The 121,896-nt window shown below is 46.1% G+C and overlaps 2 protein-coding genes across 6 annotated transcripts; one reads left to right on the top strand and one right to left on the bottom strand.

Annotated features, from left to right (window-relative positions):
* The first annotated feature begins 13,275 nt into the window (after positions 1-13,275).
* LOC147612516 (UV-B-induced protein At3g17800, chloroplastic-like) lies at positions 13,276-33,492 on the top strand. Of its 2 annotated transcripts, none has more exons than XM_086783146.1 (4): positions 13,276-13,383; positions 13,515-13,674; positions 32,003-32,298; positions 32,386-33,492. In XM_086783146.1, the coding sequence occupies exons 2-4, from the start codon at positions 13,558-13,560 to the stop codon at positions 33,224-33,226; spliced, it is 1,254 nt and encodes a 417-aa protein (XP_086639272.1). In that variant the 5' UTR covers positions 13,276-13,383; positions 13,515-13,557; the 3' UTR covers positions 33,227-33,492. The 2 variants fall into 2 exon arrangements, with proteins under 2 accessions (XP_086639272.1, XP_086639271.1); XM_086783145.1 differs by having other exon boundaries at positions 13,284-13,397.
* Positions 33,493-38,676: 5,184 nt separating this feature from the next.
* Positions 38,677-118,711, bottom strand: LOC147612517 (uncharacterized). Of its 4 annotated transcripts, none has more exons than XM_086783149.1 (12): positions 118,156-118,711; positions 108,033-108,144; positions 107,336-107,424; positions 107,178-107,246; positions 103,567-103,696; positions 70,200-70,358; positions 68,676-69,027; positions 68,427-68,539; positions 43,585-43,735; positions 41,364-41,851; positions 40,946-41,138; positions 38,677-40,786 (listed from the first exon to the last, which is right to left on the bottom strand). In XM_086783149.1, exons 1-12 carry the CDS (start codon positions 118,340-118,342, stop codon positions 38,777-38,779), a joined length of 4,053 nt encoding a protein of 1,350 aa, XP_086639275.1. In that variant the 5' UTR covers positions 118,343-118,711; the 3' UTR covers positions 38,677-38,776. The 4 variants fall into 4 exon arrangements, with proteins under 4 accessions (XP_086639275.1, XP_086639274.1, XP_086639277.1 ...); XM_086783148.1 differs by having other exon boundaries at positions 40,946-41,165; positions 118,156-118,710; XM_086783151.1 differs by having other exon boundaries at positions 103,562-103,696; positions 118,156-118,673.
* Between the last annotated feature and the right edge of the window lie 3,185 nt (positions 118,712-121,896).

Below are 121,896 nucleotides of genomic sequence, written 5' to 3' on the forward strand. Positions count from 1 at the left end.
AGTCGTTATTGTTGGAATTAGGGTTGCAGGAATGCACACACAACTTCAAGAAGATGAGGAAGCTTGAGCACAACACAGTAGTGTATTATGAGTGCCTAAAATGAAAGATAACAAGCCCTAGAAGATAATGGGCGTATATACAATGCACGGGGGCATATAAAGCCTTTTTTAACCTGCACACTTTGTTTTCCTGCCCTCTTTGAACAAAACCACGAGGCTGCGATACATACACCTCCTCATGCAAATCTCCATTTAAGAACGCAGTCTTTATGTCCAGCTGATGTACATTCCAACCATTATGAGCTGCTAATGCACAGATGCTACGAACAGTGGTCATACGACATGTGGGAGCAAAAGTCTCATCAAAATCAATGCCCTTCTCTTGAGCATAACCTTTTGCAACAAGCCTAGCCTTATGGCGATCCACTGTGCCATCAGGCTTACGCTTCAATTTGTATACCCACTTAGTGCCAATGGCCTTCTTGCCAGGGGGCAAGTCACATAAAGACCATGTACTATTCTTCATAATAGCATCGTATTCTGCTTGCATAGCAGCCATCCAATTTTCTGAACTTTGTGCCTCATCAAATGAAACAGGCTCACTTTCATCGCACATACTAGAAACAGCCAATGCATAACAATCTGACGCATAAGAGGCACCATGAGAGCCAGAACGAGTGCGACTAGACAAAGGGGCATCCAACTTGCTGTCACGCAAAGTCTGCACCAGCCATCTAGGCATGTTCCTAGAGCCCTCAATTTCTTGTCTCTCATCCTCAAGTGCATCATGCACATCTGCATCAGATATAGGCTGATCTGTGTCATCATTTAAAACCTGCATAGGCTGAAAAACTGCCTCATGAGGTATTGCACTTGACTGTGCACCACTGAAAAGAGGCAACAATGTATCATAGACATCACGTGAGCTGATATCTGTCTCCTTAGTACATGAAACCAAGGGCTGAACTGCATCTTCCACAAATACAACATCACGGCTAACCAAAATGCGCTTTGTCTGTGGATGATACAAACGATAGCCTTTGCTCTCAGCACTATATCCAACAAAAATACATTTGACAGCTTTGTCATCCAATTTTCTGCGATGTTGCACAGGCACTAATGCATATGCCAGGCAACCAAAAACACGTAAATGGCCAACAGATGGCTTGCGGCTATGCCAAGCCTCATATGGAGTGACAACCTGTAATGCTTTGGTGGGACACCTGTTTAGTACATAAGTGGCACACATGACAGCCTCAAGCCAAAAACCATGTGGTAGACTTTGACTCTTAACCATACATCTTGCCATTTCCATGAGAGACCTGTTTTTTCTCTCAGCCACACCATTTTGCTGTGGTGTATACGGCACTGTACATTGGTGTTTTATCCCACGCTCAGCCAGAAATGCATTAAATTCTGAAGACATATACTCCCCACCTCGATCTGAACGGAGGGTGCCCATCTTACTTTCTGACACATTTTCAGCCATAACCAAAAACTGTTTGAAGCACAAAAACACTTCGGACTTTGCCTTCAAAGGATATACCCATGCATGCCTGGTAAAATCATCAATGAAAGTCACGAAGTAAAGGTAGTTTCCAAATGATGGAGTTTGCATGGGACCACAAACATCACTGTGAACAAGCTGCAATCTGCGTTCAGCTCTCACTGATCCATCTTTGGGAAAGGAAGCACGCTGCATTTTACCCAATATGCAGCCCTCACAAACATGCTTGACAGGTGCCTCAAGCTTAGGCAAAGAAGACACCATTTCAGATTTCTGCAGGCGCAGCAAACTTGCAAAATTCAGATGACCAAAACGTGCATGCCACAGTTTTGCATTTGAAATAGCCTGCGTATCCATAATAGCACATGCTGAATCCTCTACACATTTGCCATCCATATTGAGCTTATACAGCCCTCGACATAGTGAACCAGATGCTACAATGATGTCACCACAAGAGAGATCATGAACAGTACATCTGTCATCCACAAATTTTACAACCAAACCTGTTTTGGCAAATGCGGAGACTGACAGCAGATTCTTTTTGATCCCTGGCACATACAATGCATCAAAAAGTGTAAAGGTGTTGCAATTTGCAACATTCAGCACAATCTGTCCAACTCCTTTAACGGGATAAGAGGAGTTATTGGCACAAGTGACAGTATTCCCTGTGGGAGCAGACTCAAGGAAAGTGAATAAACTGCGCTGCGAGGTGATATGCTTAGTGGCACCACTGTCAAAGTACCATACATCTGAATCTACTGCAGACATACATGTGTCATGCAAAGATGGGTCATAACTGCACTGCGCATTGAATGCCCATTCTGTATCTTGAACAACATTAGCAGATTCATTGTTAGAAGGAGAGGCATCTGCAACAGCCATACCAGCCTCTTTCTTCTTAGCCTCTTTCGCAGCCAGCTTAGGACACGCTTTGATGACATGATCATTTCCCTTACAGTACTTGCAAAATGTCTTCTGTTTGTCACCCTTCTTCTCATCTTTGTCTTCCTTCTTTGGTTGCGCAGTATTTGCAGATTTCTGCTTACTAGAAGAAAAGCCAGCTTTACCTTTCCCGCTTCTCTGACTAGCAACGAAAGCTTGATCTGCGACACGCATAATATTCCTGTTTTGCCTTGACTGGTCTTCTTGCAGCAAAACAGAAACTAACTCCTCAAATGATAAGGCATTGGGATTGCCTTTCATCATCAAGCGAAGAGTGGAAGCAAAACCCTGATAAGAATCTGGTAGACCATTCAAAACAGTCTGCACAAGTGAACTGTCTGACAGGATTTCATCTGCAGAAATGAGCTGCTCTTTGAAATCCTTGATCTTTGTCAAAAAGCTATCCATAGAATCACCTTCGTTCATATGCTCACTCTCCAACTGTTTTCGGAGGTAAGCAACACGAGCCTCATTTCTTGCCTGATACAATGTGGCAAGTACATCCCAAGCATCCTTAGAAGTCCTGCAGGAGCGAATATGTGGGATAATGGTACGTTTGACAGACAGCGCAATCAAGGCATGAGCCTGCGCATCTCTACCATCCCAACGAATCTGCTCTGCTGAAAGTGGTGGTTCTCGAACAGCTGCTACAGCACTTGTGCCTGCACCATCATCAACAGTACCTGTTTCTGATGTGTTTGCAGCATTCCCAGCCACAATAGGACGTGCATCAATACCCTGCACAATGTTCCATAACCCCTTTGCTACCAATACATGTCGCATCATATATGCCCACAATGGATAGTTGGTGCCATCCAACTTATCCTCAGCAGCCAACATGCGGAATACATCATTGTTGTCAGCCATGGCCAATGACTGTACTACTAGATGTAAATGCTGTCTGTAAGAGGTAAACCTGTATAAAATCGACCTGTGCTATGTAGCACAGCCCAAAACAGACGAATGGGCACCTGTCCTGCAGATTTTAATCTTGACAGAAAATCTGCACAGTAGGACGATTTTGCCTGCGCAGTACTTGGAATGCAAAAACGGAGGGCGAAATGACTTCAGATCAAAATTCTGAAACGAACAAGGCCTACGGGCTTTCCCACGGCATATACTAACCTGCAGACGCTCGTGAAACCTCGTCGCAATTGGAGGAGATGAAGCGGCAGGTGCCGGTGATGCTGCCCGGGAGGAGGAAGCCTGCTCTGATACCAATTGTTGGAATTAGGGTTGCAGGAATGCACACACAACTTCAAGAAGATGAGGAAGCTTGAGCACAACACAGTAGTGTATTATGAGTGCCTAAAATGAAAGATAACAAGCCCTAGAAGATAATGGGCGTATATACAATGCACGGGGGAAAAAACCTCCTAGTGAGGGAAAAAGTGCCCCGGCGGTCCTAAGTGTGTTCACACACATCACTACTATAATATGGTAACAGTTATTGTTATTTTATTGGTTTCTTAGAGAATTAGATGATGGAGAAGTAGTGTGTGTGATCGAGTATATATTCCCGAGCACCCTTCACATGCATGGGTGCAGTCCAAGACAGAGGAGACGGTATCATACCCTTAGGAGTGGATCAATGAGCTACAGGGCAAGGACACTTGGATACTATGCCCATGGTGGATAGACTACCCAGAGGGGGAGTTTCCTCCAAAGGAGGCTGAGCACTTTTAGAGTACGTTTCATTGTGTAGGGTAGAACATTTGTATGAACTATGAAGCTTGTTTTTTGGGAGTTTAAAGTTACTATGTTGGTTAAATGCAAGAGCGAAGAAGGGTAGAAGCTTGGCACCGAGAAATAATTGGCCCCCCCCCCCGAGAGGAAAAGGGGCAAGAAATCAACAAACGAGGAGCCTCCATCATCCACAACCGTGCCAGCACAGCAACGCCTAAAAAGAGGTCACAACTAGAGTGGGAAGGGAATGACATTAATGAGGATGCTGAGGATAGCCACTCTAAGGATGATGAGCATGAGTCCCACGCGCATAGGGAGATGAGCAGGTGACCCCGCATGGTAAGAGCAAAGAGCAGGGGTTAGAGAGTTCAAAAGAAAATGACGTAGCCCTCTAGGGATCTAGTAAGTGAACTTAACATGTTTGAATGTTCATTAGTTCATTTATTGAACATCAATAATAACACGTATTTGGTCTTGTCTAAATAAAGAATATCGTCCACATGTGGTGGACCCTCTGCACTTAGTTCTTAGCTCCAGCATTGATCACCTCCATCTCACACTTTTGGGAAAGCAAAAACACAGGGATGATCTCTAACTCGTGATAGTGACTCTCTCCATTCGTCGTCATTATATAGTTTGCAGTCCCTTTTATATGCTTTGTTGGTCCAAGTCTCTTGCAGCATTGCAATGATTCATAGGGATGATCTCTAACTCGTGATAGTGACTCTCTCCATTCGTCATCATTATATAGTTTGCAGTCCCTTTTATATGCTTTGTTGCTCCAAGAATCTTGCAGCATTGCAATGATTCATGGGACCTCTTATACGAGGTGGGGAAGTATGAACGCCGTCAATAGCCTTGGAGGCCTGCGCTTGGTGTGGGCCGATTTTCCAACAAATCTCTCTCTCTACAAGGACGAGGTTGTGGTTCCTCGATGGAATGTTTTTAGGGAGGTACTTGTGGAGTCAGCTTTTGCGCTTCCTGTGCAGAGTTCCTATAGGTCGACTGGTGTGCGAGAGGCAGGGACTTAGAGCTTCACATTGCAAAGGACTTTGTTCTTATGCTTCCCTGCGATACTTGTATGTCATATTAGAAGATGGTCAAGAAGAGGTGAGTGAAGGAGTGAGTGGTTTTTATTAAAGTGAAGCTCAATGATCTCCCTAGCGTTCTTACTAGTGTGTGCACATAGGTCACTGTTTTGGTCATCACCATCTTCATGCACCCCAATGAGAGTACGTCTAGTCGTCTCCAAAGTATGACAGGCAATGGGGAGGTGAGGTAGCTGCAGATTGTTCAGGTTTCGAGGTGGATGATGATATCTTCCTGGAGACAAAACCACAAGAGGGAACCTTGCCATACCAGTTGGATACGAACGGGGATCCCATCTAAGATGTTGTTGAGTATAGCGAGCCTTTCGCAAGGTACGTATAGCACTCACTTCATTACAATTCGATTCGAGTAGTGTAATCGTTATATAGTCATTGTCTTTTATATTGTTATCCATTTATATATATGCCAATTGTGAGCGTAGCATGCCTTCGCAAGGTAATCACAACACTCACTTCATTACAATTCGATTCGAGTAGTGTAATTGTTAAATAGTCATTGTCTTTTATATTGTCCTCCATTTATATATGCCAATTGTGAGCTTGTACTATGGCACGTGGTTACTCGAGACGTTCACTAATCGTCACACGGGGATGTTGTCTTGGATTGCTTTGCCAATACTAGGACCTTGCCTAGAGCATGCAAGATACTGCAAACAACATTGCGTCAACATGGAGAGCGACAAGTTGTGCCTTAGTTCATGTCTACGACCACTTATATACGTTCACGATGATTTGGGTCAACAATTTTTCAAGGGTGAGGTCAGTGAGCATGCTCGATTTAAAAGAGAGAGTGTGAGTGAAAGAGAGAAAGAGAGTTTGACTGAGACCTTAAAATAATTGTTTTGTGTTTAAAATAGTTGTTTTTATGATTTTAAAATTAGTTATTTCTATTTCTGAGAAGTTAAAAATACAGTAAAGATTGCCATGTTCTAGTACTCTTCTTCTAGGCACACATCCAACCCCACCCTCCTCTTATATCTTCATATTGCAATAGGCTGCGCATAAACTCTTTTATCATGGCTTCATCTAGCAATACCTCTAATACTACTATGTTTGGAAGCATTAAGTAAAGCTCATTAATCTTTCATGCACCTCAAAGAGAAAAGGAACCTATATCAAATGCCCTTATGGAAGCATGTACAATAACATTTGAATTACAGGAGCTCTACAAGAAGCTCACAACAAAGAAAGTAGTAGACCTTTTAGACAAGAATAAGCTAAAGGTGAAAGCAACAGCAACCATTGGGATATGGAGAGCTTTTGGCATCATTGAAGAGGCAAAGGAGGCTCCTCTTTGAGTAGAATTTGCCACCTTCATTGCAAATTTAGGATAGACGGAGAAGGCCAAGATGATAGTCAAGGCCCAAAAAGCTTTCATATATTGTTGCATGTGTTCAATATATTCATAGGTGTTTGTCATAATATGCTACATTATTGTAATTTTTCTTTGAAATATAATGAAAGTTGTATCTCTCTATGGTGTCTTTGTGAAGAAGTAGGAATGATAGTGTCCCATGGAAGTAAAGAACATTGTGTACACCCTTGCTTTCATGTATTATTGCGTGTGTTCAACATCTCAACCAGAGTTTGTCATGTAATGCTGTGGTCTTGTAAATTTGCTTTGGAATAAAATGCAAGTTTTAGATCATAATATGGTGTCTTTGTAAATGAGCTGCAATGATAATGGTTGCAATGATAATGGCCCATGGAAGTAAAGAACATTGTGCACACACATGCTTTCATGTATTGTTGTGTGTGCTCAACATCTCGTAGGTGTTTGTCATGTAATGCTGTGGTCTTGCAAATTTGCTTTAGAATATAATGGAAGTTTTAGATCATAATACTCCATAATATGGTGTCTTTGTAAATGAGTTGCAATGATGGTGGCCCATGGTGTCTAGTGATCAACATCTCGTAAGTGTGACAGTAGAGAGAGAGGAGTAGATGTATACAAGAAGGGTAGAGAGAGGAGTAGATGTATACAAGAAGGGTAGAGAGAGAAATCGCTCACCTCAACACCAAAAAAGCACTCGCTCAAAAATGTTCACCAAAAAAACACACCCTAGTACGAAGTGAATTTATAAGCTTAAGTGTAAAGCTGATGGTAGCAGCACAAGGCAAGGCTTATTGCAATGGGTTATGCTCAAGAGAAGAGCATAGATTACAATGAGACCTTTGCACCCACATCTCATATGACTACGATTAGGTGTATTATTGCATTGGCAGTGCATCATGGTTGGAATGTACATCACTTGGATATTAAGATTACCTTTTTAAATGGTGAGAAGGCGTGGAAATCTAAAGTATGTAAGTTAAGAAAAGCTGTATATGGCCTTAAGAAAGCTCTTAAAGCATGGCATGAGAAGATAAAAGCATACTTGGTTGCAAATGGTCTTTACAACCAAGCTTTATATGGCCTTAAGCAGGCTCCTAGAGCATGGTATGAGAAGATAAACGCATACTTAGTTGCAACAATCCAACTAAAAGTACCCTGCAATAAATACTATTTTTTTCTCATCGTTTTATACGCGTTGATGGCATCCTACTCTTACAGACCCTAATGAGGAGAACATTTTAACCCTCAAGGCTGAATTACACGTGTCATTTGAGATGATAGATTTGGGCTCATTGCATTATTATTTGGGCATATAATTTATGCAATGTGATGATTATATTATGATGTTGCACTCAAAATACACATAGAGGCTACTTAAACCAATAGAGATAGGTGCTAGGCTTAGTCTCTAGAATGCACATGAATCATTTGATGTATCACTTTATCATCAGTAGGTTGTTGGGTGCCTCATCTATCTATGTAATACAAGACCAGACATTCAGTTTGGGGTTTCCCAATTGAGTAGGTTTATGCGATCCCAAGAAATAAGCATTGGCATGCTACCAAGTGAGTATTCAGATACTTGTAGGGCACCACTTAGTCCCTTAACATATTCTATGCTAAGGGGGGTGATGTTCAGCTACATGCTTTTAGTGATTTCGATTGGGTTGGATGTTATGACACACATCCACTAGTGGCTTTTGCTTTCACCTCGGTGATTTATGTATATCATGGCTCAACAAGATAGTGGCCACTTCGAGCTGGTAAGCTGAGTACACAGCAACTTTTACTATAGAGTGCATGGCTCATATGTCTTTTTATCAACAGACCCTGGTATTGGACAACAATCCCCCCATCCATCTTCACTGATAGTAGCCATAGTGCATTAGACGTTGGTGAGGAACCCAATGTATGCTCGCAAAAAGCACATTGAGGTGGATTATCATTATGTTAGGAAGAGGCTCATTGTTGGGAGAGATTATCGTGATGTATGTCTCTACACACGATGACAATGTGGCAAATATGTTTGCGAAGGTTCTCTCATGAGAGAAGTTGAAGCTTTTCACAAATCTTTAGGTTTATTACCATTAAGGATTGATTAGCCACATGATCCCTATACATGTTCAAATTATCATGGTGACAGGGGGATTTATAGCCATTTATATAGTAGTGATGTGTGGACATAGGCTAGTAATGGACCGGGCCACTTTTTCCCTCTTTAGGAGGTTTTTTCTCCCGACTGTATGTATGCACTCTTATGAGTGCATGTAAGTGACCTTATCATGTCAATCTGCTTGAATTTCACTCATTCTCATCAATCTACTTTGAGTGTTGTGCTTCCATCTTTCTTTTCTTGCTTGCTGCATCTATGTGTGGGGTGGTTACTTTGATCTCCACTCCAATGTAGATCTACCCCATTCCTCCCTCTTCCAGATGCATCTGCTAAGGTGGGCTAGATAATACTTAAGGTAAACCCATTAGATCCACCCCATTCCTCCCTCTTCTAGCTATCCATCTGCTATGTGGGATAGATAATACTTAAGGTAAACCCATTAGATCCACGCCATTCCTCCCTCTTCTAGTTGTCCATCTTCTAAGGTGGACTAGACAAGACTTAAGGTAACCCATTAGATGTACGCCATTCCTCCCTCTTCTAGATGTCATCGGTACCTTCATGTTCCTAAGTTCTCCTCTTCCTACCTATTTTAACTAACATAGAAAATATATCCCTATACAAATGCTCATGGTCTTAAAGGAATCCAAGTGTTGAGTTTCATTGGCTTGCTTAATTTTTGCTTGCAAAATTGGGTGATTGTGTGCAAAGTGAAGCCTATGTAAGAGGTGTGTGAATGTGAAAGGCATTCAAGTGATGTGTGATGATGTGGGATACACTTTTGTGGAGTATATGATGATGTGGCATACACTTTATATGGAGTGTGATGATGCAACATACACTTTTATGGAGTGTGTGATGATGTGCACACAATTTTATGTGGTGATGTGGTGCACAATTTTGTGGTGGTGGGTGTGTGATGATGTGTCAATAATTTTTGGTTATGATGTGTCATGTAATTTTGTGTGATGACATGGCACACAATTTTGTGTCGTGATGTGTGACACAATTTTGGATGATGTGGCACACACTTTTGTGGAAAATGTGTGTGTGTGTGTGATGATGTGGTACACACTTTTGTGGAGTATGTGTGAATGATTTAAGTTTGTGTGGAGAATAAACCAAGCCTTCCACTCTCCTCTCTCCTTCACCCTTAGGACTATGAGTCTTCTAGTGCTTTCTCTACTCCAAGCTACGTAAGGAAAGATACATTCTCATATAACCCTTTCCACAAACCCACTCTTCAACCCCACACTTCCTCTTGCTATCCCTCTTCCTCTCACAAGCCCATTTCTCTCTTCTCTTCCTAGCTCCACATACTTGAGCTTCACTCCACACTAGTATGATATTTTAACCCCAAGCTTGCACTCAAGAGAAACTTGTGCTTGCACTCAATAGAACCCCATGCAAACTTTGTAGGCTCACATAGATCACAAATCTTAAGCAAATTCACAAACTTTTATAACTCCTTATTGTCCTAGCTTCTAAATCAATAAATAAGATGTAGGCACATCTTTGGGCATACATTATTGTCTTGGCTTCTAAATCGATAATTAAGGCCTAAGCACATCTTCAAACATACCTTAGTGCCATCTTAGCTATCTAATAATACAATTACCCATTTACATGAAGATCCATGTTTAGCCTTAGAAATGACACTTTTCACCATGTGGACTTTGTCTTTGGCACCACACATCCATGAGTTAGAGGCTATCCATAAGCTTAATCTCTTTTGCTGAAGCTTGGACTTTTACACATATTGACATTGTAGTTGATCCTTGCATCCTTGACGTGTTCAGCATCTTCTTCCTTATTGACCTTGTATAGCTGATTCTTGCATCCTTGACATGTTCGACATCTTCTTCCTTATATTGACATTTGACTTTCATTGAATCTTGATTCGTCAAAGCATTGATCAAGTTAATAGCCTCCAAGGGGAAGATGACCAAGGCATTAAAAGGCACTCAAGTTAGCCTTAAATTATGGTTTCTAAGAAAGTCACAAGCCATCTCCAGAAGGGGAGATTAATTTGAGCATAGGAAGATAACAAATCATGCCATGGAAGATTGGTCTAGCAAAATAGAAGCAATCAATTTACATGGTGGAAGAAGATCCTAAAAAATAGCATGAAAAATTGGCAGCATGGAAAAGGCCTTAAGAAGAATTAATGGAGTTGTAGATCATAGCTCTAGGAAGTGCAAAGGTAGTTGAATAAGACCCTAAAAGGTATGGCTTAAGCCTTAATGAGGTTAGAATAGCATCAATTGAATCATGATGCTAAGCACCACTATTTATAGAGGTTGACCCCAAAGGAAGCTGATTGAGGGGGAGCATGGTCATTTGTTTAATTGTGTGTTTGTTGGATGGTCCTTTGTTTAGTTTTGTGTTTGTTGGATGGTTCACTGGCAAAGTTTTTCAGTGTCAAATGTAAAAGGGAAGAGGTGTTGTGTAGTTGCGTTTATGCATCACCTCAACTAGACACATGTTTGATGCTAGTCACATGTATTGTATGGGATCACATTATTTGCACTAGAGGGTAGATCTATGCCTCCTACTCAAGTTGTACATAACTATGGTAGTTCTTCACACAGTAGTAGCATAGCTTCTTCACTACACAAACATCAATGGAAAGCTGTTTTAGCTCTCGAGATTCAGCCCAGATCCATTCCTATTAACCTAAAGTAGCTTAGCATAAGCAACCTTACATCATGAGACCTACAACATGTGCTCACAAGTCCATTCATTTGGTAGTTTCCCCATGACCTAAAGTAACTTGGCATAAGTGACCTTACATCATGAGATTTGTAGAAACATCTAAGCACTCTGGTTAACATGGTTTCACTTGCCCATCCTACCGTAAGGCACTTTTCCATCTTACCTTACATCATGAGACCTGCGGCGGGCGGCAACATCTACCCACTCTAGTTAACATGGTTTCGCTTGCCTATCCTACCGTAAGGCACTTTTCCATCTTACCTTGCATCATGAGACCTATAGCAACATCTACACACTCTAGTTAACATGGTTTCGCTTGCCTATCCTACCGTAAGGCACTTTTCATGTAACAGAAATTATCTTTTGTAAGATGGCGTTAGAATATATGAAGTGGCCTTGCTTTGTGCTTTTAACTTGCCAAATGGGGAAGTCTATGACTTCATGTATATACTTGCTTAGGCTAGACATAACGGCCTTACTTTGTGCTTAATGCCAAACGGGGAAGTCTATAACCATGTATTTAGTTGCATAGGCTAGACATAGTGGCCATGGATTATTTTTAAGTTATGGTCGACCAAGTGTAAAAACTAACTATTTGTATATAAGTTAATTTGTAATAGAAGAGCTCTCTATCATTTTCTGCCTACTCTCTTTGTTGAATCCTTGCTAGATAGATACATGTTTGGGTAGGAACGTTTATAGCATCTCTCATGAGCTTCCCCCCTCTTCCTCCACACCCATGCCTTTGGAGCTCTCCAATCTGGAGGATGTAGACGACGCGTTAGCACACCCATAACTGGTATGTTAACCACTCTGATTAACAACATGCTCGAGTAGTAGTTTGTTCAAAGGATTCCTAGTTATCTCATTTAGAGTATTAGGATCGAATCCTAAGGGTAACCTTAGAGGCATGTGTAAACAACCGTTAAAATAAACACCTTGTTCGTTGAAAGTGGTTTGAGAAGGCTCACCATAACCCATGTTTCCCAAAAGGTAGTTTCATCTGTGTAAAGGGTACATTTCTTGCGCACACTTAAGGGGTTGGTCACATGCATAAATCCTTACATCCTTTGTATGCCAAGGCACAAATCCTTTATGAAAAGACACATCAACAAGCATTAGCCAACAATAAAAGCAAAAAAGGTGAGAAGTCCCACACTTCTCTCCATTGATTTCTTGTACTATAGATTATAGATTATAGATTATAGATATGGAAGCACCACGTACTTTTTTAAACCAAAACTTCAAACATCTTGGCACAACCACCTAAATGAGAGGTCTACATATGTGTGTGTGTGCATTGATTTTTTGTACTATAAATTATTGATGATTAGATACGGAAGCACCATGTACTTTTTTAAACCAAAACTTCAAACAGCCTAGTAACCACCTAATGAGAGGCCTACATGTGTGTGTATATGCATGTATATGTATGTATGTATGCGTGCATACATACATATAAGTATAGACATTGTTGTGTGTATCCATATAGATATGAACGCACTGCACTACGTACTTTTTAAACCAAAACTTCAAAGGCCAACATATGTGTGTATGCATTGATTTTTTGTACTATAAATTATTCATTATAGATATGGATGCACCATGTACTTTTTTAAACCAAAACTTCTAACATCCTAGCAACCACCTACATGTGTGTGTGTATGCATGTATATGTATGTATGCATGTGTGCATACATACATATAAGTATAGACATTGTTGTGTATATGCATGGAGATATGGAAGCACCAGGTACTTTGTAAACCAAAACTTCAAACATCCTAGCAACCACCTAATGAGAGGCCTAAGTGTGTGTGTGTATGCATGTATATGTATGTATGTATGTGGATACATACATGTGTGTGTAATGTATACATGTATTTGACGTGGCAACAAAATTGGTGGATGGGAATGACTCGAGGATCGGATAGAGAGAGAGTGTAGACTTCTCAACTTTCTGTGGGCAGTTTCCAGGTGATTTTCAGACAGTAAGTTACACAAAGCTCTGCAGATTTATCGATTTGTGGTGTTGAGAGGGTTTTTGGTTAGACCCATCGCACTGTGAAAGCACTCGGTTTCCGAATTTTCCATTTTTCTGCTCGCAGGTTTCTGTCAAGAACGTAGCTTCAAACGCTCTTCTCTAATATAATGCACGGGGTTTTAACTCAGAGAAGTTCATCAGGCCTGAGTAATGCTACCTCGATTTCTCGCTTTTCTGAGGGAGTCATACACACTCCCTTCTGGGCGCGCAAAAGCCATGGCAAGGTACCCTCTTTGGCACACAGATTTTTTTTCAGTTGTAGCTAAATCAAAAGAAAATGTTTTTAGCAGACTTCATGCATTTTTAACAGTCACCCGCTTTTTGTAAAACATCACTTAGTTCTCAAGTCAAAAGAGTGCCTCTTTTTGGGTTGTTAAAAACCATGGGAAAATCTTGGGTCCTTAAGAACTCTGGAAAATGTGGTGCTTGCCTGCCATCAGAGACCACAGGAAAGGCAGAATGGTTCCTCCACCATTCAAGGTCCTGAGTAGCTGCTTGTTGTCAGAAAACCCCTTCTGACATGTCTCGACAGATTGTCCTGTCTCTTTCAAACGTGGATTTGCAGATGCTGCACAGATTTAATCATCTTCATAGTGCAGAATGTGACAGCAGCTTCTGGGGACCTTTATGAAGGTGAAAGGATGTGAGCCGTCTTTTTTCCTCCAGAAAAGGGCTTTCGGCTCTGCCAGGCACGTGTAGGTCCTTTCCCCCATTCATCCATACTCTTCAGTTTGTGATTTTGTGGGACAAGAAGAGTAAGAAGAAGATACATAATATGGTTTGTTTAGAAGCCATGGGAAGGCCCTTTGTGTTTATCTTTGTCAAGTGGTTGCAGGGAAAAGTTAAGTTCATAAAGTGTAGATTTTGGGACAGGTACGGCAAGGTATCTACTCCAAATATGGCCATGTGTAGGAGTAACTGGCCAAGCCGCCAATGTGTTTCAGGCAGACACAGAAGAGTATTTGCACAGTAAAGAACTTTCTTTAATTGACTATAGAAGTGGTTCAATTGACGTATAGCGACTAGTTTTAGTATTGTGGGAAGCCTAAAATTATGCATTATATGTAGAAGTTAGGCTCTTTCTCTGCCAAGCTTTAATGATGAAGTGTGACCAGTGATTTTGGGCTGCCTATTGGGGTGAATGGGTCTTGCATTCAAAACGTTAACTGTCTGCCTGCCTTGGGAGATGTTGTTTTGGGGCATCAACTGTCGGAATACGCAGCGGATATGAGTCAAACAACTGAGAGCACACGCAGCAAGACTCCACGATAAAGATGAGCAAACGCAAGAGAGAACGACCAGCCTGAAAACGCAGAACTGAGTGTGGAAGAGCAAACGCAAAAGAGAGAGAGAGAAGCTGTATAAACTCTGCTATATACAATAGATCCGGTACAACTACATGAAGTGGGGGTAGGAGTGGTATTTATAGCACCCCCCCATGCTGGTCGGCCAGCAAAAAGGCAGCCGACTGGCTGCTGGACAAGCTCGCGACTGCATACAAGCAGTCGGCCAGCAGGGGACAGTCGGCCAGGTACAAGGCTCAAGTCGGCCAGTACAGCTCCAGGCGGCCAGCAAATAACAGACCCACGACCATGAAAAAACAGGGAAAAAATACAGAAAGTGCGGAAAAATGGAGGAACACCTAAATGGGCGGGCACACCCACAACAGAGGCCCTTATGTGTAGTGTACAGATGAGAGATGACTGCGAACACCCCCTCTCAGCTCCTGGATGTGGAACCAACCCTAGTGAGCTGGAGTGCTACCGGAGCATCGCCTGAGGTAGAGCCTTCGTGAAGAGGTCTGCCGCATTGTCCTCCGTCGAACAAAACTCTAGCAAGATGTCATCAACAAAAAAACTTCTCACGAACAAAGTGACTATGGATGATCGTGGGTTCCTGCTATGGAAACCCAATCTCACCAAGCGACCTCTGCAACCTCACCACCTCGCAAGTAGCACCACACGCAGTCTGTAGAGGACAAGGCAATAGTTGGCTGCCTCTTGGTGCTCCATGAAACAGCTCCTAAGCCAAGGGTAAAACCATAGCGTGATGTAGATCTCCTCGTGTCGGAATCTCGTCCCCAATCTGTCACTCCAATCGTGGAGTCTGACTCCATCCGTCGTTCCCCCTCTAGTATCATAGAAGAGTCCAAGATCCTTCGTACCCTGCAAAAACCGCAAGATCCGCAATCTTGCATTCCAATGAGTCTTCAAAGGCGTCTGCATGAATGAGCTCAACAGCCCCACTGGGAAGCTCAAGTCCAATCTGGTGTTCAACAACCAAATAAATGAACCAAATCGCTTCCGAAACAAAGAGACATCAACCTGTGCACAAGGATCATCAACTGTAACTTTGGTATGCCAAGTCTTGGGAACTTGTGAAGACCATACAAGGCCTTCTAGAACCTGTAAACCACCCCCTTTGAACCCGGAACCTCAAAGCCTGGAGGTTGCTCAACATCCTCCTCCACTTGCAAGTCACCATTTGCCACTTGCTTGGCTTTCCTACAAGTCCCTTGGGAAAGAGCTTCCTCAATTGTAGGAGGCTCTTTGTCCCGAATGATACGAGACATCAAAGCATAGTTCACCTGTAAGGGCTCCTCTGACTGACGAATGAAAGAACTGGAATGTCCTTGCCTACTGCTGCCAACATCGGGCAAGCCATCCACCATTTGGTCCCAGAAAGCCTGCTGCAGCGTATCCACATTCAAGTGGTCATGACGAAACTGCCACACATCACCTAACTGAGAACCTGGAAGAGAGAGTGCCGAGAGTTTGTAGATTCCATTCTCCACTCCGCCTTCCCATACAACCGGGCTTGTCACTTTGCTCCATAGAGCAACAAAATGCTCCTCAAACTCCACCCGTACACAAGTCTTGCAAACCTCATGCACTAACAACAAATGAAAACCAAGAGATGGGACAAAAAGAACCTGGGAGAAATGCTTCCCCCCTCTGCCATCGGAACGATCTCTAACCTGCCCTCACTGTGAATAGGTATAGTAGACTCGTCACCAATCAGGATGTGACCTGTGTGCCTTCGAAGATCCCATAATGACTTCTATGAAGGAGTCATGTGCCTGGAAGCACCATCGTCTAGAATCCAGTCCTGAGTGTCCCTAGTAGTGAGTCCAACCACCTCCCTGCTCGAAGAAGATGAAACGCCAGTGTCCATAATCTCCAAGTGCACAAAAGCTGGAGTCTTCACGGTTATTGTTGAGGAATCTGTACCCTATTCGGGACTCCGCTTAGGACATGCTGAATGCTGAACTGCTGCATTTTACTGATGCAAGATGGCTGAAAGCTCATGTGTTGAGGCGTCTACTATTGTAGGAGGAAAACGCTGAGATGAGGAGGCTGAAAACTGCAATCGCTTGGCTCCTTGTGCTGAAGATGCTAAGCTCCTTGGCTGAATATGAATGAATGAATAGATGATTATGCAAAGCCTCTATTTATACTAGTGATGTTGCTAGTCTGTTGGCACTAGATGCTGGCCGATTGCTATATAAACATTAAATGCTTAATGATGATGCATAAATGCTGAAAATGATGGGAAAAATACCAAAAAATCCCTAGATAAATCCTGGATAATTCCTAGATGCTATAAGAGGTTCCTGAGGTTCATGCAATGGTCTAGATGCTATGCAATATGCAGGATGCTTTCTGATCTGATTGTATATCCATGAATGTGTCTCTTTAAGTGGGTTAAGGGACTTAGACTGACTGACTATGGCTGAGAATGACCTACGTAGCTCGTGCCTAACTTATCCTGGACTGAGGATATACAATGGGGTAACGGCGTACGACAAATATCATCCTGAATGGAACTAATACTGTACAAATGTTGCACTGCTGATGATGAGCCAGCTTGTCACCATGCACTACAGTGTAGAGTGCATGTGACAATCCATCCCTGCCAGCAATGCCTCAAAACTTTTGGGTACTCTCAAATACACAAGCATTCGATGAGATGGATGAAGACTGTGTCAGGTGAACCGTGAAACAAAACCAGAAGACCCTTTTTTTTTGGTTTTTTTGTTCGTCTATTTGTTTTTTTATTAAGAGGAACAAGCCCTTTTTATACAACTTTAAGGCAACTTCACACCTATATGTATATGGGATAACTCACACATGCACATCTTCTCTCTCCTTTCTCATTACAACCATGATTGCAATTCATATATCCAGGCAAACCACCCTACTACATATGGTACATATGTGACGCCAATGATGATTTCGATGACGAGGAACACATTCATGGACGAGGAGCATCCATGTAGCAAGAGGTTATTTTTATGCCATAAAATTTGTAGGCTCACTTATGAGGCAGAGGATAGAAGATAAACCATAATGCCAAATCAGACAGAGATAAAGAAAAGAATATCCACCACAAGATATAAAGAGAGGGAAAACTCCTGCGCTGAACACTTCTACCAGCATAAAACTGTTAGAAGTCATCTCCTGTCTAGATTTATACACCAGGGCCTTTGTTGTGGGTGTGCCCGCCCTTATGAGGTGTTTTCCCATTTTTCCCCCCACTCTCTGTATTTTTCCCCTATTTTTTCCCATTTTTCTGAGGCTTGGGAGGGCTGCCAGAGGGTGCCAGGAGCAGTACAGTGCTGGCCGACTGGATGTTTATCAGTCGTGGGCACTCTTACTGCTGGCCGACTGGTTTTGATCAGGTTTTGGCACCAGATAGCTGGCCGACTGCATTTATGCAGTCGTGGACTTCTTTTATCAGTCGTGGGCTTCTCTTATGCTGGCCGACTGCCCTCTAGGGGAGTATATATAGGTCCTCAGCCCCCATACCTCATTTGTATCATATTCGGGATCTTCTTGTGTATATCAGAGCAGAGTTACACGCCTACATCTCTCTCTTTTTGTGCTGTTTTTTCTGCCTGCGTTTTTGCTCGTGTTCCCAGATTTGGTCATCATCTCCGCTGCATATTCTGACATGGTATCAGAGCCTAGGCTCTAGATAGGTCTTGGGATTTGTGTGAGCAAGAGGGGGGCTGTTTTGTGGCTGATTGGTGGACTGTTCTGGACTGTTCGGGAAGAGGAGAAGCAAGAGGAAGGCGGGCTGATTTGCTGGACAGCCACTTGCAGGTATCAGTTCTTCTTTGTTCCCACCCACCCACCCTTTTCAGAGTACATCCCCGCTATGGCAGATCTGTTTGAGATGGCCGAGAGACATGTGAAGATCCCGACACTCCCCACGTTTCCGGTGGACCGTCAGTTGGACGGGAGCACCTACGGCATATGGAAGGTGATGATGGAATCCGTTCTGGAGTCCTACGATCTCGCCGATTTCGTCGTTGTTGGTGTTCCACGGCCGGAAGTAGAGGAAGGGGAGTTACCGTCAACCCGAAAGGACCGGGAGGCCCAGACGCAGATGTGGGATCGCGTCAACGCCAGGGTCCGTTCGTTTATTTTCCTCAACTGCACACCGCAGGTAATCAATCATGTCAAGCACATGACGCTGGCCAGAGGTATATGGCAGCATTTGGCCTCACTTTATAACAGGGTATCGCCCATGAAGAGGATTTCCTTGGAAGTACAGATGCGGGTTATGAGCCCTGCAAAGTCGTCGACGATGCGGGAGCATATTAACAAGCTGCAGGCTCTTCAGCAGGAAGTTCTTCAGGCTGGGAAGGAGATATCGTCAGAGGACATGGCCATCACGTTGCTGTCACATTTGCCCTCTTCGTACTCAGCATTTTACTCCTCTTTGATTACCAGTGGCAGGCTCAGCACCATCACGTGGGAGGAGCTTGTGCCCATGGTCCTGGACCAGGAGGAACGATTCACGAACCCTCCTCAGGGTGGAGGTTCGGAGGCCTTTATTGGCCAACGGTCGAAAGGCCGTAACTCGGGCAAGGGGAAGGCTTCATCGGAGAAGTCTTCTGAGAAGATGTCCGACGCTGACCGCGAGAAACTAAAGGCAGAGAGGACCTGTAATGATTGTGGCGAGAAAGGCCACTACTGGAGGCAGTGTCCCAAGCGGAAGACCGAGAAGGGTGAAGACTCCTCAGCAATCATGAAGACTCCGGCTTTTGTGCACCTGGAGGTGATGGACACCGATGCTTCATTTTCTTCAGGCAGGGAGGAGATTGGAGGATTCTCCGCAACGGATACTCGGGAGTGGATTCTCGATAGTGGTGCTTCCAGGCACATGACTCCTTCCCGTTCCGGTTTACAGGATCTCTGCAGGCTTTCTGGTCATATTCTTACTGGGGATACGTCCACTATCCCAGTTCACAGTGAGGGCAGGATGGAGATAGTTCCCGATGGCAGAGGGGGGAAGCTTTCCTCCCAGGTGTTGTATGTTCCGGCACTAGGTTTTCATCTGTTGTCAGTGCATCAGGTTTGCAAGACTGGCGTACGGGTGGAGTTTGATGAGCATTTTGTTGCTCTCCGGGACAAAGCAACAGGCCAAGTGGTTTGGGAAGGTGGAGTGGAGAATGGAGTCTACAGGCTTTCAGCACTCTCTCTCCCAGGTCCTCAAGATTGTGATGAGTGGCAGTATGGTAATAGCTACTCAGGTGTGGATACGCTGTAGGTGCGGGCTTTCTGGGACCAGATGGTGGATAGCTTGCCAGTAGATGGCAGCAGTTGGCAGGAACTTTCCAGTACTGAGGTTGGTAGTTCTTGTGTTCGTGAGTCAGAGGAAGCTGAACAGGTCACTTATGCTCTGATGTCTCGTCGTGTTCGGGACATAGAACCTCCAGTAGTTGAGGATGTTCTTTCCACGGGGACCTTTCGGAAAGCCAGGCAGGTGACAGGTGCTTACTTGCAGAAGGAGGTGGTTTCTCCAGGCTTTGTGGTTCCGGATTCAGAGGGGGTGGTTGACAGGTTTCATCAGGTTTCCAGGACTTGCTTGTGCACCGTAACAGGTGTTGATCCTTGTGAGCAGTGTGATGTCTCTGTGACTCAGAAGCTGTATGGTTCATTGATCTGGTTGATGGACACCGGATTGGACGGGAGCTTCCTGATGAGGCAGTTGAGCTCTTGGTTGCAGATGTCTCTTTGGGAGGCAGGATTGCGTTTCCTGTGGTTTCTGCGGCATGCGAAGGATCATGGACTCTTGTACACAGGAGGGGGATTGTTGGATGGAGTCCGACTCCACGGTTGGAGTGACTCAGTTTGGGGAGGAGATCCGGACACGAGGAGATCTACTTATGGCCCAGGAGCAGTTTTATGGAGCAGGAGGAGGTTACATTGCAGGTTTGGGCTTCCACTGGAGGAACCCATGGTCATCCAGAGGCACTTTGTTCGTGAACAGATCGTTGCTGATGACATCTTGCTGGAGTTCTGTTCGACGGAGGACAGTACGGTGGACCTCTTCACGAAGTCGCTCTCAGGATTTGCTCAGGCGGCACCCCAGCTCCCAGTGGTTGGTCACACAGCCAGGAGCTGAGAGGGGGTGTTAGAAGTCATCTCCTGTCTAGATTTATACACCAGGGCCTTTGTTGTGGGTGTGCCTGCCCTTATGAGGTGTTTTCCCATTTTTCCCCACTCTCCGTATTTTTCCCCTATTTTTTTCCATTTTTCTGAGGCTTGGGAGGGCTGCCAGAGGGTGCCAGGAGCAGTACAGTGCTGGCCGACTGGATGTTTATCAGTCGTGGGCACTCTTACTGCTGGCCGACTGGTTTTGATCAGGTTTTGGCACCAGATAGCTAGCCGACTGCATTTATGCAGTCGTGGACTTCTTTTATCAGTCGTGGGCTTCTCTTATGCTGGCCGACTGCCCTCTAGGGGAGTATATATAGGTCCTCAGCCCCCATACCTCATTTGTATCATATTCGGGATCTTCTTGTGTATATCAGAGCAGAGTTACACGCCTACATCTCTCTCTTTTTGTGCTGTTTTTTCTGCCTGCGTTTTTGCTCTTGTGTTCCCAGATTTGGTCATCATCTCCGTTGCATATTCTGACAAAAACTACCCTCTATCCTGAGCACTGCTAATAGAAGCGTGTGTGACCAACATCTCCTGCATATCCATGAGGAAATCACTAATTGCATAAACTTGAATACCCTGTGAAGTCTGTTAGAAGTCATCTCCTGTCTATATTCATACACCAGGGCCTCTGTTGTGGGTGTGCCCGCCCTGTATAAGGTGTTTTATCATTTTTCCACACTCCCTGTATTTTTCCCTATTTTTTCCCATTTTTCCTAGTGGTGGGGAGGGTTGCCAGAGGATGCCAGGAGCACTCCAGTGCTGGCCGACTGCATGTTTATCAGTCGTGGGCTACTGGGCTGCTGGCGGACTGGAGTTTCTCAGTCGTGGGCATTCATCTGCTGGCCGACTGCATTTATGCAGTCGTGGGACCATTTTCAGTAGTCGTGGGCACTTCATATGTTGGCCGACTGCTCTTCCAGAGATGTATATATAGGCCCCTTGCCCCCACCACTTCCTCATTCAGTTTTCTCGGGATCTTGTGTATAGAGAAGAGTTTACACACCTATCTCTCTGTGTTTCTTGTGCTGATTATTTTCTGCAGTCTGCTTGCTCGTCTACCCAAGTTTGGTTATCATTTCCGCTGCATATTCTGACAGGGCACTGATGCCCTGTCAGAATATGCAGCGGAAATGATAACCAAACTTGGGTAGACGAGCAAGCAGACTGCAGAAAATAATCAGCACAAGAAACACAGAGAGATAGGTGTGTAAACTCTTCTCTATACACAAGATCCCGAAAAACTGAATGAGAAAGTGGTGGGGGCTGAGGGGCAATATATACATCTCCATGTGAGCAGTCGGCCAGCTACAGATGGTGCCCACGACTGAAAAAATACCCACGACTGCTGAAAAAGCAGTCGGCCAGTAATCTGATGCCTACGCCTGAGCAAAGCAAGTCGGCCAGCACTCCTAAAGCCCACGACTGATGTAGATCCAGTCGGCCAGCAATAGGGTGCTCCTGGCATCACCTGGCAGCCCTCCAACCACTAGGAAAAAATGGGAAAAAAATAGGGAAAAAATACAGGGAGTGTGGAAAAATGATATACGGGCGGGCACACCCACAACAGAGGCCCTGGTGTATACAAATAGACAGGAGATGACTTCTAACACCCCCTCTCAGCTCCTGGCTGTGAAACCAACCCCAGGGAGCTGGAGTGCCGCCTGAGCGTAGCCTGAGGTAGAGACTTCGTGAAGAGGTCCGCCGCATTGTCCTCCGTCGAACAATAAAGTAGCAAGATGTCACCCGCCAAGATCTTCTCACGAACAAAGTGATACTGTATCTCTATATGCTTGGTCCGGGCATGGAAAACCGGGTTCCGAGCAATAGCTATACAACTCTGGTTATCACACTGGATGACTGTGGGCTCCCTCTGTGGAAACCCAATCTCGCCTAGTAGCCTCCGCAGCCATACAACCTCACAAGCAGCACCACAAGCAGCTCGATACTCTGCCTCTGTCGAAGAAAGGGCAATAGTTGGCTGCTTCTTGCTGCTCCAAGAAACTGCTCCTGAGCCGAGGGTAAAAGTGTATCCTGAAGTAGATCTCCTCGTGTCTGGATCTCCTCCCCAATCTGAGTCACTCCAACCTTGGAGCTTGACTCCATTCCCTCCTGTGTAAAAAGAGTCCCAGATCCTTCATACTCTGCAGATATTGCAAGATCCGCAATCCTGCGTCCCAATGAGTCTTCAATGGCGTCTGCATAAAAGAGCTCAACAGCCCCACGGAGAAGCTCAAGTCCACTGGTGTTCAGCAACCAGATCAATGAACCAACCAACGTCCGGTACTGCGAGGCATCAACTGGCTCACAAGGATCTGTAACGTTTAACTTTGTGTTCGGGTCCATCGGCGAAGTAATAGGCTTGCAGTTCTCCATCCCAGAGGCCTCAAGCAACTCATGAACATACCGCTGCTGAGAGACGAAAAACCCCCTCTGGGTCTGCCAGATCTCCAATCCCAAGAAGAAGTGGAGTAAGCCTAAGTCGGTCATCTCAAACTCCTTTGACAAGGCAGCCTTCGTCACTCCAATGTGCTCCACATGACCGCCGGTGAGAATGAGATCATCCACAGAAAGGATGATAAGGGTGACCATGCCGCGTTCCCGAAAGAGATACAGGTTCGGATCTGCAACCGATCTCTGAAATCCAGTCCGAATGAAGAAGGAATCAATCTTCTGATTCCAAGCCCTCGGAGCCTGCTTAAGACCATACAAGGCCTTACGTAACCTGTAAACCATCCCTTCCGATCCTGGAACAATAAAGCCTGGAGGCTGCTCAACGTACACCTCCTCCTGCAGGTCACCATTAAGGAATGCAGATTTTACATCCATCTGGTACACGGGCCACCTCTGAGAAGAAGCAAGGGCAAGAACGGTCCGAATCGTGGTCATCCGCGCTGTCGGTGCAAAGGTATCCTCGTAGTCGATGCCTGGCCGCTGAGCATAACCCTTAGCCACGAGCCTGGCTTTGTGTTTGTCCACCGACCCATCAGCCGCGTACTTGGTCTTAAAGACCCATTTGACACCAATGACTGACCGCTTCGACGGCCTCGGTACCAACTCCCATGTGTTGTTCTTCTCGATGGCATCAAGTTCCACCTGCATGGCTTCCCTCCAAGTATCCTGTGAAAGGGCTTCCTTTACGGAAGTGTGCTCTTTATCCCGCATGATACGAGACATCAGAGCATAGTTCACCTGAAGAAGCTCCGCCGTGTTGCTTTTATCTCGGACTCGATGTGATCTTCGAGGGCCGTCCTTTGTGGTCCACTCGGAGGGTAGCTCCGTGACACTTGACTCCCGAAGGGTGTCTAACAACCACCTAGGTACTCGAACAGATCGTGGAGCCTCCTGTGGTCGCGGGGGCTCAACTCCAGCTGCGGGCTCAACCTCCTGTGATGACTGAGGTGGATCAACTGGAGTGGTAGACTGGGAATCATCATCAGACTCCTCTGGATCTCCAAGAAGTGGCGGCTCCTCGACAGTGGATGCTGGAACATGCTCGTCAAAGACCACATCCCGGCTGACAACAATCTCGTTCCTCTCTGGATCATACAACCTGTATCCCTTGGAAAGAGAGTTATACCCCACAAATACCAGCTTGCGGGACTTGGAGTCAATCTTCCCCCTCTGCTTCTTCGGAATATGTACATACGCGTCACTCCCAAAGACACGGAAGTGCGAGACATCGGGTTTCCTGCCAAAATATGCCTCAAATGGAGTCATATGGGGTACAGAAGTCGTCGGAGAGCGGTTAATGGTATGGACAGCTGTTGCCACAGCCTCACCCCAGAGTGGACGAGGAAGATCACGATGCTCCAGCATGGTCCTCGCCATCTCTACCACAGTCCTGTTCTTACGTTCAACAACTCCATTCTCCGAAGGCGATCCAGTATTGGCCAATTCCCTCTTGATGCCATGATCTGCACAAAACCGAAAAAATACAGTCGAGGAGAATTCACCTCCTTTGTCAGCCCTGAGAGTCTTGACCTGAAATCCAGACTCTTTCTCCACCATCACGTGCCAATCCTTGAACCGAGCAAAAGCTTGGTCCTTCTGTGAAAGAAAGTAGACCCACGTGAATCTGGTACAATCATCAACAAGTAGCATGAAGTAGAGAGATCCTCCCAAGGATGGTATCTGCTGTGGTCCACACAAGTCAGTGTGAATGAACTCCAATGGTTTCGAAGCCCGCCTGGAAGCCTGCTTCGGAAAGGATTCCCTGTGCTGCTTACCACGTATGCAAGAACTGCAGCGTCCTTGCCTACTATCAACATCTGGCAAGCCAACCACCATCTGGTCCCGGAAGGCGCGCCGCAAAGCATCCACATTTAAGTGACCAAAACGAAAGTGCCACAAATCTCCGACTTGAGAGCCTGTCAAAGAGGAGTGCAGAGAGCTTGTAGATGCCATTCTCCACACCGCCTTCCCAAACAACTTTGCCTGTCTCACGGTCCCTTAGAGCAACTGAATGCTCCTCAAATTCCACCCGAAAGCCAGTCTTGCATACTTCATGCACTGACAAAAGATGAAAGCCCAGAGCAGGGACAAAGAGAACACGGGAAGCATGCTTGCCCCCCTTGCCGTCGGGAATAATCTCCATTCGGCCCTCACTATGTATCGGAATAGTGGAGTTATCGCCAATAAAAATACGACCTGACTGCCGTTTCAGATCCAGGAAGAAGTCACGGGATGGAGTCATGTGCCTGGAAGCACCACTGTCGAGAATCCATTCCCGGGTATCCTTTGCGGTGAAGCCAACTGCCTCCTCGCTCAAAGATGATGAAGCATCGGAGTCCACCATCTCCAAGTGCACAAATGCCGGAGTCTTCGCAGCTGAGGCTGAGGAACCAGCACTCTTCCCTGTCCGCTTAGGGCACTTCCTCCAGTAGTGGCCTTTCTCGCCACAATCATTACAAGATCTTTCGGCCTTCAGCTTCTCTCGTTCTGGATCAGGCTTCTTCTCGGAAGACTTATCTGGTGAAGCCTTCCCTTTGCCCTTGTTGGTATATCGGCCTTTCGACCGTTGGCCAGTTAAGGCCTCCGAACCTCCGCCGTGAGGAGGGTTCGTGAAACGTTCCTCCTGGTCCAAGACCATTGGCACAAGCTCCTCCCAAGTAATGGTGCTGAGCCTGCCACTCGTGATCAACGAGGAATAGAAAGCAGAATACTGACCAGGCAAGTGGGAAAGTAACGTGATGGCCATATCTTCGGATGATATCTCTTTCCCAGCTTGAAGGACTTCCTGCTGAAGGGCCTGCAGCTTGTTAGTGTGTTTCCGCATCGTCGAAGACTTTGCAGGGTTCATAACCCGCATCTGCACTTCCAAGGATATCCGCTTCATGGGTGACACCCTGTTGTACAAAGAAGCCAAGTGCTCCCATATGCCTCTCGCCAGCGTCATGTGCTTCACATGGTTGATCACCTGTGGTGTGCAATTGAGGAATATAAACGACCGGACCCTGGCGTTGACACGGTCCCACATGTGTGCCTGTGCCTCTCGGTCCTTCCTCGTCGATAATAACTCCCCTTCCTCAGCTTCAGGCCGTGGCACCCCTTTGATAATAAAATCAGCAAGGTCATATGACTCCAGTACTGACTCCATCATGACCTTCCAGATGCCGTAATTGGACCCGTCCAACTGACGATCCACTGGGAACGTGGGGAGAGTCGGAATCTTCACGTGCTTCTCAGCCATCTCTAGTAAATCTGCCATCTCGGAGAGTAACCTGAAAGGGTGGGTGGGTGGGAAAAATCTGAAAATCTGAAAATATGCAAGTGGCTGTCCAGCCCCTTTGCCCGCCTTCCTCTTGCACCTTCTCTTCCCGTTCAGCCCGTAACAGTCCACCGATCAGCAACCTGTTGCTCCCCCTCTTGCTCAGAAAAACGCCCAAGATCTCCTAGAGCCTAGGGCTCTGATACCATGTCAGAATATGGAGCGGAAATGATAACCAAACTTGGGTAGACAAGAGCAAGTAGACTGCAGAAAATAATCAGCACAAGAAACACAGAGAGATAGGTGTGTAAACTCTTCTCTATACACAAGATCCCGAAAAACTGAATGAGAAAGTGGTGGGGGCTGAGGGGCAATATATACATCTCCATGTGAGCAGTCGGCCAGCTACAGATGGTGCCCACGACTGAAAAAATACCCACGACTGCTGAAAAAGCAGTCGGCCAGCAATCTGATGCCTACGCCTGAGCAAAGCAAGTCGGCCAGCACTCCTAAAGCCCACGACTGATGTAGATCCAGTCGGCCAGCAATAGGGTGCTCCTGGCATCACCTGGCAGCCCTCCAACCACTAGGAAAAAATGGGAAAAAAATAGGGAAAAAATACGGGGAGTGTGGAAAAATGATATACGGGCGGGCACACCCACAACAGAGGCCCTGGTGTATACAAATAGACAGGAGATGACTTCAAACAAGCCCTAGGCTCTAGTCAGATCTTGGGCGTTTTTCTGAGCAAGAGGGGGAGCGTTAGGCTGCTGATTGGTGGACTGTTTTGGGCTGAACGGGAAGAGAAGGTGCAAGAGGAAGGTGGGCCAAGGTGCTGGACAGCCACTTGCAGGTTTGCAGATTTTTTTTCCCACCCACTCACCCACCCTTTCAGGTTACTCTCCGCGATGGCAGATTTACTAGAGATGGCTGAGAAGCACGTGAAGATTCCGACTCTCCCCACGTTCCCAGTGGATCGTCAGTTGGACGGGTCCAATTACGGCATCTGGAAGGTCATGATGGAGTTGGTTCTGGAGTCATATGACCTTGCTGATTTTATTATCATCGGGGTGCCACGGCTGGAAGCTGAGGAAGGGGAGTTATTATCGACGAGGAAGGACCGAGAGGCACAGGCACACATGTGGGATCGTGTCAACGCCAGGGTCCGGTCGTTTATTTTCCTCAATTGCACACCACAAGTGATCAATCATGTGAAGCACATGACGCTGGCGAGAGGCATATGGGAGCACTTGGCTTCTTTGTATAATAGGGTGTCACCCATGAAACGGATATCCTTGGAAGTGCAAATGCGGGTTATGAACCCTGCAAAGTCTTCGACGATGCGGGGAACACATTAACAAGCTGCAGGCCCTTCTGCAGGAAGTCCTACAAGCTGGGAAAGAGATATCATCTGAAGATATAGCCATCACTTTGCTTTCCCACTTGCCTGGTCAGTATTCTGCTTTCTATTCCTCGTTGATCACGAGTGGCAGACTCAGCACCATTATGTGGGAGGAGCTTGTGCCAATGGTCTTGGACCAGGAGGAACGTTTCACGAACCCTCCTCACGGCGGAGGTTCGGAGGCCTTAAACTGGCCAACGGTCGAAAGGCCGGAATACCAACAAGGGCAAAGGGAAGGCTTCACCAGAGAAGTCTTCTGAGAAGAATCCTGATCCAGAACAAGAGAAGCTGAAGGCCGAAAGATCTTGTAATGATTGTGGCGAGAAAGGCCACTACTGGAGAAAGTGCCCTAAGCGGACAGGGAAGAGTGCTGATTCCTCAGCCTCAGCTGCAAAGACTTCGGCATTTGTGCACTTAGAGATGGTGGACTCCGATGCTTCATCATCTCCGAGCGAGGAGGCAGTTGGCTTCACCGCGAAGGATACCCGGGAATGGATTCTCGACAGTGGTGCTTCCAGGCACATGACTCCATCCCGTGACTTCTTTCTGGATTTGAAACGGCAGTGAGGTCGTATCTTTATTGGCGATAACTCCACTATTCCGATACATAGTGAAGGCCGGATGGAGATTATTCCCGACGGAAAGGAGGGCAAGCATGCTTCCCGTGTTCTTTATGTCCCTGCTCTGGGTTTTCATCTTCTATTAGTGCATGAGGTATGCAAGACTGGCTTTCGGGTGGAATTTGAGGAGCATTCAGTTGCTCTAAGGGACCGTGAGACAGGCAAAGTTGTTTGGGAAGGCGGTGTGGAGAATGGCATCTACAAGCTCTCTGCACTCTCCTCATTGACAGGCTCTCAGGTCGGAGATTTGTGGCACTTTCGTTTTGGCCACTTAAATGTGGATGCTTTGCGGCGCGCCTTCCGGGACCAGATGGTGGTTGGCTTGCCAGATGTTGGTAGTAGGCGAGGACGCTGCAGTTCTTGCATACGTGGTAAGCAGCACAGGGAATCCTTTCCGAAGCAGGCTTCCAGGCGGGCTTCGAAACCATTGGAGTTGATTCACACTGACCCAGATTGGACTTAAGCTTCTCCGTGGGGCTGTTGAGCTCTTTTATGCAGACGCCATTGAAATCTCATTGGGACGGAGGATTGCGGATCTTGCGGTATCTGCAGAGTACGAAGGATCTGGGACTCTTTTACACAGGAGGGAATGGAGTCAAGCTCCAAGGTTGGAGTGACTCAGATTGGGGAGGAGATCCAGACACGAGGAGATCTACTTCAGGATACAGTTTTACCCTCGGCTCAGGAGCAGTTTCTTGGAGCAGCAAGAGGCAGCCAACTATTGCCCTTTCTTCAACAGAGGCAGAGTATCGGGCTGCTTGTGGTGCTGCTTGTGAGGTTGTATGGCTGCGGAGGCTGCTAGGCGAGATTGGGTTTCCACAGAGGGAGCCCATAGTCATCCAGTGCGATAACCAGAGTTGTATAGCTATTGCTCGGAACCCGGTTTTCCATGCCCGGACCAAGCATATAGAGATACAGTATCACTTTGTACGCGAGAAGATCTTGGCTGGTGACATCTTGCTACTTTATTGTTCGACGGAGGACAATGCGGCGGACCTCTTCACGAAGTCTCTACCTCAGGCTACGCTCAGGCGGCACTCCAGCTCCCTTGGGTTGGTTTCACAGCCAGGAGCTGAGAGGGGGTGTTAGAAGTCATCTCCTGTCTATATTCATACACTAGGGCCTCTGTTGTGGGTGTGCCCGCCTTGTATAAGGTGTTTTATCATTTTTCCACACTCCCCGTATTTTTCCCTATTTTGCGTATCCTTCAAAACCTGATTCACCCTCTTTGTTTGCTCATCAGACTGAGGATGATCAGCAAATTCCTCCCTCTCCGAGAATCATATAAGTATCACGTATTTTAACACTCTCATCATGAGTAACATTAGGGAATACACTCATCAAGACCATGTTCAAAACAAAACACCTTGATAAAACATATCAAGCACGTGTTCAAACCAGAACACCACTGATAAAACCCTCTAGTCTGAGCCAATATCTGTTAGTGCACATTCATGCAACGACTATGCAATAAGTCGTCGGCCCTTTACCACGGTTGATTGCTCCTAGACTCATACCTTCAAGTTCTAAAGCCTAAGAGAAATTCAGGCATCTAGAGCCTATACTAAACATGACCTAGGAGTCATATGCTCAGCATAATCATAGGTAATTTTGACCAACCAAATGGTCTCTTGGTGTCCAAATGCATATAACATTTCACCAAGATTTGATACATTCTCTTTGCTGAGTGACAGACCGAGGACAATCAACAAGAGTAGCAACTCAACCTAACCAATCAATGACTATTGAAGTGTCCAAAACTTCTAGTTTCAATTTCCTTTCAAACCCTATGTTAAGGTAATCAATTGTGCTCTTCTGGGACCGGGCAGATCTAGAATAACCCCAGCAGTCAACACATTGAAGCTTTAGGAGCAGTGTATCCAGAATCAAATCTCTAGGATGCACAAGCAGGAAAAGCAAGGAACCAAGTGGAATGACTTATTTTGGAATTTTTTGGAGAATGAGCTTGTAGAGGATTAGAAAGAGATGCAGGCACTAGATGCAACTTTGACAACCGTAGAGTTTAAAGACGGAGGCATAGAAGTGGAGACTTCACATGAGATTGAAACTCAGCAGAAGGGAGTTTCAGAGGTTGCTTCTAGGAGAGGAAGTCGCATTGAAGACTGTTTCCCATGTAAGGAGTGTAGACCGGTGGGCGAACTCAAGTAGTAATGTTGGTAGTGGTCAATTTAAAGCAAGCTCATGAATCATTCTTTGAAGACCAACAATTGCCTGAAGTGCAGATGCCAGAGGTAATGGATCTTTTTGAATCTTGTACAGAGAAGGATGAGGTCAACATGGCATCGGTTCTCGAACCAATTTGCGAGGATACTATATGGGTCTTTCCAAATCCAAAGCAAAGGAGGATGAGACTGCGAGTGATGCAGCAATTTTATTGGTGATTGAGTTAGAGCAAGAGCCTACCAATCGACAAGGCCGGTGAAGCAAAAGAGGGTGTAGCAAAAGTGCATCATGTGTCCTGGTGCTCCAAGTTTAACAAGAAGGGATTCCATGTACACACCTTAATTCGGTGTAACGTGGATATGCTTCCCACTTGAGGACCTACTATCAGATTCCTATATAAAGTCAGGTCATGGGTCATTTGAAGGCAACAACGTTAATTTCTCTTGTGCTTAGCGTTTATCACAATCAGACAAATTCGTTAGTCTGTCCAGAGGGCCCCACCAAGCCAGAGAGTCGACAAATGACTGATGATGACAAACTAGACCTCGTGATCCTTTGCTTTTATGCAAATGGGTGTTATGAGAGAGAGGGTGGTCTCCCTCCAGAGATTCAGACACCCCCCTCGTCAGAGATCCAAACCTGCCAACTCTAGATCCAGGGCATTCTTTGGCACCACAGAGAGGCACCAACACATGTATTGGGTATTGTGGCCTTGAACTATGTGCATGCAGAGGATGACAGATGATGAGCCTGGACACATGAGGGTGTTCTACTTACTTCATTGTATACACGGAGCCTGGGTAGTGCGTAGGCCCTTATTTTCTTTTGATGGCTAGGTTTTCTTTTTCATGTTGTCTTGACACCCAGTTTACTCATGGATCATTTCTAAAATCTTTTTGGTCTCATAGACCCTTGGATTTTTTGTAGATGTTAATGCAATCTCTCTCTCTCTCAGGAGTATATGTTCAACAAAGGTTTACATGCATGGAAGCGCCCTTACACATTGTAAAATTATGTTAGTTCTGACTAAAAAGGTGGTCTTTGCAAGCGGGCATGACATGTGAAAATCATACCATTTTGGGGGAAATATTGCTATGATGAGTAGTTCAGTCAATTCTAGCACTGCCCCTTCAGGCTGATATTGTTACAAGTGATTTTTGGTCTCATTTTTTATGCTGGCAGACCCTTGGTTTTCAGAGAAGGTGGTTGGAGAAACATGTGCCTAGTAGGCAGACCATAGGTAATGTGAGATCCGTCGTCGTGAAAGCAGATGCCACAACTAATGACAGTGGTAAGCGCATTGCTCCACTGAGACCGGAATCACCAACTGGACAGTTTTTGGTCGAATTACTGCACAGTCACCCCCACCTCTTTTCTGCTGCTGCTGAACAACAACTGGAGAAGCTAGCAGAAGATAGAGAGACTGCGGAAGGCAAGGAACACCCAATTACTGCAGGCAGCGAGCTGGTTTTGTACAAGTAAGGACTTGAGCCACTCTTGTTTTAATGATGCTTTTACTTGCCTTTTGTTTTTACAGACATTTTCCAACTCCTATTTTGTATCAGGAGGATAGCAGAATTGAGAGCGCAAGAAAGGCGTACAACAGTTGAGGAAATCATGTATGCACTTGTTTCCCAAAGGTTTCTGGAGGCTCAGATCTCAATGATACCTAGTATACCTTCACTTTTAGGAAACCAAAAAGTAGACAATTGGCCTGCACAGGACAAGGAGCTCGAATCTGTGCACTCAAGCGAAGCACTAGAGATGGTGTGGGAGCACTTGGCCTTTATCCTGGGAGTGAAAGGTGCATCAGAATCTCTTGATGGCAATATTATGGTACAGATTGGTAAGCTCCACATGGGCCAGGTCTATGCAACTTCAGCAGTCTATGGCTATTTCTTGAGAAGGGTGGACGAAAAGTTTCAGATGGAGAAAACGATGAAGGTTCTTTCCCCACATTTGTCTGAGTCCGAGCAGTGTGTACAGGGGTCAAGAGATGCCAAAACGAGCCAAGATGATGTCTTCACTTCGGAAGTAGTTTCTGCCATTTCAGCTATGATGGGAGTAGGTGGGTTGAATCAGGATATAAGTTTCACTGGCAATGGGCAATCCACCAACCTCTTGCGGAATTATGTGATGTCTTTTGAGGCTGATACTTTGTACCGCTGTGCTACTATTCGGTCAATGGAAAGTGCTAACGTCATTGAGAAACACACTGAAGCTCTTTTTGGTAAGCCAAATTTATCAGATGACCCCATGGCTACGGGAAAAGAAAATGCCATGATTCTAAGCCTAGCAGGGCTCAAGAGGTTAGTTTTAGAGGCAGTTGCTTTGGGAAGTTTCCTTTGGCATGCAGAAACATATGTTGACAATCATTACAACATTGTGGTACCTGAGATCCAGTAGAGTGGCCATAAACACTTTCTGTGGTCTTCAAGATCACCTCCCTTTTTTGGGGGTTCGCCTCCCACCGGTATGCTAGTCACATTCCACCTGACAAACCCATGCAATATATACCAGTTAACTCAGTGAGGGGGCGAAGCACAAGTTTGCCTCTCTTTTGTGATTTTAAGCTTGATTTCATTTGAGGGGAGAGCTTGGAACACTTGTGTAGTATCTTGACATCTTTGTGAGTAAATTTAAGAACCTGTACAGCTGTTTTTGTCGTTCTTGTAAGCTTTTCTCCCCGAGCTTCATGCTATCAAGGAGTTAAACGTTAAGAATCTTATGGAGTTAAGGAGCTGAACCATAGAGCGTTTGAGATCCCCCCCGCTGTTTATGTTCTCCAAATCAAATGTTTATGTTTACAAGCAGGCATCCAATCCATGGTAGCAGTCATGTCTTCTTGTCTATATGCTGTCACTGAATGGCAAGTGTCTTGACTGCAAGGGTGTTTGTAAACAAGCAAAAGCAATTAGGGACATTCTCTGAAAGTAGTCGGTCAGTTGTAACTACCTAATTGTTCTGGAGAATTGCAAGAGTAGGAAAGTCATTTATGACTACACTTACGAAATCAGATTGGGACGCACCCCCCGACCCCCCCCCCCCCCCCCCCCCCCCCCCCCCCCCCCGTGGGTTTATTTTCTTGAAACAACAAACAGGAAAATTCTCCACATCTCGGACGTGTGTTGCCATGAGGTGCAACTTTACTATAGAGAGCCTTGTGCTTAAATTCATGACATGTTCATATTAATCAGAAGCTGTTCCCGCATTTGTTATGTCTTCAATTAGAGCTTCCTGAGCTTAATGCTAAGAGGAAGGTTATAATCTTTTGAGGTTAACCCAACGTGATTAATAGTGCAATTAGGGACCCTTCCCTTGTTTATGCTTTGCATATAAAATGTTGTATGTTACAAGAAGGCACATCCAATCCACGGCTTTAAATGTTACTGATATTGTGTCATGGATGCTGCTTCTCCATGAGCTTTGTTAATGGATGGCAAGGGTCTCTGAGTGCATGGCTGTGTCCAAGCAAGCAAAGCAATTATGGTGGTAAATGTTAGAGCTTCCTGAGGTTCATGCCAACAAGGAGAGGAGGGGCAAGAAATAAAGGAGTGGTATGCACTAGCAATCACTTCCTCTCGTCGTAATTAATGATGAAGCACACTCTTATTTACCCCTCTTATGTGCATAGAATGGTTGCCTAGCCATGTGAAGATTAACTTGCACAATTATCAACTGTGTGATCAGTTGATCTACTTGACTTCTCTTCCACAGCACCTCTTTAGAATTAAATTAAAATTTGTTTTCTTCAATATTCAGTCAATATATACCACTCTTAGCATTTTGCCTATGTGACTATGATTGAAGTAATCCTGAAGACTTACCACATTTTTGAAGCAATTTTACAAAAGTTATCAGCATGCTTTATAATATAAACCAAGAAGGAAACAGAAATTTGGATCATTGTCTCAAACAATGCGCATAGAAAGCGATCAAACATAATTTAAATGGTGATCATTGTCTCAAATATAATTTTAGTGATCGTTGTCTCAAACATAATTTCAGTGATCATTGTCTCACGAATGACCAATATTTGCCCATCCACGCTATTTGAGGTGTTTGCATCCACGTCCAAAGACACAACTTTGGGTGTGATGGAATGGAGAAACTTTGTATACAATACTACAGAGGGAAGTTTGCACATTGCACACATAAGTCCCGAGCTTACTATTGATGAGTCCTAGAGGTGGTGGTCTTTTAGAGAGCTATGCAAGGCATCAAGTAGGCTCCATTGGGTGTATTATGGGCTATAAGACCATAGATAAAAATGGGCTTTTAGAGAGTTATGCAAGGCATCAAGTAGGCTGCATCTATCGGCTATTAGACCATAGATAGAAATGTAAAGTTAGTTTACATGCATGCTCAACATGGATCTTATGCACAAATGAGTGTTTAGAGTATGTGAAAGTTTTATCCATGGTTGTTTACACGTATATGGTGGCTCCTCCTTTCTCATAGTTGGGTGTTGTTGTGGTTGCATGCAAGCATATTATGATTCTTCACTTGCATCTTGATGTTATTAATGAACGAACATAGGGTTGTTGGTGGCAAGTGTGTGATCACGTGTGCACATGTACCCGTGTGCATGTGTGGTTCTAATTATGGATGTTACATGTATATATTTTATCATATTTTTAATGAATTAATAATCGTAGAAAAATATGTTTGAGTTAATGTGTACAAGAATCGCCTTAGTGGAATGTGCAAATGTGCACAAGGTTATTATATATGTACGAGTGTGCACAAAGTTATTTTATGTGTAAAGGTCCAATAGCATTTATATTTGGGCAAAGACTTTTATATGTACAAACCTTAGGAACTTTCATATGGTTGATAATATGTAAAGAAATACCCAAAAGTGGGAAAAGCTAGCTCAATTTGTACGCACAACTATTATTAGCTCCTCGGGCTATTTTTATAAATACAAATTCTCTAAATACTCATGTCGTGGAAGTGGACCTACATGCATGGGAGGGGAGATTGCACCCAATCTTGTCTTGATGGTGATGTTATTCTGCTTCTCTTGTCTTATGCTATACAATGCAATTTGATTCAAGTCTTTGTTTTAATTCTTGATGTATTTATGAGTTTTAAATTATTTCTTCAAGAAATACAAAAGGGTCCCGTGACAGTGGCATCAGAGCTTTGGATTAATTCAAGCTTCTTGAAATCGGACAAATAAATCAAAAAGCTTTCCGACAATAAAAAAAAACCTGAAGAATTCTTATTCGACATTGGAAGCATTTTTTAAAGCTCTACAGATCATGAGTTCAACTCGACACTTTACAAGCTAAGCATCAATACTTGCAAATTATTGTATGGATATTTTATGTCTTATCTACAACTCAAGTCAACAAGCTTTACATAAGATAAGTATTGCAAATATCTATATATATATTTTCGATTCTAATGCTTAATACATGTATTTTGTTACAAGTGTATATCTTCACAATTCAAGCTAAGTAATAACTACACTTCCTAAAATTTATAAATTGATATTATATTATGAATTCAAACTAACCTACAGATTATTATATGCAAAATCTCCAATGCTTTTACCAGTTAAGTATTTATCTTGTGTAATTTGATTACTTGCATAAAATAAAATTGTTACTCGTCAATTTGTTTTCTTCTAACTGATATTTTACAGTCCAACCTAAGTGAGTTTCTCCATTTTTTATAATTTTAATCATCACAACAAATTAAAACACCGCATATGCTTGTGATATTTATGTCCTTTTGATCACGAGTTCAACTCGACACTTTACAAGCTAAGTATCGATACTTGCAAATTATTGTATGGATATTTTATGTCTTATCTAATCATTTATTTTACAACTCAAGTCAACAAGCTTTACATAAGATAAGTATTGCAAATATCTATATATATAATTTCGATTATAATGCTTAATACATGTTGTATTTTGTTACAAGTGTATATCTTCACCTAAAATTTATAAATTGATATTATATTATGAATTCAAACTAACCTACAGATTAGTATATGCAAAATCTCCAATGATTTTACCAGTTAAGTATTTACCTTGTGTAATTTGATTACTTGCATAAAATAAAATTGTTACTTGTCAATTTGTTTTCTTCTAACTGATATTTTACAGTCCAACCTAAGTGAGTTTCTCTATTTTTTATAATTTTAATCATCACAACAAATTAAAACACCGCATATGCTTGTGATATTTATGTCCTTTTAATGATGTATTTTGTAGCAAAGCTATCCGATACTTATAAGTAGGTTACCACCCTCTATAACTTAGTAAATAATTCTTCTAATATTTTTATGTAAGTTTTATTTTTCGGATAGTGATTCGAGCACCTTCCAAGTAAGCTTCTCATTTCTATCCTTACAATAGTGATCATCCTTAAATATTTATGCGTAGAATTTCAAACTATATTACTACAAGTTTTATTTCTTATAAGATCATAATTTAATATAACCCTACTTAGGTTTGAAAGAATAATTATATTTCAATCCATTCGCATTGCTTTCTTCTTTTTTCGATGCATACTTCTCTAAATTTCTGTGGAATAATTTCTGGTGGTATGAGACACTAGAATTTATTACACATAAAAGCTCTTGACACAATGTATTTTCTTATAATTAGAAAAGATACTTGAATTTATATAGTATACGATAATTGATCTTCTTTGCTCGCAATAAGCAAACACACATCTGAGGTCAGTTGCTTACCTAAGCAAGAGGGATGTAGTGTGCTCTTGCAGCAATGGTGTGTCACTCACCGCTCAGACCGCCGTCGTCGTGAAGGATTCTCGCGCCGCGATGAAGGAGCCGCCGCCGCCGCTGTACCGCCTCGCCGTGCCGTCACGCAATGCTCGATCGCTACACTCTCTCTCTCTGTCTCTCTCACCCACACACACGCTGGAGAAGGAGATGGAGAAGGTGAAGCAAGAGCACTCCTTGTATTCAACACTCAGAGAATGAGAGGTTTTAGGTTACATTTGACTTTTATGTGACCTGGCCGTTCACACATGGGCGCCCACACATGGCCGACCGATCCTCACCCTTATCCTGATGAAATTCGAGGTGCGCCTCTCATCGGCGATCACCCAATCCCCTTACCCTTTACATGTGGTGCCGACAAGCCCGGCCCATGACTCAGAATACGTAAAATAATTATATGACATAAAAAGTAATACCTCTCAATGTCCGCCATAGATAATGTCCATACACCCGGACACTAGTGTACAATCCTAGTGAATTGATATCCTAGTGAATTGAGATGTAATAAGTAGTGCCATGCTTAACAACTATATTGTAGTCAAAGTTAAACTAGTAGACTATGCTAAACAACTGCACACGGTCGAAGTAAAACAAGTGATTTATACAACTAATGCACCATGCTCTTGGAGTGTAACAAACAGTAACTCGCACCATGCTAGATGATATGTACATAATGATACTCTCATCATAGTGAAACAATTGATAAATATATGTTGTGTGTGCATATCAATGTTTTATATTGAGATTAATTATACAGAAGAATTAATTAGAACATTTTTACAAAAAAGATGATGAGTAGTGCGTGTGCCACATAAGAGATCTTGTCTATATTATATTATTCCGTATTATTCATGATTTAATAATAAGTGCGAGGATTACCAATTTAGGTGTCCCACAAGTTTTCTTGTTGGAGTCCATGTTCACCCGAGTCTCACACACAGACGGTTCACGACCTATACAGTTCTAAAATCTTCAGGGGACACTATGGTCAATATGTATCGAAATTCAAGAAAAAAAAAAGGACAACTGTAAACAACACTAAAGAAATCCTTTCAAAAACGAGAATGGTATCTCAAATCAGAGCAATCAGAAATTGAGACAATACCCCTTCTTAATAATAAGAAAATGCCCAAAACAAACCACCAACATCAAAGGTGTTTCCACCTAATATTGATTAGTCTTCCATCACAACATCATGGATGCTTAATTGGTGAATAAATTGGGTATCCATTCTGTCCAAGAGTAAATGGCGGACAGTCTGCAATTGGTAGATGAGGGCTTTGCATAGGATAGCCAATGAAAACATCCATCCCACTTTGCAATCCGTTGGTGCCTGTGGTCACCGGCAAATCACCATGAGGACCTCGCCAGTGGTGCGCAGGCATGGCCTCCATTAATCCACCATGATGACTTAATGAACGCCTCAAAGGAGAGTGTGCATAAGGGTGTAGCTGGATGCTCTCTCCAAGGCCACTAAGAATGCCCTCTGGAGGATTGGGAAATTGTGGAACTCCACCATTATCACAAGGCATACCTCTGTCACTTCTTTCAGCCGCATTGCCATGGACAGGAGTCATTTCCAAATGCATTTGACCAGCATACATTCTTTGAAGGTCATGCATGGTAACAGGGGACTGGAAACTCTGATTGCCAGGCTGTTGTAGGAAAGCATTAAGGGCTTTTGCGCCTAATATCTTGTCGTCATCTAACAATTCATTGATGATATCAAGATGAGGAAACTCCTCTGACATCACTGCACCAGGGGTAGCCATTTCTGCCCCTGCCTGCCTAACCTGCCGGCTTCCCACATACTGTCCTGCAATTCTCTGAGATAAGCCTTTCTGCAGCACTAGATTATTTATCTGATGTTCATTAGAATGGCCAGTAACATGAATTTGTTGCTGGACGAAATTTTGTAGTTCTTTTTCACACTGTCTGTCTTCAAAATGCTGTTCTAGCAGTTTTTCTCGGAAATGATCTTGTTTCTGTGATGTGAAATCTGCTTCTGGCAGACTACCATCAACGCTCCCAACTTGATGCTGCTGCTGGTGCTGTAAATGCAGCATTTCAGGAGTGACCGTTCCGAAAGTGAATCCCATGCTGCTTCGTCTATGCTCGGGCTTCTGACCAGAACGACTTTCGACCGCATCTAGTCGGTTCATCCCTCCCACTTTATCAGCTTCACCTCCTGATAGTTTTGTTCCAACTCCCTGCAATATTGCCTCCTCTTTTGCACTGGTAATTACTGGAGTTGCACCTTGCCCAGACATACCGGGAGATTTTCTTTGATAGATGGAGCCAACTGGTGCTGTTAGATCTCCTATGCCTGACATGGGAGGAGAAAATCCATGTGAGTCAATACTTGCATGTGGGAAATATATTTGACTTCTGATGCCAATATCAGAGAGAGAGACAAATGGAGAGGAACTTGCTGTTGAGCTGCTGTTTCGAATTACACCAGCAGCAGCATTTCTATAAGAGGGAATGACTGGTGAACCATGTTGTATGGAAGGGTTGGATGATGATGTGGGCTCTGTAGTTGTCACTCCTAGCCTTCCTGTGGCGCTGACAGAACGGGCCAGTGGTGGAGGTGGATGTAACTGTTGCATCAAGGGAGGGGCTGCCCTTGGAGCTGCTGGAAGACCTGGAGCACTAGAAGGCCTGGACAATCCGGTATCTGTGGTAAGACTAGTAGACAGAACAGATTGACTCATTGAGCAGGAGACCAAACTCTCTGGCAAGCCATTAACTGGAATACACACAGTTGCTACACTTGATACAGAAGTTAGATCTGGATGACTAAATGAGCCAAGACTTTGAGAGTGGGATGTAGCAGAGGGCTTTTGTGAGCTTGATACTGCTAGGTTCTGCTCACCAGAACGGCGAGCCACATGGGTTTCAGAGTAAAGAACCCCATTTGCCAGATTATCACTGTGTAAAGGAGCTGCAGATTCACTAGAAACCATGGCATCCTTCTCAGAACCTATTCTGTCATTTTGCAAATCCTCTTGAGATCTTCGTTCATTTTTTAAAAACTCACTATTTTTCCTGCCAGGACTAAATAGTACTAGATCAGGACCAGTCTGGCCTCGGTCACAATCCGCAAACTCAACACTTTTTTGGTCATTGATATTTGGTAAATCACTACCAAATTGGTGCTGATACAGACTGAGTTGCTCATGCAACAAAACCACTTCCTCTTCCTGTCGATCCAAAGTTCAGGTGAGTAAACCAGAACAGGACACAGAAACCCATATTATTGATTCAGAACTACGCTATTGCATGAATGCAATGATCATTTCGAATGTCTTGTTACTCTACCGAACTTTTGAATTATTGAATTTGGTACGTCAACATCCTACCTTTTCCAGAAGGCGCTGCTGAAGCCATTGAACGCGCTTCTTCAAGGACACAATGATTGTCTCTGCATCCAAACCCCCTAATCTGGAGCTGCTACTGGCTTCTCTACTACCTACAGTACCTGATCTGCCTCGTAGCATGCCATCTGTTTCAACTAGCCTCGTTTCTTTATCATTGCCAACCCTTCCTTGTGCTCTGCCATACATAGGAGTAAAAAAATAACTGCAAATTTATAAAACAAATAACAATCAACCAGACCCATTTCAATAACGGATAAACTCAATAACCAGACCCAGTTTGCACACTGTTGGGCTTTTCAACACATACACTCCTGGAGAACCCCACTGCATTGTAGTAAATGCCATGACAACAGCAACTCAAAGAACGTTTTGCAGGTTTTATCAACATGCAAGCACAAACCTGTTCACCAACATCTGATTTTGATCTGCTGTGTTTAACCTCCTCCTACCAGGCCCATTTGAAGCAGCATTGATTGATGGAATAGAATCTGAGGAACAGGTGGACGAGCTGTCATCCAGAATAGCTTGCTGTTTCCGGTTGGACCGTCCATTTTGAGTAGAATCAATGCATGAACCTCCACTGAAGCTTGCCTCCATCATTTGATGCGTCTCTGATCCTTCCCGTTCCCAAAGTGTTTGGTCTGCATCTCCATCTTCTATGGCAGGCCTCAATGTACCTACTATACCATCAGTGCTGTCCAGAACACTTGAATCATCATCATCATATCCCATCTCTGTAGTTGTGATTGAGTTTCCTTTTGACAAGGACCCTATAGTAGCTCTACCACTAGTTGAGTCCTCCCGTTGCCGAGACTCTTGTCCTGCTACTAGGAGCTTTTCTTCCACATCTTTCTCTTTCTCTTTGCGACTGTTTCGCCTTTGTTTGGCCTATACATTTAAGTACACAGTAAACAACAAACAATCAGTATTATTTGCAGCATTCTTCAAGAACTAACATAAGGCTCAAACAATGTAAATTGTAATCAATGCATTGTCTACTCTTGTTCCAACACAAAAAGAAACCCAAAAAAAAAACATGATTTACAATATTTTGCATATTTAAAATAGAGATTAAAAACTCAAATACAGAAATAATTCTGTTATTTGTATTAAACACACGACACAAGAGAGTCTTGGACCTTGCCCACAGTAAAAAGCAACCCGTCATCCTGTTACTCTTTTACTTGATACACTCATACCACTTACTCAACCTAAAATACTTGGAATTGACTCCCACAAATCAGGCTTACAAATCATCTATGAAGGCTGCTCAGACTCCAGCAAATAGGCTCAGTATAAAAAACACTTATGAGCAGAAGAGAACCAATACTAGAATATTGATATGATCAAGAGAGACAAAGTCCATCCTCCTGCATACCAGAACCAGTCTTGAGCTCCTCACTGTTGAGGATTTCGTGCATTACGCTGTCACCACAACATACAGAAAGACAGGTGAAGTTTGCTATTGTTACTGCCAGAGGATAGAGTCACTTTGTGCTAGTTCTGCAAAGAAAAGCGGCCAGGGTTCTCCACCACACATTTAAACTTCGAACAGCCAGATTTTGCAAATCTTGGAAATCGGGCAGAAGTTGGCTGAGCCTTTTTTGCCTATGCATGTAGTATGAATATTGAAGGTATGCTTCCAGAATCCCTAATTAAACTTTACTATATACAAAACCAATATCACTTATAAAAGGTCACTTAGAAAACGGGATGTTATTGACATGTATGGAAGGCCAACAACATCCTATGAGATCACAATGGTACATGCAAGCATCCACTAAAAGCTATTGTAAAAAGGACACCAAATGAAGTCCTTGGCACACTTGAAGTGTCTGGGTAGGTACTGCAGTGCTATGGCTGGACACTCACTTTGTCAAGGCAAGTGGATTACAAAAGCATCATGGTTTTCATGAACAATCCCTGCAACTGTTCGCAAGGAGTGGATCTATACCGCTTGTTTGCTCTGATTGGCTCCTGGCACACTTTTAGTGTCTGGGTAGGTACTGCAGTGCTATGGCTGGACACTCACTTTGCCCCTGGTTTGGTGCATTTTCTGATCTAGAAGCAATTCTCCAATCCATCTGCACATTTATCAGTCTAAGGTTGACCCCCTGCCTCGGACTCTTGGCAACAGGCTACATCTAGAGGTAAACTTATTGAGTCACAGGTAGCCTTCACTCAAAATGCATGCCCACTTTGTCATCTTGTAGTGTGAACCAACAAGTTTTTCTGTTGTCTTGACTGAAGCTCATTCAAGACCACTAAGGTTATAGAGTTTGAGAAGTTGTGCAAGTCCACTGAAACTTTTCAAGACTTACGTAACATTCATGATACAGGTTGTTGCTCAATTTGTCTAAGGTAGTAGGCACACTTTAGTAGACTATTGCAAGTAGTCAATCAAACAGGTCTAATAGGATTTTGTGACCCCCGTGTCTTTAGAAAAACTGATGAGATAGTAGGCAGTGGGCACACATTAAGGGTTTTGAGCTAAGTAGCCCATTGCAGGGGCACAAAAAGATTTCATGATCTCATGGTGGTGTTGTTCTAGGGCAAAAATCCCTTTTGGGCGGACAGAATTTGAATTACATCAGGGCACTGTATTCAGAAAATAAACAAACCTGTTTTTTCTTGTTGCGTTTCTCCTTTTCTGCAGCTTCGCGCCTTGCTTTCAGCTCAATTTCTGCTTGCCCTGCAGCCTCTTCTTCACGGATAAGTTCTTCCTGCCGCTTCAAGGCAATAGCTTCAAGATAGGCCACCTCTACACGGTTGCTGCAACATTTGAAAAAATATCGCATTAATGTCTTACTTAGCATACATGAATGGATCTGAGATGAGGAAATTGCAGTGCACCTATGTAAAAATACAAAGTTTATCACAGCCATTTGCAGTTTGAAGCACATATGCCCTTACTTCCCCAACCACTGAACTGCAGCAATTCTAAGCCTCACACGACTAATAACACCTTGGCTGGCGACATACAGAGTGTAGAATTTAGGGACCCACCATGAATAAAGGCAGAGTATGCGACCCTAACAAGTTCAGTTTGAAAATACCAACATCAATAACCAGCTGCTACTTTGTAGTATAAACAACTTTTATGATACCTTTTCCTAATAATGTTCCCTTGGTTTGTTCCTCACCCAACAAAGTGGGCCTGTCTTATGCAACTCCATATTTCTTGGACCAAAGCCAAAAATTTACTGACTGCCAAAGCCGTCTGGTCTTCCACTTTATATACATGCCCTTGAGCTTTTCCATCTCTACAACAGCCATAAAACTAGCTAGTTCTCAATATACATCCCCCCACCCAACCCCACCCAACCCCCCCCCCCCCCCCCCCCCCCAAAAAAAAAAAAAACTAACAAAAACTAACAAAAACACACACACACACACACACAAAAAGAGCTTCTCTTATCAAGTATACCTTTTATCAGTACGCTATGTAGAATAAGATCATGAACATAACCACCAATGCATTCCCCTAAATGTAGCATAAGTGTTTTTAAACCAAACAGCTTGACGTGCTCAGAAAAGAATTGTGATCACACAACATGGTAAACCTGGAAAGTTTCTCAAACAAGAAGGGGCAAACTTTATGTTCATAATAAATGATTCAAAGCATCAGCTACCACAGATTTCTCATCTATAATACAATGACTATTTCAGCTTGTAGAAATTATCGATTTGTGTGGATCTCAAACACTGTCTTCAAAACCATACCCTAGAGGACTTGGTACATCCCTAAACCATGAAAGTTCAAAGCATCAAAGTGATGCACATGCTTATACAGTAGAGAATTTTAATCCTGCACTTTTACAATTCAAGGAGCCTATGCCTGAATCATGTCTCATTCAAACCTTTTGCACCCGCCTGCTTACCAGCACACATGCATGCTTGCATGTGCATATAAACACACGTGTCCATGCGTGCTAGCTTTCATGCATGGCCAGGCCTGCACACAAGCTCCTGCACACACATGATTTGGTCACCAGTTCATCACTAGGAAACCTGAGGAAAAGAAAAGAAAAGCCAATAAGGTAATCTAGTTGGACTCAAAGTTCATCCAATATTTTGATACTTGGAATCTCATGGTATGGATACTCCACCAACAGTTTGGTGTGGCATTCATTCACCGTGCCTTTCAGGATGAAAACATACTTCAAAGCATGCAAAGCTGCCAGCGAGATTTCTTTGCTGATGCAGAGGTGGCCATTAATGAATCCACAAGTCGTGCCCGAACTTACGAGACAACCCTTCTACGACAAATTGTAGAACGTCAAGTGGACCTCATGTGCAACAACAACGCTCTCACCAGAGGCTGCAGGGATGGAAGGAGGACGGCGTGATGTGTGGGGGCCTCTAGGGTGGCGACTACAGGGTCCACCAGAGTTTTTCTTTTAGTCACTTGTAGACGGTTTATAACCTTAGACTCACTTACACATTTATAAGGACACTTGGCACTCTTTGGTTTGATCCCATTTGGGACTTTGTATTTAGAAAGTTCTTTACACTTTTGCTAACCACTCCTATGAGAGAGTTTCCCACGGCCAACCAGTAACCAGCCTCCTACTTTGTTCTTCTTTTGCTAATGAATCACTCACGACTCCTATGAGAGCATTTACCACGGCCAACCTGTGGCCAACCTCCTACTTTGTTCTTCAATTTTTTGAGTAGCTAATTAAGTTAGAATGCTCATTTCTATTTATGGGTGTCCATTAGCCGTAAGTTGTAACGCCCAAAGTTTTCAATCGGGAGGTCATAGACCACATGCCAAGATGACTGGATTTAGCACTCGGGTGGTCAAATTGACCAAAATGCCCAGACAAGTAATAAGTGGTTTCGAAGATGAAACCAGATGCTCAAATCATTTGAGCAAACCATGAATAGGCGAATCTTTACAACAACCTTCTTAAACCCAAAGCATGCCAACTCCTAGATTTTAGGAGTATTGCTATTTTTGGACAAACTCAAATGGATATTCCATTTGCATCATTACATCCGCAAGTTGAACAAATGGCGGCACATCTTGGACAAAACCTTTACCAGTTGATATATTTTTAGCATAGAAGGTTATAGAAGAAGCACCTCTCAAATGAGGACAAGTGGCATCTAGAATGGAACATGTGGCATCTAGAATGGAGCAAATGGCATTACACTTGTTAATTAAAGTAGCCACTTGTAATTTGGAGCTTACTCTTTCCATTCTAGAGCATTGAAGCCTCAAACCAATAAATTGGAGCACTCCCTTTTCATTTTTCAAAAACTTCTCATCAATTTCAAGGCTACATACTAGAGAATACACTTGCTACATATTGTCAACAACGATCTACAACAGTTGTCCTTGAAACCAAGGGTGGACAGAGAAGATAGCTTGCTTCTCGGACTCTACAAAAATTAAGGTCGGGGTTTCCAAACCCTAAAAATCGGATTCAGGCACTTTGTGCCCATGGTTTTATCCATGGCTTATATCCAACACTTCAACGGTCCGTCATGATAACAAAACCGAACACCTTGGAAGTAGCTCAAGATGCAACCATAAAAGCAAAAGGATTGCAGATGTGCCTTGGACAATTGGGAAGTCTTACAAAGAAGAGTCCCAAGAGGCCAAGGTGTTTGACCAAAAAAAGTCACAACAACAAGAGTAGAAGCCAAAGAATGGTGGTAAACCGGCTCTGCCATCCAGAAGGAAGTTGACGTATCAACAGCTGGCAGAGTATACCAAGGAAGAAAAATGCTTCGACTGTGGAGAAAAAGGACATATGGCTGGACAGTGCCCCAGCAAGCCAAAGAAGGAGAATCAATTGGAAAAATCACCTCAAGTGAATGCTCTCTTTAAATAACTCTTGCAACTGCAAAATACTCTTTCAGAGAAGAGGAAGCTGTTTATGGCTTGGGGCAAGGTTGCGAATCAGCTTGTTTTATCCACTTTGATACTAGTGCTACTCACCATTATATCCATCCTCAGATCATTAAAGCTCTCAAACTCCCTAAGGAGAGGTTTGGCACTCCGGAAACATTAGGTTTTGCCTTTGAAGGGATGCTCACCATTATATCCATCCTCGGATTCATTAAAGCTCTCAAACTGCTTAAGGAGAGGTTTGGCACTCCGGAAACGTTAGGTGTTGCCTTTGAAGGGATGCAATCTCAAATCACCCCAATCCTTAGGAAACTTAAGATTGAGATAGAGGAGTATGTAGATCATGAGAATTTTGTTATGGGAAATCTAAACCATTGTGATGTTGTACTTTGTGTGCCTTTGCATAGAAGAGTTGATCTAGCCATTGATTGGGACCGAAGCAAGTTTAGGTTCCCTTTCATAAGCAAGAATGTATCTTTTGATGTGGGAGTTGAAGGAAACTCTATTTCCATGATATCCCATGTACAGGTTTCCAAAGCAATGAAACTATTTGTTTCCTCGTACTTGCTTTTCGTAAAAGACTCTAAAAATAAAGGATGTAAGCCTAAAGAGTCCCTCTCTAGTTTGGATACAATGAGGATTGATTTCTTAAAGAGGTATAAAGATTGTTTTACAGATTCTTTACCAAATAAACTACCACCAGAGAGGCCAGAAGATCATCAGATCAATCTCATTCCAAGGAGTTCGCAAACTGGCCACCTTACCTCGTAAGCCTAGCCTAGGAGGAGGAGATTATGAAGCAGGTAAATGAGTTATTGGAAAAGGATTTGATTAGGCCTAGTTATTATTGGAAAGAAAATAAGGAAGCTAATGCCTTTGTCGAGAAGATTTTCTCCATAATCTATCATACAGATTTCACTGTTATGAGGGATATGTATGGTTGATGAAGATTTTCAACTCGTGTGGAACAAATTGTAGCATGGTGTATAGTTACTTCTTATGCCATCAAGGATGGACTTTTGTTAATGCAGGTTAGGTTATGTGTGACAAAAGATTTCACGTCTATAGTGATGGAAGAATGTCATGCTCCTTATATGGCTCATCATGGTATTTTAGCCACAACTCAGGCCTTGGAGATGTATTTCTTTTGGCCAAGTATGAGAAGAGAAATGCTTGATCTACCAAAGGGTCAAGTTTTATCGATGGAAACTAGCTAGATTTCTGCAACCACTGTCAATTCCCAACCAGCCTTGGAAAAGTATTGCTATAAATTTCATTTTTGATTTGCCAAAGTCAACCAAATGGAAATGATGGGATATGGACCATCATTGACAAATTCAGCAAGCACGGCCCATTTTATTCCAATGAAGAAAACTATCAAGGCAGAGCATATGGCTAAGCTTTTCATCCAACAAATCTTTAAGTATCATGGATTGCCACAATCCATATTGGGAGACAAAGATCTGAGAGAACTACCGGTTCTTCTTCTTATCGTCCCCAAACAGATGGACATAGTGAGATAGCAAATCTCACCATCTTGGATATGTTGAAGTGTTATTGCTATGAAGCCAAAGTACAATGAGAGAAGTACCTACCCCCATTGGTAGAATATGCTTACAATAACACCTTACACACTTTACAAGTAAAGGTCCATTTGAGATCATTTATGGCAAGCCACTCTTGTTACCTATACTTAACCAAAGAAGAAATTTTCCATGCCGATGAGTTCGTGCGAGATATGGATACAACTTTTGCTCACGTCAACAGAGCAATACAAAGCTCTCAAGCCAAATAGAAGAAAGTAGTTGATAAGCATACAACTCTTACTTTTGAGAAAGGAGATTGGGCTTGTAAAGTTTAATAAAACTAGACTCCAGAAATCCCAAAAAAAAAAGAGCAGCAAATTTCCAAATTAGCCGCTAGAAACTATGGACCTTTTTAAGTCAACAAAAAGATTAGTGATGTTTGTTACACTCTCTCTCTTTCTCTCTCCATGTATGATCACTCTCAAGCTCTCACCTTTGAAGCTCTGTGTGTGTGTGTGTGTGTGTGTGTCTTTCTCTCTCTCTTTGCCCCTAAGACTCCTCTATTCGGGGTTGAGCACAATCTTGCCTTACATTTAAGCAATTAACACAATTAAACAAGTTGAAAATGGCACCACAAAATGAAGCTTAACAAAGCTGAAAATTGAAATCACTTGCACACCGCACTAGGGCCGGAAAGGGCCGACCCCCCTCGTAATAGATTGTATTATCAAGGTTCGTATTACAAGCTTCACAGGCATTCACATGCCAAAATCTCCATAGGCATTCATGCAAATGAAAACAGCATTGCAAATAGAGCTGATCCTAGATTGCTCGGATGTTCTTGGTTGAACTTCTTTCATTCTCATATTAAAAAACTATTGCTTGAGAAAAACTGTAGAATTATTGAATAATTGTCTAGAGTTGGCCGATAGCACCATGTGCTGGCGGGCTAGCACGAAGAAAGCATAAATCAACAATCTCATTCAGTAGTTCATCATTACATCATTAGAAGTCATCATGTAAAGACCAAGGGTCACCCCTTAGGGGCTGACCTAAGGCTCAGCCATGTACATTCAGTAAGCCACCTTTTTGTACCATATTAAATACAAGAAAAACCATGACACATCAAACTACGGGCACAAAGTGCTTGAACTTTACGATAGATGAGTGCTGAAAAGATGCTTATAGCCGAGTACATCCAATAAAGTGGACTGAAATCTGAAAATTTTGGTAAGGCCACTTGTCCTATTCTAGACGCCACTTGTCCTCATTTGAGAGGTGCTTCTTCCATAATCTTCTATAGTAAAAATATCTCAATTGGTAAAGATTTTGTCGAAGATGCTTGGCAAGTGCCCCCATTTGTTCAACTTGTGGACGTAATGACGCGAACAGAATATCCATACAAGTTTGTCCAAAAAACAATAGCTCCTAAAATCTAGGAGTTGCATGCTTTGCATCCAAGAAGGCTTTGTTGTAAAGATTCACATGTTCATGGTTTGTTCAAATGATTTGAGCATCTGGTTTCGCCTTCGAAACCACTCATTACTCATCTGTGCATTTTGGTCAATTTGACCACCCGAGTGCTTAATCTAGTCATCTGGGCATCTGGTCTATGACCTCCAACTGAAAACTTTGGACGTTTGGGCCAATGGCCACCCGTAAATAGAAATTTTCATTCTAGCTTAATTAGCTACTTAAAAGATATACAAATCACAATTCATGCTCCATGAGCTATCTGGTAATTACCAACTCACATGTGGAACAGTTTTGAGCAAGACAATGATCAATTTGAAGAACAAAGTAGGAGGTTGGTTACATCTCTCTCCCCTTAGAATCTGTCTTGGCGTCAAGGCAATGAATGAAGTGCTTTTGGCCCGACAACTTCTTTATAAGCTGTGAGTATTTTAGGATAATCCTTGAAATACTAGGCATTATGAAGCCTCCAATGATCTGGAAGTTGCACGAGAGAGAGAGATGAAATGAAATCTATATTAACGTCTTCGAAAGGCCAAAATGACCTATGAGACCAAAAGTTACAATAATCTTGTCAGATGAAGTATAAATGTCAGTAGTGTGTAATAGAAAAAAGTGAGAAAAGATCTAGAGATCAAGAGTAACATGGAAAACCTTGGAAGCTACTAAGAGGAATGAAAGTGTCCACACATAGACATCTCTGGACGCGTGAGGCTCATGAATGTGTGAGGGTATATACGGGCCCTCAGTGGATGAAATCCCTCATAGGTCGCTGAAGCATGAAGACAAGCTCCTCGGGGGTGAGTTGCCTCGAGGGTGAGGGTATCTACTGGTGATTTGCAATGATCTCTCTAATCCTCCCATGCCATCTAGATCTGCTACGGATACCCGGAGGTCTAGGGCGACTGTCCCGACATAGCTGAGAGGCACGCTCAAGAGTAACCCCTCTGGATGTGGATGCAACTGTGTCCTGACCTTGCCTCTGCTGTGCTGAAGTGGTGCTCCCAAAGAAATCAGTAAGCTGTCTCTGCACAAGACCTGTGTGTGCTTCGCCTCCATGATGAGAGTCTCTCTATGCTGGCGTATCTCTAGTAGAAAAAGTCCTAGGCATCTCTGGTCACTATAGTCCATCACTCTGGCAGGGGAACGAACCCCTCTCTGAAAAGGCAATGGAACCTCCCTCTAGTCTCATAGTACGTGGGGCATTGGCAGATGTAATGCTCCTCCGTCTCCGTCTCAGCTAACATATGCGCTGCTCTGCCGGTCCTCGCTGTGGTCCATATCTACCTGTCTCAATCCTCAGCTGATGAGAGGAAGTGCGGATCTGACCAATAGTGCATCTGATGCCATGTGACAAATGTATGTCCATGTATCTCGGACGAGTGATGAAACCATCCTCTGTGAGGCGAAGCAGATGATCTCTGTAAAAACTCATCTTCGTCAGAGAGCCTGTTGGTGATACCCATGTACTCTCAGTGTCTAATCTGATAATATCTTACGTGATGATTCTGTTCACCTCTGAGTGGTGCAAAGGCAAAGAAGGGGCGTCTAAAGAGTACTGAAAAGGTGGCAATCTATCCATCGAGATCCCATGTAGACCGAACCATGTAGTAATTTGTGCATACCAGCATGTCTCATCTCCCCTTTCTGCAAGCTGTCGTGATGACTCCAAAGCGAGCCTAGCATATCTGTGTCGAGGGAGCTCCCATAAACTGTGGAGGAAAGATATTGACCTAGTAAGAGCCTCTACTACTACGAGTTGTGCAGCAGCCATCTCTGCTCGAATGATCTCATGTGGGACTGATGGCTAGAGAGCTTGTAGATTTGAAGCTTAAGAGCTTAGAGTTAGAGCTCGTCGAAGGCTTGAGAGCTTGAAGGCTTGAGAGCTTGGGGTCTTGAAGGCTTGGAGAAGGAGCTTTAAGGCTTGAGCCTCATATAGGTATTAGGCTATAGGCTATAGCATATGGCATATCATATATGACAAGGCCCAAAACATGCAAAACGGGCAAAAAAAAAACGGTCGAAAACGTTCACAAAACAGTCAAAAACAGCTACTTCTCAAAACTGTGTACACGCGGCAACGGTCAAAAACAATCGGAAACAGGACCGTGCGACACCGTACGGTATTGTATCATACAATTTTCCGCACAATAAGCAGTCATACGCCATACGGAAACAACTATGTTAGCTATTATGGTTGTTTCTCTTGGTAACATAGAAGGATCTTTTTTCCGGAGAAAAAAAAGGGATTGATCACCCTTACTCGGCTTTAAAAGTCTCAATAAAATTTTATATGGTGTGTATCTTAGTGATATGGGACACTAGGATCTACAATATGTAGAGTTTCTAGGTGTATCTATATTTTCTAACCTTGTTGTCCCATCCTTATGGGAGGTAGTTACCCTATGGTAGACAAAATTACACAAGACTTGACAAGAAATTTAGAAGGATTATTTGGATGGGGTTGCTAGGATTGAGAGGGTGAATCTTTTACCCAGTTTTGTGCTGACTTATATGATTCCTTGAGAGGGCTATGTCAGGCCAGTGTGCATTCTATTCGGTATTGGTAGTGGGTCCAGGCGGGGAGCTCCATTGATTTAGACCAAGACTCAAGGATCATTCCACTTGTTCGAGTGGAAGGTAGTCAGTCACTGCCATATTCACAACGGGTTGTTGTTCCGGGATGATACAGTCTATGCACGCATACATCATTGTTTGCTCCATCCTCCCAGGTGAAGGTAAACGCAGCATATTCATGCATTCATCTTGCATATTCACAGCCTAGAACAGTCCCAAAACAGCCCATCTCTCAGCCACACTTTGCAGCCTTCCTACAGCCCCTTGGAAGAGTGCATTGGCCTTGAGATTGGACATCATCGGTGCTTCTACAGCCGTGTATAGTTCAGCCCGACTCTCGGTCTTCTTAAGGTGGTTTATCTACAGTCCCAAGTCAGTCATTCTCTTCAAAGTAATAAAGCAAATACTCCTAGCAATAGGAGGGGGCCTTTTAGTGGGTAATTTGGGACCTAATAAGGTGTATTGTCACATGCACCCATGCACTATGGTACACGGTGACAAACTGGCTCATCAACAGTGCAAGAATCATGTACAAAAGTAGTACCTTTTAGGATTTATTTGTCGTATGCCGTGACACTTTTGTGAGCCCAGTCCGGGACATGTCAAGCACGAGCTACGTAGGTCAGTCTCCCAGCCTTAGAGTGTCAGGTCAGTCCTCTTAACCCACTGTGGAGAATTTAGCAAGTGTTCATCATATAGGGCATGTAGATGTCAACCATAGCAGTACATGCATGTAGGGCATATAAGTACATTGCATATAGAAAGGGGCCAGCCCCAAGGCAGCCCCAAGAGGTGGCTAGCCTTGCAAGGGATAGCCAACTCCTTGCCATGCCTACAAGACCATGTCGGCCAGGCCCATGTAGACTTGGGCTCAGTCGGCCAAATCTGGCAGGTACCCAAGCAGTTACAAGCAACCGACTAGCATCTTATGCTAGTCGTGATCAATTGTAACGGGAGGCGGACGCGTGTATTGGAATCGTATAAATGTGAACAAGATTCTGAGCACTTAACACTTGAGCATTACAACCACAAAGCTGAAAATGACAGTACACCACATAAAGGGGCCGATGATAGGCTGACCCCCCCCTTTAGGTTATATTACCAAAAGAGTCTGCAAAGTACAAGATTACGGGTGCCTGGGGATTCACCACCAGCCTGCACCTGATTCTTCCAAATACATCATGAATGAATACATTTTAAACAAGAGAATCTGTAGGTACATCCGCCCTACACACAGGTACATCCGCCCTGCACAAACCTCTTCACAGGTACATCCGCCCTGCACAAGAGTATCACAATCCTCACAGGTACTCCGCCCTGCACAAGATGTAAATGGATCTTTAGGCCTTGTTTCCACGCGAGAGACTGATCCAGAAACCTGTGTTCTCCGCGAGCAAGTGTCCCCAATGCTTGCCCTAAGCACCTGTTATATCAGGAAACCTTGAGACACAACCATACTCACATATTCCATTGCTGTCCGGCCTGTTTTGTGCAATAACCAGTCCAAAACAGCAGCTTTCTATCGCGAGAATTCCACCTGTAAAGGGTCCTACAGCCCTGTGGAGGTCCCTAGAGCTGTCCTGTACTGTCCAAGTTGACTTTGGACACCTGAAACCAGCCCAAAACTCGCAATAACCAGAAATTACAGGTCTGAAATTTACCAACCAGCCCTTTAGAAGAGTGTGGGGATCATTATCCAAGCTTGTGTGAGTCCGGGAAGCAAGCAACCAGCCCTGTAGCAGCTCCCAAAGCTTCAACCAGCTCTCCAATGTGTTCAGTTATGAATAAAACAGCCCAAAAGGCCTCTTGAAGGAGGTGCCTTTCTCCAGTGCCACCTAAGGGGCTTGGTGGGTACACATACAGGCTGACAAGTGTCCCCATAAGGTGTCCAGGTAGGTGTCCAGCCCATAGTGCTCCATTTGTCCTGTTTGTGTAAGTTTAGGTCCAACCAAATGGGAAATGGCCATACTGTCCGGACTTCATTAATTTTGGTCCAACCAAATGCGAACGCATTATAAGTTGTCCGGCCACTTATTAATGAGTGTGGACCTGCAAACCAATAAACTTTAGTAGTAAATGAAATAAGCTGTAAATTGAGTGTGGACGCACTTACCACCTGCAAAACCCATAAGCCCACAGTTTTAGGCGCAAACAGGAGTGCACACACGCGTCCACAAGGTGCCCGGGCGTCCCCGGTCCCTCGGACTTCACAAGCCAAAATAACAAGCATTGTCCAGGCAGCAAGACAATGTCACACAAAGTAAAATAAAGTTATGGCATGCATCATTTATGCATTGTGCACATGTAAACTTGGAGAACCACCTATCATCATTCTTGTTGTACTTGAAAATATTTCGCCTGCCATCATAACACACCATGTGTGCATGGCCGGAATCCACACGGGCACCGCCCGAAAGTCCACAAATGTCCTGCCATGTCCTTGGACTCATATGCATCCACTCATATGATCCATACACATGCCCAAGTATAATACATACATGCATCCGCATGTTTCTAGGCCTAACACGCATCCGCATGTCCCTAGAATATAGGGGTTTGTGACACCCCCCCCGGCTTCTAATCAATTGACCGCAACTGAAAAGCCTCCAGATAGGCCTTCAAAAGATCTGGGTAATCCTCGAAGTAGGCCTCATCCATCTATTTCGCATCCAAAGCTGAATAATTCTTGAACTTCACAAGGTACCTACGAACAAGTTTGCCTCCCGCAAGCTTTCGTTCCTTGTGAAAAACAATCTGTTCAGGTTGAAGAATTTCTTCTAGCTCATCCACCTCGGGTGGGTCTTCCAAAACCGGCTCAAACGGTGTCGGTCCCACATAAGGCCTCAATAGGCTCACATGAAAAGCATTATGCATGTTCCAATGATCTGGGAGTACAAGCCGAAATGCAACATCATTGATCTTCTCCAAGATCTGAAAAGGTCCATAGTACCTGTTGGAAAGTTTAGGGTACTTTCCCTCTTTCCCTGGCCTCTTCCGAAGGCGTGCCTTTTCAAATTTCAGCAAGACCCAATCACCTTGTTTGAATTGTAGATCCCTTCTATGCTTATCAGTTGCCTTTTTAATCTTGGTTTGAGACCTCTCTATGGCTGTCCGTACCTGTGCAAATGCAATATCCAAGTCTCTGACATACTCATCTGCTGCAAAAATCTCATCCTTTGTACGAAGGATGGGTGGTAGTACCACCTTGCCATAGATAATCTCAAAGGGTGCCTTGCCCATAGAAGCATGTACCGTATTGTTGTAGGCAAACTCCACAAGTGGTAAATACTTCTCCCAATCCGATTTGCGGTCGGATACATAAGATTTCAGCAAGTCGAGGACGGCTGAATTTGCTATTTCACTTTGCCCATCTGTCTGTGGATGGTAAGCTGATGAGAAGTTCAGCTTTGTACCCATATTGTCAAACAATGCGCGCCAAAATAAGCTTGTGGTTCTAGGATCTCTATCCCCCACAATAGATTTAGGCATGCCATGGTGTTTGAATATCTGTGCCAAAAACATCCTAGCCATATGATCTGGCTTTATTGTCTTGTGCACGGGAATGAAATGTGCCTGCTTGCTAAACCTGTCAATGATGGTCCAAATAGCATCATTTCCCTGTGGCGTCCTTGGCAAATCCATAATGAAATCCATAGCAATGCTTTCCCATGGTTCATTAGGTATAGGCAAAGGCTGAAGCAATCCAGATGCTTTATGTCTGTCAAACTTGACCTTTTGACATACCATACATTCACGTACATATGCTTCAATATCCTTGCGAATATGTGGCCAAAAGAAATACCTCTCCAAAGCTTGTGCTGTGGCGAAAATGCCTCTATGACCTGCATATGGAGGAGCATGGCACTCATCCATAACCTTATGGCGAAGGTTCTTTACCACACACATACGATTTTGCATCATGAGATATCCATCTCTTATGACATAAGATGGGATAGCAATACCCTCTTGCAAATCAGCCCATACATGTGCAAAATCCTCATCCAGATGATAAGTATTACGCATATCCGATAAGTCCTCATGGTATGCAACTGTAATAGCATGAACCTGTGGTCGTCTAGATAAAGCATCTGCCACCACATTCTTTTTCCCTGGAGTGTGTAAAATCTGAAAATGAAACATTGAGAGGAAATTTGCCCATCTCATATGCTTCTCTGAGAGCTTACTTTGAGTCAAAAAATATCTCAAACTTTGATGATCAGTTTTGACCATAAAATCAGCCCCTAAAAGATAGTGTTTCCAAATAGTAAGGGCATGAATTACAGCCAACAACTCCTTCTCATAAACCTGTAAGTGAAGCTCTGCATGTTGCAAGCGTCTGCTCTCATAGGCAATGGCATGTCCTTCTTGGTTCAAAACAGCCCCTATGCAGTCCCCACATGCATCACATTCTACCACAAAAGGTTTATGCAAATCCGGAATAATGAGTACCGGTCCCGAGATGATTGCACTCTTCAACTTTTGAAAGGCATCTCTCTCTTCTTGTATCCATTTAAAGATTGCTTTCTTCTTCGTTAAGTCATGTAACGGAGCGGCAATGAAAGCAAAATGCTTGACGAATCTTCTGTAGTAAGCACATAAACCAAGGAAGCTCCTCACTTCATGGACTGATTTCAGCTCTGGCCATTCTTGCATGGCTTGTATCTTTGCAGGATCCATGCGCACACCATCCTTTGATACAATGTGACCAAGATAGTGAATCTCTGGGAGGAAGAATTCACTCTTTTTTGCATTTATGTAGAGCTGATTTTCCTTAAGCTCTTTAAACACAATAGCCAGATGCTCACGATGTTGGGCTTCATTCTTTGAGAATACAATAATGTCATCAAAGAATATACCTGTGAACTTTCTATGCTTTCTGAACACCCTGTCTATCATCCTGTTGAAGATAGCGGGTGCATTTGTAAGACCAAAAGGCACCACCAAAAACTCATAAAGACCAAAGGCTGTTCTAAATGCAGTCTTGTGAACATCTTGAGGTGCCACTCTCACTTGATGATACCCACTCTTGAGGTCTATTCGGCTGAAACATGCCGAACCTTCAAGCTTGTCCAAGATGTCATCAATGCGCGGAATCGGAAACCGATTCTTGATGGTTATCTTATTGAGGGCACGGTAATCAACACACATCCTGTAAGTACCATCCTTCTTTTGAACAAGAAGTACCGGCGAGCAATATGGCGAGGAACTAGGTCGAATCAAACCCTTTTCAAAAGTTCATTCACCTGTGCCATAATCTCTTGTTGTTGACTAGCACTCACCCTGTATGGTGGCCTATTAGGTGGAGAGCTACCGGGAATTAGATCTATGCAATGATCTTCCGGCCTCTCTGGTGGCAACCTTGCTGGCAAAGCATTTGCAAAACAATCTTTGAATTCATTCAAAAAGTTAAGCTTGTCTTGATCTAATGCACTAACATCAACACTAGAATGTTCAATGGTGTCACGTACAAAAACCAAGTAAGAACAAGCTGATTTCTTTATTGCCTTATTAATTTGTACATGGCTTACAAGAGGTATGGTACTTCCAATAGTACCAGCATCTATAGAGTGCTCACGGCCTCTATGTACAAAGCTGATTTTCTTCTCTTTGTAAGCCTTAACAGGCTCTAAACGGTGATGCCAGGGCATCCCCAACAAAACATCACAACCTGTAAGAGGAGCCACTAGAAAGCTCTCATAGTCGAGGTAGTCCTGTATTTGTACATGGAGTTTACCAATGACCGGAGTTACATCAACCTGTTTGCCCTCAAAGGCGGCATCTGCATTCATTTGCATTCCCATGTCTTCCAGATTGAGACCTATGGCGGCAGCCATCTGTACGGATATAAAGTTATCTGTGGAAGCATCATCAAAAAGAAACAAAGCGGGCTGATCCTTCAATTTGCCCCAAGCCTTGCATATGACTCTACTCTTGGGCTCATGCCCTGTATTACCCTGCACATCGGGTACAACATTCACAAGAGGCTTTTCCACATTAGGCTCAGCATTCTTAGGATTCTGTGGGCATTTAGGATATATATGATCTTTACTGCCACACTTAAAGCATTTTCCAGCCTTCTTGTACTCTTCCAATTGCTGTTTTGAGAGCCCAAAATTGTGGCGTTTACCTCCCGGCTTCTTTTCGGAGTCATCCTTTGCATCTCGGCCATCTTTGGGAGCATTCTTAGGTGGCTGTTTACCCTTTTTCTGGTCATAACCAGCCCTGAATTTACTCTTATTTTGACCTGCAAATGGCTTATTTGTGGGTGCTTTTATGTGCAAGTTCTCCGCAATCATGGCTGAGTGTATAAGCTCTTGTATGGTCTTATTTGGGTACACTCCCAAGCTTTGTTGGATGATGTGATGGAGCCCCGATTCAAACTTTCTCTTCTTCTCGTCCTCTCCAATCTTCATGAAGGGAGTAACCTTGAGAAGGACTTTCCAAAACTTTGCTATGTATGAAGCAACGGACTCTCCCTCATCTTGGGACAGCCAATCCCACTCCTTGCGTACATCCTTTGCAAAGTTTGGTGGTAAGAATTAATCATAAAACTGAATTTTGAAAGAAGACCAAGTTGGGGCAGCACTTCCATCAAGTATTTTTGCAAGCCACCAATCACTTGCCGTATCCTTGAGATGCATTCCCACATGCCTGAGCATAGACTTTTCTGAAAAGTCTTCATTGCAAAAAGCTATCTCAAACTGTCTAATGAAAGCAAGTGCTTTGGTAGAGTCCATCCGTCCCTGAAAGTTTTCAAACTTTACATCCTTGTCACCGGACTTGAATTCTCGAGGCTTCTTCCTTCTATATGCATCCCTATGTACATCCTGTTCATCTGCATGATGATGATGCCGCGATGAAGATTCACGACCCCTCTTCGTTCTCTCTTGAGCCACACTCTCCAAATGAGTGGAAAGCTCAACACGAGAACGGATATGTCTTCTTGGAGTAAAGCGGGAATGAGTAGAGGATCCCTCATCCTTACTCTTCTCTTGACCTGCATCAAGCCTAGCACCAGGGACTCTTGTCCTTTCAGCATTTGGCACTTGCTGTGCTCTTTCTGCTTGTTGTGCATCATGTGCATCACCACGGGTAGCCATGAGGGGTGGCTTCTTGAAAGCCAAACTACCATCTGCTTCAGTGTATACATCACCCTTGACCATTAGGTATGCAAGTGCAAGCTCTCGGGGTTTCTCAACATCCATTTCCTTTGCAATTGCTTCAAAAGTGACTTCATGGACCGAAGCCTTTGCCTTCGCAGCCAACACCTTTTGTACATCCGGGTTATTTTTCAATGACCTAAGCTCTTCGGTTTCAGCCCTATAGCGTCGCACTTGACGCCTCAAAGATTCCAAATCAGAATGCATAGTGTCATGAGTACCTGCATCTCCATAGACATCATTGCCTGCAGCATCTCTTGCATCCCTTGTACCATGAAATTCACGGTCCTGTGTGTTCTCCACACTGTCAGAAATGTGGCTGTCCATGACACTCAAATCAGGTCACCACTTATGATTCCAAGCCTCAGACCGTTTTCCAATGAGGGGAAAAACTGAGCTCTGATACCAATGTAACGGGAGGCGGACGCGTGTATTGGAATCGTATAAATGTGAACAAGATTCTGAGCACTTAACACTTGAGCATTACAACCACAAAGCTGAAAATGACAGTACACCACATAAAGGGGCCGATGATAGGCTGACCCCTCCCCTTTAGGTTATATTACCAAAAGAGTCTGCAAAGTACAAGATTACGGGTGCCTGGGGATTCACCACCAGCCTGCACCTGATTCTTCCAAATACATCATGAATGAATACATTTCAAACAAGAGAATCTGTAGGTACATCCGCCCTACACACAGGTACATCCGCCCTGCACAAACCTCTTCACAGGTACATCCGCCCTGCACAAGAGTATCACAATCCTCACAGGTACTCCGCCTTGCACAAGATGTAAATGGATCTTTAGGCCCTGTTTCCACGCGAGAGACTGATCCAGAAACCTGTGTTCTCCGCGAGCAAGTGTCCCCAATGCTTGCCCTAAGCACCTGTTATATCAGGAAACCTTGAGACACAACCATACTCACATATTCCATTGCTGTCCGGCCTGTTTTGTGCAATAACCAGTCCAAAACAGCAGCTTTCTATCGCGAGAATTCCACCTGTAAAGGGTCCTACAGCCCTGTGGAGGTCCCTAGAGCTGTCCTGTACTATCCAAGTTGACTTTGGACACCTGAAACCAGCCCAAAACTCGCAATAACCAGAAATTACAGGTCTGAAATTTACCAACCAGCCCTTTAGAAGAGTGTGGGGATCATTATCCAAGCTTGTGTGAGTCCGGGAAGCAAGCAACCAGCCCTGTATCAGCTCCCAAAGCTTCAACCAACTCTCCAATGTGTTCAGTTATGAATAAAACAGCCCAAAAGGCCTCTTGAAGGAGGCGCCTTTCTCCAGTGCCACCTAAGGGGCTTGGTGGGTACACATACAGGCTGACAAGTGTCCCCATAAGGTGTCCAGGTAGGTGTCCAGCCCATAGTGCTCCATTTGTCCTGTTTGTGTAAGTTTAGGTCCAACCAAATGGGAAATGGCCATACTGTCCGGACTTCATTAATTTTGGTCCAACCAAATGCGAACGCATTATAAGTTGTCCGGCCACTTATTAATGAGTGTGGACCTGCAAACCAATAAACTTTAGTAGTAAATGAAATAAGCTGTAAATTGAGTGTGGACGCACTTACCACCTGCAAAACCCATAAGCCCACAGTTTTAGGCGCAAACAGGAGTGCACACACGCATCCACAAGGTGCCCGGGCGTCCCCGGTCCCTCGGACTTCACAAGCCAAAATAACAAGCATTGTCCAGGCAGCAAGACAATGTCACACAAAGTAAAATAAAGTTATGGCATGCATCATTTATGCATTGTGCACATGTAAACTTGGAGAACCACCTATCATCATTCTTGTACTTGAAAATATTCCGCCTGCCATCATAACACACCATGTGTGCATGGCCGGAATCCACACGGGCACCGCCCGAAAGTCCACAAATGTCCTGCCATGTCCTTGGACTCATATGCATCCACTCATATGATCCATACACATGCCCAGGTATAACACATACATGCATCCGCATGTTTCTAGGCCTGACACGCATCCGCATGTCCCTAGAATATAGGGGTTTGTGACATCAATTGCAGCAGCCCGACCATGTCCAGTTTCAGCCGACTAGGCATTAATGCCAATCGTGGGATTTTATGCAGGCAGACAGCCTCTTGAGGCAGTCGACTTGCATCATGAGGCCATATAAAAAGACCAAACCAGTTAAGTCAATAAATCATCAGATATAAACTAGAGATTATCATCAAAAGTCAATTCGGGACCCCATCTGGTGTCGTCTCTACTACATCTATTTTCAGATTCATGTATGCTGTTTTAAAGGATTGCTAAATACTCACTAAACTCGGGTTTAAAGAAAGGCTTCGTTGTTTCACACGGTCCTAGCTCGGCGCATGCTACATGTACATATCTCTCTCTCTCTCTCTCTCTCATCTCTTAAAGAGTGAAGTGATAAAGTGGATTGCTACAAACTCAAGATAAAGAAGGTGGTGTGAGACTTTATGTGACAGGATTCTACATCTACCCATAATTCCGCTTCATGTTACAAAACAAAAGCAAAAATACTTGACCGATGAGTGTATCAAGGCAAAGGGCATGGGCCTCAACCACTCCTATATAATTTTACTAATTTCTCTTGACAACGGCTACGAAAAAAAAAATAGTGCAACAACATGCAAGCAATATAGGCCCGAAATATGACCATGTCCAAGCAAGGGATGCTAGCGGGGAGTGCCGCTTGGCACCTGGGCGGCTCAGTCGGGGTCCCCCGCGGGGGTCCGCCCAACTTGGCCGGCATGTTATCATGGGCTCCGTCCACTTGGCGGCTATGGCAAAAGTGGCCGGCTGTAGATTAACTGGGCACAAGAGAACTTTGCTCGGATACCATGTGTGAAATGGTGAGCCATGGGAGGGAGAGAGAGAGAGAGAGAGAGAAAAGAGAAAGAACAAGGTTATAAGAGAGAGTATTTGCACGACTCACTCCTCAGGATTTGATTGATGTTTGAATCACCAAGTACAATGCCTTTTTGTAGGTTTACAACCATATCTTTTGACCCAAACAAATCACACACACATGACACATGTCAAATTTATCTTATCCAGATATAAGGAGGTGTTCACACCTAAGCAGGTGTTCACACACACACATGAATAAGTTTACATGTACACACACATTAACCCTTTTAGGGGCTATTTACACACAGACACAAGCGAGTACACAAACAAGATGGACACACATGGGATGGTACACACACATGAAGACTCCGAATACCCAACAGATTCTCTTTCATTTATGCCCAAGAGTGGAAATGTCCCAAGTGGGAAGGAATGTTACATAACTAACACTAACCCTTGGGGTTACGGACTAATCCACCAAGGTTAGGGAAGCCTTGGGATTAGGAAAAGCAAGAAGATTTATGTGGCTAAGGTTCAGGTTTGATAAATCCAAGGTTATTGGCTATTTATGACTAGACTATTATTTATAGCACCAATAAGCACTATATAATTGAGTCTTCGGTTATTATTGATTCATTGTGATCTGGACCTAGACCAAGAGGCTTACTCCTGCCATGGACATGGCAAATCATGCGTAGTTTGGTCGAGGGAACTTGTGAGTAGGCAGTGATGGTATGGGACGCTAGGGCTGATTGGCATGGATCTGTGGGAGTGGAATGGAACCTTAGCCCTTGGCTCAGGAGAGGTTTGCGGACGTGAACCTACGGTGGGGTGATGTGCTTGCCTGCACATCTTTTATTTGTTTTCTCTAATCTTGCTTATGCATGTGAATTAGGTTGTTGCATGTGCGGAAGCCTTGCTGTAATGATCCACAACCCTAAGCTTGATTAAGAACATTGATGCTGAATTAAGATGAGTAAGACATAGGGGAGAGAAAAAAAGAGAGATTTGGTGTCAGGTTTTTCTTTATTTATAAATGGTACAAAAAGGTTGATGAATGTTCGTACATGTGTTAGGCCTATGGTCAGCCCCATAGGGGTGACCCCTGGCCCTTCTACATGACTTAGACTGATGCTGAATGAGTGAATGATCACTTGATGGAATGACTAAATTACGAGTTATGATTATATACTTGGGTAGGACACCAGTCAGCCAGCTGAACAGTTGTCGGCCTGTTTGTGTGGCCATGTTCCATGCTTTAAATTCTTTACTGAATGTTGCGCTTATTATCTGTGCTTCCCACACCTGCTACCGCCTTCTATAGCCCTAGCCGCCTGCATGCACAAGACCTACTGTCAGCCGATAGATGTTTGCTGCCAACCGACAAGCCTCCATGCAATCCCATGATGATGAGGACAATGATGTGACGTTGCTGATGATGACGATGACGATGACAATGACGACGATGATGATCTAATGCTTCTGATACTGATGGTGGCACTCTATGTTGTCCAAACTGCTGCGGATTAAGACTGTTCATGCCAAAGATTAGCCATGGGCACGGGCGTGCACATGACATTCCCTTCTGCTAAACTTGATGATGGGGTAGACACTCTGTCATCCTTCCTCCCTAGACTTCTACTGACCTTAAACTGCTACTGACTCTCTATTGACTTTGACTTTACTGACTAATATTTTGTCTGAACACCTTCGCTCCTGATCTCCACTTCCAAGTCTTGCTGAAGAACTGAGCACCTGCTCAACTGTCGTCTCCATGAATGCTTTCCCTTAACCTTGACACAACGTCGGGTCACCTACCGAAACTATTCATGCATGTTGCTAGGCCTTTGGAAATGATCAGAGAGCTTAATGAGGTACTGGGTATGCGTACCTACCCTCAGGGAATGCTTACTTTGGCTTCGCCTGCACTCCATTTGCTACCTTGCTGCATCCTCTTTGCTGGAACTGTGCAAATTCCTTGGGACATTGCTTAGTACGCTGAGCCTAATTGCTCTGATACCAATGTTGCATGCGCAGAAGCCTTGTTGTACTGATCCATAACCCTAAGCTTGATTAAGAACATTGATGCTGAATTAAGATGAGTAAGAGAGAGGAGAGAGAAGAAGAGATAGATTTAGTGTCAGGGTTTTCTTTATTTATATATGGTACAAAAAAGGTGATGAATGCTTGTACATGTGTTAGGCCTATGGTCAACCCCATAGGGCTGACCCCCGATCACTTGATGGAATCGCTGAATTATGAGTTATGCTTATATACTTGGGTAGGACACCAGTCGGCCAGCTTAACAATTGTTGGCCTGTTTGTGTGGACATGTTCTATCCTGTAAATTCTTTACTGAATGATGCGCTTACTATCTGTGCTTCCCACACCTGCTGCCACCTTCTATAGCCCTGGCCACCTACATGCACAAGACCTGTTGTCAGCTGACAAATGTTTGCTGCCAGCCATGCAGTTTCATGATGATGAGGACAATGATGTGATGCTGCTGATGATGACGATGATCTGATGCTTCTGATATTGATGGTGACACTATATGCTATCATAACTGCTACACTAATTAGAGATTAAGTCTGTTCATGCCGAAGATTAGCCATGGCACGGGCGTGCACGTGACATTCCCTTCTACTAAACTTGATGACGGGGTGGACATTGTCATCCTTCCTCCCTGGACGTCTACTGACCTTGGACTGCTACTGACTTTGACTTTACTAACAGATATTTTTGTCTGTACACCTTCACTCCTGATCTCCACTTCCAAGTCTTGCTGAAGAATTGAGCACCTGTTCAACTAATGTCCCCATGCCTGCTTTCCCTTAACCTTGACACAACGTCGGGTCACCTACCGAAACTGTTCATGCATGTTGCTAGGCCTTTGAAAATGATCTCAGAGCTTAATGAGGTACTAGGTATGCGTACTTACCCTCAAGGAATGCTTCCTCTGCCTTCGCCTATTGCAAACCAGTCCATCTGCTACCCTACTGCATTCTTTTTGCTGGAACTATGCACCTTCCTTGGGACATGGCTTAGTAGGCTGAGCCTGAATGAATGCTCTGATACCAATGTTGCATGCGCATAAGCCTTGTTGTACTAATCCACAGCCCTAAGCCTGATTAAGAACATTGATGTTGAAAAGACATGGGAGAGAGAAGAAGAGAGATTTGGTGTCACGGTTTTCTTTATTTATATATGGTACAAAAAGGTTGATGAGTACTTTTACATGTGTTAGGCCTATGATCAGCCCCATAGGGGTGACCCCTGGCCCTTCTACATGACTTAGACTAATGCTAGATCATGAACGAGTGAATGATCACTTGATGGAATGAATGAATCATGAGTTATGCTTATATACTTGGGAAGGACACCAATCGGCCAGCTGAACAATTGTCGGCCTGTTTGTGTGGACATGTTCTATGCTTTAAATTCTTTATTGAATGCTACGCTATATCTGTGCCGCCCACACATGCTGCCGCCTACTGTAGCCCTGGCCGCCTGCATGCACAAGACCTGCTGTCAGCAGACAAATGTTTGCTGCCAGTCGACAGGACTCCATGCAGTCTCATCATGATGAGGACGATGATGTGATGCTGCTAATGATGACGATGTTGATGAAGCTGATCTGATGCTTCTGATACTGATGGTGACACTATATGCTGTCGTAACAGCTGCACTAATCAAGGATTAAGATTGTGCATGGCGAAGATTAGCCATGGCATGGGCGTGCATGTGACAAAGGTGATCCTTGGGAGGAGTCTCTCACATGGATTCATGACAACCAAAGACCATCTTGACGGTCCCAACTACTCACAATGGAGCTTCATGATGAAGATTCTTTTGATAGCCAAGGGTCTGTGGGAGATTGTTATGGGGCAAGAGCCTTGTCCTCCAACATTAACAGCCACAACCTCTTCGGTTACATCAACCACAACAAGAAGGGAGGCCCAAACTACAGCTCAAGTAGTGGTAGGGACTTCAACACAGCCGCCTCCTACGCAATGGCCATGATCACTCTTTCAATCAAGGAATCCATTACTCCTCGCATTGGATCCTGCAGCTCTGCAAGGGCTTCCTAGGTGGTCCTCTAGACCATGTTCCAATCTCGCAAATGAAGCACGAGTCCTGAACCACATGCAAGAGCTAGACAACCTGACCGTGAATGAGGGAGATTCCATATCAGATCACTTTACGAAGGTAAGGAACAACTGGTGAATATTAACGAGGTAGTTGATGACAAAAATTTGGTCAGCACTATTCTCAATTCCTTACCTGAGTCCTATTGGAGTTTCCACACTTCTATGAATCGCTCTATGAGAGGAGAAGACAATCCCATTACCTTTGAGGAGCTGCTTGGATTACTACATGAGGAGCACACAAGGAAGAACATATCGAGAGTTGATGCCAGTAGAGAGGACCAAGCCTTCACTCCAATGGCAAAGGCAAAGTGGGCTCATCATGGGGTGACACCAAGACAAAGAAAGGAAAGTGTCACTATTGCCATAAGGCGGGGTGCTACATCAAAGAGAGTTGGAAGAGGCTTGCCAAGTTGAAAGCTGATGAAGATTCGGTAAACTCTACTACCTCTAACTCCAACGACAAGAAGCAGCAACGAAGAAGCAAATCTAGTCCATGATGAGTGGACTTCTAACCACATTATCACTATTGGGGGAATGTGGGAATAAACAGGTGCTAGGTGGTTGTGTAGATTGGCACTTAATTATTGGATATTGCAGGAGATCACACATATGCAACTATGGAGGGTGAAATATCATCATCATGGTGAGTATGTGGAGAGGGACGAAGCTTGAAGGAGAGAGGTGATGGAGCTTCAACCCATAGCAGTGATGTACAAGGATTAGAGAGAGAGAGAGAGAGAGAGAGAGAGAGAGAGAGAGAGAGAGAGAGAGAGAGATGTGTTAACAACCAAGAGAGAGCAAGATTGCACAACTCAAATGATATTCACTATGATAGTGAAACCACCCAAATACATGCTTTTATAGGCACCAAGGCCTTATCTATTGACCCTAAATAAGAGGGTGTTCACACCGCTAAGGACACTTGACTAGACTCCAAGATAACTCTGAAATACCCAACGTTAATAACTTAGTAGTGTTCTAGGCTTTAAATAAAGCACTTCTAGTGTGTGAACAACTGCTAGCATCTACGTTCATTTATGTGTGGGAACAACCCCTTAGAATGATCTTATGTAAGCAATGATTTGTAAAGGTGACACCTCTTAGGGACACTTGGCATCATGCCTTGACGTGTGGCATGTGTGGTGGCAGCATATGCACACACCTTGTATAAGGGGGTCTCTCCTAAAAAAAGGACCATTATTATAATGCAAAGCATGCCTAATCTTTCCATCTAATCATGTGGCCATGTTTAATCATCTTGTGATAATCTCCCCACTTCTAACAGTGTGGTACATGAGAGGTCATGGGCCACATGGGTAGGCCACTTGTGAAGGGAACTAGGATGGATAAGGTTTGAAATAAATAAGATCAAATTGGAAGATGAGGGCAAGGGCCTATATAATTGTTATGCTTGGGAGCTTGATTAATCATTGGAGAACCTTGTTTTTGCTTCTCATTGAATCCTAATTCCAATTAGTTGTGTTGTTGAGTTCCTTAATTAGTCGTGAATATCTTGCTTTATTACGATCCTCCATAGCTCCAAACTTTGTCTCATGCACCATACACCACCGAGTAGCAGGGAGTCAAGGCCCAACGTAGCAGTCGGTTTGACCCCACCCGCTGTAGCCGGGAGCAACACTTTGAACAAAGTAATGTATACCCGGGGTGAAAAACCTCTCAAAAATTTAAACATTTACCATACATAGCCAATTATTCTTCTTAATAAAATCTAATGATCATTGTATCATGTATGCACCAACTACATTGATTCAGAAAGTATCTGCTACGTATGTAATTTTGTATTCTCCTCAAATGTCTTAAAAGTTCTTCAAGTGGTCCAGCAACAAGAAATGGCTTGCCAATTTACCTGAATAAGTGGGCTAGTACAAACATCTCCACTGTGCGCCTACCAAGCTCAGTAAGTCGCCTTTCATCCCGTTCCACAGTATCTTTTCCAAAATCATCCCCTGAACCTCCATCCTGTAGCATTGAACGGCTTGCCAAAAAGAAAACCAGTCACAACAAGTGCAACGGCTGGTAGAATACAGTACAGGACAGAACTGTAACCATCCAAAGAGATTGTGCCATCCTAACATGACAGAAGAAAACAGCCTACCTTTGTTCTGTTTTGAGGGCCCTTCTCATCCTTGTAAGGGGGCAGAGATTCATTTGTGGCACGTTCCAACAGCGATAGTACGTCACCAGCAAGAACAAAGAACTCTTTATCCACCCAAATGACAGGGCTAAGAGCCTCGTCGATTTCAACTCCATTTATCTTCCCTTTCTTATTTTTGCTGCGATAATCCAAGGCCTTGTAGCCACTGTAAAGTGCATCCATCACCAAGGTTGACGTAACCTCTTTTTCATTGAAGAAGCATTTCACGACTGCTTTCAAAATAGTTTCTATCTTTTCTCGAGACAAGCGCCGCCGCACATTCTCCTCCACTGCCGACCAAAATACTCGAAAGCTGCCCAGTTCAACATTTAGAGATCCATTTAAATGCTTTAATTTTTTTAAGAAAAAACAGAGATTTGTATAGAGAGAAAGGAAAAGAAAAGCAATGCAAACTGTAATGATTGCATACAATGAGGACTTGAGCATGACGCTATTTGAAACAGAACTTCAGGAAACTTAGCAAAACAGATGCCAATCCCCAAACCAAAGTCCCTTCACCATCGATGACTGTGCTTTCCCTTATACATAGCACCAAGCCACACCCAATCAACTGCGTTCCTAACTCTAAGGATATCTAACCCTGACACAGTAGCCAGGGAAATTTTAGATTTATAAAAATATATTGCCACCTGCATCTAAATACCCATTGCCTTCAACTCCATGGATCCCATGACAAGGAAAAATTCTCTGCAGGTCTTACACCTCTTTATATTAATGGTTAATCACTTCTTCTATAACCAAGCTTCTTGAAAATAAAAGATGTGTCATAGTGGAGGTACAAGGATTTTCTTTGAAGAGAGTCTTGCAAAAGAATACATGTATCTCTTCATCTTGGATACCACCAACTCATTCTGAAATATTAAGGGAAGGAAGGTTAGCTACTTGGTACATACTATAATCTCACTTCAATATCCTTGTGTGACCTACGGCAAGTGCCATGAAGAAGCTACACATGAAACCTAGCTCGAGAGCTCATCGTCTTACCCTTTACTTCCAAAGAGGTAGAGTGAGCTGAACCCATTGTTAAATGATTTACACTTATCCAGTGTGGTGTTTGATAGAGGCTAAACATCCCAGCACACCATCAATTCTCTTGGTGCTAAGATGATTCAAATTAAGGATACAGGGAAAAAAATCCTTAGCAAAAACTCCACTCCTCAGGAAACATCGACAGGTTCGACGTATGGTTTATCCTGCTTTGACATCAGTAGCCAAACCAAGTACCGAGCCAATCCACCTCTCCCTAAGGGATATACATAAGGTTCATTAATGACCTGAATCTCTTCATAAGCCATGATAGAGCTACAACTAAGCCACTGACGATCAAAAACGCAAACAAAAATATGCTATAAACTGTCAGGTATCAGAAGACGTGAGGCTTATACACATATCATTCTAAAACCACAAAAGTTGAATTGTAAGCTAGAAATGATCATCTCTATGAAGATCAAATGAGCAACATACCTGGACCACCTCACAGAATCTTCCATGAGCTTTCCAATCTTTTCGCGCTTCTCGTCCACAAAACGGCGGCATATGCCTTCAACATTTGTCATGTATACACGAACTAGTTCTCTCCTATATTGGCAGTCCAAACACCTGAATGGACGATGAGGATTCTCTCTGCAAAGAGACATGGAAATAAAACATTTTGACCTTCTTGTCTAATGAGAAATCTAAACATGCATTTCAATGTCATTTTTGTAAAAGATTACGAGATAAGTTCTCTTCAACTGTAGCAGCACATAAGGTCAGTCTGTGTGTGCCATGCATGGCAGTAAGAAAACCTCTGAAGGGTTGAATATGATGAATTTTCCAATGCTAGCCTAGTCTCGACTTGAATGCAGGTCTTTCAAGCAGCACTAAGCACCTCCAAAAGCTTAAGCCTTCTCTTCTTGAAGTTTTTTTCGTCCAATAACAGCACCCACCAAAAGGTAATGTAAGCCCAACGGAGCGTGCAGTGACAGATGCAACCACGTGTACGAGAGATGAAGATAGAGAGAGAGAAGGGGATGAGAGAGATAGGAATAGGGATTTCACATAGTACACGTTTACATCTACTGGTACAGGGTGCCTACAGCAGGGCTGGCATCAGCGTTTATATCTGTTGGTACAGGGCATTTTATCAACAGGAGACCATCAGTGCTTACATCAGCACATCTGCGTTTTATTTACAGCTTATGGGACAGCAGCCTTCTCTGCTACAATAGGTCTTTTTCAGCAGGTTCACTTCTTCATCACCGGGACAACACCCTCTCTACTCCTTGACCTCGACATCGAGACAGCAGCCTTCTCTGTTCACTTCTTCAAGACGGCAGAGCCTACCATCTGCCTCAGATTGTGGCCTTCTCCACCCTCTGCATTATCACGGGACAGCAGCCCTCTCTGCTCATTCGGAGTCTCACACTGAGCTCTTGTACTAGATTTCATCATATATACACTCACTCATTGCATGATGTGTTAATTTACTCTGATCTCTCATATATTTGGTCCTTTCATCTTTTTGCCCTCGCATGCTTCCCCCTCTACCATCGGGAATGATCTCCAACCTGCCCTCATTGTGAATCGGGATAGTAGACTTGTCACCAATAAGGATGTGACCTATTTGCCTTCGAAGATCCTGTAATAACTCTCTGGAAGGAGTCATGTGTCTGGAAGCACCTGTCACCAATTGGCCGACCATTTGGTCCATCTCCAGATTTGTGTCTCGTTCATTTGAAGTGTCATACAGGCTTGCTTTACCTAGTCATTGGAAGATTCACAATGCATTTCATGTGAGTCTTTTCCGGAAATATGTCGGGCCAGATCTTGACGAGCCTGTCACAGAAGATCCCCCAGAGATTGATGAGCTTGAGGAGATCCTCCAGCCAGAACAGATTGTCTTTCACAAGGAGAGGAAGCTACCTACAGGAAAGCTTTCCAGGAGATACCTTGTGAAGTTCAAGAATTATTCGCCCATTGATGCAAAGTGGGTAAATGAGGATTATTTTGTTGATTACCCATAGCTATTGCAGGCATATCTTGAGGCTTTTCAGTTGAGGACAACTCTTTAGAAGCCCAAGGGGATGTCACCAATTGGCCGACCATTTGGTCCATCTCCAGATTTGTGTCTTGTTCACTTGAGGCCAGGCCGGTGTCTCATGTGAAGGGGCCAGTATTTTTGCATAACATGGACGGGAGCCAGACTTGTGCCACTCGTGTATGACCTGGACTGTGTTCTATCCATGGGATTGTCATGCCATGGAAGAGCCAGTATTTGTGCCGTGTTTTACCTATGGGATTGTCACTCCATAGGGAGGCTCGTGCCTGGATCTGTGTCTTACCTATGGGACTATCACTCCATAGGAAGACCGGGATTTATGTTTTGTCGTGCCATCATTGTGCCCGACAGAAATGTTTAGTACTTGTTCCATGAACGGGAGATATGTCCATGATACTATTTGCACATGCATTCATGTTTTGCATGTTTGGAACTGTTTTCGCATGACTTGTATTTTTGTGTTTGCCTGTTTGACGTGCCACTTACTGAGCGGGACGCTTGCCAGTGAGTCGTGAAGTTTGCTGTGGTAGGTGGCCATGCACCCACCCCCACTCACATGAGGGGTTCCCTTACGCACCATGACCCAAATGTGGGTGCCGACCCTACCAAGGACACCAAGAAATATTTGGGGAGGGTGCCTACTCATTAATGAGCGTGAACCTGCAACCTTATAAAAACAAAGGTTAAAAAGAATGCTATAAAATAAACAAGTGCAATACACTTACCACCTATTCACACGCAACAAAACTCGTCAGAAGACCACCCCCCACCTTGGAACCTTGGGAACTGGCCGCCTCCATGCAAGCTAGGGGGAGCCGGCCAGCTGTTGGACGTGTATCCCTCTCCAACGCTAACATATAGGCGACCGTTCTATCCGGCTATTCACCTTGCATTCGACTGTGCAGGCCACCACCTTCATCTTGCCCTGCAGTCGGCTGTTTTCTGGCCCTGCAGGTAACCGTGAGCAGAACCTTGCTTCTCTCTGGCCAGACGCAGGCGGCTGCGCCCAGACACCCCTCCACTTTGCAGGCGGCTGCGCCCAGACGCCCTTCTCTCCACCTAGCAGGCGGCTGCGCACAGAACTCTTCTCTCTTGCCAACAGGCTGCTGCGCCCAGGTGTCCTTCTCTAGCCCTTATCCAGCTGCACTTAGGCGCCTCTGATATTTGTCTTCCACTAGCGAGCTACAGGTGACTCTCTCACTTGCGGGCTGGCGGCAATAGCAGTAATAGAGACTTCTCCTTTCATACGTGGGTGCCTACAACTTCTGAAGGCCATATCCATTATTTTGCAAGGTAAGTGAACAGACTTTGATGTAAATCTTATAAGGGATACTCTCTGCTGCTAACACCCGTTCGGTGCCGGGTAGTCCAAGCTTCTGGAGAACCACGGTCCATGGGTGCCGAGATCAGGAGAGCCAGGCGTTAGTACAGGAGCGCCTGTTTGTCCGTGGTCCTGGAACACCAGTGGGGCGCGCTTTGCAGATTTCAGTGAAGGCACAGGACCGTAGAGACTAGACTTCTTCAAGTGGATCGCTCTCCTTCGAACATCTACTTCAAGTCTCTTGTTTGGTAACTATATTCATCTCAGTTGTACATGGACATCATCTGGTTCATTGAACCCATGGAGCATTGTATCATTTAAATACTCCCAATAATATATCATATATTGAAGAGAGGGGGGGTCGGCCCGTTCCGGCTCCAGTGCTGGTGTCCATTGATCAACATTTCATTTCATTTCAGTTTTCAGTTGTTATTGAGTTGTTCATTTATATTGTGAAATTTAAGTTGTGCTATTACGCGTGTGGGTGTCCAACGGAGTCTATTCCCACTTGACGGGATCGGTTTCATTGGTATCAGAGCACGGTTATTTCCCTCTTTTTAGTGGGAAAACTAACCTGTGTACTGGACACCCCGCTTCTAGCACACTTAACACAATGGACAGCCAAGGCAACCCTTTGGAAGTGCCTAATTCGAGGGGCCCATCAAGTGCCTCGCGTGGTTCTGATGCTTTACAGGGAAGGCACAAGCCCCTTGAGAGGGTGAATGATAGTGATTCAAGGGGACAACTGTCTCGAGGAAAGACAGTTATGCAAGAAGAAGTGCCTGATGCAATGAGGGCTGAATTGGAGCATATGAGAAAGCTTTTGCAGGCACAAGAGCAAGAGCTCAAATTTTTGCATGAAGATCCCCATGTGCAAAGTGCCATTAAAGCAAGGAAAGCCGATGCAATGATAGGCATGACTTTTGAGTCCATGGCACGAGAAGTGGGCAAGAAGCCAAGGGAGTTGGCACTTTCCTACCTCCTCCGCAAAGGTGACATCAAAGAGGGGGAAGATGGAGAGCTGAAATTCAGAAATCCACCTCGCTTGAAGCAGGGAGATCTCGCATCTCAAAGATTAAGGTCATTAATGCAAAGGGAAGAGGTGACAGCCACCTCTCGTCATGCATCTTCTCCACAAGGCACAAAGGGTGACAAGTATATGTATGCTAGTGCTCATGGAGGGCATGATGGTCACATGCATTCAAGGCATGTACCCATGGAGGGGGTGACAGGTCTGCCACTAGAAGAGCCTTGCCTACTGAGTTGTCTCATGGAGAGACATTGCCTTATGCAGGAAGGTCACATGCATCTGATTCTCAGGTTCGTGGAGCACATGCCACCGTGCTTCATGAAACTTCCATGATGGCCCATGGAGCCCATGAAGATAGGGCTGCCCCATTGGATAAGGGGAAAGAAAAAGAGAGGACCATGAGCCTCATGCCAGAAAGCTCAAGGAATTTAAAGCAGGTGACACGTCCGTTAAGTTTGATGTTTTTCATGGAGAGCATGATGCTTCCAAAGTGTTAGCATTTGTGGCACAGTTTGACATTGCTTAGCGACGAGGACTTCACTGAGAAGTCTAAAGTACGCCATGCTAGCATGTTCTTGAAGGGGACCGCTGCTCATTGGTGGATCACTGAAAAGATCACCAAAGACCCCATTTGCACCTGGAAAGAGTTTAAGGACAGATTTTATGCCCACTTCTTGCCACCTAATGCAGAGCAAACTCTCACCCAAAAGTGGGATAGACTCGAGCAAAGAGAGAATGAAAGTGTGCAACAGTATGTCAATAAGTTTTGGAAAGTGGGTAAACAGTGGAGTCTGGCATGATAACGTGCCAGTCCTAGGTCTTGAAACAACTCGGTGGCCTGCCTACGAACCTCGCCTCCTTGCGCCCCCAGCTCCCGCCTTTCCTTCGCTCCCTCTCCTTCTTGTGCAACTGCGCTAGCCCCTCCCTCCTCCTCACTGCGCCATCCCCTCCACCTTCTCTCAGCCTGCGCATGCCCCCCCCACCCCCTCGCTGCCTGTCGCCTGCCCCTCCCTCTCCCCCAGCCCTTCCCTCCCCCTCTCTCCGCATGCTATACTGGTGTGTGTGCAAGCCCTTCTCCTCCCCCGCCTCAGCTCCCCCCTCCCCCCCCCACGCTCCCCCCCCCGCTATCCTCTCTCCTTCCGCCTCGCCGTTTCCTCGTAGGGCTGTGTCCCTCCCGTTGGTGACCCCGGTCTCTGGCCTTTTCCCTATGGAGGACTCCATGGAAGCCGCTCCGTCTACCCCTACCGATTCTGGTCTCCGTCTGGAGTTCACAGATGCAGAACATCAGTTGTTTGTTTCCACAGTATCCGCTCTTGAGGCCTCCTCCTTGGTCTGCAAGATAGTGGGTAGCCGTCCGATGCGGAGAGAGCTTCGCGACCTTCTGCAAGGCAGCCTCGTTGGCGTGCCTGCCAAGATCGTCAGCGTCGATTTTTTGGGACGTGGCTACTACCAGGTGGATTTCGAGTCCCCCCAGGCAGCTCAGACGGTGCTTGCTCGGAGCCCCATTGCCCTCCGCTCATCCCGGGCGTTCCTGGCGCGATGGACTCACGGTTTCGACCCCGCTTCTGACCCGCTAGCAGGCGCGACAGGTTTCCCCATCACTATCTACTTTCCTGGACTCCGCAGGGAGTACTTGCCCCTCTTGTCATCCATTGGCAAGGCGTTCGGGCAGGTGGTGGAGACGCCTCAGACAGCGGCTTCAGTGATAGCTCGGGCAGCAGGACTCCCGGCCATTCGTGTTGTGGTTCCGTCACCGGAGTCCCTCCCGAAGACGATCCTCCTCCCTTGTCTTTCTAGAGGACATCTGATACAGCGCGTGGAGTATTCGGGCCTCCCTGGCCAGTGCTACATCTGTCGGGAGATGGGCCACCTCGCACGCGCCTGTCCCCGCAAGGGGGTTCATCCTTCACGTTCTGCCGCCTCTGGACCCCCTTCAGGAGGCCCGAGGGGTGGCTATCCACCTCAGAGACCGGACATCCCTGGCTCGTCTCAGCGGCGCCATCATCTGACGAGCAAGCCCCCCCGGCGGAGGATGCCGCGCATACCCAGGAGGCTGCGGATGGCAGGAGGTTCGCCGCCGGCGGAAACGCCCGGCCCGCAGGGACCGTCGCAGACGCCAGCAGGTAGCACAGGCTGGCGGACAGGCGACTCCGGCTGGCGTCCAGGCACCTACCCGCACTTATGCTCCAGTCAGGGATAGGCGGCCAGCAGGTCCCACCCCGATGGACGAGGATTCAGTCTCAGTGCCTGTTGAGGCCGCCGGTGGAGCCCCCCATGTGGAGACCCCGCTCCCGCCTCCCCCCGCGGGGGGCCCGCCCCCTCCATGGAGCAGATTCCAGAGGATCCCGAGCCCCTCACCGCGACCCCCGGCCCCTCTTCCCCTCACTCGGAGAGCACTCCTTCCACCCCCCCCTCTCCCCCCCCCAGCCCCCCCCCTCCCGCCTCCCCCGGCGGCCCCCCTGACACCTCTCCTCTGGCAGATGCCTCTCCATCCTCTCCTCGCTCTCCCCCCTCCTCTCCGCGAGCCACCATCCCTCCCTCGGCCTCTCCAGGATACTCCTCCAGACCACCCACTGCCTCGGGGCAACGCAGCGGGGTAGGCCAGAGTTCAGTTCAGCGGCTGTTCCACCGCCACTCCGGGCCGGTGGAGATGGCGATCCTAGCTTCGCCCGCCACAGAGTTCTCTCCAGCCTCCCCTGGGGGACCCCCGCGAGTGATGGGGCTCCCAGTGGATTACGGTTTCTTCAGGTGTCTCCAGCGGGATGCTGGCCCGTTCGAGACACTGGTCGCGCCCTTGCGAGTATGCGTGGTGTGCCATCCATCTCGTTCTCCTTCAGTGGTGAGCAGCATGGTGGCCTTCTCCTTTCCTCTCAGTGTTGCCCCAGACACAGCATGGGATTGCAACTCTGTAGAGGAAGTTTTGCGTGATCAGATACTGGAGTTTTCTCACCACTTCAGTGACTTGGGGCTCACGGACCTATTGCAGACCCGATTACACTCAGCCCGCATGAGCTTGTTTGGTATAGGAGATTGGCGGGCGGATTCGGTCCACACCTCAGTTGAGGCGGTGCTGCTGATTCTCCTCCACGCCGCCCCGAGGATGCAGCCTACCTTTAGATACATATATGCAGAGGATTGGTCTCACGCCTATGCCCTGGACAGGGCGAAGGTGGAGTGGGGCTGGACACAGAGACAGGTCACCCTCTTTTTGGAGAGACTCCGCACCCGGACAGACACTGAATTCTCCCTCCAAGCCGGAGCCCAAGACTCTCAGAGTGGAGGGCAGCTCATCCGGGCCAGCTGAGAGGGGTGAGCCAGTGGCGGCTGCTTCACTTGCCATAGCTCATCCACGAGGATCCTCTCATGGAACATCCAGGGTCTTGGTGGACATCGCTGCTACATTGGTCGAGGCAAACTTCGCCAGGAGATCCAGAGGGCTCTCGTTGGAGGGCCCATAGATATCCTTTTCATCCAGGAGCACCACCTTTCTGCCGGGCGCACCCGCACCTGTGGGAAGATCTTGCCAAGCAGGAGTCACACTTTTTGGTCACCGGCATATGGCTCCCAGGGAAACTAGGGTGGAGTATGCATCTCAATCAGCGAGCAGCTTCTATCCGAGGTTGTGGATTCTGGCCCTCTGGTTCAAGGTCGAGCACAGTGGATCATCCTTCGGGTTGGGGAAGACCGCATTGGCTTCCTCAACTTCTACGCCCCTAATGGGGCGACCGGGAGAGCTGAGTTCTGGAGCACCATTAGGCAGTCCCTCCCCATGGCAGACCATTGGTGCCTAGGGGGGGATTGCAACATGCTGGAGGATGCAGAGGACAGGATGGGGGGCAGCCAGGAGACCATTCATGGGCCGGAGCTCGCTGCCTGGGAGGAGCTAGTGCTGCAGGTGAGAGGCCAGGATCCGTGGACTCTCCCGGAGTTTGGCAGGATGCAGGGGAGTTTATCTTTCTCGCGCTCGGATAGACGGGCCACAGGAGTTAACCTTTCCCGCATCGACAGGTTTTACATTGATGAGTGGGCTTGCGATAGAGGTGGCACTGTGGGTATACTTGCAGGCTCTTCTTTTTCAGACCACTTTCCAGTGCTTCTCCAGATCGAGGACCCTACGAGAGGAGAGCGAGGCCAGAGCGTCCGGATTCCAGATTGTCTCATAGAGGAGCCCAAGATAGCGACCAGAGTTGAGCAGGTCTGGCGGAAGCTTCAGTTCAGGAGAGGATCGGCAGCCAGCGATCTTGACAGGGGTTTGCAGGAGATCAGTAGGATGCTCAGACAGGCTGCCCTAGACCGTCTGGAGGCTTTCAGAGAGCAGGAGAGGAGCCTGCGGAGGAGTCTAGCTTCCCTTCAGAGACTTCCGGAGAGGGATCCTACGAGCCCTTGGATCTCAGAGCAGATGGAGTCAGCTCGCACAGAGATCAGATCCATCGAGGAGAGGAGGGTGGAGTTCTGATTCCATGCTCGGGCATCTTTCTGGACTCAGGCTGGAGACAGAGTGACTCGGGATTTCTTTGAGGTGACAGGGCCTCGCTTCAGACGAGAGGGTCTCAGGCGTCTTCGGCAGGCTGATGGCCAGGTAGTGGTGGATCCCCCCAGGGTTCGGGCAATCGCCACAGATTTTTACAAGGATCTGCTCTCTGCTGAGCTAGCAGATGACAGGGTGAGAGAGGCTCGGGAGGCAGTCTGGAGCTTCACGAGACCGGTTGTGCCGGCCCATTTGCAGCACTCCCTTCTCTCCCCCTTCTCGGATGCGGAACTGGAGGCGGCTCTTCAGGCACTTCCTCGGGGCAAATGCCCAAGAGAGGACGGTCTCTCAGTGGCTTTCTTCCAGAGGTACTGGGGTCTCTTGCATAGGGGTTTCAGATTGGCATTCCAGGAGATCATGGAGTCGGGAGACATGCCGGACAGCATGGCAGAGGGGTTGATTCACTTGATCCCCAAAGAGGGAGGAGACAGACTGGAGATTAGACAGTGGAGACCGATTACCTTGCTAGGCACGGCCTACAAGGTCCTAGCTAAGGCGATCAGCAGGCAGCTTCAGCCTCACCTTCCGGACATCATCCACTCCACGCAGACAGGCTTCATCCAGGATAGGAGCATCCTGGATAACATCTTCTCCTTCTGGGAGGCTACGGCTTTGGCTAGATTTCGGCAGGAGGATCTGGCAGTGCTCCTTCTCGACTTCGAGAAGGCATATGATCGGGTGGACTGGGCCTTCTTGGAAGGCACTATGGAGAGGATGGGCTTCCCCCCTCAGTGGATCCGTGGGGTCTCTGCACTCTACACATCGGCTCATAGCCAGGTGCTAATACAGGGCGTGCGCGGAGAGAGGTTCCAGCTCTCGCGCTCGGTGCGACAGGGTTGCCCCTTGGCGCCCTTTCTTTTTCTTTTTGTGGCGGAGGCCATGAGCACTTTCTTGACGGCACAGGATACAGGTTTGCGGGGCCTCCAGCTCCCCATCCGCACCTCGGAGGAGCTCCTAGACTCAGAGTTTGCGGATGACACTGCTGTCTATCTTCAGGGAGGGGAGGAGAACCTCCGCCGCTTCGCCTCAGCCATGGACAGGTTTTGCAGAGCTTCGGGCGCTTTGATCAACTGGCACAAGTCGTGTGGGTTGTGGGTCAGTTCTGTGCCCCCCCCCCCCCCCCCCCCCCCCCCGACTTGGAGGCCAGTTGATGGGTTTCAGTGGCTGGCCCCCCGGCACTACAGTGCGCTATTTGGGATGCTATGTGGGCATTGACATATCTCCGGAGCAGCAGATAGCCCCCCTTCTTCTGAGCATTCGGAAGAAGCTTCTGTATTGGAGTACCGCTCGTTTATCTCTGGCTGGCCGAGTGGTTGTGGCCAACCAGGTTCTGCTTGCTACCATGTGGTACATCACTTCTTGCTGGGCCTTTTCTTGGGCGTGCATTGGCCAGGTGCAGAGGCTCATCAGGAACTTTCTTAGGTCCGGTGGCGACGGGCGGCCCGCCAGGGCCAAGGTGGCATGGGCTGTGATCACTCAGCCGAGGGAGAGAGGCGGCCTGGGCATAGTTGATCCTATTTGTCAAAGCCGAGCTTTGCTTGGCAAGTTGGTGGTTCGTGGCCTCCTACCAGGCGCTGAGCCGTGGAAGGAGTTTCTTGTTTCCAGGATTCTCAGCCGCACTCCTTCTCTTAGCGGCCCCTGGACCCCCAGCATCAGGTGGATCTTTACAGAGCAGCGATCCAGAGGAGTGGGCCTTGGTTTCGAGGAGCGTTTTGCAGCTAGCCTTCTGAGGGCCTGGGAGCATCTGAGGCCGTCACTCTTCCAGACTCCCCCGGGCACCGATGAGGAGCGCCTGAGGCAGCCATTGATCTGGAACCCCTTGATCCAACTTCCCAGTGGTCATATGGTTGGATCGCGATCTCATGTGTCGTGGGGCCCGTTGAGCTCCGGCCCAGCCCAGTCCTTAGACGACTGGATTTGTTTTCAGCAGCTGCCTCTAGAGGTTCAGGAGAGGAGACTCAGCGGGATGAGGGGCAGAGAGTTGATGAGGCAGGACATTGAGGCGGCCATCCCCCGGGAGTGGCGGACTCCAGTACAGGACCCTCCACCTCCACAGTGGATGGGCGTCTTTACTCGGCATGAGATCCTTCTAGCGGTCTGCGGCTCAGCAGAGAGAGTCGCCCCACTCACCTTCGAGGTGGGAGAGGGAGGCCAGCTTCAGAGGACCCGACTAGATTTGGATGAGTTCCAGGGTTGTATCTTTCAGAGGGTGCGGGTGGTCGGCTTTCATCAGAGACAGTGGCATGTAGACCCCTCACCGGCCTGGATAGGGGAGGACTATTCTCGGAGATTATGGGCTTGGGACAGCAGGCCTCTTATTCGCCTTCACTGGGATCCAGGCGAGTGGCTTTGGCGAGATCCCTATTCGGCCCCTACCAGCCCAGGCACCCCCTTTTTTCAGTACACAGCGAGGCTGGGGCGGCGGATCCAGAGACACAGGATAGAGGGCACCCCGGCGGCGGCCGAGCATTGGCGGCAACAGGGGCTCTCCCCTGCCTTCCTTAGGGCCTTCTGGTAGCGCCTCTGGGACAGCTTCCGGCCCCGGAAGGTGACGCTTTTTCTCTGGCTTACAGCGCATAGAGGACTGGCTGTGGGGGCTTGGCTAGCTTTTGGCAGACACCCAGCGTCCTGCCCTCGGTGCGGCCATGCACAGGAGTCGCAGCGGCACTGCTTATAGGATTGCCCACAGGCACAGCAGGTCTGGTAGCGCGCTCTCAGGATGGTTTTTGCAGGCTCACCAGGTGAGATGATGGTGACGTGGGGTGCGGTGGCTTGGGCCATGGACAGCGGCCCGTCCCTTGGATACGAGGACGTCCCTGGCAGTGTGACCATCCAGGTCTCTGACAGGGCGATGGCGGTGGTTCCGACGCCAGACTTCTCTTCGGCAGTCTCCCAGGAGGGGGACGGGCACAGATGGGAGATGATCAGCAGCATGACGGCTTGGCACATATGGAGAGCCCGATGCAGGGAGGCCATAGACCGCCAGGCGATTCCACCGGCGGAGGTCATATAGGCTCTCTGGGTGGACATCATTCACACCTTGAGAGAACACTGGGGGAAACTTCAGGGCGACTCGGATCGCATGAGAGATCGCCGCAAGGCGTTCCTCCACACTTGGCAGCATGGCCCTTTCCTCACCGTGAGGGGCGAGGATGTCACTTGGCACTACAGGCCTCCAGTTTGGCTCTTCTCACCTCCCGCATGTACTACTAGGTAGCCCCCCCCAGAGAGCGGCCAGCCACGGGGGTGGAGCTCCGGTGTTCACTGTATATATTATCCCTCCTTGTGAGGTGAGCTTTGTAGCCTTATGGCGTCTTCTCATTAACTAATAGAAGGATCGTTTTTTCAAAAAAAAAAAAAAAAGTTTTGGAAAGTGTTGGTTGAGGTAACTCCTTTCATGCAAATCACTGAGGATGAAAGAAAGAGGAAGTTTCGCTCCGGATTGCAACCAGCTTATCGTTCGGGCATTGAATTGCACCCGAAACATACTTTGCAACAGCTTATAGCCTCTGCTCTTGCTACAGAGCAATTGGTGCTCAAAATTAAGCAAGATCAAGGCGGTTCAAAGGGCAAAGATAAGGCTGTCCCAAATCTGCAAAAACGTGGACAGCCACCTGAAAAGAGCTTCCGGGAGATCCAGAAGGGAGGTAAAGCTAAAAATACCTCATCTAAAGATCATGGCCCAAAGAAGAACAAATTTGGCTTGACCCCCGAGCAAAGGAGCAATATGCCAAGGAGGGGAAATGTTTTTCTTGTGGCAGCAAAGAGCACATGTTTAGACAATGCCCTGACCGCAAACCAAAGCATGAGGACAAGCAAACCAAGGCTAATGTGCATGCAGTTCCCGATGTGCAGGGAAACACAAAACATGATGCAAAAGAACGGATGGTATGCAAAGCATGGGGTCAAATCAAGGATCAGCCCGCCTTATTTATGTTTGATGATTGTGGCACTTAGAGATGATGCGAAGAGGCAGTTGGCTTCACCACAGAGGATACTCGCGAGCGGATTCTTGATAGTGGTGCTTCCAGGCACATGACTCCCTCCCATGACTTCTTTCAGGATCTTAAACCGCAATCAAGTCGCATTTTCATTGGCGACAATTCCAGCATACCGATACACAGTGAGGGCACCAGAGCTGTATAGCTATTGCTCGGAACCCGATCTTCTATGCCCGGACCAAGCACATAGAGATACAATATCACTTTATTCGTGAGAAGATCTTGGTTGGTGACATCTTGCTTCTTGATTGTTCGACGGAGGAAAATGCGGTGGACCTCTTCACGAAGTCTCTATCATGATTGTATACTCCATGCATATGCATTCTCCTAGTAGTAGAGCTCCATCACCTCCCCCACTCATTGTACTTATTGCACACCTAGATTCAGCTTTTTAGTTCAGTACTCTTTCATTTTGTTGGGATGACAGAGGATACCCCACACAGGTACACTGATTTGTCTCATAGGCCGAGTTCGGTCTTTTGGAAGACGTTAATAAAATCTTTCTTTCTTTCTTTCTTTCTACCTCAGGCTATGCTCCGGCGGCACTCCAACTCACTAGGGTTGGTTCCACATCCAGGAGCTGAGAGGGGGTGTTAGCAGTCATCTCCTGTCTGTATATTTACGCCATGGCCTCCGTTGTGGGTGTGCCCTCCCGATTTAGGTGTTTTCTCATTTTTCCCCACTTTCCATATTTTTCCCATTTCATTCTGGGTGTGGGAGGGCTGTCGGCTACTTTTGTGTGCCACCCGACTGGTGGATTCTCTCGACTTCTGTCCAGCACCTGGCCGACTGCTTGTACTGGCCGACTGCCCCCTATGCTGGTCGTGGGCATTTATTGCTCCTGTCAGCTGTTTATTGCTGGCCGACCAGCAGCATGGGGCCATATATAATGGCCCCTTGCCCCCCACACTCTATATATTGTATTGCGGGATTTTCTTGTGTACATAGCAAAGTTATACACCTCTCTCTCTCTCTCTCTCTCTCTCTCTCTCTCTCTCTCTCTCTCTCTCTCAATTCTGCATTTTTCTGCTGTGCACTTGCTCTTGGTGTTTTCAGATCTTGTCTTCATTTTTGCTGCGTATTGTGACATGGTATCAGAGCACTAGGCTCTTGGCAGATCGTGGGAACTGTCAGCAAGAGGGGGGCTGTTTGTAGTGCTGATTCGAGGACTGTTTTGGGCCGTACAGGAAGAGGAGAAGCAAGCGAAAGGCGGGCCATGTTGCTGGACAGCCACTTGCAGGTTTAGTTCTTCATTTTTTCCCACCCAGCCTCCCTTTTCAGTTACACCCCCGCAATGGCAGATTTACTTGAGATGGTAGAGAAGCACGTGAAGATCCCGACACTCCCCACGTTCCCGGTGGACCGTCAGTTGGACGGAAACAACTACGGCATATGGAAGGTAATAATGGAATCTGTTTTAGAGTCTTATGACTTGGCATTTTTGTTGGGGTTCCACGGCTGGAGTAGGAGGAAGGGGAGTTACCCTCTATTCGGAAGGAACGGGAGGCACACGCACAGTTATGGGATCGTGTCAATGCCAGAGTCCGTTCTTTCATCTTCCTCAATTGCACACCACAAGTAATCAATCATATAAAGCATCACGTTGGCCAGAGGTATTTGGCAACATTTGGCTTCTCTCTACAACAGGGTATCACCCATGAAGAGAATCTCCTTGGACATTCAGATGCGGGTGATGAATCCTGCAAAGTCGTCGACGATGCGGGAGCACATCAACAAGCTGCAGGCTCTTCAACAGGAAGTTCTCCAGGCAGGGAAAGAGATATCGTTACAAGTTATGGCCATAACGTTGTTGTAACATTTGCCCTCTCAGTACTCGGCCTTTTACTTTTCATTGATTACCAGTGGCAAGCTCAGCACCATCACATGGAAGGAGCTTGTGCCCATGGTCTTGGACCAAGAAGAGCGATTCACGAACCCTCCACAGCGCGGAGGTTCTGAGGCCTTAACTGGCCAACGATCGAAAGGCCGTAATATCAACAACAAGAGCAAAGGGAAGGCTTCATCGGAGAAGTCTTCTGAGAAGAAACCCAACTCAGACCGAGAGAAACTGAAGGCCGAGAGGACCTGTAATGATTGTGGCGAGAAAGGCCACTATTGGAGGAAGTGTCCCGAGCGGACTGGGAAGAGTGCTGATTCTTCAGCTTCAGCTGCAAAGACTCCAGCCTTTGTGCACTTAGAGATGATGGACACAGATGCTTCATCTTCTCTGAGCGAGGAGGCACTTGGCTTCACCGCAAAGGATAATCGGGAACGGATTCTTGATAGTAGTGCTTCCAGGCACATGACTCCCTCCCGTGACTTCTTTCAGGATCTTAAACGACAGTCAAGTCGCATTTTCATTGGCGACAATTCCACCATACCGATACACAGTGAAGGCACCAGAGTTGTATAGCTATTGCTCGGAACCCGGTCTTCCATGCCCGGACCAAGCACATAGAGATACAATATCACTTTATTCGTGAGAAGATCTTGGTTGGTGACATCTTGCTTCTTTATTGTTCGACGGAGGACAATGCGGCGGGACCTCTTCACGAAGTCTCTACCTCAAGCTATGCTCCGGCGGCACTCCAGCTCACTAGGGTTGGTTCCACATCCAGGAGCTGAGAGGGGGTGTTAGCAGTCATCTCTTGTCTGTATATTTACACCAAGGCCTCTGTTGTGGGTGTGCCCTCCCGATTTAGGTGTTTCCTCATTTTTTCCCACTTTCCAAATTTTTCCCATTTCATTCTGGGTGTGGGAGCGCTGTCGGCTACCTCTGTGTGCTGGCTGATAGGTGGATTCTCTCCTGACTGATGTCCAGCACCTGGCCGACTGCCCTTGTACTAACCAACTGCACCCTGTGCTGGTCGAAGGCATTTATTGCTCCTGTCGGCTATTTATTGCTGGCCGACCAGCAGCATGGGGCCATATATAATGGCCCCTTGCCCCCCACACTCTATATATTGTATTGCGGGATTTTCTTGTGTATATAGCAGAGTTATACGCTTCTCTCTCTCTCTCTCTCTCTCTCTCTCTCTCTCTCTCACTTCTGCGTTTTTCTACTGTGCACTTGCTCTTGGTGTTTTAAGATCTTGTCTTCATTTCCGCTGCATATTCTGACAGGGTCTTCATGCTTCAGACGAGGCGGATTCTTGAATACTAACTCCCCATCCTCTCCTTCTTTGAGATCACCCTTTCGGATGAGATAGGAGAGTGCCAACTCCCTTGGCTTCTTGCCCACTTCACTAGCCATAGACTCAAAGGTCATATCCACCATAGCATCAGCTTTCCTTGCTTCAATGACACTTTCTACATGGGGATCTTCATGCAAGAATTTCAGCTCTTGCTCTTGGGCTCATCCTCATGCATAGGCTCTTTTCCACGGGATGGCTATCCCATGAATGCACTGTCATAAACTCTCTGAAGTGGCTTGTGCCTTCCATGCAATACATCGGAATCACAAGAAGCACTAGATTGGCCTCTTGAATTTGGCACTTCCAAAGGGTTGCCTTGGCTATCCATTGAGTCAAAAGTGTGTGTTTGCTTTCGATCTCAAAACACCGTGTCTCCTCTTGAGAAAGAGAGACGATGGGGCTCTGATACTGTCATGACCCTGTGAAAATGGAACAGCACAAGTGTGGGCATGGTGGTTGGTGAGCAAGATAAATATTAAATGATTCATATTTGGGGTGCCTGGACAAATAGAAATACGATGGACATCTTCAAGTGTGAAGGAGGACCAAGAACATTAATATTTTTAATGTTCTAACCATGGGTGGCCCCTAGGCATAAGTGGCCCTTAGAAACAATGAACATTAAAGAAAGGGGCCTAGGATATTTTTGGAGAGAGGGGCAACTCCACTTTCGGGAGTTACACGCCTCTCTCATCTCTCTCTCGCTTTTTGGGAAGACATGCAAGCTACGTGCGTGGAGGAGGGGAGAAACCTTGTCGACTAGCTGCTGGTTTTTGCTGCATACAGAACAGGCCGTACAGTCCATGTGGTTGCAGGCCGTACAGCACTGGTGGAGGCTGCCCGTACAGAGCTGTTGACTGCATGTATAGTCGGCTGCTGCAGGTTCAAGCGGCGCAGGCAGGTACGGACAAAAAGTACAGTCCGTACTGTTGGCAGCTGTACGTAATTGGTTGCAGACGCTGCTGTACGACAGCAGGTACAAACTGCTATGCATCAACTGGTTCAGGCGGCGCAAGCGACCAGGGTACAGACAGCAGGCGGGTAGGTTCAGGCGACTGCAATTACAATCCGTACAGTCCTGTACGGACAAGTACAGTCAGGTACTACAGACCTGTACGGACATGTACATGCAGGTACAGTCCTGTTCAATCCTGAACAGTAACAGGCGGCGCATCTCCAGCTGCAGGCGGTGCTTTATCAGAGCATAGTTGGTGAATCAGTCAGGTGGTTGCAAGGAGGAAAATACAGACAGTCTTTGGCAAGTATAGACTGGTACGATCAGTCCCACAGGTGCAGAACCACGCATTGAATTGGTAAGCTCTGAACTTGTCAATCTTTCTTTCTTTCCACTGGCTTATGTCTGCTGCAGAGTCGTGTTATCTGGCCCCTTGTGAGAGGAGAGGTATGGCAGTTTGAAGGGTGGAAACAGAGATTGGATAGTGGATGTATGTTTGAACTGAGTTGAGACCATGTTCATGGAACAGCCAGATGTATGCTCAAGGTTGCCCTGCTGAATTGTCTTGGTTGATTAGAGGGAAGCACAGTGTGTTGCTTTTGTGGGACACAGATCTGTGTGTGAATCCTCTGTGCTAAGAGGTCTTGAGGGCTACCAGATTGGACATGCAGGTTTACTTTTCCTGACTGGCTTTGTTGTACTCAGAAATACATTTCATTGAATTTGAATAAAGAAATACCGAAAGGGGCGCCAAGCTCTGGGGCCAACAGGTGTCGATTTCCTTTCAGTTTTGGGGCATTCTAGCTCCTGTTAATTTTGTTATCTATTTGGACTACAATTGGAAGGGTGACTGCTAGTCTACCGCACTTTGGTTTCTACCAGAGGCCGGTTTCAAGCTTCCGTTGCCGAGACCCATCATCAACTTTCTTAAGGGGGTGAGCTCGTGGTTGACTCGAGGAAAGTCATTGCTGAAAAATTCAGCAACATGTCAGACACAGAAGACGAATATTTTTATAATGAAGAGGAAGAGCAAGAGACCTCTCTTGAGAGAAATGAATCTAAGGATATTCTTGCAGGAGAACAGGCTGCAGATGATTCACAATATGAGGATGTAACACAGCCAGAAGATATGCCTAGTAAAGAGGAAGATGATGCTCAGTTTAAAAATCGTTTGGCAGGTGTAATGGATGTGTTTATGTAGCTCACACAAAGTGAGAAGTTTGCTGAATTTATGAGATCCCGTTCTAAGCCTGAAAAGAGAAAGAAGAAAGTGCGTTCAAAGAACCCACCTCAGGGCAATAATGGTGCCTTCCCACAGGATCCATTTTTTGGACAGTTTCCGAACATGCAACATACTTTTGGTGCAAACTCACATAGTTCCTTTTTCGGACAGCCATCTATTCCTCAGCAGTCTATGCATCTAGGTTATTTTGGTGGTGGCTCTGTGTTCCAATCTATGACTGGGGGTTACCCTCAGGGAGGCATGGGTATGCCAGGGACTTTTGGAGCAAATTTTCAGCCTGGTATGCAAGGGAATATGTATGCTGGTATGCAGTCCGGAATGCAAGGAAACATGTTTGGGGACATGCAACCTGGAATGCAAGGAAATATGTATGGGGGCATGCAGCCCGGTATGCATAATGGTATGTTTGGAAACATGGCTGGAATGTATGGCATGCCAGGTGTGGGAATTGGTAATGTTGACCCTATGATGGGCATGAATGCCGGGGGTAGCAATCTTGTGAAGCCACTTCCTTACGATAATCTAACGCCTATGGGTAAGGCGAAGGATTATAAGGAAGGAGGAGCTGCTCTGAAATTTGACACATTCAGTGGGGCCAAACATAAACTAAAGGCACTAACCTTTTTACAGCAGTTTGATGCTACTTTTTCTGGTGGTAATTACACGGAGTCCTCTAAGGTGAGAAAAGCTGCGACTTTTCTCAAAGGCAATGCATTGCAGTGGTGGTCTACTCTTCTTCTACAGGGCATAGCACCATCTACTTGGGTACAGTTTAAACAGGTGTTCTCTTCCGTATGGCTCACATCTACTTTTGAGGTGGATGTAATGACAGCATGGCACAAGTTGGATGCATCAAAGTGTGACAATCTTGAGGATTATAATAAGAAGTTTTGGGAAGCTTTACTCCCAGTTACTTCTTATCGTGCAGTGCCTTTGTCTGAGCAAGTGGAGAAGTATTGTTGTGGGCTGCCCAAGGAAGTGCGTGACTATTGCATAAAGACTCGAGTAACAAATATGTCACAGATGATAGAGAATGCTATGACAGCAAATGCGTTACTCACTGGGGTCTCATCTGGATTTAAAGGAAGTAAAAGCTCAAGCAAAAAATCTAAACAGTCAGGGCATGCTTCGCGTGATGCAAAAGGGTCTACAGAGAAGTGGTATAAGAAGTTACCAATGCCCAAGAGAACTCCTGAGGAGAGACATGCTTTGATAGATGCTCGAAAATGTTTTTACTGTACAGAAGACGGACATATGTCTTTTAATTGTCCTAAGAGAAAGTCCCAAAAGGACTCTGACACCAAAGGAGAGCCCAAGTCAAAAACCAAAACCTTCTGCAGGGTTAGTTCCTGATCTTGTTGGGGAACAGCCAGGTGGTGAAGAGACTGAGTTGTGCAGGGCATGGGCCAGCCCCCCACATACCGACGCCACACACTACCATCTTGCAGAGCCCTATACTCACGGCTCCACATACAGAGAGCCTTGGGAGCCATCACAAAGCAGGAGTCAAGGAGAGATGAGGAGACTTACTCGCCCCGCAAAAGGCGGGCCTTTGCAGAGATACAGGAGCTAGAGATCTTCCATTTCTTCATGAGTAGAGATAGCACTTCAGAGAGCCCCGTCGACACCCATTGCAGACCCACAGACATGGCACACATATGCAAAGAGCCTATACCACGCCCCACAACAGCCACCTATACCTCAGCCACAGGAGCCTCAACCTACCACAGCTAGCTTCTTTACCCACTTGATGGTAAAGGAAGCTATCCGCCGCCTACAGCATGGACGGGCCACCGACCATATGGGCCTACAGGGTAAGCATCTCATATATGCAGTAGATTCTTTGGCTCCTTTTCTTGCACACCTGTTTTAACAGGGCACTAGCAGAGGGTTTGCCTGCGGAGTGGACGATGCACACCATTGTGCCGATCCACAAAACAGGGGATATGCTCGATCCAAGCAACCAAAGGACGGTTATGGTTGGCCACGTGTTGGTCAAACTCTATGGTGCAGTGTTGGAGCAAGAGCTTAGTTTATATGCTGAGCAAGCAGGTTTACGCTCATCAGGGCAGGCTAGCTTCAGGAGAGCTTTCTCTACCACTGACCATGTATTCACTTTGAGACGTATGATTGATCAGGCCAGAGTGAGGAAGAGAAAGCTCTATTGCTGCTTTGTGTATTTCCGCAAGGCATTTGACACAGTACCACGAGAGAGGCTCTTTCAGCACCTGCAGTCTCTTGGCATACCACAGCAGATATGACATGGGGCATCTATGCATTATATGAGCAGGTTTTTGGGCGAGTCAGATGCCCACGAGGTATGTCCGAGACTATTGCTAGCACCATTGGTGTGAAGCAAGGATGCCCACTTTCCCCCACGCTATTTGGGTTATACATTGATGAGGTGGCTGACTTCATAACACGGGGAGGCGGAGATGGAGTTGATCTAGCAGGTACCTCAGTACATATTAGTCTTTATGCTGATGATATTGTATTAGTGTCTGAGTCTCCAGGAGGTCTACAACAGCATCTACATGCACTTGATGATTCTGCACACAGAGGAGTCTTACTGTGAACCTTGGGAAAACCAAGGTTATGGTCTTTCGTACATCGAGATAGGGCAGGAGTCAGCTGACATTCACTCTCGCAAGACGCCAAGTGGAGGTGGTGACATCATACGTGTACCTAGGGGTTACCTTCTCGGCAGCAGCCACGCGCTTCACCATGGGTTCAGCAGCCAGAGCTAGATTGACACGGGGATATGCAGCATTGACTATGCTAGAGAGACAGTGCCACCAAGCGCATTTTCAGGAGCCCCGGACGAAGGGGTGGCTGTTTGACACATTAGTCACACCAGCACTGATGTATGGAGTAGCGGTATGGGTGCCAGGCCTTGCTACCCATTGGTGGACACAGATAGAGAGACCACACGCCCTCATGATGGCACGCATGATACGCAGCAAACCGTCAGTACCTCATGACATTATCCGAGCAGAGTTTGCTGCACCTCCTATGATGGTAGAGGCCATATTCCAGACTATATGCCTGCTAGACAAATTCAAAGAGATGCCACAAGACAGATTGTCATACAGAGCTTTTGAGGCATCTAGACAGCTGGCTGAGGCAGGAGACAAAGGATCATGGTATGCACAGGTCACACATTGGTTCTCACAGCATGGCCTAGACATGGATCATCTACCACCATTCCAGTATGACAGGGATGCATCACATATCCGTCTCTCTCATAGTGAGAGGAAATAGAGTATTGAGACAAGACCTATGGCAGCTCTATACACGAGAGACGTGGATATCGCCTACACAGCCTCTTCCATCGAAGATGCTATATTACAGAGAGCACTTCATGAGTATCACTGATGATGGATTTATAGAGAGGCCTAGATACATGGAGGGCTTTTTACCACACAGCTCCCGAGTAGCTATTGGTCAGCTTAGAGTCTCATCACATCGATTGGAGATCGAGACTGGCAGAGCAGCACGGATCCCCCGAGAGGAGAGGGTATGCAGATTGTGCAGAGAGGAGGTGGAGAGTGAAGAGCATTATGTATGCAGATGCAGAGCATATACAACCATCAGAGAGAGATATCCCATTTTATTCAGAGAGCCACATTCCCTACGCGAGATCTTTGAGGCGGTAGACCAGCGCATACTAAGGAGATTCATTCTAGACATACAGCATCACAGAGAGACATCATTACAGGCTCAGACAGCTCCAGAGGGGGGACGACAGACACAGATTACTACATTTTTTCAGAGATCCACCCCACTCCCAGCCCCTACACAGCAGGGAATTACTCTCCAGAGAGCAGAGACACTCAGAGCCCGCAAGAGACAGAGGACACCTAGCTTTCGGACACCACGCCTATACCAGAGAGAGATGACAGAGATCAGAGCTCAGTTTCACAGAGAGGGTGCGAAGCGACTGGCTTGCTTCAGAGCAGACCCAGGCATGTTCTTCAGGGAGCTGTGGACACCCCTTCATTGATGTATACCATTTTATACCCCCAGTATGGTACAGGATGGAGCTAGCTAGGTTGCATATCATGATTGTATACTCCATGCATATAGCTTTGCATTCTCCTAGTAGTAGAGCTCCATCCCCTCCCCCACTCATTGTACTTATTGCACACCCAGATTCAGCTTTTTAGTTCAGTACTTTTTCATTTTGTTGGGATGACAGAGGATACCCCACACAAGTACACTGATTTGTCTCATAGGCCGAGTTCGGTCTTTTGGAAGGCGTTAATAAAATCTCTCTCTCTCTCTCTCTCTCTCTCTCTCTCTCTCTCTCTCTCATCATTCGTTTCCCCTCCATGGAAGCGAAGAAGGACTTCTTGAAGAGACGTCCTACACTCAAGCAAACGGGAATATTTCTTGGAGATGACCTCACACTCTCGCAACTTGCCCACATGAAAGAAGTTATGCCCGAGATAAGGGCAGCCCGAGAGAAAGGGAAAGTGGCCTTCTATAGAGATGGTAGAGTGGTGATTATGGAGAGGCGCTCTTCATGACGGCGCGAGACCTATGGGACTACACTCAAAGTTGCTACTTGGAATTGTAATGGATCTCTACGCCTTGATGTAGGGGCTTTTGAGGATAGTTTCACTGGGAGGGACATCATCTTCTACTGTGAGACGCATCAGGCTCCTGGACAGTCCATGCCACATGTTAGTGGATACCGATGGGAGACAGCTTGTAGACAGGAGACTCGTTCAGAGCATAGAGGACGGGGCTCCGGAGGAGTGGCAGTATTGTTTAGAGAGGAGCTACAGCCACTGATACATATAGTCCGCAGAGATGAGCAGGCTAGGTACATGTGGGTTAGACTGAGGGCAGAGACCGGCAGATATCTCTACATTGCTATATGCTATTTTGCTCCTAGTACATCAGTGTATGCATCACCTAGCGGGCAGTCTCCCTTTTCTATTTTGGATGATGACATTTGGTTCAGAGCATAGAGGACGGGGCTCCGGAGGAGTGGCAGTATTGTTTAGAGAGGAGTTGTAGCCACGGATACATAGAGTCCACAGATATGAGCAGGCTAGGTCATAGTTACAAGGGACGGGGGACGGGGACGGGGACGAGACGTGAGACGGCCATAAGTAGGGAACGGGGACGGGGGAGGAAACGGCACTCAAAAATACTTTTTTTAAAAAATTTTCTACTCTACACTTATTCTACTTTGGAAGTACATCAAAATGAGCACAAATTTACACTAAAATGGTAAGCTTTTGAGTCATATTAATAATTAAGTAGATACAAAATGAGTCATGACTCAAGAGTCAAGAGTCAGGACTAAGCCTTAAGGAGGCAGAATACATGGACGGACTCAAATGAGTCAATGACAAAAAAGTGCTGAAGACTAGAGGCTAGAGGCTAGAGCTAAGTAGTAAGGCCCATGAATCATGATCCATGAATGATCATCCACGTGAAGTGCTCGCCTCATGGTCATGGGTAGCTTGTGCCAAAGAAGCATCAAGCTCATCCTCAGTCTCATCCTCACTGGCATGCTGCTCCTGCACCTCATCCTCTTGTTGACTCATCTCCCACTCGGTGAAGGAATCTGCCTTCTTGGTCACGCTCTTGCAAAGCATTCGCAAGTTCGCGCTGACGAAGACAAGGTCATTGGCACACTCTACCCCGAGTCGGTTCCTCTTCCTAGAGGCAATGTGGCTGTAGATACTCCAAAGTTGCTCCAAGCAAGAGGAGCTGACGGCCTGGCTAAGTATGCGGATGGCAAGCTGCTGCAACTCCGGTCCATCTGAACCAAAGTCCTCCCACCATAGAGTAGCACCAACTTTGGAGCGGTCAACCTGTGCATCATGACAGCCATAGGAGCCATGAAATGACCTGTACATCGAAAGCTGGTCCATGATCTTGCGCCTAACCGATGCATCAGGCACAAGACGATCCAAGATGATCCTCCATCCAGCGCTCACCTCCCGGTCGCTCTCCTGCTTGTTGCCTTGGAATTCTAGGTCCACCACATAAGCTGCTGCATGCAATGGAGAGTAGTAGGAATTCCACCTTCCTAGACACAAGGCATGGATCTCCTCGTATCTGTCTTCGTCAGGCACGAAGTCTTTCAACTTCTCTATCATGCCTCGTAGACCTTGCCTATGCATGGTTGCATAGCGTCTACAATCCTCGATAGGTGGACTATGGGCCTCACCATAGCAACTGTGGTCTTCACACGCTCCCACCAAGAGGCGTCATCCGCCCGTAGCCTACACTCTTGGCCAGTGTTTGTATGGAACTCTTGCATGGTGACAAACTCGTCGCTAAAGGAAAAGCCCCCTCAAAGCACCGCTACAATCCTTCAACCGGCCCAACATGAGAAAGTTGTAGGCAAACCGGGTGTCGGAATATTTGAGGAGAGAGAGACAAGACTTCTTGTTGAACTCATGCCGAAGTCTTTGGTGGTTGAGGACAAAGGAGACCATGGTGTTGGCCTCCTCAATGAGCGGGCTGATCCATGGTAATGCCCCGATGTCCTTGAGGAGGTTGTTTAGGCAATGAGCCATACAAAAGGACACCGTGACATGTCCATACATACCTTGGAGAATAGCTCCCGCCGACCTATTGGAAGGCTCCCCATCCGCAACAAAGCCCACTACATGCTCAGGGCCAACGATCTCCATGGTGGTAGCCCACTCCGCCGCAAGCACATCCGCGCTCTTCCCAGTGCCAGATGCATCATGAGATGAGATGAAGTACATCTCTCCGCGGGGAATATGCAACCATGCCGTGAATACTCCTCTTGCGGGTGTCACTCCATCCATCCACAATGAGGGAGACTCCGTTCCTCTCCCATTACCGCTTTGTGTTGTCGGCCGCTTGCTCTAGAATGCGCTTCTCCTTCTTCTCGAACAATGTAGTGCGCAAGCTCTCGGATGAGGGAGGCATATAGGTTGAGCCATACTCCCCAATCTTCTTAACCATGACCTTGAAGTATTCCGACCTATTCAAGAAAGTAATTTACTAATGAGAAGGGGACTAGGATGATGAAAACATGAATGATGAATTGGCAATGATCGATTGCACTTACCTAGCCGCTTGAAAGGCAATGTGGTCGTGGAAGAAGAAGCGGGCCACCGCCATATCCACCTCCTCCTCCAACTTAGGGTTCCAATTCTCCCCAAGTGTAGATTGTCGTCATGGGCCACGTAATGGTTGAGAGGCCGTGGAGATGGAGGGTGCCGGCGTCGTGGATGGAGCAACATTCCGACTTGATGGTGAAGGTGATGGTGTGCATGATCCCGATCCACCACATGACTCCATTGTAGAGGCTTGAGTTCCTCTCCCCATCGTCGCGGGATCCACGGCCACTCGTGGTGTCCTTCTTGTCCCTTCAACTGCCTCGTAGACGCTAAGCTTGTCAAGAAGTTCCCGTCTCTTCTCGGACGTGACCTTCGTGCAAAACCTCACCTCATGCCCACTCTCATGCAAGAGGTGGGCTCGCACTTTGTCGGCGCCACCCGTTCGCCGGTACGAGCAAAGCTTGCATACCCATGGCCGAGAACCGCCTCCATGAGCGGATGGGGTGTAGTTAACCTCCTCCCACCATGTCCATCCCGTTGTCCTTCTACGGGAAGCCCCGGCACGTGAGGAGGATGCCATGGTTGAAGATGGCTTGACTCTTCAGCCTTGAGGAATGAGAGAGAGAGAGAGAGAGAGAGAGAGAGAGAGAGAGAGCCTAGAGGCTTGGAAGTTGGAAGACTCAAGACTCAAGAGGCTTGAGGGAGAGGTGAGAGAGAGAGAGAGAGAGAGAGAGAGAGAGAGAGTCTAGATAGTAGGGCGGCGGTCCGTGGGCCTTGTGTGAGAGGTTTGGAACTTGGAAGTTGGAAAATAGAAGAAGCTTGAGAGCTTGAGAGTTGTGTGTGCTTGTAGCCTTGTAGAGGCTTGTTCTTATATAGATATGCAAGAGAGAGAGAGGCAAGCCTCAAGGGCAAGAGAGAGAGAGAGAGGGCCAAGCCTCAAAGGCTCAAGGCCAAGGCCCAAGCAAGCGGCGGCTGGAAACAGCTGGAAACGCGACTGCAACGGCTATAAACGGCGGGCGAACGGCAGAAAAACACACAAACGGCTCCCTACCGTCCCCTCACAGAACCGTCCCCCACCGGCGTCCCCATTCCTGAGGCGTCCCCGTCGTCGTCCCCTATGAGAAACGCCTCTTAGGGGACGTCCGTCCGTCCCTTGCCGTTCCCGTCGCCTATCTGTCACGTTTCAGCGTCCCTCCGTTCCAAGCAGTCGTCCCTTCTGTCCCCTGTGACTATGGGCTAGGTACATGTGGGTTAGACTGAGGGCAGAGACGGGCAGATATCTCTACATTGCTATATGCTATTTTGCTCCTAGTACATCAGTGTATGCATCACCTAGCGGGCAGTCTCCCTTTTCTATTTGGATGATGACATTTGGGAGTTCTCCAAGGATGGTGACATCATTCTCCTGGGGGACTTCAATGCCAGGACCGCCCATAACCAGACAGTATTTTATGATACCTCAGAGGAGATGTTTAGGGAGCTTGATGTTAGGGATATGGGCCTATCTAGACTTTCACAGGATGAGGAACATACAGTGTATGGGTGGTATTTGATAGACATGGGGACTGCACATGGATTGGCCATCCTGAATGGCCTACAGAGATTCCCGACAGCGGGCGGTTTCACTAGCTTTCCACATCGGCATGGTGCTAGTACAGTGGACTATGTTATGGCTCAGCCCAGTCTCATTCCCTCTTTTCAGGATTTTATGGTAGACACTAGGCCGGTTGGAGTAGTAGTGGATCATGCTATCTTGTCCTTCACTCTCACATTTCAGTTCAGCACCGCTCCATTGGGACAGGTCTCCACACACACTCGTTATACCTTTACGAGGGAGACTGACACCGTGTACACGGATGAGATATGCAGACGCTTATGTGCCGAGGAGCCGAGACGGCCATTAGATGAGCTCACTCAGATATTGTTAGAGACACTTCGTGCTGCAGGATCAGAGGCATATCTGTCAGAATACGCAGCGGAGATGATGACCAGATCTGGGAACACAAGAGCAAAACGCATGCAGAAAAAATACAGCACAAGAGAGAGAGAGAGATATAGGCGTGTAACTCTACTCTATAGACACAAGAAGATCCCGGAGTATGATACAAAAATGGTATGGGGGCTGGGGGCCTATATATATGCCCCCACATCAGCAGTCGGCCTGCTGTAGGGCAGCCGACTACAGCAGGCCAGCCGACTCGACACAAAAATCCTCCACGACTGAATAATCACAGTCGGCCAGTATCAAAATGGGTCGGCCAGCAGCAGAAGAGTCCCACGACTCATGCAGTGCAGTCGGCCATGTCACAGATGCAGTCGGCCGGGCTCAGGTCCTCCTGCCACTACTAGACTGCCTCCCATGCCACAGAAAAAATGGGAAAAATAGGGGAAAAATGCGGAGAGTGGGGAAAAATGATAAAACGCCTCATAAGGGCGGGCACACCCACAACAAAGGCCCTGGTGTATAAAACTAGACAGGAGATGACTTCTAACACCCCCTCTCAGCTCCTGGCTGTGAAACCAACCACAGGGAGCTGGGTGCCGCCTGAGCAAAACTTGAGAGAGCGACTTCGTGAAGAGGTCCACCGTACTGTCCTCCGTCGAACAGAACTCTAGCAAGATGTCATCAGCAACAATCTGTTCACGAATAAAGTGCCTCTGGATGACCATGGGTTCCTCCAGTGGAAGCCCAAACCTACAATGCAACCTCTGCATCCTCACCACCTCACAAGCAGCATCACAAGCAGCCCGGTACTCTGCCTTAGTCTGCGACAAGGCAAAAGATGACTGCCTCTTACTGCTCCGTAAAACTGCTCCTGGGCCTGAAGTAGATCTCCTCGTGTCCAGATCTCCTCCCCAAACCGAGTCACTCCAACCGTGGAGTCGGACTCCATTCAACAATCCCCCTCCTGTGTACAAGAGTCCATGATCCTTCGCATGCCGCAGAAACCACAGGAAACGCAATCCTGCCTCCCATAGAGTCATCTGCAACCATGAGCTCAACTGCCTCATCAGGAAGCTCCCGTCCAATCTGGTGTCCATCAACCAGATCAATGAACCATTCTGCTTCTGAGTCAAAGAGGCATCACACTGCTCACAAGGATCAACACCTGTTACGGTGCAAAAACAAGTCCTAGAAACCTGATGAAGACCACGCAAGGCCTTCTGAAACCTGTCAACTACCCCCTTTGAATCCGGAACCACAAAGCCTAGAGTATGCACCTCCTTCTGCAAGTAATCAACTGCCACCTGCCTCGCTTTCCGAAAGGTCCTCGAGGAAAGAACATCCTCAACTATTGGAGGTTCTTTGTCCCGAATACGACGAGATATCAGAGCATAAGTGACCTGTTCAGTTTTCTCTGACTGACGAACACAAGAACTGCCAACATCAGTACTGGAAAGTTCCTGCCAACTGCTGCCATCTACTGGCAAGCTATCCACCATTTGGTCCCGGAAAGCCTGCATCTGCAGCGTATCCACACCTAAGTGGCCATTACCAGACTGCCACTCATCACAAACCTGAGGACCTGGGAGAGAGAGTGCTGAAAGCTTGTAAACTCCATTCTCCACTCCGCCTTCCCAAACCACTTGGCCTGTTGCTTTGTCCCGGAGAGCGACGAAATGCTCATCAAACTCCACCCGTACGCCAGTCTTGCAAACCTGATGCACTGACAACAGATGAAAACCAAGTGCCGGAACATACAACACCTGGGAGGAATGCTTCCCCCCTCTGCCATCGGGAAACCGGAACGGGAAGAAGTCATGTGCCTGGAAGCACCACTATCTAGAATCCACTCCCGAGTATCCGTTGCGGAGAGTCCTCCAATCTCCTCCCTGCCTGAAGAAAATGAAACATCGGTGTCCATCACCTCCAGGTGCACAAAAGCCGGAGTCTTCATGATTGCTGCTGAGGAATCTTCACCCTTCTCGGTCTTCCGCTTGGGACACTGCCTCCAATAGTGGCCTTTCTCGCTACAATCATTACAGGTCCTCTCCGCCTTTAGTTTCTCGCGGTTAGTAACGAACTTCTTCTCAAAAGACTTCTCCGTCGAAGCCTTCCCTTTGCCCGTGTTACGGCCTTTCGACCGTTGGCCAGTTAAGGCCTCCGAACCTCCACCCTGAGGAGGGTTCGTGAATCGTTCCTCCTGGTCTAGGACCATGGGCACAAGCTCCTCCCACGTGATGGTGCCGAGCCTGCCACCACTGGTAATCAAAGACGAGTAAAATGCTGAGTACGGAGAGGGCAAGTGCGGCAGCAACGTTATGGCCATGTCCTCTGACGATATCTCCTTCCCAGCCTGAAGAACTTCCTGCTGAAGAGCCTGCAGCTTGTTAATATGCTCCCGCATCGTCGACGACTTTGCAGGGTTCATAACCTGCATCTGTACTTCCAAGGAAATCCTCTTCATGGGCGATACCCTGTTGTAAAGAGAGGCCAAATGCTGCCATATACCTCTGGCCAGCGTCATATGCTTTACATGATTGATTACCTGCAGTGTGCAGTTGAGAAAGATAAACGAACGGACCCTGGCGTTGACACGATCCCACATCTGTGTCTGGGCCTCCCGGTCCTTTCGGATCGACGGTAACTCCCCTTCCTCTACTTCCGGCCGTGGAACCCCAACAACGACGAAATCAGCGAGGTCGTAAGACTCCAGAACAGATTCCATCATAACCTTCCATATGCCGTAGTTGCTCCCGTCCACCGGGAACGTGGGGAGTGTCGGGATCTTCACATGCCTCTCGGCCATCTCAAACAGATCTGCCATTGCGGGGATGTACTCTGAAAAGGGTGGGTGGGTGGGAACAAAGAAGAACTAATACCTGCAAGTGGCTGTCCAGCAAGTCAGCCCGCCATCCTCTTGCTTCTCCTCTTCCCGAATAGTCCAAAACAGTCCACCAATCAGCCACACAACAGTCCCCTTCTTGCTCACACAAATCCCAAGAACTATCTAGAGCCTAGGCTCTGATACCATGTCAGAATACGCAGCGGAGATGATGACCAGATCTGGGAACACGAGAGCAACACGCATGCAGAAAAAATACAGCACGAGAGAGAGAGAGAGAGAGAGAGAGAGAGAGATAGGTGTATAACTATGCTCTATATACACAAGAAGATCCCGGAGTATGATACAAAAATGGTATGGGGGCTGGGGGCCTATATATATGCCCCCACATCAGCAGTCGGCCTGCTGTAGGGCAGCCGACTGGACACAGAAATCCTCCACGACTGAATAATCACAATCGGCCAGCATCAAAATGGGTCGGCCAGTAGCAGAAGAGCCCCATGACTCATGCAGTGCAGTCGGCCATGTCACAGATGCAGTCGGCCGGGCTCAGGGTCCTCCTACCACTACTAGACTGCCTCCCATGCCACAGAAAAAATGGGAAAAATAGGGGAAAAATGCGGAGAGTGGGGAAAAATGCTAAAACACCTCATAAGGGCGGGCACACCCACAACAAAGGCCCTGGTGTATAAAACTAGACAGGAGATGACTTCTAACAATATCCCCATAGTCAGCCTACACGAAGACGATCTGGGAACATGCCCCAAAACAGCTGGTATGATGAGAAGTGCAGAGAGATGAGGATCAGATTACAGAGAGAGGTGCTCATGGGTGTTACCACTCACAGACAGTCACGGATTACCTTCCGGCGCCTAGTGCGACGGAAGAAGAGGGCTTATCTTGCTCAGTTAGAGAGGGATTTGTATCAGTTATTTATGAGCCAGGACTCAGGCGAGGCATGGAGACTATTCCACGAGCATTCACCATCACCAGCCATTACCTCCACAGAGATTTGGGGTGAGTATGCAGCATCCTTGTACACAGCACCAGGACAGCCGCCCCTGCCAGACCCATCGGAGCCATGCCCAGAGACATGTGCTTTCTTTACTGCTGAGATGGTAAGGAAAGCTATTGACAGGATGAGGACTGGGAGAGCATATGATCATGATGGTTTGGTAGCAAAGCACTTTATTCATGCCAGAGATATGCTTGCAGAGCTTATTGCTATGATGTTTAACCGAGCCATGTGTGAGGGTTTTCCTAAGACTTGGAATATGTCCACGATTGTGCCTATCTTCAAGTCAAGGGATCCCATGCTTCCTGGGAATTATCGTACCATCATGATTGGTCACACATTGGCTAGATTATATGCATCTATTCTTGAGCAGGAGTTGAGTAGATGGGCAGAGAGAGAGAGCATACGTGCATCAAGGCAGGCAGGGTTCAGGAGAGGTTTCTCCGCTCTTGACCATATCTTGACACTCAGAGCTATTATTGAGGAGGGCAGATTATATGGCAAGAGGATTTATTGTTGATTTGTGGATTTCCGCAAAGCTTTTGACACAGTACCGAGAGCCAAACTGATGCGCAGACTATAGGAGATGGGAGTGTCCACAGAGCTGATTTGTGGAATCATGGCTTTATACAGGACAGTTGTGGGGCAGGTACGTACTACTCAGGGTATATCTGAGATGGTTCACTCCACTATTGGGGTGAAACAGGGCTGCCCCCTTTCTGCCACCTTATTTGGGATGTATGTGGATGAGGTTTCGGACTATGTAGAGCGGGAGGGTGACAGAGGAGCACAGCTAGCAGGGACATGCTAATGGATGGAGATGTATGGAGAGGCCCTTGGTTTCTATGATTTCCCGGATGATTAGGGCCAAGGCCTCCGTACCACATGATATTATCCGTGCAGAGATGGCTGCCCCCCGATTGGTAGTAGAGGCACTCACTTGATCAGTCTCCTTTATACATAGCACTTGGGCTCTCCCTAGAGACAGATATGCTCGCTTAGCCCTGGAGTCTTCACGATAGTTGGCATCACACGGAGACGGATCATGTTGGTATGCACAGATGACAGCTTGGTTCCAACTGCATGGCTTTAGTATGGACAGGCTACCTCCATTTCAGTACTCCCTGGATGCACTCTCCCTCTCTCTCACACGGGCAGAGATTACCAGACTTATCAGGCAGGACTTGACTCAGCTGGACACTAGGAGGACATGGATACAGCCGACACACGAGCTTGGTACGAAGATGGCTTTCTATAGAGATCATCTTCTCCAGCGCACGGAGGATGGGTTTGTGATTAGACCCAGCTACATGGATACTCATCTTTCTCATGGGGTACGGTGTGCTATTGGTCAAATGCGCACATCCTCACACCAACTAGAGATTGAGATTGGTAGATTCAGAGGAGTACCAGCTGAGGCCAGGATTTGTTAGTTGTGCCAGATGAAGCCAGAGACACAGTTACATTACATATGTCACTGTCCAGTATATTATGAGATACGAGGCCGTTTTCACTACCTGTTCAGAGAGGGTTTCGGACCACTTTCCAGAGTCATGAGATACCAGGATCAGAGATACCTCGGATTATACTTGCTGGAGTTGCGTAGACATAGAGAGGGTCTCTTGAGAGGGAGGGGATCAGAGAGGGAGAGACACCTACAGAGGCACATTACAGACTTCTTTCAACCAGAGATTGAGCAGTCAGGCCAGCAGGCATTGCAGCTAGCCCCAGAGTATAGCCGCACCAGAGGTACACTGATTAATCGGGCTATAGAGCTGGGGCGGTCCAGGCGCCCCAAGATGAGAGGCCCATCCCGACACCGGCGGAGACTACAACAGAGGATCAAGACCATACTAGCACGGCATGGGAGACGTCCAGTCAGAGTACTCACCATGGAGGACATTGAGGATATCCGCCATCGACCAATGAGAGACATCTTTGGATAGTGATGTATATGATGCTTACCTTTGTTGCTGGAGTTTTCCTTCCCAGATGTTATCCATTAGGAGCTCCTAGTACCTTACTTTTCCTCATAGTTGTTGTTTCAGTTTCAGTTAGTTGGTTAGTTGTTTTAGCTTTTCTTACACACTGCACAGACATTGTATCAGATCCACCAATTGTTGTAACCTTTTTGGTCTCATATGTCATTTTGGCCTTTTGAGGACGTTAATATATCATTTCCTTTCATTTCTCTCTCTCTCTCTCTCTCTCTCTCTCTCTCTCTCTCAATTTTATGTATCTACAATTATCATTTGTAACTTGTGGACATTGTATTTATATATTTAAAGGGGCTTATAGACATGACATGTAACTTCTTCAAGTATTTTTGAGATTGAAGCTATTCTTTGAAATTTGCCAGTTTGACTTTGCACGTTCAAATAACTAATGCACGGCTCTTTGTTTGCATGCTGTAATTTGTCTTCCACCAACTTCGAAGAGTGGAAATTTTTTATGGCTGTATTTAGAAACATGGACATGAAGCTTACGGGTCATGAAAACTATGATGAGGATGGTCAATTGTAGATAATAGAAATCAAAAGCCCACCAAAACCTTTGATAGCAAACTAGTGTTAGACAACGACTGTATTAATCTTCATACAAAACTAGAGAGAATATTTTAGAAGGTTAGCAGCAAAAAGGTTTGTAAAAACAACCTAACCTGATCACTTGCACTTGGGCTTTGATAACTAGTGTATCGGCAACTGTGAAGCCATCCAGCACTTTTGAGAGCTCCATAAACTTCTTCCATCCCCAATCATGTTCTTTTTTACAAAACCGGTGCAAGGTATCTACAAAAAAATTAAATGCATATCACAAAAATGGCTACACTATACATAATAGCAAAGCACTGAGACTAGAATAAACTAGAAACACTCAATTGCAACCAAGGTATAAAGCGCACTGCTCCTTGAAAAAGGTGCACTGCCTAGCATTAACACATCAAATATCTGTCTTCAAATATGAAACAAGCACGAAAGCTATCAAAACATGAGGAACTGAACATAAACAGACAAAAGCAAAGAATACAAATTTTGACCAACTGCTGGACGCACTTCATTGCCTCTAAAATGCATGTAGGCATGCACACACGCACACCCACCCACTGTGCACATCTATACACAAAAACAACACCCCCCCAATAGATTATCCCGAAGAAAAACATGAGGAGCTGAACATGAACAGACAAAAGCAAAGAATACAAATTTTGACCAACTGGAAGCACTTCATTGCCTCTAAAATGCATGTAGGCATGCACACACGCACACCCACCCACTGTGCACATCTATACACAAAAACAACACCCCCCCAATAGATTTTCCCGAAGAAAAATCTTCTAGAACTTGTCATGGAGAACGTGGTACTTCTCTGAAGCCCTGGCCACCATCTGCGGAATCTGGATGTAAATCATCGCACACTGTGCACCTTTCCTGATTTCTCTTTTAGCCTGTAAATGGCTTATGAGAGGAAAGTTCGGGATTCCTGGCTCACACTTAATGGTCACGGGGGCTTTAGACACATTCCGACTAATCACAAAACTGTGCTTGTCCCACTTGATATCTAGCTGGACCTAGTGAAACCACTGAATGCCAAAAATTATGTCAACTCCTACAAGAGGGGCAACCATAAAATCACGCACAAACTCTACGCCCTGAATGACTAACTTAGCACTCTGAGCTTCAAACTTGATGCTCACATCGTCTGTGCTAGATCCCTTAACTTTCTTGTCTACCAAAGTCAAGACGAAACGGGCTCGCCGAGTGACCTGTACTGTGACCACATCCCCCGTGTTGCCGCTTTCAAACAAGACGACGACTCTTGGGCCACCTATGTAGCCAGAGGTCTTGAGCAATTCTTTGCGCTCATACTCCTGATCATAGGTGCCCTTCTACTTATCTTCGAGCTCCCGGCTAACGATTGCTCCAACCGAAGCACTGGGATCCAAAGAACTAGGGACTGCCACTGGGGTCTGTGTGGGAGCTAGGCTCATCACTGAAGCCGTGGAGGCTAGGGTGGTTGTCTGTGAAGTGGTAGTCTTCTTAGGGCACTCCCTAGAAGTGTGTCCTTTTGTATGACAAAAGAAGCACCTACCCTCCTCCTTGTAGTGAGCGGTCTCCTCAAGGCTCAGCATTCAGTTTACCATCGGTCTTGCCTGCCTGAGCTTTTTGGTCTGGAGTAAGCTTGGGCACATTGGTCGAGTTCTTGGAGCCAGAGGCTCCCGTGCTCTGTCTGGGGAAGACCCCGTCTAGTTCTACCCTTTTCCCTCGAAGGCAATTGCCTTGGGAGTCGCAGGCCGGGAAGTCTTGGGCTTATGCTTCATTTCGGCACTCTGCGCAAGCGAGTGCGTCTTCGCAGGTGGCTGGCTTAAACATATGCACCTCCCATTGCACTTGCGTGTCCAAGCCATAAAGAAACTGTCCTTTCTTGTCCTTGTCAGATAAGTCCAACAGCAAACATAAGTTTGAAATCTTACAAGCAAACTAAAGAACCAGTTGCGCATTTTGACATGCTCCCCTAAACTCGTCTTCGAGTCACTCAAGGTAATGGGGCGATAGAAACCGCCGCTTAAGGTCGAGGACAAACTCGTCCCAAACATAAGCTGCCATACCTAATCTGGTATGGGCATGAGCCCATTGGGTCCACCAAGGAATGGCCTCACCTTCCAAATGACTGGAGGAAGCTGCCGGTGTCATTCTTGCGTCCAAAGCCGCAAGGTATCTTTCGCGTTCCACGTGTCGCCTGGCGTCGTGTTGTGCAAGCATAGGCTACTGCCGCACGGTCTTCCATCTCTCGAATCTCCAATGCACACATATGCAACTCGAGCATAGAACTCGGTTGCGGTCGTGACCCTTCAAAAGGGTCATTTTGTAGAGGATATGGAATCTGGGAAACGGAAAGAGAGGGAGGAGCAGACGGAAAAAAAGAAGCTGGGGAACGGGTGCACTCTTCCAAGGCCAAGATCTACGCCTTCTGCTCTTCCAATTTGGTACCTTGTTCTGTGATTGCTCGCATCATCTGTTGAAACATCTCCGGTACACTCATGCTTGATGCCCTAGATGGACTGCCTGGTGCACTTTGGTCCCAAGGTGGTGGTTCTCCCTCTTCGCCGTAGCTCGCCATAGCAGGAAAATGCACTTCCTTACTGAAGCCCCCAACATGAATGGTGCATTTGCTTTATTAGAATGATGCAAATCAAAAAATTCAGGCTGAATCTTGACCTTCTTGGCTGAGGTAAACCTATGTCCTTGACCTTCAGAATTCACCTTGCGTTAACTCCTCCTTGGCTGTCCGGGCCCCTTGAGTAGCTTCAGCACTTTGTGAACAATGCGATGATGGAATCGTTTTCTTGGCTGGAGTATTTATACCCCCTCAGCCCTCTAGTCTGCCAGCAAAATAAACCCCGACAACTTGTTTAATTAGCATTTAATGCTCTTTTTAATGGTCATTTCACACTCTAGGCCGCTAGCCTCTCTTTGCTTCTGTCCAATCACCCCTTCAGGGGCGGGCTGTAAAACCTGCACAGGCTGCCATTGGGGTAGCCCACAGTCTGGCCTAGCCTTTGGGGCTGGCCAACTGGGCTGCCCAGGCCTGCCATGCTGGCCACTGGCTGGGTAGCGCTTATAGCCCTGTCGGCTGCCTGGCCAGGCCCCATAGAGCTGGCCGACGGCCTGCCCAACCCACACTAGGGCTGGTGGGCTCAGCATGGGGCCTTCCTAGCCCCTTGGAGTGGCTCTAAGCTGCCCCTGCCCACTGCTAAAGCTCTAATCTTTGATCTGGGGTAGTCCCTATGGGCTGGCCCCTTCTTTACATGCAACCTACATGCCTACCCAGATGTCCAGCACCTCGTCGCAGAACAAATACTCAGATCACCCGACATCAGTCCAGAGGGAGACTCGTAGCACGGACTGGCACAGCTTCATGTGCGGGACAATGCACACCTCACCTCGGACACTGAGGGGAACCTTGGCTGACTCGTCCCGGACTGGGCTCACATGGGACCAGTTTCCACTCATCCTACACCTTCTTGTTCAGATATGTCCACGTGGCATCCAAGTGCGGGACGCACGTGACAACCCCCACGTGCGTGCACACACACACACACACATAGCTACCAAATTATGGTCCTACCTATACATTTGAGAGTAAAACCCACAAACAAGAAAGAAAACATAGTAGTACACAACCGGAACCATTATGCAGCCACCAAAATTGGAATGGGCTGGTGTGTTCTGAAAGCATGTATAAATGCACAACAGAGGAATTAACACTTGCCTGAGTATTTAGACTTTTTTGGATCTTTATTGACGACAGCAATAGTAAACTGTACGAAGTGACTCCAGCCTAGAATGACAACAAGCATCTCAGTCAGCCTATCGTGACTTTCAAACCCCTAAACTGCTTGCTTATAATTCCAGTCTCTCGAGACATACCAGGTAGCAGCTTGTCGTAATCAGCAACACAAAGAAAGAGAGACAAGTGGTTGCACACGTCACAACCCTGAGGATATACAAGAATGTACCTGCACAAAGGATAAGCGAAAATGAACCATACAGTGAGGTAGGCATATATGCTTCATGACTTTCTGTGAATAGTGCCATATCTATGAACACGTAAGGGTCACCTTCTCTACAGACTCTCCAAATGCCATGGCTGCTGCCCCCACCCAAAACCTCAATAATTTCAGGTAAATACACTCAAACTTCAAAGGCATCCTTCCTGAGGCTTGACTACCACTATAGACTCAAAATGCTATTTAAAGTAATCCATTAAGATACTCTACCCCACATCCCAGAACAGTCATTTAAGAGTGGTCATGATATCAGCACTTCGACAGATTTGCAGGGAGGAAATGCAAAGCAAGTAAAACCATAGCCTCCAAACATTCAACGTACACAATCCCTATCTCGACACAAGATTCCTAACATGCATAAATAGTGATGGCAAGTCCAGGTTGTTACCCAAACTTAAACATTAACATACAAAGTTGTACTTGATCAGGTTTCATTCAGACTTTAAATGCTATTTCTTAACAGAAGTACGAAACCTTTGGTGTGCAACACAGGGTGATGCATGATGTTCCTTTTAAAATGAGCACAAACAAGCTGTAAAAGAACAAAAATTAAATACCATTTGTAACCACCAACTTCAAAAACGTTGCTTCGAAGCTCCCGCTTGCTGATTTGTGAGAAGTTCTCTATCTTCCATGTAAATTTTCCATACAAATCAGATGGCCTTGGTCCTGATACACAATAAATAGCAGGGTCAATGAAAATTGTCACATGCAAGGAACCTGAAAGAATGTGCTCACTTGAAGACATATTTTACGTTCAACAAAAAGTTAAAACATTTGTCATGAGCAGAATGATTTCAAAAAACAAACGACAAGTTGCGAAGTGAAGAAACTATTAGTAAAGGATCTCCATAACACATTAATTGCAAAATGACTAAAAAAGAAGCGCATGTCAAAATTACTCTTAAACAACGTGGTTTAAGTGCAGCTATCTATTGGAATCATAGATGCCTTAAAACATACAAGAAAAATGACATGTAGATAAGGCTCACAGTATATGTACTAAACATGAGCATTCAGTACCCACGCGTTCAGAAACAGCATCATTAGAGCACTTTCTAACAGCATAGGCCCATCCACATGCATACATAATTGGAAGTGTTCAGCCCTACACATCCATCACTTCTAACATATCCAGGCCCGCACTCCTTATCCTATTCAGACTTCTGAAGCCTGAATGAGCCATGTACCAGCCTGTCAAGCATGATGCACATCCAGACCAAGCTGCTAGTATGGCCTGACCAAACCAGAGCATAATGACACTGCTTAGACGCTCGTTTGGAGCAGTTCTCAGCAGCCATAGCCAGCGAGTTGTCCTTTGTAGATGAGATATCTCACCATTTACACATTTGATCGTAAAATGCTTTACACACTTTCATTCAAACAAAACACCCAAATCCTTTTGACACATTTGGGTCCAGTGTCTATCCTACATCTACTTGTGGCCCTTGCCTGAAAGCTGAGATGTCTTGTAAGACCTGATGTAAGGTAGAATTGATCTCTTTACTAACAACAAGATCAAAGCCATTGCCTGGGCATCTCTGGCATCCCATCTTTTCTGTGCCCAAGTGGCAAGGAGCAAGTACTGGAGCCTGTTGAGCACCTCACCCAATATCTGCAGGATGGGCGACATCACCGTTAACAAAACCCCACATACCCTTGATCACCAATAAATTTCTGACCATAAGACTCCAAAGGGAGTAGTTGCTGCCATCAAGCTTGTCCTCTTGAGACAAGACCCAAATACATCCCCTACATTTTGTGCCATTACTTCACGTGTTCGGGCAACAACACACACAATGTCTCTATTGCCTTTTCCAAATTTCCCTTGGAAACCACACACAGCTTCTCTCCAGCTGCTCAAATGCACAAAACCAGCTGAAGAGGAAGAACTCCTCTGGACAGGTATCTGAACTTGAGAGAGAAATTACATCACTTCTACTCTGTGCCTATTCAAAAGAGATGCCAAATTACCTCCTTCCAAACCCACATCTTTTGAAGGCACCCATCATCAACCAGCTCTGGCTCGTCCACTTCAAAAGCAGAAACCAGATCTGGGCATAGTCACTAGAAACGAGAAACGGGAACAGAAACGTTCAAGGAATGGAACGAGCGTCGAGTTTTTAAGGATGGAAACGGCCGTTTCCTGTGACACAATCACTTGGGAAATGAGAAACAGCATGAAAACGGGTGGGATCCTGAAACGGAGAAACACGTTTCTAGGGACTGAAACGGCCGTTTCCTGTGACTATGGATCTGGGCCTTGATACTAGGCTAAAAAGGGCCTTTACCAGGCTGATTTACACATGTCACATGCTTAGGCAGCCCCAACCCTGTCCCTAGCCTACGAGATTCTGTCCACATGCTGCCAAATTTATTGGTGCATGTGACCTCCTCCCCTCCTATTGAACATGAAGCACTAGAAATATAAATTCACCTTTGCTCCACGTCTACCTATATCATCCACTCCCCACTGATGTAATTCTTTCAATCTTTTGTCAATTCCGGAACGTTGGAGGGATGCCTACATTTGTTTTGCTGCTATTGTTTGATTGACACAGTCTGGCCCGCAAATCAGGTTTGAAGGGAACAACAAAGATATGATCACGTGGGTTGCCCAAGGAGTGGGTTAGCAGTGTTGTCTTCAGGACATGCCTGAGTCAAGTTACATACCTCCACCACAGAGGTTGGACAATGCATCGGAGACCATTGCTAGCATCACAGTTGGCACATCTAAAAGGCTAGATGCCCCGAGGCCATGGAGGGCACCTTGGTTTATGATACACAGTGCATTTGCAAGATCTGGAGTGATATCATCCACACGCTCATGGCCACTTGGGCCAGGATTCCGGGATCTTCAAGGCATAGTCACCAGGGAACGGGAACGGATATGGGAACGAGGGGCCAGTCCGGAACGGGAACGGGACCCCTTGCAATCCGGAACAGGATCCGGAACGACACGTTATCATATTTCAATACACATGAGTAGACAAATATACAATTAAAAGCAGGTAAAAAGAGACAAATATACAAGAATATCCACCTCATCCCACCATGACCATGCTTCGTTCTTCTTGGCTCTCTTGGTTCCCTTAGGAGGCATTATATGAGAGAGAGAGAGAGAGAGAGAGAGAGAGAGAGAGAGAGAGAGAGAGAGAGATTGTACTTGGCTTTGAGAGAGAGATTGTACTTGGCTATGAGAGAGAGAAAGCTGTCTTGGTTCCCTTATGAGAGAGAGAGAGAGAGAGATTGTACAATGTACTTGGCTATGAATAATGAGAGAGAGAGATTGTACTTGGCTATGCACACTGTACTTGCAGCTGCAGTGTGCACTCTGTAGGTTTTTATAAGTTCTCAGAGAGGTACGTTTTTTTTAAAACGTTGATATTGACGTTTTTTTTTTAACGTTGCAGGGCAGCCTGGCAGGTCGTCTTTCAACGTTTTAAAAAAACGTTGCATAATCTTTTTTTTTTCCCATGTTTTTTTTAAGGGGTCGGCGGCGGCGCTACTTGCAGGTATCCGTTTTTTTTTTTTTAATACAAAGGGTGCCCAAAACGTTTTGGGCACCCGTAACCCTTCTATTCAAAAAAAAAGAAAGAAGGATGCGCTATTACGCTGCCGGCGGCCAGAACGTGGAAAAAAAAACGTAAGGGGTGCCGCTTCGCGAATCATGGAAAAAAAAATTAAAAAAGCGTTCCTCCACGTTCCGCCGTTCCCAAATTCCATTCCTCCATGTTCCCCCGTTCCACACCAATGGAACGGCGTTCCCATGTGACTATGCTTCGAGGGCCGTAGAGAGAAAACGTGACCAATTCATGAGAGAATGGGATCATGCAATTTTTCACTCTATCTCATATGTGGCCTTGCTGGCAGCACAAGGCAACCGATTGGTTGAGATTTCCCTCTTGCTTGGTCTGAAATCTTCCTTTTTGTTTTTTTTTTTTTTTTTCATGCTTAATAGAAGTCTCTTTTCCAAGAAAAAAAGATGTGGACCTGCTAACATGTGAAACACCTCATTATAAACTCCAGTAGCTTGCCACTGTACGTTCTACTTCATCTTGGAGACTGTTTCTAGAACTTGTGTTACTTTGCAGAACCTAACATCAGCACTTGGTCCTTGGCACCTGTTCAAACTCCTGGAAAACTTCGGGTCCTTAAAGTTCACCAGTCCCACCCACATCGCCCCATCTAGAAAAGAAACGTCTGGAGTATAGCTGGTCTAATTTTTTGCCAAGGAAAATTGTTGAGGCTTGGATATCAATCTCACACTGGGGTATGAAGAATATGCAGAAGCACATTCATAAACAGGTATACATAGCTGAAAGCTTCCAGAATAAAACCTTTCATTGCTACTCACACATTGGAGTGTAAGTGTTCCCAGTCATTTGCCAGAAGTTTAAATGACCAGTGGAACTGCCAATGCTGAACTTCGTCAGCCAATGGGTACTTTTGCTGGCTGGGAATAGTCTAGAACAGGTGACCAAAGCTGTGCAGGGGATGAACCGGACAGAGGGCAAATAGGTTGACACACCAAGAGTGTTAGATAGAACTACTGGTTTGTGCACATGGAACTGGGGGCAGCCATGCTAGGGCTCTGTTCAGTAAGCTGGATGACCCTGTGAATTCCCTTGTGGGCTGCCTAAATTTATTTCCCTGGCCTATACAATGTTGATTTGCACAATGCTGCTTTTTTTTCCCAAGCACAGCATGGAGCAACTGAAGCAAACTTTGCAATCTAATGATAATAATGGCTCGTGTGCGAAGCAAAAAAATAGGATATTTGATTGTAGATGTTGTGATGACCTACAACTTTGCTCCCTCGAGTTACTTCAACGTGATTGCTGATGCGTTGTCAGGCGTTTTTCTGAGAGGTGTTTTGGGCTTGTGTACATATGGATGCATGGCAGGTGTGAAGAGTTTGGCTTTGAATGCGTTGCCAGGTGTACAGGGTGAATGGTTTGGTCTTAGGCTTGTGCAGGCCTGTCAGGAGTAAGGTCAGCTGCAGGTGGTATCAGCTGTTCGGCCGCTTGATATGTGTACGCCTCCCCAAGTATGAGTGGGCATTGGAAGGCTGTATTTGAAATGTGTATGGAAGCATGAACAGTTAATAGATTAAGGGCCGGTGTTGCCTTGAGATTGGTGTGAAAAGCATAAGAGTGAGGGTGGCCATCCATTAGGCCTTACAAAAAATAATAAATAATGATCAACGTGGCCTGCAATGTTGAAAACCACATGGAGGCCTGAGTGGCTGCCATCGCATCTTCTGGAAAGTTGGCGAAGCTGGCGAAGCATGGGAGTCGGCGGGTTGAAAAGGTGTGGCCGCCTCGTGAAGGTGGGGGCTCTGATTGATTTGCAGAGAAGAACGGCGTGGAGGAGCCGCCGGGCTACAACTAGAGGCTGGGGGCCTCCCTTGTGAAGAGCAGCGACGTGGAAGCTGCTGCAGCTGCTGGCGTCAAAGGAGACGGGCAGCGTTCGACAAGTGAGAGACTGGCTAGCGCTACAGGTAGCAGGCGTGGCTGAAGGCGTGCGACTGGAGTGTGTCGACAAGAGAAGAGAGCTGCTGCTGGTGTAGCGACGTCAGCAGGCGAGCACAGAGGGCCGTGAAGGTTGCCTGGGCATGTTGGGTAGCTACTGGCGAGAGGAGAAGGCGGGTGCTTGAGGCATAGAGGCAGCGGTTGGTGCAGAGAAGCTGGCAAGAGGGCACAGCTGACTGGCGCAAGGTGGGGCTGGCCGTGTGGGAGCTAGCGTGGCACAGGCTGAAGGCCTTGTAGACGGCTGGTTTTGTGAAGTCAAAGGTGACAGGCTGGTGACAGCGCAAGGAGTGACAGCGCAAGGTGGAAACCGACGGGCTGCTGAACACAGGTGAGAGAGACAGGTCGAGGGAAGCCTTTAAAGTGGATAGCGCAGAGGGCGCCGGATGTAGAGTGTTTGTTTTGGGTTTGTGTGGGCTGGTGTGGGCCGCTAGGTGAAGCCGGAAGTGGAAGCACAGGTAGGTGCTGGAGACAGGGCTGTGGACAAGTGATCGTGCAGAGGCTGGTCGGGCTGATAGCACGTCGAAGAGACAAGGTTCAAGGGGCAGGTGGTGCTTGGGTTTGAGGAAGTGGCTGGCAGAGGGTCAGCACAGAGAGTGAGAGAGAGGTGTTTGGTGTAGCTGCTGCTGGCGACACATACAGAAGTGATGGGCTGCAGAGAGTTGAGGGTTAGCTGGTGGGGCGCCTTCTGAAGAGAGAGTGGCCGGGTTCTTTCTGGTGTGATTGGTACAGCACATAGGCGAGAGATTCGCGGTGATTGAGGATGTGGTGTATCCTCGGCAGTTTGACAGGTTAGAGTGTTGATGTGTTTGTGGTTGGAAGGCTTGGTCGTCAGACGCAGGGTTGTAGTTCCTGAGGTGGTGTGGCCGTGGTGGAATTCCCTTGGCAGTGACAGGCCTGAGTGTTTGTAAGTTGTGTGAGTAAGGCTTCTGTGTCGAGAGAAGCTTGTATGATGTGTTGATTGGGAATATATTGCTGGGTGTTTACTTTGTCTATGGTGCCTCTGTTTTGTGCTGTCTTTCTGGCGTGGGTTGTGTGGTGACTTGAGAGAAGTGTTCCAGCCGGTGGCTGGTGGTGCCTCCGTTGTGTTAGTATTTTCCAAGTTTGGGAGTTGAAGGGCTATAGAGGCAGGGTCTTTCTTCTTTTTTTTCACCTCACATTCTTCAGGTGCCCCCACTGAGGAGAGCTCTGGTGTTGTTCTTTGCCTAGAAGGGCGTATGTCCCACTGAGGAGAGATCAGGAATTGTGACAGGTTTTCATGATGTGGTCTTATCCGAAGTTTCATGGCAGGAAGGGTGAGGATGTGTGTGACTTTTTGGAGCAAATGGAGTTGGCATGCATTAGCAATCATGTGACAGATGAAGAGCAGGTTCTGAGACTAGTAAAGATTTTCTTGAAGGGAGATGCCCGAAGCTAGCTTAAGGATTTTGAAGCACAGGATGCGGCATGTGAGCTACATGGTGTTTTGACCTTAGACAGGTTGAAAGAAGGCCTTTTGGAGCGTTTTCAGCAAGCGGAGGATTCTAGTGTGCTTTGGCAGGAGTTGAGCATCTTGAAGCAGGTCCATGGGCAATCATTGGATGATTTTGTGCAGGTATTTACATGTTTGTGGGGTAAGTGGTGTATGACATTGAAGCAGGAAGTTCCTCCTATGTTTCTGAAGAAGAGCTTGTTTATTGATGGTTTGCTACCCCATTTAAAGGTCAGGGTTGAGTTGAAGAATCCCAAGTCATTTGATGATGCAGTTAAGGTTGCTAGGGAAAAGGAAGGCAAGGTTTTGAAGCAGATAGAGATGGGTATTTATCCGTATGAAGGTATTGTGTCTGCAAGGGATATGCAGGTAAATTTGGTTGAGGTGGATAAGAGTCCTATGCAAAGTTTGATTAGACAGGAGCCTCAAAGGCCTATACAGGTGCCTTCTGATTTTTTTCCAAAGTCTTTAAAGCAGGTGAAGGTGGATGAGAAGCAGGTGAAGGAGCAAAGTGAAGATAAGGAGTTGCCAGTGGATTCTTCTTTGGATTTGGATGTCGTGGTTGTACATGACAGTGATTTGGAATGCTCTATTGGAGATCAATTGCATTTGGATGCACAGGGAAGCAAAGAGGATGATGTCTTGGGATTGGCTGATGATAAGAAGGAAGAGGAGCTGGATACAAAATGCTTTAAGGATGATTCTTTGCCAGATTCTACAAGGGAGGAGGATGGGGTAGAGACTTGTGGTGAAGTGAAGATGGTTTGTGATGCGGATGTGGAGAGCATGGAGGAAGATCCTATTATTATGGATTTTCTTGGACAGCTTGATGATGGTCTGGTACCTGCAATGAATGGTATGGATGTTTTTCCATTTGATGCATTATGTGCTGGGGAGTCTTTGGACGATGATACTGGGGGAGGTGGCAACACTCAAGAAGGTATGCATGTAGATTGGGCTGATGAAGAGCGTTGTGAGGTGAGTATTGTGCTTGATGATGATATGTGGGAAGTTGCTAGCCTTGATGAACAGGAGCCAGAGATGGACATGGATGCAAATATGGCTGAGAGGGTAACAAAGGCTTCTTTGCGTATTGCTGAAATGCTAAAGACTAAGTCCATGGATGACAAAGGTTCTAAACCAATTGAGCTGTATGGTTGTGAAGAGATGCCTGAATTTCAAGAGCTGGAAGTCACGGTGCTTGTGGACACTGCTGTTGGAAAGGATCTAGATTTTTGTGTGGATAAAGGTCAAAATGCTAGAACCTGGCCTTCACTGGTGTTGATAAATGGGATGCTAAATGCTGTAATGCCCCAAGTTTTGAAGACGAGGAGGTTTGTTGTGGGTGAAGTGGACGTGAATGATTTTGTGGTATATATGGTTGATGTTTGGTATGAAGTGATACAGCCATTGTGTTTCATGGATGTTGGGGAATGGGATGGTGAGTTGGAGCTGTTTCCTTTTGATCCTGGTGGATAGCTATTGGAATTTATCTTTTACTGCTGAGCATGAATGCTCTAGCAGATGGGAGGGTTGGCAAAGTATGTCAAGCGTTTTTCTGAGAGGTGTTTTGGACTTGTGTACATATGGATGCATGGCAAGTGTGAAGAGTTTGGCTTTGAATGCGTTGCCAGGTGTACAGGGTGAATGGTTTGGTCTTAGGCTTGTGCAGGCCTGTCAGGAGTAAGGTCAGCTGCAGGTGGTATCAGCTGTTCGGCCGCTTGATATGTGTACGCGTCCCCAAGTATGAGTGGGCATTGGAAGGCTGTATTTGAAATGTGTATGGAAGCATGAACAGTTAATAGATTAAGGACCGGTGTTGCCTTGAGATTGGTGTGAAAAGCATAAGAGTGAGGGTGGCCATCCATTAGGCCTTACAAAAAATAATAAATAATGATCAACGTGGCCTGCAATGTTGAAAACCACATGGAGGCCTGAGTGGCTGTCAGCGCATCTTCTGGGAAGTTGGCGAAGCATGGGAGTCAGCGGGTTGAAAAGGTGTGGCCGCCTCGTGTGAAGGTGGGGACTCTGATTGATTTGCAGAGAAGAACGGCGTGGAGGAGCCGCCGGGCTGCAACTAGAGGCTGGGGGCCTTCCTTGTGAAGAGCAGCGACATGGAAGCTGCTGCAGCTGCTGGCGTCAAAGGAGACGGGCAGCTTTCGACAAGTGAGAGAGACTGGCTGGCGTTACAGGTAGCAGGCCTGGCTGAAGGCGTGCGACTGGAGTGTGTCGACAAGAGAAGAGAGCTGCTACTGGTGTAGCGACGTCAGCAGGTAAGCACAGAGGGCCGTGAAGGTTGCCTGGGCACGTTGGGTAGCTTACTGGCGAGAGGAGAAGGCGGGGTGCTTCAGGCATAGAGACAGCAGTTGGTGCAGAGAAGCTGGCAAGAGGGCGCGCCTGACTGGCGCAAGGTGGAGCTGGCCGTGTGGGAGCTAGCGTGGCACAGGCTGAAGGCCTTGTAGACAGCTGGTTTTGTGAAGTCAAAGGTGACAGGCTAGTGACAGCGCAAGGTGGAAGCCGACGGGCTGCTGAACACAAGTGAGAGAGACAGGTCGAGGGAAGCCTTTGAAGTGGATAGCGTAGAGGGCGCCGGATGTAGAGTGTTTGTTTTGGGTTTGCGTGGGCTGGTGTGGACCGCTAGGTGAAGCCGGAAGTGGAAGCACAGGTAGGTGCTGGAGACAGGGCTGTGGACAAGTGATCGTGCAGAGGCTGGTGGGGCTGATAGCACGTCGAAGAGACAGGGTTCAAGGGGCAGGTGGTGCTTGGGTTTGAGGAAGTGGCTGGCAGAGGGTCAGCACAGAGAGTGAGAGAGAGGTGTTTGGTGTAGCTTCTGCTGGCGACACATACAAAAGTGATGGACTGCAGAGAGTTGAGGGTTAGCTGGTGGGGCGCCTTCTGAAGAGAGAGTGGCCGGGTTCTTTCTGGTGTGATTGGTACAGCACACAGGCGAGAGGTTCGCGGTGATTGAGGATGTGGTGTATCCTCGGCAGTTTGACAGGTTAGAGTGTTGATGTGTTTGTGGTTGGAAGGCTTGGTCGTCAGACGCAGGGTTGTAGTTCCTGAGGTGGTGTGGCCGTGGTGGAATTCCCTTGGCAGTGACAGGCCTGAGTGTTTGTAAGTTATGTGAGTAAGGCTTCTGTGTCGGGAGAAGCTTGTATGATGTGTTGATTGGGAATATATTGCTGGGTGTTTACTTTGTCTATGGTGCCTCTGTTTTGTGCTCTCTTTCTGGCGTGGGTGATGTGGTGAACTGAGAGAAGTGTTCCAGCCGGTGGCTGGTGGTGCCTCCGTTGTGTTAGTATTTTCCAAGTTTGGGAGGTGAAGGGCTATAGAGGCAGGGTCTTTCTTCTTTTTTTTCACCTCACAGCGTCAAGTGACCTGATTATTCAACCTAATTGATGACATAGTAGTTGAGTACTTGACCAACTCAGTCAACCTGATATACTGTGTCCATTTGACATGATTAATTTTCTCAAACATTTTGAACAGTTTGCAATTTTGACCTGCTTGCAGAAATGGTTTATATTGTACATTTGACCTAATGCGGTGATGATACATTACCAGCCCGACTGTGAAGCGGTAGGAAGCCCTAAAATGGCAGAAAATTCTTGAAAACCATAAATGGACAGAAAAATCATCGCCGGCCAACTGCTTACAAGGAGGGTCGATCGCACTTACCAGGCACACAGGATCCGGAGTCTTCATCGTCTTCGCTGTTCCAGGCCGGGGATGTGGAGGGCGGGGAGGCCTCCAGCTGCTCCCAGGAGCGCCATTCTGTGGTGCAGTCGGCGAGATCGAACTTGGACGACTTGTGCACATCTGCAGAGCAACTGGCGCCTTCTTCTTCCCTGGAATTGCATGCCATGAAAGAGATGAAACGGGGGGTAAACACAGGTACAAAATAGCTGCTGCTGCTTCTGCTCCTCCTGATTCAGGCTCCCGGCAAGAAATTCGCAAGGGCAGTGACCATGAAGAAGACGACCGCAGTTGGAGAAGGCCACGTAGAACAGGCAATTAAGCAAACAAACCCTACAATGCTTTGCAGTCAGAATGGGCAAGGTCTGGCTATGATGGATCGTTATGACGATGATGATGATGCTGATGATGATGATGGTGATGATCGCTTACACATGAACAGAACGCAGAGGGAGAGAGAGGGCGAGAGCAAAAGCACACAAACACAAATAAAGGAGTTCGCAAATTAATGCCCTTAAATTGATAAATATTAGAGAGGGCACTTTTTCACACGGTTTCCTGTTTTCACTTTCACCCGCATAACGACCCCCTTGCTCCCCCTTCCATTGACACAACTCCCTCATGGGGTTTCGGATTTGGTCAGATTTGAAGGGTTTATTTTGCAATGGACCAATTAGAAAGCGTGCTCAGTAAGCACCATTCACTGCTGGAGCTGAATTGGCATGCCAGCTCATGGTACAAAAGCGTCACAAGATTTTCGACCTCCCCCCTAAAAAAGCAACGAACATCTCCATCTCCCAACCAATCAACTATGATTGACCTAACATTGTTCAACCAACCCTCCTAGACTTTAGAACGTGCCCCCACCATTGTCTATAGGCTTTACCTCTGCCTCAGTGTGGATACAAGGTTTCTTCTTGTCTGCTTGTTCAAGTACCTCCACGTTATTGTTGCGCTCAAGTGTGACTCAACCCTTAGAGCTATTTAAACTAGGCTAGGCCCACTTCACAACATTGGACACCGTGAGGCAATCTTTTGAACTAAGTGGAAGAGGGACCACGACCGAGATTCGGACCTCCCAATGTATTTAGGCGGCTTCACATGTAGCGTCCATGATATGGTGGGTGGCCACAAAGTATCATGTATGGAAATCATGTCATGTTTATCTCAATGCTCCTCTCGATGACACTACCGAAGTCTATTGCGTGCTTCAAATTGAACACATCTCCACTTCCTCAATCATCAAAAAAATACTCAATTGGTAATGAGATTTACAAAAGGACCTACCGCCCATAAATGAGATGGCAAGAGGAAGGTAGTTCACATGGAGGGGCCATGAGTCTAGGTGATTTCAAAGGTGGAATGTTAATATTCCTACATGTAATGGCATCAAAAACGTTACCCACTCTAGATCTCACAACTCCGAATACCAAAGTTCACCAAAGTTATGTAATGAGTCCTTACCTAGAGCTCCATGTTGCTTCTTTCAATCATAAGCTAGAAGTTCATATACTTTTTGTTTATAAAATTGAATGCTCACATGACTTTTAGCAATTATTGAATTATCAAGCCATGTATTATATAAGGAAAGAGTAAGTGAAAACATCATGTTGCTACCTGTTTGCAAAGCTTTAATTGGAGCATTTATTGGAATAATTATGCTACTACTTCCATTTAAAATATTACACTACCTAGTTTGGAATGGTTGGAGTGATGCTATTTAAATAACCTTTACTCGTGTTGCTACAAATTTGCAAAGCTTTAATTGGAGCATTTATTTGAATAATTATACTACTACTTCCATTTAAAATATTACGCTACCTAGTTTGGAATGGTTGGAGTGATGCCATTTAAATAACCTTCACTCATGTAAAATAGTGCATGACATCATGTGAGCTACTGATACTGATGTGAGGAGAACTAGCACCAAGCTCACTCATTTGTTAAGAGCAAAACACTCATAGAATGTAGCTAATAGCCAGCTTACATAATCACACTTCACATAAGTTGAAAATCCAAGAGTATGATCCTCTCAATAAACTTGCATCTTCACCACATCTCCATCTAGGTAACATTCAAATATGCACACTGTATATATGTGCAATTATAAGAATTATACTTTTTTTCATTTTAATGACTGCTAAAATATTTATTTTCTTGCATATTGAACAGAAAAACAATTGAATGAATAAGGTGCGGGAAAAAAGAGAGCATAACAATCCGGTGGAGTGCTGATGATGCGAGGTCCCTTAGAGACAGGTCTAGGGACAGTAGATGTTGTGGGACAATTGGAAACTTGAGGTAATCTAAGCATCCTAGTATCATGATATATCATCGCTATGTATCACCATATTCTTATAGGGCCACTAGTCTTTTGCTGTCTTTGTAAAAATTGCAAGCAATGGTAGGGTGGTGCATCTAAAGTGAGAATGAACTAAGAGATATGCAGCAATATGGAAAACGTTGTTTGATCACAAGAAGTGTCAAAACAAAGTTTGAGGACAGATATATCAGATTAATAAATAAGTAGTTGCTTCAAAAAGTACACATCAACAAAAGTATAAGGACACTACCTAAACCATTTAATTAACTATGATTTTACAATCGTTTGGTGGTAGAGTGATAAACAAAGGTAGTGCTCAAGATGCATTGATAACTTGTACTCCTTCAAGCTTTGATTCATGTACTCCTCCAAGCTTTGATTGCAATTGAGGTATGATATCCAACTTCCATGTACTCCTTTAAGATTTGATTATAATTTAGGTAGGATATCTAGCTTCCAAGTTTCTGTTAGTCTTTTGGAGCACATCCATTCACGAGAGGAGTGGTGTTCTCCCCATTCATTGTTAAGGCTGAGTAGGAACCATTCAAGAAGTACTTTGATCTTAGTCTCAAGGATTCTATACTTGGTCCCCTCTAGCTCTTTGAATGCTACACACTTTGTTTCTTAGTGAAGAGTTTATGCTTCCTCAATGAAATATCTATCTCCTCTTCTTATTGGATTTTGATCTTAGTCTCAAGGAGGTGATACTTGGTCCCCTCTATCTCTTTGAATGCCCAACACTTTGTTTCTTGGCCAAGAGTTTGTATATTCGTATCGGGGGCACATGGTGTAAGATCCGAATCTAGTCATCGGAAATAAGTCATAACTGTATCTTTCTACCCACCCAGTTTTTGTTTGAAGGGAGTCTAATCATTTATATTTGTTTCCAAATATCAAAACATTTGGTTTTAAGAATAGTGGATGTGCTGGATATTAGTACTTCACCCTTATTATAGGATAAGAATATTCATATCGGGGGCACATGGTGTAAGATCCGAATCTAGTCATCAGAAATAAGTCATAACTATATCTTTCTACCCACCCAGTTTTTGTTTGAAGGGAGTCTAATCATTTATATTTGTTTCCAAATATCAAAACATTTGGTTTTAAAAATAGTGGATGTGCTAGATATTAGTGCTCCACCCTTATTTAGGACAAGCCATGAATGACATCTAATAGAGCTTCGCTTAAACATGGGTGCATATGTGTGGCTAGATGGTTAAGAGCATATAAGTGTGGGATGATATACCCATATCGAACCACCGCACACTAAGGGTGGAGGGAGATCTTGGGGTGAGGCCATATGTATGGTTGGATGGTTAAGAAACGACTTCGGTAGGCTTAGCATTATGTGGAGTGGGCACATATAAGTATGGATGATATATCCATATCGGACCACC

Source organism: Cibotium barometz, chromosome 45 (assembly GCF_041138505.1).
Source record: "Cibotium barometz isolate CiBa-2024 chromosome 45, ASM4113850v1, whole genome shotgun sequence".
In the NCBI taxonomy this organism is placed as follows: Eukaryota; Viridiplantae; Streptophyta; class Polypodiopsida; order Cyatheales; family Cibotiaceae; genus Cibotium; species Cibotium barometz.

Excerpts from the sequence above, each read along its gene's own strand:
- LOC147612516 (XM_086783146.1), top strand. The coding sequence starts at position 13,558 with ATGCACGGGGTTTTAACTCAGAGAAGTTCATCAGGCCTGAGTAATGCT. Across the intron at positions 13,675-32,002 it reads CGCGCAAAAGCCATGGCAAG|ACCCTTGGTTTTCAGAGAAG; the intron begins GTACCCTCTTTG and ends TTATGCTGGCAG. Across the intron at positions 32,299-32,385 it reads AGCGAGCTGGTTTTGTACAA|GAGGATAGCAGAATTGAGAG; the intron begins GTAAGGACTTGA and ends ATTTTGTATCAG.
- LOC147612517 (XM_086783148.1), bottom strand. The coding sequence starts at position 118,342 with ATGGCATGCAATTCCAGGGAAGAAGAAGGCGCCAGTTGCTCTGCAGAT. Across the intron at positions 107,425-108,032 it reads GAAGTTGGTGGTTACAAATG|GTACATTCTTGTATATCCTC; the intron begins GTATTTAATTTT and ends TCCTTTGTGCAG. Across the intron at positions 107,247-107,335 it reads TTACGACAAGCTGCTACCTG|GCTGGAGTCACTTCGTACAG; the intron begins GTATGTCTCGAG and ends TTGTCATTCTAG.